Source organism: Nannobrachium achirus (genome assembly GCF_963921795.1).
Source record: "Nannobrachium achirus genome assembly, chromosome: 11".
Lineage (NCBI taxonomy): Eukaryota > Metazoa > Chordata > Actinopteri > Myctophiformes > Myctophidae > Nannobrachium > Nannobrachium achirus.
Window position 1 is genome coordinate 7,292,500 of NC_137820.1, and position 116,804 is coordinate 7,409,303.

The following is a 116,804-nucleotide window of genomic DNA, read 5'->3' on the forward strand; positions in this document are numbered from 1 at the left end:
CCATTTCGCAAGGGACTGCCCGGAGCGGAAGCGTTCCTACGCAGAGGCAGCCAGCAATGAATCAGCAGGTGAAGAGGATGAGATTTCTGATGAAGGGATCATGCAGCAACTGAACGATGCAGAGGACGTTTCCCAGGAGCAGCAGAAAGAGGTGGAGCAAGTTGGAGAGAAGGAGGCCCTCTCGGTTGAGGGAACTTCAGGACAAGAGCGCGAGGGGATGGAGGAGCAGTCTTCAGCTGCCAACGGAAAGCCGCCGGAAAAAAGGAAGGGGGCGGCAAAGAAAATTAAGAAGACCAAAATGACTCTTGGAGGCAATGGACACAAAACCGGTGAGCAGGGAAGGGCTTCAAAGAGGGTAAAGTTTGGGGAGAGGGTGGGGGAGGGGGAAGCGGTGGGGGAACTGCTGCGGGAGGGGGAGGGGGTACAGGAGAGGGAGCGGGGGGGGGGGAGGGGGGGAGGGAGGGGGAGGGGAATAGGGTGCAGGAGCGGGAGGGGGAGGGGGAGGTAGTGGGTGGGGAGTTGGGGGGACAGACTTTGGGGGGACGGGAAGAAACGGGGACTGTGGAGGAAACACAGAGGGACTCTGCAGACAAGGACACTGATGTTAAAGCACTGTTAGAAAACTTGGTGGATGAGCTGGATTCAATTCCTGTGGCTTCCCTGGTGCCTGAGAGTGGGGAGGAAGGGAGTTGGGGAATGGGGAAGGGTTTTGAGGGCAACGGTGGAGTTTGGGACCATAGCCACAATGAACTGTCTTTTGATGTTCCTGGGGTTTGAATTGTTTGTGTTTTTTTGCCTATGTTTAAGTATGGCTGGGTTTTTCTCTGTGGGGTCTTTCAATGTACGGGGTTTGAGGGATAATGTAAAAAGAAGAGCAGTTTTTGATTTTTTGGATACCCAAAGACTACCGATTTGTTTTTTACAGGAGGTACATTTGAAGGACAGAGGGGATATTATTAGGTTTAGTAGGGAATGGGGTCGGGGAGTTTCAGTCTGGAGTGTTGGGGGGGTTCACTCTTCTGGAGTGGGGATTTTGTTTGGGAGCAGGGAGGTGAGGGTGGAGGAAGAGTTTGTGGTTGTGCAAGGGAGGGTTGTGGGGGCAGACATAGAATACAGGGGTCGTAAATTCAGGGTTTTTGGGGTTTACGGTTCGCAGGGGGTGGTAGAGAGGGGCGACATGTTTGAGGGGATGGTACCATTTTTGATGACAAACAGAACTGTGATTGTTGGAGGGGATTTTAACTGTGAGCTGGGGGGTGGGGGGGACACAAGTGTTCGAAAATTGGAGAATATGATGAGGACATACAAGTTAGTTGATGGGGGGAGGGTGGTCGTTCCTCGGATGGACAGTCCCACATGGCGTAACTCACAGGGGGTGTCCAGGAGGCTGGACTACGTCCTGTTTTCGGAATCCTTGGGCCTGTTGTCAGGCAGAGTCACCCCGGCCTTCTTCTCCGATCACGATGGAGTCACTTCCTGTGTACAGGCTGATGAGTCGGTCTTTGGCCCGGGATACTGGAGGTTAAACTCCAGTGTCCTGGAGCAGGATGAGTTCGTGGCCAGTTTTGCTGTCTTCTTCCGGGGCCTGGAAGGGATCAGGTCGCTTTGTCCGGGTGTGATAGAGTGGTGGGAAGTAGCCAAGGAGCTGATCAGAGATTTTACGGTTAGGTATTGTAGAAGGAAGGCGCGGGAGGCGAGAAGGGAGGTGCTTCGACTCCAACGCCTTCTCGAGCTTGAGTACGCTGTTGGAAACGACAGTGGCACTGTAGATCAGCGGGCTTGTGACTCCCTTAAAGCAGAGCTTAGGGAAGTCTATGAACGTAGGGCTCGTGGGTACCTGATGCGCACACGTCACGACTTCCTGGAGAGGGACGAGACGTGCTCCGCAGCCTTTTTCAGCTCTGTACGGGCTAAAAGGGTCAAACATGTACTCACGGGGGTTAGAGATGAGCAGGGTAGAGTTGTGACGGGAGTGGACGAGATGGTGCGCGTCACCTCTCAACACTACCGATCCTTTTTTGTTGAAAGAGAGATAGATGTAGGGGGAGGGGAGGTGATGTTGGACGGTCTCACCCGGCGGGTGCCGCTTGACATAGTGGAAGCTATGGAGGCCCCGCTCACTCCCGAAGAGCTTGAGAGTGCCCTTCGAAGAATGGGAAGGCGGAAGGTGCCTGGCATCGACGGACTGCCGGCCGAGTTTTACTTCAAGTTTTGGGGGATGCTTGGGCCGGTGGTCTTAGAGGTGTTATCCGAAGTTCTCCGCACAGGGGTAATGGGAGGGTCTTTGACCAAGGGGGTGATTTCCCTCTTATTTAAGAAGGGAGACGCCTCCGACCTTAGGAACTGGAGGCCATTGACCATGCTGTGTGTTGACTATAAACTGCTAGCAAAGGTCCTTGCGGACAGACAAGGCACAGCACTCCCTTATGTCGTCCATGAGGATCAGACATGCGGAGTGGCGGGGCGTTCCTTGAGGTGGAATCTCCTCCTCATAAGGGACGCCATCGCCTGGGCGGAAGACAGGCACCTGCCACTAATGATGGTTGGTCTCGACCAAAGGCGTTTGATAGGGTTCACCTGGGATTTTGTCATTGCAATGCACTCAATTATGGTATTGACCTGTCCTCTCTCAGGCGCTTACAATTAGTACAAAACGCTGCTGCCCGCCTTCTTACTATTACCAAAAAATTCAATCATATCACACCAGTTCTGGCCTCACTCCACTGGCTCCCCGTCAAAGATCAAGTACTATCTGGAGTCAAGCGGTGTAGGAGGCAGATATAGGTTTAAGTGATTTGAAAGAGCTGGATTTTTTTTGTGGAGGCCTAAGAAGTCGGAGAACATGGCTTCCACGATGGCATCAACAACTCCTGCGGGTGCGGGAGGGGGAGGGGGAGCGGGAGGGGGAGGAAGAGGCAGTGGGTGGGGAGATTGAGGGACAGACTTTGGGGGGACGGGGAGAAATGGAAATTGTGGATGAAACACAGAGGGATTCTGTAGATAAGGAAAATGATGTAAAAGCACTGATAGAAAACCTTGTGGATGAGCTGAAATCAATTCCTGGGGTTTCCATGGTGTATGAGAGTGGGGAGGAAGGGAGGTGGGGAGAGACACCAATGGGTAAAGATTTTGAGGGCAGCGATGGAGTGTGGGATCATAGGCACAATGAACTGTCTTTTGAGGGTTCTAGGGTTTGAATTGTTTGTGTTTTTTTGCCTATGTTTACTTATGGCTGGGTTTTCATGAAGTGGGACATGGAAAAACTGGGAAATGATGTTGCATGTTGCAAGTGGAAGGGTGGTTTTGGGTTATTGTATGGGGTGCCCGCCCACAACCCAGTCAAACTCACAACCCGGCTCTCCAGCCAAACCCGGGTACCCACTATTAACTCATACAGTGCCGCTGGCCACAAGGGGCGCTAGAGTGCCAGAAATTTCTCTATAGACCTTCGCTCTAGCTTCCGTCGACACTGTCCCAAGTGCCTTGGGATTTCACTCCAGCCAATGCTATGGGTGACGAGAGGAGGAAGCTAGCTGACACGTAGCCAAAATGCTAACCCATTTAGAAGCCCAATCTAAAGCTATTTCAGTCGCAAAACAATTTCTCTTTGGGTCTGGGAACACAATCCGGAGAAAATCCTGTCTAAAGATGTGATTTATTATTGGAGTGGGCGGCGCAATGCGGCCGTTAGCGCGACTACGGCCCTTGTATGGCCGAGTGTTGGCCTGGACCATGGATGGACGTTTAGACCGGGGCTTCGTTGAGGCCTCCGATTAAATAATTCATTTTGGGATAGGCACCCTGGAATACGTCGTGTCGCCGACAGTATATATTGAGTTTTTTTGGGGGGGCTATAAACTTTATTTTAAACCATTTTCAATGGAATAAATCGTCGGACCATCTAGCGTCTTTCGTTGGCTAGCGCTGGACGAGCAAGGACCACCCACGTTGCTCCAAGCAGCTCGGGGTAAGTAAAATAGCAAATAAAATATTGTATTGGATTGAAATAAAGCCGAACTTGTTCGGTATAGGCACTTATAGGGTTAAGCCACCCATGGGCATAAAATGGACGCAGACAGATAGATACCTCCATATATGGGCATAAATGGACAAAGGCAAACATAATATGGTCAAAACGGGTCGTATGACAACAGGTATAAAGGGGTTTACATTAAATGGTAGGGCATTCACAGAGATCTCCATATATGGGCATAAAATGGACGCCCTTATGCAGAGCTGATGTCTGACATCAGAGTTTTCCGGAACCGGCACTGTGTCTGCAGAGATCTCCATATATGGGCATAAATGGACACAGGCAAACAGATGGTCAAAGCAGGTCCTATGCATTAAAGGGTGGGGCATTCATTCCCTATTTACATCGTTCCCGAGTAGGCCGGTCCCCGACTAGACATTCAGAGATCTCCATATATGGGCATAAAATGGATGCAGACAGACAGTTAGTTTTAGTTTTTCATTCGGTTTGGACTCAAGTTTGTTGTGGAGTGGACAATATTTTCCTAAAAATGTAAGTTATTATTTCTGTTGTGTTGGGGAAATGGAGTGGCTTGTGTTAAGTGAACTGATGGCCTATGTTATGTTTATATTTGTATGCACGGCACACAGCGCAGAGCGCGCAGCACTTGATTGTTTCGTTAATTGAAGAATTTATCAGAACTAGCGGGCAATCATAGGAAGCTTCAGTTCCGGGTTTGCTTCATTTTAATTGGGCAGAACTACACCCCTGAATGCAACAGAGAAATATGGCATTTACAGAGGAAATTGTGTCTTCTACAGAGGAAGGGTCAGGCGGACCTGAACGCAATGCTGCTGCTCCCCCTCCAACCAGCACCGTACACCTGGACACATTCAGAATCAGAGGGCGGATTCAGAAGAGGAGCGCGATGGTGCACCACAGCGAGGCAGGTGATCCGTACGAGGAAGCCGCTACGCCACCTACGCAAGCATCGCTATGCTGGAAACCAAGTCAGTGGATTTCCTGGAAGGAAAAATACCCCTGGCTGTTTGCAAAGGAGGGATGTATTGGATGCCTTCCCTGTATGCAAGCCAAGACTCTCTTGAAGAAATCCTTTGGAGCACATTTGGCGGATTCCTGGGTGAATGGGACTAAGTAGCCCGGATCCAAAGAAGTTGCGGAAAAAGATTTACATACACCGTGAGGGAGCGTGTCGCTATTTCTACAAGTCACCTTTGCGATATCTCCGTTGTCAAAATGATGTGCGTTCGAAAAAGCGAGATTTCCCCACACTGTGACACTATTGCTCACAAATATGCTGCAGAAAAAATCACATCCACTCTGTTTAAGGAGACAGCTAGCACGTTCAGGGCAGCATATACTGTTGCTAAAGAAAGGATGGCTTATACAAAATTATCCCCCCTTTTGAAACGTAATGAAATGAATGGTGCGACAGTTGGGCCACCTCTCCGATCCGATCACTCTTGTGCCCAGATCATACAATGCATTGCAGCAGAGATGAAAAAAAAAAGGTTTCTCATGTCAAATAATACAAATTTAAAAATTAGCATAACACTGGACGAAAGCACAATTCATGGACGTGCATACATGATAATTTATGTCAGGTGTGATGTCACTGGGGATGGAGATGTGGACACATGTGTTTTTGACATTGTGGAGCTTTATCAGGGCACAGATGCAGAATCACTGTGTAATGCGTTGAAAAACAGCCTTCAGGCAGCGGGGGTGGATGAAGAATTTCTTCATATAAACCTAATTTGCATGTTCTCCCCGTGTCTCCTAGGGTTGATACCCTCACAAAAACATACAGTAATCCTGGTCTCAATAATGCCTCCCCCTGGCCAGCCGGGGCGCTTGATGGAGGGGAAAAGAACTGGTTGGAATAACATGTTCCTTCCACGCGCTGCTACGTCCATCCCGGGGAAATCCCTAATCATGCATTGAAGGAAGCATGAGGTTAGTCCGTTGTCTCCCCAGGCGCGGCAGAGGGAGAGCAGAGCCCAGGATTACATAGGCAATTGGCACTGGGTGAAAAATGGGTTGCAAAATCGTGGGATAAAAATTAAAGGAAAAAAAACCTAATCAGCATAGCTAAAGAAGGAGCTGCTGTTCCACCCCAAAAACCTTGAAAAGACTTCTTGTGGCAAGCAACACCTTCCTTCCGACCTCTGCAGAGTGCGGAAGGAACAACAGCGACTGTAAAGCTGGTTGCACACTGCACTGCATGTTTTCGTTGCGTTTTGGAAATCCGAAAGCCGTAGGCCAGGGAGAGAGAGAGGAAAGAGAAAGAGAGCAAGGGACTCCTTGCGACAGCTGCGAAAATCGAAAAAAATCAACCCTGGTCCGAAAATAAATACGAAACGGGTGGCAGTGTGCAAACGTGATTGACATAACGTGAGGTTGATTTTTGTATTCACGCAACACTGTATATGTGCTACACAAATAAATATGTATGTACTAGTGTTGCAATATTTTAGTCCTGCAAAAGTTAACAGAAGCATTTTGACGCTTGTTATTTGTTCTTGTTTTTCCAACCCCCCCCCCCCCCAAGACTGTAAGACAGAGGCTGACCTCAACAGTGCTGCCAACGCCTACAGGCGTTTGCTCCTCAATGGGGCACGGAACGAGGAGGAACTGGTGGCCAGACTGGACATGAGGACCAGCGAGGTGGACAGAGAGAGGGCCATCCTGGCTTTCTACAAGCGGCCAGGTGTTCAGTGGGCAAGCCCCTTCTCCGTAGTAATGGGTGGTAGGTATATCTCATGGAATGCGTTCTATTGAAAGTACACCAGAGTGAGTTTTACTTTCGGGTTCAGCTGTGCAATTGGGGTGTCTATAGTGTATAGGAATGGCGGGACAGCGATGAAGAATGCTGTCAAAAATGTTGATCTGCTTGAATCCCTTTTCTATTTGGTCACCTGATCACATACTGTGTGGAGGCGAGCTTCACAGGGAATGAATATAGAGACAGAGCCCTGACACCAGACTATGCTTCATAATATATCTTAGCCTAGTGTTCCAGACCGCAATACCACCCCCTGTTGGTGGTGGTGGTGTGATGCAAAACAAAGTGAAAGAGGCTGGCAGCGCCAGGCTACATATATCTATGCTCAGTTATGCTCAAATAAAAATATATATTCTCATTCAATGCAAGAGTTGTCTGACTGAACTAATGAAGCTTAATGGTTTGTGTTTGACTGTATGTAACGGTGTGTTTTATTTAACCTTATGTAAACCTTTATGTAAGGGATAACATCTCGCTCAGCGGTGATTATCGAGTGATAAGAGGCCGACAGGTTGATATATCAACCTGAAGAGAGCAACGAGCAACGTTTAGCTGTAAATGACACTGCATGTTAGTTTACATGGCTGACACTAAATTCACGCAGCGCAGCCTGAGTGCAGCAGGTGTTCTTCTGAGCCTTTGATTGGTAGCGGTCCGTTATAGAGCGGAGCAGTCATTATTCACCTATGATTTACCGCTAATTTCAGCGCTTAACCAATCAGAATCAAGCATTCAAACAAGCCGTGCAATAAATAAAGCATAACGTTGTGTTTTATGTCACCGTGTTTATGTCACCGTGCAGGAGGAGCTGATCCTGGACATTGTCAACGATCAGCACTGTGAGCCCACCAAGTACAAACACGGCTACCTACGCAGCACCGTGGTCCTCGTCGGTGTCACTGTGATGGTGATGATCTTCATTAATAATAATAATAATAACTTATGATAGATAATACTGGTCCTCGTCTGTGTCACAATGCACTCGATGGTGGAACACCACCACACCTCCTGTCAGCTCCCAGTAGGTTAGTTTCATAATATTGGTTAACTTATGTCAGATCGCGTTATGGTAGTTACTCATATGTTGAGTTGTGGGTGCCTGGGAGTCAAACCCAGAATGATGTATCGACTGAGTTACTAGGACAGAAGATAATTATAATGAAAAAACATGCATAGGCCTACTATTAGCCAATTATTGTACTTGTATAAATTAAAAATAATTTCGCCCTGATATACACATCCGACATTGCTTTGATCTGAATCGATACTTTGTTTCTATTATAGGTGAATCAGCGTTCGGTGATGGCCTCAAACAGCAGTTCTTTGGTACTGTGATGGACAAAATCACCAACGGATTTGAGATCAATCTTGGTGAGTTCTCAAAATGTGTAATGCTCTCATTAGAACTTATCAGCAATTGCTATCAGAACATTGACTTAATTTATTTTAGAAAATAATCACTTACACCGCAGTCCCCCTTTTCTCTACAATCCTAGAAAACACGGGTGGAACCTTGCTTTTTGAAGGTGCTGAAGACCACAAGGTCCCCTCAACCTTATGTCTTAACTCCCAACAAGACCAACGATATCGGTACGTTCTGTTTTATTGAACACTTTAAGATGAGTCCAGTGTTCCTTTATTAGATGAAAATGTTTTATTGAACACTTTATGTTGAGTTCAGTGTGAAAATAAATGACTTGGTTGTTCCACAAAATTCCAGGCTGAAGTATTTAAGACTTCTCATTTTATTTCTAAGGCCTAGAATAGAAGACAAGCTCAGCTTTCTAACCCATTTAGGCCTGAAAAATACCTAATTCTAAATCCTAACGGAAAATGATCAGTGTGGTGCTCAAACCTTTTGATGTCAAGAACCGCTATAGAAATATGTATTTGACCCCCGACTCCCATCTCAAAATATTTTGTTCCAGGGACAAAGTCAAAGTCCATATGGGCGGGGCTTCCTTTAGAAGACACTTAAATGAAGAAGATTCTAATCAAATTAAATCAAATATTGGTGAGGGTCGCATGGATGGCTTGGACAAGATTGGCTGTTAATGACTTCCAACGTCCATGTTTTCTGTGTGTGTGTGTGTGTGTGTGTGTGTGTGTGTGTGTGTGTGTGTGTGTCATTGTCCAGGTGTGTGGACGGGTGTGCTGGAGGCTATCGGCGTGCTAGCAGTCATCGCTAACGGTCTGGTGATCGGCGTGTCTTCAGACTTCATCCCACGCCTGGTTTATCGCTATCACTACGGACCCTGTGCTAACGGCACCAACACACACACTGAGTAGGAACCATCTGTTTTGTACACATCATTGTGAATGTTTAAAAAATATAATAATTAGTAACATATAACAATGTAATATTTGCACACACACAAATCTAATGGGTGAAATGGGACGTTCTGCATAATGAGTACATTTTGATACCAATATTTTTTGAGTCAAAATGTACTCAAGTATATTTTGAATACCGGAATTTTAGTTGTTGCAGTATTGCTTTCACTTAAGTAAAACATTTAGTAGGCCTACTTTTCCCCACCACTGCTTACAGTAAGTGGTGAATTTAACGTTAGATGTTGTTGTTTGTTGTCTTCTCCAGCTACATTTGAGGCTACATCAATAATACTCTCTCTCTATAGGTTAGGGTCAGGGTGTTTAATGTAATGTGTTGTCTCCTCTATGGGTCAGGGTGTTTAATGTAATTTGTTGTCTCCTCTATGGGTCAGGGTGATAATGTAATGTGTTGTCTCTTCTCTCCTCCAGCTGCATGTCAGGCTACATCAACAACACTCTCTCCGTGGCCTGGGCCAACGACCAGAACATCCATGACTTCCTACCTCACCAGATGGTCACCTCAGATGGCCTGAACGTCACCTACTGCAGGTCTGATCTATAAATAATCACCTACTGCAGGTCAGATCTATAAATAATCACCTACTGCAGGTCTGATCTATAAATAATAATCACCTACTGCAGGTCTGATCTCTGGGCAGATGGGGCTCATTGACCTTGGCGGGTAGCTCATCTAAGTGAAGGAAAACACTGACCTCAAACCTCCACTGCCTTGTGGTGACACCCACCTATGGGAAAGGCTTCGGGAGACAACCCAGAGGAAAAATCAGGAGCTGGAGTCCCTAAGGCAGGTCCAAGTCATATATGGAAATGACCTGGCAACTCCTGCGATGGCGTTGGAACCAAGTGTATTGGCTCTGCCTTTCCTTTGGACCTTTCCAGCGACATGGAGAGGGGGGACCTGCTGCATGGGTAACAGCTTTTCCCCCATACCTACCTACCCAGGCTTTGCGCCCTGGAGAGGACACTCCAGCATCGCTATGCAGCGTTGACACAACACGGGAAGCAGCAGTCTACCGGTTATATGTCTCAAGCTCGTTTGAGACTGGCCTTCAGCTGGCTGAAGGCCAGGTTAGGAATTCAGAAGCAGCAGCAGAGGAAGCCTGCTCATCGCCACCAGAAGGAGGACCTAGAGAGCAGCCTGGGAGAGGAGCTGTGCGACAACGGCAAGCTGAACGACGGTAAGCTGAACGACGCCAAGCTGAACGATGCCAAGCTGAAGGAGTGGCTCCGAAACTACAGTCTGATCCATGTGGACGCATTCAGCCTCTTCAACCAGTTCCTGGAGATGGGTGAGACACACAGACACAGACACAGAGAGGCAGAGACGCAGGCAGGCAGGCTGACTGACTGACTGACTGACTGACTGACTGACGGGCTCTGGTCATTAGCGAGGTCTCTCTAATGCCCTGCCACGAACGGCTCAGACAAGGAATTCAGATCAGGTCAAGGAATTCCACTGCCCTGCAAGGGCTCGACTTTAGTAAAAATAAGTTCATATTGTGTTGATCAAGCAGTGTGTGTGTGTGTGTGTGTGTGTGTGTGTGTGTGTGTGTGTGTGTGTGTGTGTGTGTGTTTGTGTGTGTCATTGTCCAGGTGTGTGGACGGGTGTGCTGGAGGCTATCGGCGTGCTAGCAGTCATCGCTAACGGTCTGGTGATCGGCGTGTCTTCAGACTTCATCCCACGCCTGGTTTATCACTATCACTACGGACCCTGTGCTAACGGCACCCACACACACACTGAGTAGGAACCATCTGTTTTGTACACGTCATTGTGAATGTTTAAAAAATATAATAATTAGTAACATATAACAATGTAATATTTGCACACACACAAAGCTAATGGGTGAAATGGGACGTTCTGCATAATGAGTACATTTTGATACCAATATTTTTTGAGTCAAAATGTACTCAAGTATATTTTGAATACCGGAATTTTAGTTGTTGCAGTATTGCTTTCACTTAAGTAAAACATTTAGTAGGCCTACTTTTCCCCACCACTGCTTACAGTAAGTGGTGAATTTAACGTTAGATGTTGTTGTTTGTTGTCTTCTCCAGCTACATTTGAGGCTACATCAATAATACTCTCTCTCTATAGGTTAGGGTCAGGGTGTTTAATTTAAAATAGAAATGTCACTTTTAGGAAGTGACTCTTGGGTTGGCCCCTAATTTAGAAAAACAGGAGTTAAACACTTAAGACCCTTTTCAAAAGGTGAAAATAGCTGAAGCTCACAACTGCTTTTTGCGGTGTGAATATTTGTATAGCAATTCATTGACATTGACAAGAAAATGGTACTTGTTTTTAATTACATTTGTCTTTTATCCAGGTGATTGAACGGCGTAAGAGCCAAGTGAAGCAGATCCGTAAGGGCTTGAAGGACACCGGGGTCCTGGACATGATCAAGGATCGACCCTCCATGGCAGAGGTCCTGTTCCCCCGCGTGGCTGAGCAGGTGTTGGCTCCAGAGGCAATTTTCTAATTATTGTGCATTAGACCATTGGTTCTCAACCTTTTTAGGCTGTGACCCCCAAAATAATCCCATTTTACCTGGGACCCCACCCCGACAAGCACTAAGAGTTGAGGCATTATTAGCCCTATATTCACGGCCCACCCACAGAGCAAATTTCTCAGCAACGATTTCTGTGTTAACTCTATGGGCTTTTAGCAGGGGTTTACCCTTCAAAACTTGACTTCGGCACCAGGAAGTTGCCGAGTGGGCGGGCCGTGAATAGGGTAGCAGATCTACATGCTCACAACGCCTTGCGTTGTGCGCATGTAGATCAGCTATTTTCATAATTTCCGCCTCTAATATTTGACAATTTGGCCAATGTTTAATTTGCCATTTTAGAGGTATTACATTCCTTACATTGTCACTTTAGAAATGTGCAGATACCCTCTATACACTTAAACTTTATGATGGTTTGTTTACTGTTGAGAGAGAACAATGTTGCACATTTAGTTAATCATCTGCTGACCCTCCAAAATCATTTGGGGGTCCCCCTGGGGGTCCTGACCCACAGGTTGGCAACCACTGCATTAAACTATAAAGCACTATACATTTTTATACAATCCAATCATCAACTGACCCGTGTGTGATGGCAGCAAGTCAACACCAGCTGTGTATGACATGTGAAGGCCTTTTTTGGGGGTTTGTGTGCTTTTTCAACTTTTATCGACTTAACACATCTTTATTTTCTAGATGGTCCTCAAAAGGATTGTCTGGCCCACGCCAGACAGCGACGAGGAAGACGACGAAGAACGCATTGACGAAGAGCACATAGAAGCAACGTGCCTAGTCACCGAACACCTGAGAAACTACATTGAGAATGGTGAGGAGACTATAAATGCAATGCAAACCTTTTAACTTAAGCATGTTATTTATGTAAGTTTTTAAAAGTCCACTTCTGAAATATGTCCTTGTCTTCGTAGCTTCTTCAGAGGAACTCAAGAGACTCCTGGAGTTCTGGACCGGGTGGAGCGTGCTACCCCAGCACCTCTATGTCGAACTGCACCACATTCAACTTCCCCAAGCCTCCACCTGTTTTTCCACTTTAAAGCTGCCATTGGAGTTCCAGACCTTTGAGAGCTTCAAAGCAAGGCTCACGGCTTCTGTGGGGAGCACCACATATTGGATGGGCAACCCCTAGAGGGTCCTCCAAATCTTTGACCTTTTTATATTAAGCACTTGCTTCCTAGCGTCCATATTCTGAGAACTTTAGCCAAAAAATAGCAGATCTACAAGCTCACAACGCAATAGATCGGCTATTTTCGGCTAAAAGATTTGGTGTAGAGGAGAAAAAGAGCAGACTAAGGACAGTGTGAAAGGTCAAGTTTATTAAGTATTGACAGTTCAAGTGGTTAAATATCTGAAAATTCAAATTGACTTGAATCCAAAATACACTAATGATTGTGCTGTCAAACAATGCAACTATATGTAATCTATGAGAAGGTTGTGGGGGTCCCTGCTTCCTCTCTCTCAACTAAGGGGTCCTTAGACCTGAAAACGTTGAAGATCCCTGAATGTTTTGTTTTTGTACATGGTTTTTGTACATGGTTTTAGTTTTAAATGTGTTTTAAAAAAGAAGAGAAAAAAGGTCTGTTCTGATATAAAATCAAAATTTGTTTTATGTCTCCCCCCACCACCAACAAATGGAATGAAGTACTGACCTTCCCGATGTCTCAAGAAAGTAAGTATGATCATGTAGGAATGAATAGATGAATGATTGTATATTACGGTAATTGAAGATTTGTAAACCACTTCAATAACACTATCTATGAACACGTTGTCCTCTTTGTTTTAAACAGTTGCAAGCAAAGTGATGTGAACAAATGCAGAAGCAACTGACTATTGTTGTAATGGTGATTTATATTTTTGTTTCAGAATTCCAGCGTAAAGTTCTCACTAAGCTGCTGGACATTGAGGACCGCCTAAAAGATATGCAAGCACTAACCAAAGACTTGTTTTCTCTTCGAAGAATGGATTCCATTTAGGAATTTATCCAAATGGAGGACGCTCTTTCTTCACAGCCATTTAATAGATTTGCTAAGCCACAATAATTGTCTGTATGGTCAACAATGTATGTGCCACAATAGATCAACAGTTATTCAACAAATATCCGTAGATCGCTCATCTTGCCAGATTCGGGGGGAGGTCCTTGAGGGACTGTGTAACTACTATATTGGATCGGTATGTACTGTACAAAGGATAGTATGTAATTATGAAAAATGATTAACAATGAAACATGACAGCGTGACACCAGTTGTTCTGTTCTTGTAGTGTTCCAGTTGTTCAGTTCTTGTGGTGGTCCTTCTGTGTGTCACATATTGGCTCTGTTTTTTACTCACCAACAGTCTAATGGCGGGAATGAACACGAGGGGGATGGGCATGAAGATGGCCTTCGCAGACACTGCTCTCTACACTGCTGTTCATAGGTGATTAAAATGGTTACAATGGGATTTTATTTTTGCTGACGTGATGTTTTAAATTTCTGACAGTATTTTTTTTTTTAGATGCCGTGACCCGCTGGGACCGAGCGGCTACAGTCAGCGCCGTCACACAGATAATAGGGGATTACCTGAAACATGCCCCAGGCAGGTCTGGTGGTGGTGGTTACAATAGTAGGTCTTTGGCCAATAATGCCGCCTATGACACCCCATCCTCCTAGCTCCAAGACCCATTTTGTGTTTTCTGTTGCACATTTATTATTTATTTATGTATTGACTAGGGATGCGAATCTCGACCACTGAGGCGATACGATACGGACCTCGATACACTGCCAGCGATACGATATAATTGCGATACATTGAAATCCTGCCGATACGATACATCGCGATCCACCCCTGTTCCCGATACGATGCGATACGATTCACGATTCACCACGATTCAAGCCCAAATCCCAAAATTTACAAAACATAGCGACTAAAAATGTATGAAATTTAAATTCAAGGCAATTTATTGTTTCACTGTAGTACTAGGCTCTGTCTAACAACCCAACATAGGCCTATAGTATTCTGGGAGAACACAAAGCTGCTGGCTATTGTAGAATTGTTTCATAACTAATCATATAGAAGGCCTATGTCATTATTAGTAGGAGGGGTCAGGGACCCCAATCCAGGGTTATTACAGGGGGCCTGCCAAATATTTGTGTGATACATCATACAGTAGGCTATAATGCCTAGCCTACAGCGAGGGTCCCTGCTTGATCTCTGTCTGAGCTAAGGGGTCCTTGACCTGAAAAACAATAAAGTCCCTCCCTGGTTTGTATTATTATATTATATTATATTATATTATATTTAATCCAGGATTATGCAATTTTTATAGCCAAAATGTTTTAAAACAGACCTACAAGCTCACAGCGCGTCGCATCCACGACGCATTGTGAGCTTGTAGGTCTGCTATTTTAGGTGCGACACCCTTGTACTGCGATGTATAAATTAGGCTTCTTTCCCATGCAGAGCAGAACTAGCAGCAGAGAAAGTGAGAGAGTTGCTTGCATCAACAGGAAAGTTGTAGAACAGTGACAAATACTTTGTTTTAAACGCAAGCAGTAGTCCTACAACACCCAGCAACATTGTTGTTGTGTGTGTGCAGTTAATATAGCGCAGAAGATGATCTCAATCAATTGTCCGTCGGAGATTCGCTAAGAAACGGCTGTTGATTACATATCCCTCGATCAGCCTGTGCTACTCTGTGACAACAATCAGCGCAGCTGACTTGGATGTTATAAAGCTAAGTACTGTACAACTAATCTTGCATCTTTTTAACCCGTGGGGCTGCTAGTTCGTCTGGGCAGCATTTCGCTGCACTGTCTGTCTCCCTGGTTGCCTGCATGCAGAGTGCAGATGTTGTCCGTCTGTCCGAGTCGCAGCTCGCGTTAAAGACTGGCTTTTGGGGAGGGGGTTGAACGGCTGATGATGGTGCATTCATGGCGCCTCGGAAACACAGGATAGAATGAAATACTATATGGAAGAACCGATACAATCGCGGAATTTACCGATCCAGACACTCACGGTACGATCCATCACGATTTCGGCCGTCTATTGTACCGGTACACACTGAATGTACCGATTCAACCGTATCGCGGACGTTTGTATCGCGATTACGATCCGTACCGGTATATCTTCGCATCCCTAGTATTGACTACTACTACAGACCAGTTAAAAGATGGTTAAGGCCAGTATTTTTCGGTTGGACATACTCTACTTGTACAACAGACAAGTTAATACGACTGTTTAGTCCAGTATTTTCAGTTTTTCAGGCCATGTATTTACTTCATTTACTTTACTGGTACAACAGACACGTTAAAAGATGTTTAAGGCCAGCATTTTTCAGTTTCTATGTACTTTACTAGTACAGCAGACACGTTAAAAGATGGTTATTTGTATTTTCAGTTGGATATGTACATATGGCCTGTATTTTCTGATGGGCATGACTACTGATACAGACACGTTAAAACATTAAAACTGTCATTTTCATTTGATGCTTAACTGTAAAGGCATGAAGTATCCATACAATTTAAATAAAACTTAATTTCCTGTTGAACTGCAGATTGACTGATTCATTGTTATTCATTGATATGTAGATAAGCATTTTAACAGAAGTTGTCTATTGGGATTATTTGTGATTGGGTTTGTTCCGTTTGTTCCTTTATTGCGACCGAAGGTCGCATATACTCTGAAGAACCGTGTCGCTTCAGTGTCCTTCCGTAACCTCTGTGATGTCAGTGTGATGTCAGCGAGTTGTGACATCACTTCCTGTACAGGGCGGCTACACGAAATGTGGATAACACTATATATGGAGATAGTCCAGTCCATCATGTCATATGGGACTATACCGTCATAGAAAGTAGCCATTGTTAGGCCGGAGTCAATGGCTGTCTGTCTGACTGTCTGTACAGCTGAGGTACTGCTGGGTCACAACATGACCCAGGAATCACTGAAAATTTTCAAAGAGAATGACAACATTGCATTTGAAGACATATTGAATAAAGTAATCTCAACAAGTCATGTCTTCATAATCAAAGTCAAGGTGACAACATACCAAAATGAGAAACAAATGAACCACACAGTACTGAAAATCAACTGCTGCTCTGGAACACAGGGTAGTGTTCCAAACATCTAGGCTGATAATCCAGCGTCACAGGTTCAAGTCCTGACTTGCGACCTCAAGTCCCCATCTCTTCCTGTACGGGGAGGCTACACAAGACTAAGAAAGACAAAATAAAAGAGAAGGATACACAAGACTAAGAAAGACAAAAAAAAGAGAAGAATAAAAAAGAAAAAAAGAAGGAGGAGGATAAAGATACCAAAAGGAGAGAGAAGAAAGGGTGGATGAGGTACAATGTGCGGTATCCTCCTCCGATCTGATACGGGCGGCTGGACTTAGATCACCTATGAAAGGATGTCCATGAAAGAATGTCCATCCACCTGGAGAAAAGAAAATGTAACAAGGAGGTGGCAACGAGGCGGCCAGATAAAGTTATTAGGCCTGGATCCAACTTTAAGTCGATGTATCAAACCGGTACTCGAAACGTACTTAGAATTTAACATATTTTCTAAAGTAAATATGGGGGCGGCTGTGTTAAGAACGTTTCGTTGTCAAGCTCAACGTTAGGCATTTGGACCTATACATGGAGAAATGGAGCTAATCTGTTTGGCCTAAACATGGAGATGTGGATAACACTATATATGGAGATAGTCTAGTCCAATATGTTATATGGGACTACCGTCATAGACAGTAGCCATTGTTAATCCGGAGTCAATGGCTGACTGTCTGTACAGGAAGTGATGTCACATGACAAGACACTTTTTATGCCCATATATGAGTCCTAACATGGAGATGTGGATAACACTATATATGGAGATAGTCTAGTCCAATATGTCATATGGAACTACCGTCATAGACAGTAGCCATTGTTAGGTCGGAGTCAATGGCTGTCTGTCTGACTGTCTGTACAGGAAGTGATGTCACATGACATACTTTTTATGCCCATATATGAGTCCTTCTGTACCACATCTCCATGTTTAGGCAAACTCCACACAGAAAGGCCCTATCGCCAACCCAACCTAGGGTGTGAGCGATAGGGCCTTTCTGTGTGGAGTTTGCATGTTCTTCCTGTGTCTCCTAGGGTTGATACCCTCACAAAAACATGAACAAACTCCCCCCAGAATGACAACAACTAGAATCGTCAGAGAAACGCTGTGGTTGGCCAGATGGTCAAGAATTCGCATGTCACCATGAGGTCGCATTCCACCCTCAGGTGTCTTACTAGTAGTTATACAATGCAAGTTGCAATATGCTAAGGGGTCGGTCAGTGCGTGCACTCAGCACACCGGTGCGCCGCGCACTGGATTTCCGAACGACAACGCACCAAGTGCACCGAATAAACGAACGACAACCAGTGCGTTGAGTGTGCATTTCCGAAAGCACCCTATGTTTAATACTTTAATCCATATGTGTCTAAAAGAAACCTGTACCCTCCTTTTCTTTGTTTTTGTGATTGTATTGGTGTCAGTTTTAACCATTCTTACCACAATAATCAAAGTAAATGTTTTGTTAAAAATGTACCAATGCAAAATGTCCCCCAACAAAGAGGTTACGTTAATTGTGGTATACGTTTGTGATATGCTTTTGATGTTAAAACCTAATGTTTGTTACTGTATGCCAATATATGATAAAACATGCTGGGTACCCTGAAGAGTGGGAATATCAGAACAAGGTAGCTTTGGAAAATGAGAAATAAGGTATATAAAATATAGACTACATTATCTGAAGGTAACAGCTAGGCACCAAGGAACATCACATTTAAGGCTTCATTTCAACAATTGCTAAAACCTGTGGATGTCACAAAGGCATTAACAATAAGCTGAAGGGTACATGTATGTCTTATTGACATGCATGATCTGCTATTTTTGAGAAATCATGATTTTTTTTTCTCTTTTTTAGCGAACGTTTGGATATATTTTTTTTAAACAAAACGTTATTTCTTTTTCAAACACTTGTCATGTCATGTTTCAAAATAAATCTACAAGCTCGCAGCGCTTGTGTTTGTGGGGATGCCTCATTTTTTAGGGGTCAAACTAACTAGTAGCCACAGGTGTGACTGCTTAATCATCAGAAATCCCTGCTGGTAGGATTCTGAATTTTAGGCCACAAGTCAAATCAGATTTTTCTCTCAAATCTGAAACATCTGAAACATGTAGCAAAGACGTGATTAGAGTCAGGTTGGTTTCATGACACCTGAATAAGGTTAAGTTAAGTGGTTGTTGAGCAGAGTTCTATTTTGGTTCAGGGACAACAGAGTTCTGTTTATGTTGTTTATTTTCCGTTGCACGGGATATCATTTTGATCATCGGGAAAGGAGCTAGTGAGGCTTCTTCACGGTTATGGGCTTTATATTCAGAGACGCATAACCAAGGCCTGCTGAGACTTGAGGGCTCTCAGGCTGAGATGTTACTGCTAGGCTGCCAAACAGGAACTTAAGCCAGGCAGGCAGTTTTTATAGCAAGGCCACTAATGAGTGAGTGATGACAGGTGTGATTGATTGGGAGGATCCATTCCATGTAAATTGGGGAGGGTGGCTGACTAGTATGACTGACTATTTTGAGTGAGTGTGAACAGGGCAGTAACTGACAGTCCACACTGTTGTTTAACTGTATTGGTATCACCCAATGCTTTAAAGGATGATTAACTCTTTGAGTAACTCTACATTATTTTATGTTTTAACTATTACAAATAGCATATATACAAGCTCACAGCGCGGCACCCAGTTCTGCGCTGCAAGCTTGTAGATCTGCTATTTTTGAAGAAAATAATAATAATAATAATAATGAATCATGACAATTTGAGCAAGACTCTGAATTTACTAAATCAATTCAAAAAAAATATCTCCAAAATCCTAACAGGTTTAGAAAAAAAAGTGTTTCTATGTCAGAGGTGCTCAAACATTTAACATTTTATATCAAGGACCACCAACATGTAATGTATTTGGCCACGGACCCCGATCTCAAAATATTCCAGGGACCCACAGAAGCAGAATTTGCGTTACAAACGCAAATACATATATTCAAGGATCAGTACATACTGTATCATGGAGTCCATAATACCTTATGTACTGTGTGGGCCAGATTCTGTCGCCTTCCCTCACTGGCCTCGCAAGGCAGATTATTTAAATTGTGAGGCCATTAGGGATGGGTATCATTCACCTTTAAATCGATACGATACTTTTTTCGATACCTGGGAATTGAAACGATACCTTTTCCGATACCATTTTCGATACTTTTTATTTATTTTATTATAATTATTATTTTCCTTTTTCTATGGGCTATTTTACACACCACAATAGGGTATTAAGCCAGTTATGTGTTCAACTTCAACACTGAAAGAGTGGGGACTCCGTGGGAGACGGAGAGCAGAGGTGATGATGTATAGACGTTGGATAATCATCATAATAATAAAAATTATAGGCAATTGTCGGCTATTTCACAGTAGACTAACAAGTGTAGCCTACTAAAGCAGTCATTAAACTTTCAGTAGCCCAACTGTTACACATGCGACCGGGCCAGCGGTGTGTTCAAGAGTATCGAAATGAGGTATCGTTCGTTTTTACGTGAACCGATACTCGATAGTATCAACGTCATGCAATCGATACCATTAAAAGTATCGCTGACGATACCCAACCCTAGATGCCATGTAATAAATACAAAAGATGAAAAATAGCTGCAAGCAGTGATAAAGTGGCCAAGCAGCAAAAGTTAAAGAAAGTAGCAAAGGGAAAAAAAAGGCAGGAAAGGTGGGAAAATAAATCGAAGAAAATCTAGAAGCAGTGCTTTTTCAAGCACAGGTCATGTAGGTTATTGTGTCCTCCTGGTGGCGCTATAATATGCCAATGTGAAAAGGGTGCCATTTAAGTTGATGGTGTGGTCCTTATGGAATGTAGGTCAATAATAAATATATATTTAAAATGTAGTTTCGATGCTCATATTAACCTTAGGAAGTGTTTTTCTTATTTGCACATGAACCTGTGAAATGGGACATTCTGCATAATGAGTAATAGTAATGCGTAATAATAACAAAGTAAACAGGGTTGAAGTGGTTTACCAAACCGAAGTTTAAAGTGAAAAGTACCATAATTGTCTCTTGAGATATAAAGAAAAAGAAGCCTATTGAAATTTGGAAAAACTCCAGTAAAGTATACATAATATATATTTATTTGAGCGGGGCTCCTGGAAGGAGCTAAGCTCCAACATCTGGCTTTGTCCAGTTCCCAAAAAGTCTCAGATCCCCAAACAATGGCTGTTTCTCGATGTGGATGCTTGTCTAGACTTGAGTCCTCGTGAACTTGTGATACATCATCAGTGGCTGCCCAAGTACCATTCCAATCTCAAGTCTGCAGAGACCAAATTCCCGGATGTGAACTTGATCCTCCCACTTTACCGAGGAAGCATTGGAGCTGACTTCTGCAGACTTTCCACAGCAAATTACCCAGAATTCTTTTCACCCCATCGCAGCAGCAGCAAAAATAAAACAACATGGCGGACAAGGAGAACAACACGCCAGAGGAGAAGACGGACATTTATAAGTTTTCAGAAAATATGAAATGTTAGCTATAAGTATTTTAAGATAGAATAGGGTTGTTAAGATTGCGAAACTGGTCGTTTTGTCCGGATAGAGCCTACTTAAAAAGACGACGGTAGCGGTGCCGGCTGTATATGCCGATAGGTCTCAACCATCTACCCGGCTACTGCAACCGCACTTCGGCTTAGTGCTTTTATCAATAGCCGTTGTCTCTTATGTGTCTGTTGTGAATATAAATCATTTTTGTAGCTTAGAATTTAATATAGGCCTATAAATCTTGTCTATGGTGGCAGCCCCTCGAAACTGGTTACAATAAACCTAAGCTAACCTTACCTTCCCCCTGACCCTTCTATTGTAAATAACTGTGATTTTGCACTGTTTTGTTTTAGTTTTTTACAAGTGCTTTTCTAGCGTCTGTGTTCAATCCGTCTGTCATTCAATGTTAAAAGTTAAAGAGAAGGATTTCACTGGAAATAAGCCTTGCCTTTCCTGAGTTTCCTTTTAGTTGACCTTGAATCAGTGAACTCTACTGTCATGAAGCTGTACCTTTTCCTATGTAAAGCTTCCAATAAATACTTCAATCAATCAATGGTCTCTGGTTTGGCCAAATCAGTTGCACTGAGTGCAAAGTTAGGATTCATAACTTTAAATTAGTATCTAGCTTTTAAATGGACTTTACTGCTGCTTTTGTGTTCTCAATTTACATGTCATTATTTATTGTACAGTTGCTACTAATGTGCATTTAAATTAACATATAGTATTCCAATATTAATCCAGGGACAAATGAGGAGATCCAGTGCCTCATTGACTGGCGTATGAAAAACGAAACATTCTTCACTGGGAAGAGGTACTCCAGCAAGACTGGATGGGAGTGAGTATTGAGTGCAACATCTTATTTATATATCCGGGCAGTGGTTGGTGTCAGGTTTGGTTAGTGTCCATCTTTATTGATTTCTAATTATTGAAGAGGAAGTGAGTCAGTATTGTTTTTCTCAGGAAATTTGTGAATACTTCAGGCCTGCCCATATCTGGAACACAAGCAGGAAAAAAATGGAATAACATGAAAGACAAATATAAGGTAATCTGAACTCCAACAAAGGTACAGCTGTGAACAGTCAGTTTAGTGTGGTAATTAGAACCCTATTTTCAGGAACTGAAAGACCCACCTACAGGAAAAGTAGCCTGGGCTGGCTTCCAATTTCGGGCTTTTGATCCGGTCGTGAGCGGATGGGATCCTACGTAATTCTGTTGTCAAAACGGACTACACTTTGGCAGGAAACACCAAACCGGAAACAGTTTTAACCCCTACTTGCGTTTGCGCATGCGCTAACTGGGTTGAAACTGTTTCCGGTTTGGTGTTTCCTGCCAAAGTGTAGTCCGTTTTGAATACAAAATGACGTAGGAGCCCATCCGGTCTAGACCGGATCAAACGACCTGTTTTGTAAACGAAGACGGCCAGCTATATGAAAACCACAATATTCCAGGGTGGTTTTCATATAGCTGGCTGCTTGTTTCTCTCGCAAAATCTGGCAACATGTCTACGGTGCTGCTAGGAAATGAAAGTTAACTTAATAAACCACAGGAGACTGCTGCTACAGCTGAAACTCAATAGAACACAATATTTATAACTTTGGTTCTGCCATTTCAAATAGTTAATAAGGAATGCCGCCACCCTGGACAAGGAAAGGATTACTTTGTTGTTTTTGTTGCCACCCTGGCCTGGACAAGGAAGCTAAAGGATTACGTTGTTGTTACTTTTGGGCTGTGTGTGAGAGGACTGGAGGAGGAGGAGGAAGGATTTTCAATTCTCAAGCCGGTAATGAATGACATTTATATCGTATTGTGTTCTGGACTGGCGGCCTGTTCTAACCTGTGCCAACTGCTTGTGGACTGTATTATTGTATTGTGTGTTCAGTGTTCTGACGGCTGAGCGGCTGTCATGCTTCTGAGTTCTGAGTAGGATACTGTATTTTATTGTGGCCAGTGTTTTGAGTGATGAACGGTCGCTGTGCCAAATTGCTGCTATAGTCAGTGTTCTTGAGGTAAAAAGTTTCTGATGAAGTGTGTTTTCGTGTAAGCTTTGGTTGTGTTGGTTACTGCAGTACTAGTGATAACTTGATAAGTAAATAAATAATACATCATAAAACCGTTAATGCCCGTATCTGAAGGAAAATGAGGGGGGAAAACCGCCCGAAAACCGATCTCTGCACGCAAAAAAAAAAAACGAAACGCGCACGGACGCGCGCGGTGGTCCCCCCCTATGCTTTTCTTGGATCTGCGCCGTTGGGCGGAGCCTGGAACTTGGCAGCCATTTTGAGAAAGACTTTTTCATTGAGCAATCACTGTTATTCATAGACTGAATTCTCAAAGCCCAGATAGGAAAGTGCAGCAGTTTTTACTATTGTGAAATAAATGCAAATGCCTGCCCTGCTATTATATATATATATATATATATACAGGGTGATGTAGCTATCAGCTCTGTGTCATAATGTGTGCTAAAGCCAAAAATAAACTCATGGCCTTGTGTGTCAGAGCCCAGTGCTCTATCAACTGTGCTAATGAACCACAAACATGTGATTCTCATGTATAATAGATGAACACATAGATACCCAGGTGAAAAAAGAATATATTTTTATATACTTAAGTATATTTATTTCACATTAAAGGGGCACTCCACCACTTTTCAACCTATCTTCATATAATAGGTCCTCACTAATGTTCATGATAAAATATCACAATTTTTTTCTACTCAGTTTGGGTCTCATAGGAGAGCTGTGGGTGGGTCAAATCCTTCATACCGGTGACATCATCAATGGGAAATGCAAGCTAATAGAAACTGCAGGCTTTCTATTCCTGAAAAAGTTGCAATGTTAACCCTTTGTAAGCCACGGGGAGCCCCTTAATGTTAAAACCGTAGTGTATCGCACATCCCAGCAAGGAGTCTCAGCCACGCCGTACTTTCCCGGACTTTGTCATTAAAACCGGAATAAATGATTTTGATCCGAAAATCGGCGATCGTCTAACCTTCCCTAGTCACCACTCGTGCATTGATAGCTCATGCACGGTCTGACATGAAGCAGAGGTGACGTCAGCTCCTTTCCTTCTCCAAGGCTACTCCCAGCCATCCGTTTGCTGTCTGTACACTAGTGCTCCTACTGCAGCCATGCTTGGGGCTATGCTAGCGAAAATTTTCAGTTCTGTTCTTGAGTCACACATGGATTATTTGCGGGGACATTTACGTGAACGGATCGCGCACGCGAAACGCACGGGGAGATCGATGATCGGCCAAAACCCCCATTCTATCCCAACGGAGATCGAGAAAATCACGGTGAGCTAATGACCTGGGGGGGAAAAAAAGAAAAAACAACGGCGCTGTCCAAGAAGGAGGGGCGGCGGGCTCATGTTTATAAACATAATATTATGACTCAGATCACAATACAATAATAGAAATTTCACGGCTAATCTACCAACCACCATTCTATTTCGGACGGCAAAGTGTTAAGATATATTTACCTTGCTGTAAGTTTGGGGCCGTTTGTGTATCATTATTTCATCCTTCTCGTGCATAGTTATGCTTATGCAAGACCTGGCAACCCTGTGACGTGCATTCCTGTGTTCAGATAATCAGACGTAACTGCGAGCAGCCGCGAAAACTTAACCGTCGCCGACGCCGTGCAAACTGCAAACTAACCTCGCTCACCTGACTTACGTGCAAAGTAACCGACGTCGTGTCAGCATGTCTCGCTTCAGATATGGACTTTTTTATTTCCAAAATAAGAACGTAAGTGTTGAGGACACAGATATTATTCAAGGAGAGTACAGAATTAACGCTCAAAGACAGATTACCAAAAAGCCAAACCTGGACGACGAGGACGACTGGATTGAGGTCCAGTTTCAGACTAGGAGAGGCCCGCAGACCATGCCTGCCAAGATTCTTCTCCTCGGAGGTAAGCAGTGGACTCGTGGTTAATCATTTTTCACATTGCAGATTATACTGTTTGTTTGTTTGATTGATTGATTGATTGATTGATTGATTGATTGATTGAAGACTTATACAGTTCACTGGTACAAGGTCTACTAAAAGGAGATCCTAGAAAAGACTAAGCTTATTTCCACAGGAAACCATTATCATAACATTGAATGTCATCTGGCCCTGTGTGAGTGTGTGTGTGTGTGTGTGTGTGTGTGTGTGTGTGTGTGTGTGTGTGTGTGTGTGTGTGCGTGCGTGCGTGCGTGCGTGCGTGCGTGCGTGCGTGCGTGCGTGCGTGTGTGTGTAAAAATAAACTAGCAGATCTACAAGCTCACAATATGAGCTATTTTCAAATTGGATCTAATAAAGTAAAGTACAAATAACTCTAGTGTACTTAAAGGGATATTTCACCTTCAAAAAAAGTTAGTGGTTAGATATTTGATATTAATTTCCCCACGTTTTCCCCCTTCCAGGACCTTCCTATACAAACCCATTAGAACTTCAAACTACATTTTTACCATGATTGATTCAATGAAAACAAATTCTTTCTGGTGACTCCTGAGTCCTGACACCCTCTGAATTCGTGAGCAGGTCGCGTTATTTTGATATTTTTCATTGATTCCTAATCTTTTGGGAAAATGAACATTATTAGATACAATAAAAGATTTTAAAAAATAAATTAAAAAGGTTATTTAAAAAACACTGCCTGCTCATGTATTCGGAGGGGGAAAAGATGTCCTTGATCTCCCCAAAAGCCTGATTAGACGATACATTTGTTTTCTCTTTAAAAAAAAAAGAAAATATCCCTCACAGTACCTAAATAATGTACTTTCCCCCACTTATCTTTATTTTATATTTATTTTAGGTGATATTTCAGTTTGCATACACTTTGCACTGTTCTATGTCTGCATATACTGCAAATATTACAAGTTAAATGCAGCACTTAAAGGGATGTTTCACTTTCAAATAAACTTTGGTTATTTTATCGTACACCCTGAACAGTTTTCAATTTGCTTGAGTTACAATGGGTGTAGGGTGTATTTGCACAAGAAACCATTTAAGTCTCTCATATAAACATATCTCAAATGGCCCTGAAGAGGCCATTTGGAACCCCCTCAAAACCATTATGGTCCCCGGACCTCAGGTTGAGAATACTTGTGTAGTAGAAGTGTTTCCAGTGAGACAAGAACTCAATCAGACCAGAATGGAACAGCTGAATGTATTTAATTGCTGAGACCTGTGAAATAAGTAAAGAGGCCAAATGTTCCAATATGGTTGCTGTGCATAGTGCCTATTGCATGGCTCTGAAAATTCAAATGGGAACGCCCCCACCATTCATCTAAGGGCTTAGCTAACAAATCTGCAAGCTCATGTTTCTTTTGCACTGGAATGACTTATTTTGAGAATGGCTCTTTACATTTGTGTATTTCCAGATAATTTCAAGGAAATGGTCGACAAGAAAAAGCTCTTTCAGAAGAACAAAGACATCTGGACAGGTTTGAAGCGATCCGACCTTAAAAAGAAGACGGAGACTCCGGAGACTCCCTCCCAAAGTCGATCCTCACAAGAGGTTGGTATTACTTTTGTTTAACTGTTTAAACCCTCATTAAAGGTTTATTCAATGAAAATGAAAGTGGCCGGGGGTCATCTTGTCCCTTACTGGCCTTACAGTGTGGAAATCTTTAGTTATTTATAGATTGTTTTTACACCATTAGAATGTTCTCGTTTTGATCATTAGACCCAAACACTTAATGCTGGTAGTCCTATGTCTCCAGCTTCTGGATATGTATGATACTGATTTACTACAAGACTCTGGCATTTTATGAGTTCAATAGTTACAATCTAGGCATTTATCAGACGTTTTCAATTCAGAGCGACTGTGGTTCCCCAAACCTTTGTTTTGACCATAACTAAGCATCATAACATAACTATAGCCATACTCTACACGGGCCATGGTGGAAGTCCTTATATGGTCAGCACTAGTGTTTAATGCCGGGATTCCCGGGATGCGGGATTCCCGGGAAAAGTGGAGGTATTTTCCATCGCGGGAAATGAGCCGTTTCCCGTTATCCCGTTATATATATATATATATATTTTTTTTTCCTTGTTAGAAATTACTACTAATTACTAACGCCTACTACAGCTGAGGAGGCAATTGACAATTAGGCTGCCTGCTGCCACCTGCCACATTATCTTCACCAACCGTGCAAGCATGGCGTCCCCTTCACCTGTGTGGAATGACTTTACGAAAATAAACGAGGGTGAAGCTAAATGCAAGACCTGCAAAAAAATATTAAAATGCACAGGAGGGTCAACCAGTGGTTTGTCTCGACACTCGGCCATCCACATGTCAAGCAGAGGAGCTGGCGAGATGAGCGAAGGGCCTTCCACTAGCAAGCAAACTAAACTGGAGGCAATCAGGACCAGGTTCGGGGACAGGAGACTTAAAGGTGATACACCATGCATTTAAAAAGTATTTATGTCATATTGTTTATGTCCCAAAAACGTTTTTCAAAAGGTTTGAGGCTAAATTACCACTCCTGAATAGAGAGCCTCTCTCATTTTTGAATGGCTCTCAGAGCATTTCAGCTGCAGTACCACATTTGGCCTGAACTGCGCCACCCCCCCAAAAATCCTTTAAAAATTGAAAAAAAAAATTAAAAACATTTTTTTGTGAAAAAAAAAATCTTTTTGAAAAGTTATTTTTTTTATGATGACGTCACAATCGGCAGATGACATCACAATCGGCAGCAAATCTGGATAGCCTGTTTTGAGAACCCGTGGGATACTTTTAACCTTCGCCTTCTCAAAACCAGAGAAAGACACAACGGTCAGAAATCGGACTTTGTGAGGATAGGTGCTAGTGGGACCCCAAAAAAAGGTTTTAAAATAGGAAAAGTGAAATTTCATGGTGTATCACCTTTAACAACATTGCGTCTTTGTACAGGTAATAGACCAGTCTATCATAGCGTGCACTGCTTCACTAATAAAACATATAATAATGATATGACCTAGGTTACATGAATGAAATATATATTTCATGGATTGTAGGGTAATTGTAGGCTATGCTAAAGTAGCCTATAGGCCAGTAGGCCAGGGAACATTAATCACATAGGCCTAGCAATAGGCTATATTATAGCCTACTTTTTGGAGCCCATGCATGTTAGCTTCCCTATTAATGCAGGTTCATATCATTACAATAATAATAATAATAATAATTATTATCTATTTTATATTGCAAACTGAGCCAGGGGTATGGGCTTTATAATCTATGATTCTCCCTTCCCCAGTATCCTGGACACTTTGATATGTCAAATGGACTTGACAACCTTTGCCTTGGACTTTCCTTTCTATATCTATTGGGATTGTGTCTTGCTCATACTGCACTAATGCACATTGCATAATTGTGTATTTTGTCATGGACTATCACAGCCTCCCTTGACAAAGGTCTACAGACAAACAAGAAAACAACACAGGGCCAACACAGGGCTTAAATAGACAGGGATCAACAGGACACAGGTGAGCTCAACAGACAATCAACACTGGGATAGGCTGAGGGATTAAGAGACACAGGTGGAAACACTGACACAATCACAAGACTTGCTAGACAAGGCAGGTAACAGTAACTAGGCAGACAGGAAACACTGGGAGCAATACTGCAAAATAAGGGTACCAACAGAGTAACAGAAAACCAAAACAAAACAGAACAATGGGAAAATGCAAATCAGCAACTGTTGTTTACACAAAGACAGACTTTATTTACCTGAGAGATTACTTCTGTGTACTTATACTGTATATTATTCAACTCATTATGAGCAGAGAGCTTTCATTAGAGCCTAATATGAAGGCTCTGTGATGATTTTGAAGGGGGAAAAAATCCCTTTTAGAGCTCAAAATTGGCAGCCATCTTGCATTTGAAGATCAAAAATAGGTAAATCATTATATACACACCAAGTATGTATTACAATAAGCTCTGAAACCATGCATAGGTGCCGTCACCATTTTCAAAGTGGTATTGCCAAGGAACGTGCACAAAATTGTTTTCCCAGGAAATTATTCATTTTTTGAAGTAAAACATTGTTAGAAACGATTAAAACAGGTCTGCGTGGCAGCAGAAATAGCCTCGATATAGACCAGTGGTTCTCAACCTTTTTACACCAAGTACCACATCAGAAAATATTTGTGTGAAAAATAATAATGCTGTCAATGCTGAGTCAGTGAGCTGCTCTACAGTAGCCAGTGTTGACCAATTTACTTTACAACAACACACACAGTGCATACAACAAAACACACAGTGCACAGATACAAACTTTCCTCCACTCCAAAGTGTCAGTGCTGCGTGTCTCAAACATCAGCAGACGACATGCATAATGTGCGTAATGCGTGCATGGCATGCATCCATAGACAACAACCATGTTTACATTAAGACACAAACAAAATGACAATAATTATTGCTTTGCAATTATTATAGCCGGTCTCATCACAACAAAAGTGTTATCATCATTTCAATATCCGTCTTCCGGGCTCTCGAGAGCAATTTCAACTTTGGAAAATGCACAAACTGTTTCACGGTTCACGGTGGCCAACGTTACCGAGGCTGAGGAGAAGTTGGAGAACGCACCGACATATAACTCTATGGAACTAACAAATAGCCGGCCCGGTGCGGTGCGTCCACATTGAAGTATTATTGAGTCAAGGAAGACACTGGGTTTATAGACTGGACTGAAGTTTACTGGAGGAGAAAGCCGGCTGGTATAGTACACAGTGTAACACAACAATAAGTCTGGGCTGCATGCGCACTGAGCGCTATAAGGTTCCTACTGCATAGTATCACTACACACATTATCGTCCTCTTCATAACAGCTGCAGGTAGGCCTACACCAGCGGGGTCTATCCACAAGTATATCCACAAGTAGCCTATATTTCGATTTGCTCTGCTATTAGAGACAAGTTTTGGGCATTGCTGCTGTGAGAGATATTTCCACTCACTCATTTGAAACATCCGCTGCGTTCCTGTACGTGATGACGTACGTTAGGTTCCCATAGCCCAAAGGGACAGTGAACTGGTTGTCAGGGCAATATGACAACCAATCGAACACGGTGGATGGACTCTCTCTCTCTCCCAGCATTTCTGCCCGACAACGACGACAATATGCTTTTTGTCTGAATTTGCTCTTGGGTTCATGTGCACATTGTCTTACGACTTTATTGTTTGCACACTGCCTGTCATGAGGATATTGAAAATAAGCCTAGGACATTTAAGTACTGATTCAGAAACCCCTGTATTATACCATGTTCTATTGTTGATTGTCTCCACCAGCCGAAGGCATGGGGGAGAGTATGGCTGCGTCCGAAATCCACCCTATTCTCTAATGTAGTGTACTAAAAGGGGGCTCCGACATTTTGAACTAGTGTCCGAATGTATAGTGAGCATTTTTGTACCCTAATATAGTGTACTGAAGTATCCCACAATGCATTTGGATTTGTAGTGTGCATTCGATGGTCACTATTCAAGCCCTACCGCCCCACAATGCACTGCGCTGCGGCCGCTGTCTCGCGCTTTGAGCACGCACATACAGTGTGCACGTGCACACATGCACGCTGCAGGAACTCGCAGGAGGACACAGGTAAACAGTAAACACGAATGCAATATGGAGACGCCCGGAGCAGAACCACGGAAAGAAAGCAACGATCACAAATGTAAGTATTTTCCCGTTTACTGTCGGCTATACATTTTCTGTTGCCACGTAAGAAATTGCTATTTTGTGTGTGTAATGTATGCATGTTATGATATTATGCCATTATGGGCAGAAAACACGACGGCTAGCCGCTAGCGACCACTTGGCTCGAGTCGACCCAGCTTGGTTAACATGCTTGCTGCTAACACTAGCATCTTCTGTACATTAACACGCTCCTTTATTTTAAAACTATTTGGGATATATTTGAAATATGAATTCTCTCTTCAGGGATTGACGACGATGTGCGAAAGTTCATTCGTGCTCGGGGAGAGCGTGATGATCTCTTCAAGGGGCTGCGAGGTTCAGCTGCAGCTGGATGGGAGTGAGTTAATATATGAATTTCTTGTGAAGGAATGTCTTATTTCGATGTGTGTATTCATAACGTCAATAGAAGTAAAATATTATCTTAAATTATTGTTGTCTTATGTCAAATGTCTTTTTACATTTCTAGAGTTGTTTTGAGAGAGATTGGTATGACTCATGTGGTGTCCCCAGCCCGAGCAGCCAGAAAGTGGGAGAACCTGAAGAAGACCTTTAAGGTTTTGATTCATTGTATTTAACTACTTAACCCTTGTATTATGTTAGGCCTATCATTGTCACTATCATGGTCAGTATCATAGTATGACTGTATAATAATACTAATAATAATAATAACTTTATTTATATAGCACTTTTCAAAACATAGGTTACAAAGTGCTGAACAACAATAAGAATATAGCATACAGGAGAGAAACAGTGAGAATCAAAGAAACTAAAACATATCATGGTCAGTTTCTTGTAAATATTGATGTCAATCAATGTCAAAGTACCAAAGTCCATAGGCCTTACATAAGTTCTATATCATCTATAGCATTATAGTCATGATGATACTGACATTTTACTAACACAACACTGACCATGACACTGACATGATTGAATCATAAGTACCATGATCAGTATCATGTAAATATCTTGACAGCATGGTCAGTATCATGTTAGTTTAATAAGTATCATGGCAAGTATCATGGTCATTAGCATGTCAATATAATGGCCGGTAGCATGTCAGTACCAAGCTCTGTATGTATAATGCATCGCCGGCAATAGGACTCAATGGCTAATGGGACCATCCGTGAGCTTAAGGTTGCTATCACTATGCAATTAGTGGTTCGCCTTTGTTTTCAAGTATTTGCATCTTTCGCTAATGGGGACAGGTGGTCTGAGTGAGGGGGATGAGCCCCAGGTGTCCCCCTCGCGCTGCCAGGCCGGTATAATGTCATTATCATGTCAATGTCATTGTATCTGATACTGACCATGATATTGACATCATACTGATTATTATGACTTTTCTCAACAATATGATATGCTACATTATGAACTTATATAACAGTATGAGCAGCTATGCATAAAAGATTGTTTTTATTACATTATGAGCTCTTATTAAGTGGTACACAGTATGTCTAGAATCATGTCATCAACATGGATCTGTCCCATTTTGCGCCACCATCAGGCCGATTTTTTAATGCCCGATTAGGGAGTCTTACTGGTTACTTTATGAGCTGTTATTACATTATTATGAGTTGCTACATATTGCAATGTGTGCAGGAAGTCAAGAAGTCATCTTGGGCTGAAAACCCTCCCAGTTCTGATCTCCAGCCCCCCCCCTGATTCAGTGCCATCAGAGAGTCAGGATCCAGTCCCAGCAAAGAAGCAGCGTGATGGCGTGCTGGAGCTGTTGGAGAGGGCAGAGGAGAGGGGAGAAGAGAGAGCGCAAAGAGAAGAGGCAAGAGAGGAGAGAATGTTGTCTCTCCTTGAGAAAATTGTAGAAAAAATGTAACATGTTACATGTTAAACCCAAAAAGGGTTTATTTTTGTTAAAATAAGTATACTACTTATTTATTTGTTAGACCTCAGGTAGTATTATTTTTGTTACGATAGATGGCTCTATATTCTGAGTGCCATAGAGTGTTTGTTCAGTGTGTCCTAGTTGGCAAATCAATTTTATTCAACTAGGAGAGAACTCGTACCAGGCTGGCTACAGATTAACACTGTGTGTGTGTGTGTGTGTGTGTGTGTGTGTGTGTGTGTGTGTGCGTGTGTGCGTGTGTGCGTGCGTGCGTGCGTGTGTCTGTGAACATGTGTGTTTGTTCAAATGTAAGCCATGTTCATGAATGTTGGACCATGCAAGTTGTGAATCAGGACTATTGCACTGCAATATACAGTAGCCTACACATGTGCACTATACTGTAATTGCCTTTCTATAGCAGTTAAAGTACTTTTGTTTTGTTTCTATTTTGCACTGCTTATTGGGCCCAAACTAGTTTAGGCCAATGATTGTATTTTTATTTTATTTTTTCACTATTGTACATGTTAAGAGGTCTGTTCAGTTCATGTTATTACATGCAAAACAAAATAATACATTTGAAATCATTTAATGATTTTTATTTTCAAAATAAATTTGATAAAATGATGAACATTCCTCTCATGAACTCATTTACTCAATATAACTGTTTTTATAAATATTTACATCATGTTTACATATCTGTGATTAATACTATTTATATAACAGTGCTGATCTACAAGCTCAAAGTGTGCCAGGATGTGATGCCTTGTAGATCTATTTGATCTAAACTTAAGTAGGGCTTGACTGAATGTTGGATTCATTTGAACACAGGATTCATTTGAACACAGGTTCTTTTCCCCCCTGACGTGCCAAAAGCGATTTTCCCGATACCGATTTCTTTAGCTAAAAACTAGAAATGGGGTTGCTCCAATACCCTTTTTTCAGGCCAAGTAGGCCTACAAGACACTTCAATTTGAGTACCAATAAGCTAGAAGAACACTAATGCCAAATCAGTCACAATAGTACAATATCCAAAATCACAGACAATATCCAGTCTAATAAGACCATCTGGACTAAGCAGGTGACGCATGCTCCCCCCCCCCCCCCCTTCTTTTTGAAGACGACATTAACACAGGATTATGGAATATCCTTACATTGCAAAGGTAATCAGCACCATCTGTATTATGTAGGCTGCCACTAAGTAGACTGGCTGCTACTTGCTAATGTTTACTTTAGTCACAGGACCAGAGCATCATGCTGTGCAGTGCCATAGACACAATTGGCATAAAAACGGTATTCATGTCAGTGACCTGCCGGTCACCGATTCGGCCGGTTTGATATCATACCTGCCGATTTTTTATATTGGCCGATTCCGATTTCCAACCCTATTTAATTGGACCAATGTGAAGTAACACTCAATAGGCCTGTCAGTGTTGGTTTTCTTTTTACCATCATTCAGTTACATTTGATGAGCAGATTTTCAGAATTCACAGATGAGGAGCTGATGAGTGCTGTTTTCAAATGGCCGAATTATATAGAGAACTGAAGGGGTTAAAGGGATATTTCACTTTCAAAAATATAAACACCCTGAACCGTTTTTAAGTTGCTTGATTCAATATTTAGATATTTGATGTAAATGTTATCAGGGCTTCCAGGCCCAGGGCCTCTCCCCAACCATTGTAATGTCAAACTACATTTAACCATGATAGATTCATTAAAAACATTTGTTTCTTTTTTTTCTCTTTCTGGTGACTCTACCCTCCTAATACGTGAGCTGGCCGTGTTTTTTAGACAACTGTTTTCATTTTTTTTTATTGTATTTAATTTTTTTCCATTTTCCCAAAGAATTATCAAAAATATATGAAAAAGGTTAGCGAAAAAACATGACCTGCTCACGTATTTGAAGTTACAATGGATGTGTGTGGGGAGAGGCCCAGGGCCTGAGGGCCTGATAACATTGGATCAAATATCTAAATATTGAATCAAGCAAATTAAAAACCATCCAGGGTGTTTATAAAAGCCTGATTAGTTGATAAAAAAGTTTTTTTCTAAAGTGAAAGTAGGCTATGTTTTGTAAGAATCAAAGAGAAGTAGAAGTAGAAGTATTGAAAATTGGAAATATCTAAAAAGTTTACATGAAAAAAGTGTACTTAAGCCAAGCAAGATTTACCGGTACTTTAGTTTACAAGTCGCTCTGGATTAAGAGTGTCTGCCAAAAGCCTTAATTGTCGGAGCACAGGTCTCCACCAGGTCGGGTACAGTAGTTATTGTCAGAATTCGCCAATCAGTATTGGATATGAAAAATTGGACGGATCCCTGTAGATCACTTGAATAGAGATAATGTGTACCGATTTGTTTGGACAAAATTTGTAGGAGTAATCACACCGCATGGTATCAAACACAACAACCTGTGCAAGCATATCTCCTTGTATGGACCGTTCTTCCCGTGACAGCTGTGGTGATGTCGGTTAACACTTACTTTCCATGACGTTAGTCTTGTGTGCCGTCTCGTACTATGGACATAGGGACATACAGTACACACAAAGCCAGACATAGGAGCGCTCAAAAAGGTTTCGGATAAATCGCCCTCCTGGTGGCGCTATAATGGGGTAATGTTAAAAGGGTGACATTTGTTCCTCAACATAGTGCGGGTGTTTGTTCAAAGTTTCACCACAATCAGACTTTTGTTAAAAACGGGCCACTTCTGCAAACTTTATAGGTCAATCTTGGCCAATCAGGATGGAATATTCTGTTTGAGAAATCAAACAGATCTGTCTTGATCGCATGAGTAAAATCATTTATTTTTTTACATAAGTCGACCTCCTGGTGGCGCTACAAGAGGCAGATGTGAAAATGCAGGGCAAAGGTTTTTCCATGGCCTCTAGTCCGGGAGTGTGCCTACATTTTACACTGATCTGTGCAGTTATCGGTAAAAAGGCAAATCGGCCTTTTATAGCACCACCATGAAGCTGATTTGAAAAGAAAATCAAGTGGCATCTCTTCCTCGGCCTAGTGGGAAAGTGCATGCAAACTGTCATGGTAATCACACGCTGTGTTCATGATTTGAGGCATTCTGTCCAAAATGAAGCACTCCTGAGAACTTTGGAAGCCAATGCATCTTAGCCAATCAGGATGGAATATGAAAAATCTGAAAGTGTATATGCATGATGTAGGAGTACTGTAAAAAAAGAAAAAAAAAATCGGCCTCCTGGTGGTGCTATGAGAGGCCTATGTGAACATTTTTAGGGCAGCAGATCTGCTCTAGCATGCACACAGGGAGTGTGTGTGCCCAGTTTCGCTGCGATCAAGCCAACAGTGCCGGAGATTAGCTGTCCACAGACATAACCACACACAGACGGACGGACAGAAGGACAGATGCAAAACATAGTCTCGGCCATGCCTTTCGGCCTGGTGGAGACAATAATAATAATTGTATGCTTTTACAACTGATTTTGAAACATTTCTTCATGGTCATCTCATTTCAAATGTGTGTGTAACATAACAGTCAGTGTCATCCCTTGTGTCCCCTAGAGTTCCCAAACTTTCCAGCCCTTGACCCAAAAGAAAGACGGGCCAGGGACCCAAACTAGTGAAAACAGCAGATCTACAAGCTCACAACGTGTTGCTTCGTTGTAAGCTTGTAGATCGGCTATTTTCACAAAATGTGTTTTCTAATTTATGGAATTTCTTATTTTATTTTATTTATTAATGAAATGACTTGGACTTAGCTTGCTTTTTTTTGTATTCATGAAAATCTTTCCTTTTTGGGGGTATGTTTTTGGAAAATGTTTTGAAATAATAACAATCAAAACCCAAAATGTAGGAAACAAAAAATTAAGGGACCCACAAAAATGTGTCTGCGACCCACAAATGGGTCCCGACTCATTGCTTAACCAGTGCCCTAGAGCAGGGGTTCCCAAACAATTTTGTCTCAGGGCACCCCATAAATATTTCTTTAATCTGAGGCACCCCTACATTATAATTTTCACTCCCAGCACCTTATATTTATAGCATATCGTCGTTGTCGGGTGGAAACTTTGTATGTCCAAAACCGTTTGTTTTGTATTTATCATCTATAAAATGTACTAAACTTGTGAAAACAGCAGATCTACAAGCACACAACGCCTTGCATCGCGAGGCGTTGTGTGCTTGTAGATCGGCTGTTTTCACTAGTTTTGTGCGACAGTCTTGTATGATGAAGCAGAGCTTTAATTTACCAAAAGACGTACACATTTGAAACGTGAAGATACGAGGTTTCTGCCCGACAGTGACGATATTTTAGTGATTATGTTGCGAGGAAAACTTTGAGATAATAGCCATTTTGGTTAGAACTGACTGAAAATAACTTTGTACTTCAAGTTTAAAATGGTACTAAATATTTTTTCAAGTGTCCAAATAAATTCCAAATCTTATCACATTATCTCGCGGCACCCCTTGACTGCCGTCACGGCACCCCATGGTGCCCCGTCACCCACTTTGAAAACCCCTGCCCTAGAGGAACAGGATGTTTATGAGCTGCATTGCCTGGAACATTCTCTAAACACTTGACGCAACTCCAGAATGATGTAATCCCTCAGCTTTCCTTGCTAAACGTGGCTGTAAACAACTTGAGTGTAAAAAAAAAAAAAAAGAAACACAAAATAGGGCGGTGATATGAGTGATGATATGATTGGCTTCTAAAGCAGTAGGCGTAGCTCTGTGCTCTCGCTGGCGTTCTTGCAACTATGTTGTGTTCAGAGGTGTCCAGAGTCCTATCGGTAGGCCGACGTCTCTGATGGTCTGCTAACAGCAGGCTTGCCAGGCGATACCCAGGTGGGTATAAGTTAAACGTGAGCTTGGTTGGCAGAGGCAGGTGAGCGTTTCCCAGGGATGGCATCTGGCCCAGGGGTAATGGAACAGCAGCTCTCTAAAAGTAATTAATTTCCAAGGCCGATGAAATGAGTCACCAGAGATTGATTCAAAACACCCTAACATTAATTAAAAGGGACTCAAGGGTGCTACTGTACTGTCTATTCTACCCAGAGGGTTGGGCGACAATAGCACGTACATCTTGATACAAAACATAAAAAGAATTCATCATGGTGACTAATATATACAAACCTGTTTTATTTGTAAAAAAAAACAAAAAACACAGGTGCTCACAAGAGATATACAAGGTAACAATAGTTAAAAGTGTCAAGTGCTCACGGATCAAACACGATCAAACAGGATCTGGGCACTCAGGAGTAAAACGGTGGAAAGGCCGGCTCTGATGAAGGCCTTCCGAGGTTGGAAAGTGTTGGCAGTTGCCTTTTACCCCTGAATGCCTGGACCATCTGTTGTTATTACTCTTTTATTTGTGATGCAGTAAACCAAGCGCAAAAAGAGATGGAGAGGAGGGTCCACCTACCTTGTTACCACTCTGATATTAGACATAATAGCAGGCAGCATTGCCAGGGCAGTCCCCATCCACCCCTAAAAAACAGCACGGGACACTACAATGTCCACCTGAGATGTTCTAGCCTTTCGTAGCTCACGCATGGCCGTATTTTTCCTCCTTGTTAAGACTCTGCGGAGTGCACCAGTTGTCCAGAGGACTCCTGTTCCAGTCCCCAGCGTGACCACTGTGTTCCTAAGAGTGTGGAGTTCCTCTCCTACGATGAGGCCCTGGGCTCCCATAGTCAAGAATCCCTTTGGGGGTCTCTTTTTTTCAAATGTTTATTTTTTATTTTTTTTATTTTTGTCTCCACCAGCCGAAGGCAGGGGGAGAGTATGTTTTCGCCCCTGTCCGTCCGTGCGTCCGTCCGTCCGTGCGTGCGTCCGTCCGTCCGTCCGTCCGTCCGTCCGTCCGTCCGTCCGTCCTCCGAGATTGTGTACAGCCAATCTCCGGCGCCGTTGGCCCGGACGCTTGGCCCGGACGCTGCCAAAATGAGCACACACACTCCCTGGATGCCAATTCAGAACCTCTGCCCCACATTTCTCAAATGGCCCTGTTCTAGCGCCACCATGAGGCCGATGTTTGCAAAACACATTTCTGTACACTACTCCTACAGATTTTGTCCAAAAATCACGCAGATCGGTAGACAGCATCTCTACAGTCATGTGATCGGCACGGATCTGTCTGATTGTCCATTTTGAGTTTGTAAGATTGGTCCATTTTGAAAAAAATGCCTCAAATCACAAATGCAGAGTGCACTTAACATGAAATCGCGCACACAGATTCCCACTAGGCCGAGAAAGAAATGCCACTTCAAGTTTTTGAAATCAGCCTCATTGTGTCGCTATAACAGGCCAATTCGTGGTTTTACCTATAACTCCAAGTTTCTAACTTTGTAAGCGCACTCCCTGGATGCCAATTCAGAACCTCTGCCCCACATTTTTCACATGGGCCTGTTCTAGCACCACCAGGAGGCCAATTTGTGCAAAACTACCCTTTGGCCAGTACTCCTACAGATTTTGTCCAAAAATCACGCAAATCGGTAGACAGTATCTCTACAGTCATGTGATCGACATGGATCTCTCTGATTGTCCATATTCCATCCTGATTGGCTGAGATTGGCTTTCAAAGTTTGTAAGATTGGTCCATTTTGGACAAAATGCCTCAAATCACAAACGCAGAGTGCAATTAACATGAAATCGCGTACACACGTTCCCACTAGGATGAAGAAGAAATGCCACTTCAAATTTTTTAAATCAGCCTCATTGTGTCGCTATAACAGGCCAATTCGTGGTTTTACCTATAACTCCACTGATCAGTTTCAAACTTTGTAAGCGCACTCCCTATAGGCCAAGGAAAAACCCTTTCCTTGCATTTTTCACATCAGCCTTTTATAGCGCCACCTGGAGGCCGACTTATGTAAGACACATTTTTGGATATTACTCCTTCAGATTTTACCCAAAATGAACACAAATCAGTACACAGTATCTCTACCGTCATATGATCAAGACGGATCTGTCCTGTATTAAATATTCCATCCTGATTGGCTAAGATTGGCCTCCAAACTTTGCAGGATTGATCCGTTTCAAACAAAATGCCTCAAATCAAACAGCGTGCAATTGTAATGAAATTTTGCACGCTGCGCAAATTCGCAAAAGGCCAAGGAAGAAATTACACTACAAAATGTTCAAATCAGCCTCATGATGGCGCCATGAAAGGCCTAAGATTGGTGAAGAACACATGCCACCCTTTTTACATTGGCCTATTATAGCACCACCAGGACGCGTGGCTGGTGGAGACCTGTGCTCGGAAGAGCACTTCTTCTAGTTTCATTTTTAATTTTTAAATTTTGGACTGACAGTCCCACATACATTATCATACCTTTATCATCTTACAATAAATGATAGAAATCTCTGTGAGTATGTATGTATGTATGTATGTGCCCCGCGTATCTCGAGAACCGTTCGTCCCACTGGCTTCAGATTCGGCACGTGCGGTCCCCGCCGCGGCGTGGTGTGCAGTGCCGGGCCTCGGCCCGACCCGATGCACAGTTTTCCCGAACCCGCGCGAAAAGTTCGGAATCTCCGGATTCGGAGATGATTGTCGACATCAGGCTGTTTCTGAGGAAACCGGCGCGAGAGCTGACTCATTGTGACATCGCATCATAAAAGGCCACATGAGTCAACAAAAAATGCCATGGTTACGTACGGCTCTTATGACAACAGGAATTATGGGGTTTGCATTAACTCAGTTACTGCCAATTAAATATGCCTTCTTTGGGTTCTCCCTGCCAGCCCTCTCCATAGACTTCCATGTAATGTATAGTGCACAGATCATGCACGCCCATGCACAGATCATGCACCATGTTTGTGCAGGCTGTTCACAGCTTTCAAACAAAAAAAACAGATTGGAAATCCGTTCAGGCATTCTTGAGATAATAGCCATTATGTTTTACATGTTATGTAAGCAAAGATGGCTATCCTGTATGAAAGATGGGGTTGTATGGGGGTGGAACATGCAAAATCGCGATTGAAATCATGTTTACTAGATTTAATGGGGTCCAAAACATTTTTTTTGATTTTTTTTTTTTTTTTCTAAGTAAAAGTCGATTTAAGTCGTCTGGCAGGGAAGTCCATAGTGAGAAAGTTGATCTAAAAGTCGTTTGGCACTGTATGAGTTAAAGGGTAGGGCATTCACAGAGATCTCCATATATGGGCATAAAATGGATGCCCGTTATGCGGAGCTGACTTTTCCGGAACAAGTGGACAAAGGCAAACAGATGGTCAAAACGGTCCTATGACAACAGGTATAATGGGGTTTTCATTAAAGGGTGGGGCATTCATTCCCTATTTCAAATTCGGCACGCGCGTATGGGCATAAAATGGATGCATACAGACAGATACAGATATCTCCATATATGGGCATAAATGGACACAGGCAAACAGATGGTCAAAACAGGTGCTATGACAACAGGTATAATGGGGTTTGCATTAAAGGGGGAACCAGCACTGTGTCTACAACACAGTCGGAGGCACAGACAGATACAGAGATCTCCATAATGGCATAAAGGGACACAGACAAACAGATACAGAGATCTCCATATATGGGCATAAAATAGATGCAGACAGACAGATACAGATATCTCCATATATGAGCATAAATGGACACAGGCAAACAGATGGTCAATACGGGTCCTATAGAGATCTCCATATATGGGCATAAAATGGACGCAGACAGACAGATATCTCCATATATGGGCATAAATGGACACACACGGATCCTATGACAACAGGTATAATGGGGTTTGCATTAAAGGGCAGGGCATTCATTCCCTATTTACATTGTTCCCGAGTTGGCCAGGTCGCCGACTCGGGCGGCCGAGCTTCTAGTACCTATAAATGTCCAAATATTTAAACCTATTCCCACGTGAAAGATGTTTATTCAACTTTTATTCATGCTGAGAGTGAATACCGAGCGAGTAGACAGTCAGGAAGCGCAGCTGTCACACACACACACACACACACACACACACACACGCACACGCACACGCACACACACACAGACACTAGTAAGACGCTTCAGGGCGACATGCGACCTGACCCTAAATGGTGAGGTTGTGGCAATTCTTGGCCATCTGGCCAGTGATGTATATCGCACCAGTTACCCATATATGGAGACCCCTGCATGATAGTCAAAAATGTTATGTCAAAAAATGCCCATATATGGGCATTACCAAATATGGGCATTCCCAGATATGTCCTTAATATTGATGACATTGGCAGCGGCGGCCCTAAGAATTTGGAGGCATGTTTGAAGATCTAATATGATCAATATATGTATGCCCATACATGGAGATGTACCTGAACCAGCTACACAGATATGGGCCATATTTTGGCCATCTGGCCACTGATATATATCGATGACATCAGGGATCTTCATATATGGAAATAAAGGGGATTCGGTGGAATACCCATATATGGACTGTGATATCACCTGTGATATCACCTGTGATGTCACAGTGACAAGGGAACCAACCCATAGACTGTAAAAATGTGTACTGACTGACTGACTGACTGACAGACTGACTGACTGACTGACTGACTGACTGACACAGACAGACGGAGACGAGCTGTGACATTTCTCATGGTAAACTGCGACCTTTGGTCACAATTCCTTCAGTAACATGTTAATATGAACAGAACTGACTGCCTGGAGTTAGCATAACATAGCCAATGTGAGGCCCCAAAGACACCCGAAATAATATTGTGAAAGGAAAAATATGATTTAACTAGACAAAAGTTTTAGGGACTAGTGGAGAAGAGATTCAGCCGAACTAAAAGACAAAATATAGCTGCAAGCAGCGATAAAGTGGCCAAGCCAGAGAAAAGTAGGAAAGGAAAAAAGCAGAGGAAAAAAGCAGGAAAAGCAAGAAAAGTGGGAAAAGAAATAAAAAAGAAAACTGGAAGCAGTGAGCAACGAGCACTGAGAACAGGTCTCCGGCAGGTAAGGTAGGTTTTTTTGGCCTCCTGGTGGCTCTATAATCGGCCAAAGTGAAAAGGGTGCCACAAATCCGTGCCACAAATCTGTCATGATTACATCACTGTACAGATACTGTGTACTGATTTGTGTGATTTTTAGATAAAATCTGAAGGAGTAATATCGAAGAATGTGTTTTACATACAGTCGGCCTTCTGGTGGCACTAAAAAAGGCAAATGTGAAAAATGCAGGGCACAGGTTTTCCCTTGGCCTCTGGGAAGTATGCATACAAAGTTTTACACTAATCGGTGGAGTTATAGGTAAAAGCACAAATTGGCCTCGACACAACATGTATGCAAAAGACTGTATATGCAACAGACATAAAATACTGTGATACTATTCACCTGGACAGTTTATGATGCTGTACATGATATCATTGTAATCCTTGGCCATCACAACATAGGTGTAGACATCACATAGTTTGCATTATAATGCTTGGTTCAGGAGTTATGATTCAAAATACATTATTTGGTAATGGCAGATATTAAAATAAGCATCAAGGAGAGGCATTTTTGGGAAGGCTCCATATCAGACAATGTCCAGGGACCCAAACTGTACAAGTCTACCAAATTTCATGGTTTTATTTTTATATCAACACCAGGCAGGATTGTATCCACCAGACTTCTCTTCAGTCGCGCCAGCCCCATACAGTTTAACACATTGGCTGTGAAAATAGCCATAAATGTCTTTATATCAAAATTGGCATTCCTGGCGTTTCTACCAATAATAATCTATATTACTATTTTATCGTCAGATTAGCAAAAACACTACATTACCCATAACACTTTGCGGCCCTATAGGGTGCGCGCGTCACTGGCTTGTGCGACGCGCACAGCAGGCCAGCGAAGACAGGGCTGCAGAATGCCCCCGTCCACGTTCATTGTAAAATGGCGACCGTTGTTTACTTCTCGTGACCAAACAAAGCGTTTGAGATATTTATCGCCGTTGGAACATTAACGATCCTACGTGCGCCCGTCACACACATCGCGCGCACACGCGCCCCGGTGAGTTCCATTAACCCTTTGATGGCATCCCATGTGTTAATATAAAACCTTATCAGACGTGTCAACATGAAAGAGTCAACTACACCTGACGTGGGGTTTGAACTCACAACCTTCCGCATTTGAGGCATAGGCACTAACCACTACACTATGGCTGCCACTCATAATTGACCAGTCATGTTTAAAAAAAAAAAAGTTTCATGTAATGTACTTGACACACTGAGTGCCTTTTATTAAACAATGATTTAATAGCAGAGTGCTATTTAATGATTTTTTTCCATATTTTGGAGGCTCAGAGTAAAACTAATCTGAGTAAATGTAAGCGAGTGTTTCTGGAATTTTCCTGCAATTCTTTTTTCTTACAAAATGATATAGCGCCCAATTGGGGTAAGATTCAGTGATATTTGGACTAACCCTCTACAGTATTTTATCATGAAAACGTGACTTTGCATGTATGTTTTAGAGGCAGAAGAATAATTTGCATAAAACTGCAATATTCATTGAATTATTAAAAAAGAATGTTTCAATTTAAAAAAAATCGGATCTGATCCAAAATCTGGTCCAAATGTCATGTAAAAAAAGTTCTGTGCATGTGACGCGAAAATTCCTGAATGTATGCGTTTTACAAAATGCTCAAAATGGCGGAAAATCGAAGGGCGGAGCTTACTTAACAAAGACACAGATGTCTTCTGCTTGAGTCTAGGCACACGTGTAAGCAAGTTGCATGTCTTCAAACGAAACGAGCCATGAATTATGCCCGTTTGAAGTTTGAATTTCAATGCTTTGTATAGCGCCCCCCTTTGGCCAAATGGAATAAGATTGGTTTGTGATATTTGGACTATATTTGCCAAATGCCATGAACATGTAACTTTGCATGTATGATTTAGAGGCAGAAGAATAAATTGCATAAAACTGCAATATTCAGTTAATTATTAAAAAAATATGTTTCACTTTAAAAACATCCGCCAAGATAGATCTGGCCGTATTGGTCCAAAGTTCACGAAAATCCCAGGAGGAGATACATTTTTACTGTTTTTCATGGTGGGAGATCTAAAGGTCAGAGGTCAAAAGTCAGAGTGTGAAAGTTGTTCAGCATGAGGAGACGGATAAGTGTATACAGGTTTCATGGCTGTATCTCAAACAGAGCATGAGCTATACCTGTTCAAAGTTTGCATTTTCAACGGCTTCCTACAGCGCCTCCCTTTGGTCAATTGTTGCAAGCTTCGTGTTTTAGAAGTTTGGCATAGTCCTCTACCATACTGCCGAGTTTCATAAAAAGCGACTGCACGGTCAAGCCTCTAGAGAAAAAGTGGCGGAAGAAGAGAAAGTACAATATCAATGAGTGGCCTTAGCCACTACGTGGCTTGGCCACTAATAATTGTAGGTTTGGTTGCACTCGGGTGTGCTCTGAAAATAGCTGATTTACAAGCTCACAATGCACGTGACGGTTTGTGAGATTGTAGATCGGCTATTTTCAGAGTGCAAACAAGTGTAATATCAACTTTTACGACACCATCAATGCACTGCCGAAATACATTTTCATTGACAAGTGTAGATTTAGTGTAGATTTAGGTGTGCCAAATGTAGTTCTAAGAGCGGCCATTTCTTGGGTAAACACAGCCTTACACAGGTGTTCTGATTGGAGTAAAGCATTAGTTCTATGCAATTAAACAATTGAAACACCTGTGTTTTTACCCAAGAAATGGCCGCTAAGGACTATAATGACGTGGCCGCTGGCACACACTATTCGAACCCTGCGCTAGGTATCGACAACCATCTCACTGCTGGGCACACTTACCTGTGCCGTTGTCATGGGAATCTTCATCTATCATCGAAGCACGCCTATGGTGCGCGCCAACAACTCAGAACTCAGCTTCCAACTTTTATTGTCACTCAAACTGTGTTTTTTTGTGCTCACTTCTGTTCATTGGACGTCCCAGACCCAGTGGCGTCAGTGGAGAAAAAGCTAAGGTATGGCAACATGACTGGTGTCTTGCACGCGCGCAAAGTGTTGCCATACCTTAGCAACAGGCATGATACATTTATTTTAAGAAGTACATTTTATTTTTTCCCCTGTTTCTACAGTTTCTTGGTCTGGATATGGCAGCCTGGAACGGTTGTTCAAGTGCAGCTAAACTTGGCATGTTAGTAAACTTGACACACAATTAACAATAATGAATTGCACCTGTGCAGCTGACATACGGAACCTGGGAATATACCATCTTGTCAAGATGGGGAGAATATAATTATTTGTTCAATTTTGCATTTGTAGTTATTTTACTGTAATTTAACAACCAGCACAGATAGACAAAGAGGCATTGATGGATTTATATTTAAAGAGTGAAGCTTAACACATCTTCATCTCGCCAGTTGTGTCCCAAATGACTCTTCCTTAGCTGAGTGATGTCATCTGCCATGCAGGCAGCTCCGCACGCGTGCACGCACAAATGCACGAACACACGTACAGAAATAGTGTTGTTATTTCATTAACCCAGGCCTTAGGGGCCATTTAAAGACCAAAAGGTTGAAACATTACAATAACACCAATTAAATAACACATGGGTCAATGCCTCGCTAAGTTAGCCGTTCTGATTCAATTGTCTATTAGTCGAGATTATCAATAACTGCAACACAGATTCAGTAGAATATTTTGCCTTAATATGAAAATCTTTTAATTATCAGTAATTATCTCATATCGGTATAACACACAAACACATGTGTGCTTTAACATACACAGTAATCAATTATTGATCATTTAATAGTAGATAAATTGTCTCAGTCATATAGATTTTCAGGCAAATTACATTTAAACACTTCCTATTCTGGCAGGAACACTCTCCAACAAAAAGCAGATTTAAGCTCACATGTTGTGGCCTATTAGATCAGCTACTTCTGGCAAAGAGATTTGATGAAGAGTGTTGTACAGTTTTACTAAATATAGAAGAGTTAAGAAGTGGTTAAAATAAGAATGTGTTTTTAAAATATTTAAACATTCCTGTGAGTTATTGTAAGTGGGTTCAAAAGAAACAGTTTCTACCATCAATCTGTTACAACAATTAAATAGTCCATCAAGTACATTAAATACAGATTCATTGATAGCAGAGCAACTGAACCAATTTCTCCATGACTAAAAGAACGACATAACTGTGCATAAGTACCTTACTACCCCTTTTCATTATGACGCCAAGGCCATGTGCGAGTTGTTCCCTCTAGGGGTTGTTTGGGAATGGCACATAATTGAGATAATCGTGGGGCTTTGATTAATGTTTACATTCTATTCGTGCAATAATGGGACAAACTGGTAGTCTGTATATTACTATTAGTATAACGAGGAATTGTTCTAGTGATAAAATAACCACCGCCTTCAGTGATCGTAGCCATGCTACCCTATCGACTGAGCTAGCAATCCTGGCTGACAAATAGTGGCTTTTATCTTTGACAACGTGGATTCTAACGCAACGCGGAGGATTCTAACGCAACGTGGAGGTAACGTGTCCGACCACCTAAACTATGCCTAACCTTAACCCAAACCCTAAACCTAACCTCAGTAAAACTATGCCAAACCCTAACCTTAACCTCAGTAAAACTATGCCTAACCCTAACCCAAACCCTAACCTTAACCTCAGTAAAACTAACGTGCCGGCGCCTCCGTGCGGCGGCGCTTCCGTCGTGGATAGTGGCCTGATAGGTAACGTCGGGTGGCTGATAAACCTTACATAGCGGTTTCGAATCCCACTTCGGGAATTACTTTTTTTTTTTCCTTCTCTTAGACCACTGGGCTTACCCAAAGCGTCCCCTGCTTGAAGCAGGAGGCATACCCAAAGCGTCCCCTCTTGCGACGCAGTAGGTTCCTTGAGCGTCCCCGTATTAGCCAGGGGTCCCTTTAAAGACCAGTTCCATAGATCCAAGTTTAGATAGACGTGATTGTATGTGAATGAGTGTGAAATAGAAAATAAAATTATACGAGAAAGAACTTGTATTGTTTGCATTTGGTTTATTGCGAATTATTGTTTGACTGAGTGGTTTTCACAGATAAAGTCTGTTCGTACAGAAGCCAGTCGGAGGGCTTTCACACAACTCAAATAACATCAGTTAAATAATATCCGAACATTGACTTTTAAACCCGATTTGTTATGCGATGTGGATGTACTTCAATGGTATGAGTTATGTAGAGCAGTGCAACCCACCATTGTTCTAACTTGAGTAGGCTACAGATCGATTATGTCCCATTCAGAAGCCCAGAAAAACAAGTTTGCCCGATATTCTCAATTCCTCATCAAAAGGGTCTAATAGTGTGGGGATTTAAGGGGAGCAAATGCTAATTTCGTGCAAATTAGTCTTTAAGCGCAACATTTTGCACAGATGTAGCCCAGGGCTTGCTCTAATGATTTAGCTAGGGCTCCCGAGTCTGCGACCTTCGGGGTCGCCACAGCGGCCAAATCAAGTTGGGCCCCCATTGACTTTCTATACAGGAGGAAAATACCCAGAAAAACATTTTTTTTCTGGTTATTTAACTCATTGCATGCCAGGCCCGATAGTCCCGAGATTATTTCAATGTCTTTCCCTGCCAGGCCCGATAGTCCAGAGAATTTCCCGTTTTTGACCCCAAAAAATGTAGTAGGCATGATAGCAATCGCGAAATTGCATGTTTAACCCCCATAGCAACCCCATCTTTCAAACATGGCAGCCATCTTTGTTTACATTTTAGGAAAACATAATGGCTGCTATCTCATGAATGCCTGAACGGATTTCCATTCGGATTTTTTGGTTTGAAAGCTGTGAGCAACGTGGTGCATTATCTAGGCATGGGTGTGCATGATCCGTGCACTATGAATTACATGGACGTCTATGGAGACAGGGGCATATGAGAGTACGAAGGTATTGTTAAATGGCAGGAAATGTGTTCTGAGGGGTCTAACTGGGGGTTTGTCATGATGCTGAATCCATTGCAGGCATTTGTTTTGCACAAAAAACATTCCTTGGGCTAGAAATGACCCCGAAGGTCGCCGACTCGGGCGCACTAGCTAAATCATTAGAGCATGCCCTGAGCTACATCTGTGCAAAATGTTGCACTTTTAGACTGATTAGCACGAGAGAAAAAAAACCCTAAGGCCTCCGACTAACATGAATGCTCACCCATACATGCATCGTTTTCTGAGGCCATTTATAGCCCAAGAAATGTTTTTTGTGCAAAACAAATGCCTGCAATGGATTCAGCATCATGACAAACCCCTAGTTAGACCCCTCAGATCCTACTTAAATACCCAGAAAAAATATGTTTTTCTGGGTATTTTCCTCCTGTATAGAAAGTCAATGGGAGCCCAACTTGATTTGGCCGCTGTGGCGACCCCGAAGGTCGTCGGCTCGGGCGCCCTAGCTAAATCATTAGAGCAAGCCCTGGGCTACATCTGTGCAAAATGTTGCGCTTTAAGACAAATTTGCACAAAATTAGCATTTGCTCCCCTTAAACCCCACACTAAGCCAAGGGCCTATATGGAAGTGGAGTGGATAATGATTTAGAGTACCTACAAACACCAGCTCATAGATTCTTGATATTGGTCCATGAGAAAAGAATGTGTTGAACATCTGGGGCCTAGAAGTGGTCTGGAAACCAATATGTGGACGTATAGAGTCTGACTACGCTTTTTGACCACCAATTATTTTCTCTGGTCCCAGGAGGAACTGTCACTAAGAGATTCACTTAGAATTCTAAGGGTCGATTCACACTGTAATAAGGAGCCTAACTAATTTCGGTTTGGCAATGTCCAGACCCAAATATGGGTTTCCCCTCTCGGTTTGGGGGGGCGTCAACCGACTAAACTCGGCTCCACGGTGCTGCCGAAATGTTGTGACCTCCCGACTTAATTTCGGTACTCAGCGGTGTCTTCTCATTCATTCAGCCCAGCTCCAAGTTCATATGCTCGGCTGTGAAGCCAAGGAAACAGCGGTTGTTTGGGAGGGAGACACGCTGACTTCCAATGCTTGTGTGGCCGTGTATTGAGCGTCGCAGAGCAGATACATTGTCAGCTGGTTCTCGCTATGGCTGGAGACGAGTGATGGACTGGGAGGCGCACGCGCGAAACACACAACACACACACACACACACACACACACACACACACACACACACACACACACACACACACACGTGTGTATCGCTAGTCGCCGACCATTTTAAAGAGAAAAGAAGAGCTTAAACACAACTTTGCTAGTGTTCCGTGTTGATATGTTTTCCACAACGAGTTGTGACTGTGTGTCTGATGACATGCATGCAGCAAGAGAGGCGGCCGCGGCACGTCTATAATGTGAGCTTGTAGATTAAATGTTTTTGACAGAGCTCGAGCGTTTGTGAGTGTGAGTGAGAGAGAGAGAGAGAGAGAGAGAGAGAGAGAAGAGACCCCGTCACTGGTGCTGCTGCCTGCTGGAGCTGCTACTCACTGGACCTCCAGTCATTCAGCGTGCAGCACGAGGGCCAGTCAGATATGTATCCGCCCTGCAACGCTCATTCATTGGCCACAAACGTTGTCATGCCATGGACCTCCAATATTTACAAGCGACTCCGGCACTAGCCGTTAATAAAGTATGAATGGACTCCCCCGAACTTCAATAATTTCGGGTCGGGGAGCCCTCCCGAACCGAAATTAGTTAGGCTCCTTATAAGAGTAAGAAACAACCCTTATATACAGTATACACATGGCTTCTCTAAGGCTGGATTTAGACTGCAGTCAAATTTAGCCTGAATCTGATTTCGTTATCAAATCTGATCTTTTGGCCCGACTGTTCACACTGCATTTGCAAGTGACACAGATCTGATCTGTGTGTTCAGACTGATTTTCAAATCCAGCCTGAATCTGATCTGTCACATCAAGATTGGAATCCCATTTGCTTAAATGAGTCTAAATGCAGACAGGTCACATGCAGGTCACATGAAATCTGATTTTAGGCCGGCTTTACACTGCCACTGAAATCTAGCCTGAATCAGATCTGAGTCACTTCAAAAGTGGAATCCGATTTTTTTTAAATAGTCTAAATCCAAACATGTCACATGCAGGTCACATGAAATTCGATTTTGAAAAACCACATCCAGAGGTGGTTTCAAATCCGATCCATATCGGATCTGAGGACATCTGACTCAGTCTGAAAGCAGCAACCACATCCACCCCATTGAGTTGTATGCAGGTCACATGCAAGTCACATCAAAGTGGCCAAGCGTCACTTGCTGCGCAACCCGAGCGCGGAGCGCCGACGTCATTACAGAGTGCGATTATTTACTATTTGATTACAGCGCATATTACAGCGCGCTGAGCACATGAGAAAAACAAGAGAGGAGAGAGAAAACATGTGAGCTAAATAGATACAACCAGAGAGAAGAGCGAAACACAAGAGTAAAGAAAAGGAGAGAAAAGGTTTTTGTTGTTGTCGCTTGACTGTTATGTCGCATTTCCTGAACACGTGATCAACTAGCATCAACGTTGTGACGTGACGTCATGGCGCCGACGTCGTTACCACGGTAACCAAAGCAGATATGTAGACGCAGGGCAGCTTTGGGCTGACGCTGTTAAAATCAGTCAGAACGCACAGATCAGATCTGTGTCACTTGCAAATGCAGTGTGAAAAGTCGGGCCAAAAGATCAAATCGGATTTGGGCTGGATTTGACTGCAGTGTAAAGCCGGCCTTAGAAGTTTCATATTATGTGACTTGGCTCGTTAGATCAGGTTAGTGCATTGACACATCTTTAGAAATCAGATTTGAATCAGATTTGAAACTACCTCTGGATGTGGTTTCTAGAAATCAGATTTCATGTGACCTGCATGTGACCTGTCTGCATTTAGACTATTTGAAAAAAAAAATCTGATTCCACTTTTGATGTAACCCAGATCTGATTCAGGCTAGATTTCGGTGTCAGTGTAAATCAGGCCTTTTATGGGGGTCCCATGAGTATCTTTTCAAAGGGGGGTCTGCAGGCTAATGGACAAGAGCGCCCGATAAATGCCTAAATTGTAAATTGTTGTAAATTGCTAATAATTGTCAATCTGGAGGTCCTTGAAATGAAAAAGTTTGAGAACCAATGTGTTAAGCCCTACCTCTACTTCTGCTACTGCCTAGATGGGTGTTGTGAACGATTACGTAATGTCATAAGGTGGCACAGGGGACGGCACGGCCCTGTGTATAAAACCTAACAACTGGACAATAGATTTTAGAGAGGGGGGAGGGTGTCAGACAGAGGAGGACAGTCATGAGGGCTCCTCTCGACGTACACCTGTTTTCATTTATGATGTTGTTCTCTTTCTTCTCTCCTTTGTCTTCCTCGTCTTCCTCTTGTGAGTTACTGGCACAGTTTAATCTCAACAGGTTGTACAAGGCTGGAGACGTGGTTCTGGGTGGTTTGATCCCCAACAGCCATGTCTCTGTGTTCCCTGGGCTGTCTTTCACCTCCAAGGAACAGGGTCCCACTTGCCCGTGAGTATCACAAACAGCAAGCAAGAAAACTATTACCTTGTTTTGATCTATAGTAACATGATTAGTCCATGTTGTATATTTCTATACCTGTTGCTGTCGGGTGGAAACCTTGTGTCCAAAACTGTTATTTTTCAGGGGGAGAAAAACAAGCTGTGTTTTTGATTGATTGTAATCATTTAGTGCTATCAGTAGCTATTAATACAGTATATTTCATTAGTTCAATAGTCATATAACCCACAGACACACTTCACTACTTACACTTTGATGTAAATACTTTTTTTTAAATAGCAAAAACAGACAATCGACAAGCTCACAACACGTCCCGTGCGAAGTCTTGTGAGCTTGTAGATCGGCTACTTTGCTATGTTTGTGTGACACTGTAAGATAAAGTAAGGCATTAATTCATTTATTTAACTAAATCATAAAAAAGGTTTCATCACCAATGATTTTCAAACTTAAGGTGTAATTTTGTGTTAGTTATGGGCAGGGCTGCCAAGTCTCACGCTTTGAGCGTGAGAGTCACGCAATTTAACCTCTTCTCACGCCACACGCCACACATGCCATTTCTCACGCATTTTACAGCCATCCCACAGACCTCTCCCGAAAGTTGCGGGGGTTTTCTCACTCGGTAAAAGTTGCACGGAGAATTCTAAGCGCAGTGAATGCAGCTGCTCTGCTCCTCCACTCTCTCTCTCCCCTCTACACATACACACATGCAGGCGACGGAGCGAGAGAGAGAGCCCTACAGACGGCCGTTGCTGCGATGCTTTCTCGCTTGGATCTGCGGGGCCGGGGATTGCGCCTCCCCCGCGGTGGAGAAACACACTCGCTCCGCGAGTAAACGCCGGGCGATATTTTACAAAGATGACCTGACCTGTTTGATATTTTATCAGCTGCTATAGTAACAAAAACAACAATAATTATTACACTAATTATAATTAATTAAAAATATGTTTAAAATGGGACGATTTGTCTGGAGCCCTGCAGCAGTGTTCACTGTTCAGCCTGTAGGTTAGCTGCACTTGATCAACCATTCCAGCCCAAGGACCGCAGGTAAAAAAAAAATATATATATATACATATATATATATATATATATATATATATATATATATATATACCATAGAAACCCGGGAAAAACATGGGGAAAAAAACCAAAAAAAAAACAAAGTCTCACTCCTATCTTTTTTCTGAAACTTGTCAGCCCTGGTTATGGCACTAGTGGCTTCAGAAAGTCCCAGATCATGCCGTTTGCCATCGATGAGATCAACAGAAACCCCAGCCTGCTGCCCAATGTGACTCTAGGATACAGCATCCATGATACCTGTGTCACGCTTGGAGTTGCTCTCCCTGCAGCGATGTCACTGCTCAGTGGGAGAGAGCAGCACTTCACACTGGATGAGAGCTGTGTCGGCTCCCCTCCTCCAGTGCTGGGCATTGTGGGCCCTTCTACCTCAAAGAACTCTGTGGCCATCTCTAGAATATTAGGTTTGTACAGAGTGCCCATGGTAAGTTTCCTACTCGAACCCCTTTTTTACCACAACCTGTTTTATATTATGCAAAGAGAGAACATGTACATCCCCAACCAGGGACGCTGGGCCCCTGATTCAGCCCGGGAAAAAGAGTTGTAGAGGCCCTCATTGCGCGCTATAGAGAGAGATCTCTCTCTATAGCGCTGCTGCTACTCAAAGATTTGCCATTTCAGATCATGACAAGTGACAAGCCAGTGGGCCAATTACTGTACATGAGTTATATTTCGTCGTTGTGGGGTGGAAACCTTGTATGTCCAAAACTGTTTGATTTGATTTAAACTAGTGAAAACAGCCGATCTACAAGCACACAACGCCTCGCGGTGCGAGGCGTTGTGTGCTTGTAGATCTGCTGTTTTCACTACTTTTATGCAACGGCCTTATATGATGAAGCAGGGCTTTGCTTTACGAAAAAATGTATACATTTGAGACTTGGAGATACAAGGTTTCTGCCCGACAGTGACGATTTACTTTGTTGGCCGCCCAGCCCCCAAAATGGAACGAAGGCCGACATTTTATTTTTATTTTTTTCCTAATGGCCGGCCTGGACCGGCCGGGAATGAACCGGACTTTCGGGAGTTGTCCCGCTTTTCCCAATGGCCAGCACGTCCCTGTCCCCAACACAAGTTTGGGCAGGTGCTGAGTAAGGAATAGTATAGTGTAGCGGCCCCTTTAACCCTGGCCAGATGTACTGTGACATTGAGGGACTTCCTGGGGGGAAGTGACGTTGTTGTGTATGTGTTTTGGTCAGTGTTGGGTGGCGTTACTTTATATTGCGAGGGCTTGGAGCGCAAAGGGCCTAAGTGACATTTTCGTTTTTTTCACAGGACAGCTTTCCATTGATTGTAATTATTTAATAAAAAGAAATATGTTTAATCAATCTATACTTTAATACAGATTAGGCTTCAATGAATGTATTTTAAATTATACTTTTTTAATGTTGTTTGCCAATGCGACAGATACTTTATTGCACAAAATAACCTTGAAACATGCTTGAAATATCACTTTTTTGTCCATGGTGCTCAAGGATACACAGGTGTATCCAGTCTGCATTGTGATCGTAGGGTAATGGAGAATGTTTGTGTTAAAACAGCAAATTGTGATCCACATGCTTTCTGGAATGATATTCCAAAGGGCAAAGGCAGTAAAAAAGAAAAAAGAAAGAAAAAGCACCCTTAAACCCGAGGATCTGCCAGGGGTACCAGACCCACTGTTGAACACCCCTAATCGAGTACATTACAGAAACGATGTGTAGTTTTTACTAGGTGCTTTTAGATGACTATGTATTGATGTCGATCTATTGAAGTATTACCTACCTTGCTTATTGTAAATAGCTCTGGATTAAGAGCGTCTTCTAAATGCCTAAATTGTAAATTATTGTGCTTTTTTCAGATCAGTTATTATGCGTCTTGCTCCTGTCTCAGTGACCTGACTCAGTTCCCATCCTTCTTCAGAACAATACCAAGTTTTGTCTTCCAGGTGAACTTGTACACACATTAATAATAATAATTATTAATAATAATCTCCAGCAGGTCAGGTAGGTTTCTTTTAGCCTGTGGTGCCAGCCTCTATCACACACTTCGTTTTGGGAAGAGAGTCTGGGATTGCAGGGAGAGATTCCATTTCTGGGGGGTGGGCTAAAGCCTGGTGAGCTCAGCCAGAGCTCTTAATTGCTCCCTTTGAACTTAAAAGGGGTTGTGAACTAAAGTAATTGATTGGGCCATAAAAGTGTCAAGACCTTGTTAGTGTTCTCTCTAATCAATGAAAGCATCAAAGACAACTACCTGTTTGATGCCTGTCATAGAGGGGAGGGGGGAATGTTTTTGTGTCCACACAGCCTACAGCCCTGATTGGCTAACCCTTTCTGGTGGCTGGTGGAAATGGATTCTCAATCATGAGGGGCCAGACCACACTACACCACCACTAGTGCCAGGGGGTGGTGTTGTGCGGTCTGGTTTATTAACTAGGCTAGGTTTCTTTGGCCTCCTGGTGGCTCTGTAATAGGCAAAAGTGAAAAGGTTGCCACGCGTTCTTTGGACTTTCACGGCAATCGGACGCTGCCTCGTTGCACCGTTTAATATAAACCCTTATCAAACGTGTCAACATCAAAGAGTTTGACATGTGTACACACCAGATGCATCCAGCATCAACTCAACCCCAGGTGGGATTAGAACTCGCAACCTTCCACATATTAGGCATAGGCACTAACCACTACACCAGGGTTCCCCAATAGGTGGCATGTGGGCCATTTGCGGCCCACGGGGAGGTTCTGTCTGGCCCCCACCAATCCCAGTCCAAAAAGAAAAAGAAAAAAAAATAGTGAAGGGGGGGACTAGTGAAAATTACAGGTATGGTGAGTGCGATATGAAACGAAAGCTTACCATAATCACAGCAATCCTTAATCATTTTCAATCATATTCAAGGCATTTGAACAGAAATGAGACTCCAGTCACTTTTAAAGCAGAGTGAAGGTGTGTGTGTCTGTGTCTAGCTGATGCCAGTAAGTAGAACTTTGATGGCCCCTCGTTAATGGATCAAAGGAAGGTAATTATGTCTCTGCAGTAGTGTTGTAAAAAATATCGGTATATCGATAAATATCGATACTGAAAAAATCAATTTGGTTCGGTATAACTTCTCTGTAATATCGATCATATCGATAATCAGTTTCCACCTTTGTCGCTGCCGCTGTGACACGCTGCGTCCTCACACAGCAGCACAGAGCGTGTGTGTGTGCGCGTGAGCGCTCGGGGCATTCTCTCACACAGAGAGAATGCTCTCCTCCTGCCTGCCTCGTCTGCTTGGTGCCCGCTGCCACTGTTGCGTTCTTTTTATCGTCGTAATTTATGTAAGCTAAAGAATCGTCACGTCAGGATGGCATGTGCGGAACCATCGCAACCTGTTTTGATTGTACACAAAACGCAGAAGTGCGGTTTGGAAGTATAGGCTACTGTGGATGAACACAGACACCGAACTGTGCCAACAAGGAGCCAACGCGACCAACTTATCAAAGCACCTCCGTCCAGGACGGACATGCCGACCTATAAATAGGCTTACCATGAATTACAATTAGAACTAACTTGAAGCATTAAACTCCGCACAGAACACAAGCCCACAGCCCAGTAAACCCCTGTTAATGAGTGTGTTGTTTTCGTCCTGTTTAGCGAAAGCTAAAGCTAACCAATGATGAGCATATCCGGTCTGGAGAGAGGATACGGAAAAGATTCTCAGTTTGCCTGTGTGTGGATATGAATGGATGCAGTTTGAGTAGGCGGGCCTTAGACTGGATGTAACAGTTAATATATGAATGTAAACCAAGATAATAGCTTTGACTATGGTCGGAAAGCAATGAATTTAGATGCTGTTGTCTGTTGTGCTCCTGCTTCACAACATTACTTGTATGTGTATCCTACTTTTAGTCTACTTGCCAGCCCATAGAGCCCCATTGTGAACCCGGACATATTGAGTACAGTAAGGTTTTATGTTAGAAATGTTGAGTATGGGTCCCCAGCATGTAGAAACTGCCGGATGCTAACTTGCATATGTTGAGCAATTTTCATAATTTGCATAATTCGATTTATTTAGCATAATCCCCCATAATAATGGATAATATGTCAAAAACTGATTGGCCGATTTGAACAATATTAGAGTGGTTTTGGGGGTTATTAAGGATGCTGAATCCATTTTCTAAATTCAAAATGGCCGTTTTAAACCGGAAATGGCCTTATACCAACTTAAAGTGGGTGATTTTGATACTTTTTTGTTGATTTTCCAGTTGGTATATGGCCATTTCCGGTTTAAAACGGCCATTTTGAATTTAGAAAATGTCAAAAATGGATTCAGCATCCTCAATAACCCCCAAAACCACTCTAATATTGTTCAAATCGGCCAATCAGTTTTTGACATATTAGCCATTATTATGGGGGATTATGCTAAATAAATCGAATTATGCAAATTATGAAAATTGCTCAACATATGCAAGTTAGCAAACGGTAGTTTCTACATGCTGGGGACCCATACTCAACATTTCTAACATAAAACCTTACTGTACTCAATATGCCAGGGTTCAGATTCTGGCAAGTGGACTATTTGGTTTAGTCCTTGTTATTTTAAAGGCCTGATTCAAAGTGGCAAAAAATGCAGGCTGCTATTTTATTTTTAATTTAACTTAAATGCACTTTGAATGTGTGACTATAGTATCTCAGGCTTTTGAATAAGTGCAATACCTCAAGAGCATTGTTTTCATTCATGTGGAAAAAGTCTAATTATTTGGAAATGTTCATTGAACACTGTCAACATGCTGTGTAATGGGTAGTTGTTACTATTTGTACTTAGAATGTGAAAACATCAAAGGCAGTTCTTTAAAAAGTGTACTACCATCTACCTCAGGAAGTTCTGTATTTTTCTTTAAATTAAAATAATCATTTTTGCACTAAGATCGCTGTGGTTGTGGTCGAAAATGGTATAGAGTATCGAATCATGTAGCATGACGTAGTAATGATAAACATGATTTTGCAGCAGCCTTGTAGCAGCTTTAGCCTGAAGCTGAAAAGATAAACATAATGTTAGCAGCCTTTAGCATGGAGCTGTAATGATAAACATGATGTTAGCGACTGTCATGTACAGTGGCGGCTGGTCATTTATTCTCTATGGGGGGTCGCTAGCCATGTTATAAAAAAAATAATAAACTCAAGCAAACATGCACCAAGCCTAAGCCTAAGGTATCATCACTCACTGTATAACACCCAATGAATTGTATTACTGCAATCTGATAAATACATGATGATGACATTCAATGGAAGGTGTGGTATCTCGATAAGAGGAATACTGCCAGGTAAGCGCGCCACCAGGAGGAGGCCGAGAGAGTGGCATGAAGGCAGAGTAAAACCCCAAGGACCCCGCCCCTGCTTAGGCCGCGTCATCGAGGGCCGCTACGTTCCTACTTACCTTCTCAATCAAACTGAACTGACGACAGCTGTGTAGTGCGGCAGGTGGGGCGGGGCACAAATACAGACTGTTTCCTCTGCCTTCAGATCTTGGCATTCTCCTGGCTGCAAAGCGTGCATTGGGCGGTAAGAGATAACTCCACACACTCTTGCTCATTTCTAAATAGAAATTCCACATATTGACTGTCTCGTATCCTATCCAAGGAAATCTGACGGATGTGAGCCGGCCTGGCTAGGAGGAGAAGGAGAAGGAGTTAAGATGGACTGTATTTGTTATATTGTTGTTGATGTTCTGACATGTTATCTTGTTGTATTATCTGCTTATTGTAAATCGCTTTGGATTAAAAGCGTCTGCTAAATGCCTAAACTGTAAAACTGTAAAAACTGTAAAGCCTTGAGCTAAAACACGCGTCCCCTTTATTCTGAGTAATATAGTGGAGACGGTCTGTATTGGAAAGCCTTGAGCTAAAACACGCATCCCCTTTATTTTGAGTACTACACTTACCCCTTACTTAAACTACAGAACGTCCAGGAGCTCACTGGCCCTATGGCCCCCTATACCCCTTTTTAAGTTAGATTAGCGTGAAAGTGAGCTGCCTGGACTTGACCGAGCTGGCGCCCACCTGATTCCCTGTGAAGAGAAGTAACGTAAAGTTCATGTAAAAAAAGCTCTGTGCACGTGACGCAAAAATTGCAGGAGGAGATAGATTTTTACCGTTTTTCATATAATTCAAAATGGTGGGAGATCTAAAGGTCAGGTCAAAAGTCAGAGTGTAAAAGTTGTTCGGCATGAGGAGACGCATAAGTGTATACAGGTTTCATGGGTAGTCAAACAGTGCATGAGATATACCTGTTCAAAGTTTGCACTTTCAAAGGCTTCCAACAGCGCCACCCTTAAGTCAATTGTTGCGAGCTTTGTGTTTTCGCAGTTTGGCATAGTCCTCGACCATACTGCCGAGTTTCGTAAAAAGTGACTGCACGGTCAAGCCACTAGAGAAAAAGAGGTGGAAGAATAATAATGGAGACAAAGTACAATATCAATGAGTGGCCTTTGCCACTTTGTGGCTTGGCCACTAATGATGAAGTACAATATCAATGAGTGGCCTTTGCCACTTGGTGGCTTGGCCACTAATAATAATAATGAATGTAACAATTCCAAACACTGATGTACCTATTTATAATCTAACACAAGTACTTGTCCCTCCATTCTTCATCCAATCAGGTGCGAGCCATACTCCAGATTATGAGGAGGTTTGAGTGGACCTGGGTAGGACTGTTGTTTGGCAATGATGAAGCTGGTCGTGACGCTGCCCTATTACTCCAGTCTCACCTGGATCAGTCTGGTCTGGGTTGTGTGTCTTATGCAGAGGCTCTGCCCTTTAACAACGACCTGGATAAACTCCAGAGGATCGTCACTGTGATGAAGACGTCGACAGCTCGTGTGGTCATTGCATTTGGATACGGGCCATATTATTATAATGTCATCGAGGAGGTTTGTGTTACAATACAATTCAGGGATTCAAAAAGTGTGCGTGCGTGCGTGCGTGCGTGCGTGCGTGCGTGCGTGCGTGCGTACGTACGTACATACATACATACATATATAACACGCGCGCACACACACGCATGCACGCACGCACGCACGCACGCACGCACGCACGCACGCACGCACGCACGCACGCACGCACACACACACACACACACACACACACACACACACACACACACTTATTTTGTTCCCCAACACACTCAACAGGTGATAAGGCAGAATGTGACAGGTCTGCAATGGATCTTACCTGCCTCTTCAGCTTGGAATTTAGACACTAATCTCAAGGCTCCTCACTTCCGTCCCTACCTCAGAGGTACGCTGGGTTTTGCCATCCGTCTTGGAGAGATACCAGGTCTCAAGGACTTCATTTTAAAAGTACGTCCTGACCCTGACAACAACCTTGAAGATAACATAGTAAGTATGTTGTTGCGACCGTCAGGTCGCCGTTACTATCAAAACCTCCACCGGCTGTCAGTCAGTCAGTCTGTTACTTCACGTCACACTTATCTCCGTCACCGTTGCCCCTATCCATACCAAACTTTGCACACACACACTCCTTGGCTGCCAAACCACAATCTCCACCCCTCATTTCTCACATGCCCCTCTTCTAGCGCCACCATGAGGCCGATTCTTGCAAAACACATTTTTGGACACTGCTCCTACAAATGTTGCCCTAAAATCACGCAGCATTGCACACACACTCCTTGGCTGCCAACCCACAACCTCCACCCCTCATTTCTCACATTGCCCTCTTCTAGCGCCACCAGGAGGCTGATTCTTGCAAAACACATTTTTGGACACTGCTCCTACAAATGTTGCCCTAAAATAGCGCAAATCGGTACACAGTAGGCTATGTCTAGATGTCATCAACAGGTGGCGAAATATCTTGAAGAGAATAAACTGATCTACGAGAATAAACTGATCTACGAGTTCCAGTCTGGCTTCAGAGAGTCCCATTCCACAGATACATGCCTCATCTATTTGAATGATTAATTCACGATGGCAAATATTGCGGCATGGTCATGCTGGACCTCCAGAAGGCATTTGACACCGTCGATCATTCTATTCTAATTGAAAAACTCAAAGCTATTGGTCCTGACAGCACAGCAGTGAGATGGATGCACTCTTACTTGGTGGGGAGGGAACAGATGGTGGAAGTCAACGGAACCCTCCCCCCCCCCCCCCCTCCCTGTAAACTGTGGTGTACCTCAAGGGAGTATACTAGGACCACTGTTGTTCTTAATATACGTAAACGACATGTCATCTGCTTGTGACTGAAATCTGTTTCTGTTCGCGGATGACTCGGCTCTCCTAGTCTCAGGCAGAGACATATTGCAGGTTGAAAAGGCCCTTAACTGTGAACTAAACATGATCTGCACCTGGCTCAATGACAACAGACTTTCAATTCACCTAGGTAAAACTGAATGTATCCTCTTTGGATCTAGTCAGAAACTTAGCCTAGTTGAGAACTTCACAATTAAAGTAGGTGACACTGTGATAGAAAGAAAAAACCACATCTGCTACCTGGGGTGCATCCTGGAGGCTAACCTATCCAGTGAAAAAATGACTACCAAGGTAATCAAAAAAGTCAACCAACAAATTTGTTTCTTGCAAAGGGTTGCCCCGCTGATCAATATTAAATCTCGAAAGACACTAGGAGGTGCTCTTATTGGGCCCCTCATTGATTACGGAGTCCTTGTCTGGTATCGCGACGCCCCAGCTGCCTTAAAGTTAAAGCTCCAAACAGCCCAGAACAAACTAATTAGGGTTGTGCTTGGTCTTCCACCTCAGACCCACCTTACCGATCATCACCACGAAAGCGTGGGGTGGCTCAAAGTAGCTGACAGAGTACAGCATCTTGCAATGGGCCTGGTGTACAAGATTCACTACACCTCCAAGATACCCATGTACCTGGCAAACTACTTCTTAAAGGTCAAGGATGTTCACAATCACAACACCAGAGGCAGCTCCACTAATCATCATCAACGTAGATTTAACACTAAACAAGGCGCTAACTCGTTCTCCTGCTATACCATCAACATGTGGAACACCTTCCACAAGCCTTAAAGGAGAGCAAATCCCTAGCCTCCTTCAAAATTGGTATGAAAAGTCACCTTCAGACAGCTGCTACCCGTGACTTGTAAATAGACCCCATGCTCCCCCACCCCCCCCCCCCTTTTTTTTTTTTTTTCTGCCTTTGTATTTGATGTTATGCTTTTGAAACTGATATTATCCTAGATAGAGTACTATGTTCTATCCGTCTGTCTTTCAATGTTATATGAGATACTTAAAGTGTGGTTCCTGTGGAAATAAGCCTCGGCTTTCTAGGATCTCCTTTTAGTTGACCTTGTACCAGTGATTTGTACTGTCATGAAACTGTACTTTTTTCTATTGCAAACTTCTAATAAATTCTTCAATCAATCAATCAATCAACATGGATCTGTCCCATTTAGCGCCAACATCAGGCCGATTTTTCAAACACATTTTTGGACACTGCTCCTACAGATTTTGCCCTAAAATCACGCAAAGCGGCACACAGTATGTCTACAGTCATGTCATCAACATGGATCTGTCCCATTTAGTGCCAACATCAGGCAGATTTTTACATACGACCTGACGGTCGCTTATCTCCCGATTAGGGAGTCTTACTGATATCCCATACTAGTGTTGATGTATTGCATATCATTATATATTATTTTACAGTATTTAAATAATGAATGGCTCAATGAATGGAATACACAGGACACTAATGGAAACGAGCCCTTAACCCTCTAAGGCCCGCATTAAGAAATACTTGAAATAAAAAATTGAAAAAAATCAGATGGTGTTGTAGGAGTCCTATTAAGAGGAAAATGTAATGTTTTTTTCAAAAAAAAATTTTTGTAAGATTTTATAGCCATAAATCAAAAATCATAAATCATGCTCTAATTTACATATGGGGGATATTTTTCACAATAATAACATATGTACATGTTCTAGACATTCTAATGATCACCAAAAAAAATAGTACAGGCATTTTACTTAGGTTTTTGTGAGGTATAGCTTCCATGAAAAAGTGAGATGTTGTTCGTCAAAACTCTGGAATTTCAGCGGGTGTGGCGGGTGTGAATGTCAGCCCCTGTGGGGGGTATTTATATGCAAATATTGTGGCCAATGGCATTGTAATACTAAACAATAGAATCCAATGGTGGTGTTTAGGTGGTAGGGGGAGCTAAAATAAAACGATTTAAACCTTTTTTTGGATAAAATACAAACGTTGTAATATTACAACCGTGGGCCTTAGAGGGTTAAAGGGATTTTTGTGTTATCCTTTTAGCACCATTGCATAATTGTACCACTCTACTTGCAAACAGTTAATAAAATATTCAATCAATCAATCAATTTTATTTATGCTTATTTCTACATTGTTGTTTCTTTAGGTGAGGCAGTTTTGGGAGCACACATTTCAGTGTAAATTTGCACCCCTTCCGTTAGATTGGGTGGATGCTGGTGGAAGGGTGTGCACCGGACAAGAGGACCTGGCAACAGCAGACAGTAACCTGTTTGATGTGTCTGATCTCAGGGGAGAGTATAATATCTACAAGGCTGTGTATGCTCTGGCCCATGCCCTCCATGACATGTTGCAATGTGTGCCAGGAAGAGGGCCTTTCACTGGGCACAGCTGTGCCAGTTTGCAGACAATACAGCCATGGCAGGTGGGATATGAATTCAGTTGACCTGTAAATGTTTCTAGTTGGACTCAAATGTAGAATAATAACCATAATGAAAATGTAAATATGACATTGAAAAACTAGAAGAATTGAAAAAGTAGGAGCTCACCGGCACTTAACTAATGGAGCCAGGTGGAGCCACATTTCCATGCGAGATATGGCAGCCATTGGTTGCTGTTATGTGGTTTCTGAAGCACGCTGGTGTTCCCCTTCCGTTAGATCGCCAGCCCCACAGTTAACCATGTGGGCAATGGGCATGTCAATCTGCAAACTGCGTCCAACAAAGTTAGAATCACGCTAATTTGCACCCCTTCTGTTAGATTGGGTGGATGCTGGTGGAAGGGTGTGCACTGGACAAGAGGACCTGGCAACAGCAGACACTAACTAACCTGTTTGATGTGTCTGATCTCAGGAGGTTATAATGTATATGTCACGGTTAGATAGAGAAACTGTTAGATCGAGAAACGGAGCGCTCGTCGTGCGGCGCAGGGTGGAACAAGCGGTCGCTTTGAGCCACAACAACGCAGCGTCGGCAGGAATGATAGCCTCACCCCACGGAGGTTAGGGTTAGGGTTAGGGTTAGGCATAGTTTTACTGAGGTTAAGGTTAGGGTTAGGGTTAGAGTAAGGCATAGTAAGCTAATGGCTAAACACAGCCGAGCTGGGCTAGTAAATAAACGAAAGAGAGTCGCAAACGAGTGACGTCAGCGCCTTCACTAGTGAATGGCTATTGTCGCCATCTGGTGGTGATTGGTGTGTGGTGAACTACAAAACGAGCGCTCTTACCACAATCTGACTGAGTTACCCAAACTGACTGTAACATATATATATGTCAGCCCCACAGTTAACCATGTGGGCATGTCAATCTGCAAACTGTGTTCAACCAAGTTAGAATCAAGCTAAGACAACGATCCGTCCTGAAAAAAAAAAAAAAAAATACACAAAATAGACGGTGAGCCACTGGGGTTGGTCGGTACCATCTGAGGGCAATAATTCTCATAGCGATTTTTTGTCAAGTTATACATACATAGGCTACATGCATACATACATACAAACATACATACATACATACATACATACATACATACATACATACTATCATGCAATTTATTTATATAACACTAGACGAAAATTAGATGGGTCAATATAAACATACATACATTCTTAACCCTTACAGAAAAAAATAGAAAACGTTTTTCCAAACTCTCTTGCACTTCATGATTGTGCTCATCACCATTTCTAGCTTCTCTATTACCTGGAAAGGGTCAACTTCACCACATCGTCTGGTGATCCTGTATCATTTGATGAGAAAGGTGATGCTTTACCAATCTTCGATGTAATGAACTGGGCGTGGCTTCCTGATGGAAGCCCAAAGATTCACAATGTAGGTGTGGTCAAGAAGTCTGCCTCGGGAGACGATGAACTCACTCTTGATGAAGACAGAATCTCCTGGAACTTTGAATCTGCAAAAGTAATTTCAGCTTTCTAAAATTTGCGCTCACAATGTGAATGTAATTTAGTTTAGAGTGAAATTGATCACTGCTCCTTACCTCTGCAGCCTCCTCGGTCAGTGTGCAGTGAGAGCTGTTCTCCTGGAACCCGTGTGGCCAGAAGGAAAGGAGAACCTGTCTGCTGCTTTGACTGCATGGCTTGTTCTGAGGGACAGATCAGCAATGAGACTGGTTGGTTTATATTACTATTTCCACACCCAAACTACTAGAAGACTAGAGACTTCGGACTACAACAGTCACTTCATATCTAGGATATCTAAGCATATTTTCATTCAAATGTTTCTAAAAGCACAATATTTGGCCCAGATCTAACCAGGTAGCATGGGTGTAGTGCAAAAATATATATATTTTTTACATGTTAATCACAGAAGAATCTTTTAAGGCCAGTGAGTTTCAGGTGGAATTTTTTTTAACTTCTACCATTTTTCTTCAAATGAAAATGTAAAGTGGGTCAAAATGAGATGTTTGTAGTCATGGATCATGGCATTTTAGCCAATACAGTGTATTCATATTTAAATCGATCTGAGTCAGTGTAAACGGCTCTCTGTAGGTCCACCAGCCAGGCAATTTCCTCTCTGTCGTTTTGTTTTAATTCTCGTGTAGCCCTACATATTTTTCCAACGCATGCCAGGCCTTGTTGACGGATTTGGCAGAGATTTCAAAGCTCTGGGTCCATAACAGAATTAATATTTAATGTGTTAAAATCTGCTGTATTTACAATGAAGTGAATGAGCCCAATAGAGGCGGCTGTGATACTAGTTGGAGGTCGAGGCGGAGACAGTGTTTGGAGGGGCGGAGTTGCGATTGGTTTATTTTAACTCTTTACACTTTTGTTGAAAACATCTTCCTCCTAGTATAATCATAATACCTGATCATTATGTTTTAGAAGAGAAACAAATCATGGCACTGCATCTTTAATGATTTGACTGAGACTCATGAGTTGTTGATTTTTTTCTTGCTCCTTGCAAGATTTCAAAACAATTTGCCTTCAGCACTTTAAGTAAGCACATTTTCTGAAATATTGACTAGTCTAAAATGGACAATATTGCATATATAAATGAACAGCTGGAGTGGAACAACCAGACACGTAGTGACACAATGGCTGCTGCGGTTAAGTAGTGAAATGCATCGCATAACCTGATGGTGAAGCAAACATTTCCCACTGCACGATGAGATAGTAGGATTTAGCAATGTAGGTTATCTTTAGGGCAATACTTTACTAAGCTCTCTCTCTTTAAACTTTTCCTCCTTGTTAAGACTCTGCGGAGTGCACCAGTTGTCCAGAGGACTCCTGGTCCAGTCCCCAGCGTGACCGCTGTGTTCCTAAGAGCGTGGAGTTCCTCTCCTACCATGAGGACCTGGGTATCTCCTTGACAACCATCTCACTGCTGGGCACACTTATCTGTGCCGTTGTCCTGGGAATCTTCGTCTATCATCGAAACACGCCCATGGTGCGCGCCAACAACTCTGAACTCAGCTTCCAACTCTTGCTGTCACTCAAACTGTGTTTCTTGTGTTCTCTTCTGTTCATTGGTCGTCCCAGAATGTGGACCTGCCAGCTGAGACATGCAGTGTTTGGGATCAGCTTTGTTCTCTGTGTCTCTTGCATCCTGGTAAAGACTATGGTGGTGTTGGCTGTGTTCAGGGCCTCCAAGCCTGGAGGAGCAGACATTATGAAGTGGTTTGGTGCTGTGCAGCAGAGAGGAACCGTTCTGGCTCTTACTTCCATTCAGGCAATTATCTGCATAGTTTGGCTTGTGTCTGCTTCACCAACTCCTCATAAAAACACTCAATACCACAGTGATAAGATAGTCTATGAGTGTGACGTGGGATCAACAGTTGGTTTTGCAGTGTTGCTGGGTTATATTGGTTTACTAGCACTTCTGAGCTTCATTTTAGCATTCATGGCAAGGAATCTTCCAGACAACTTCAACGAAGCCAAGTTAATCACCTTCAGCATGTTGATATTCTGTGCCGTGTGGATAGCCTTCATCCCAGCATATGTCAGCTCTCCAGGCAAATATGCCGATGTAGTGGAGGTCTTTGCTATTTTGGCATCTAGTTTTGGCCTTTTGGTGGCGCTGTTTGGACCAAAGTGTTATATAATGCTTTTGAAACCAGAGAGAAACACTAAAAAGTCCATCATGGGTCGAGGTGCCACCAAGACGTAGAATAAGAGATGTATTTTATATTTACAATATGTTTGTAATTGGAAACTAGAAAAGAAAATTTCTAAGAAATTTTAAGTGTGCCTGCAGCTCGCTAAGTCTGTGCAACCTTGTGTAGCGGTTGGTGTTAGCATTAGCGTTACATTTTTTAACATTAGCATTTTTTGCATAAGCTTTAACATTATCGTTTTTCATATGACACCACCCACATGTCTGTACGACAAACGGTTCATGAGATAGGAGGTCACTTCCTGTTTGGTGAGGGGCAATTCCTGTTTGGCGAAATAGGCCCCAATTAAGGTTAAGGACTCTTAATCAAGTCATATGGGGCCACCCACGCGTCTGTACGACAAACGGTGCACGAGAGAAAGGGTCACTTCCTGTTTGGTAAGGGGCACTTCCTGTTTGACGAAATAGGCCCCAATTAAGGTCAAGGACTCTTAATCATGTCATTTGATGCAACCCACGCGTCTGTACGACAAACGGTTCACAAGATAAAGGGTCACTTCCTGTTTGGTGAGGGGCACTTCCTGTTTGGCGAAATAGGCCCCAATTAAGGTCAAGGACTCTTAATCAAGTCATTTGACGCCACCCACGCGTCTGTACGACAAACGGTTCACAAGATAAAGGGTCACTTCCTGTTTGGTGAGGGGCACTTCCTGTTTGGCGAAATAGGCCCCAATTAAGGTCAAGGACTCTTAATCAAGTCATTTGACGCCACCCACGCGTCTGTACGACAAACGGTTCACGAGATGTAGAGGCACTTCCTGTTTGGCGAAGGGCACTTCCTGTTACAGGGGGGCGGGGCTTAATCAATTACAGCTCATCCCTATTGTAGACTAGGCAGAATTTCTGAGAATGTGCTTGTATAAAGTCCCGAAGGCATTTTGCGAATATTTATTATATACAACTGTTCTAGGGGTATTAAGGGATGCTGAATCCAAATTTGCTGTATATAATGCTCAAAAATGTTCCTAAATGGCTCAAAATTGAGAAATCCAACATGGCCGCCACTGCAAGGCTGAAATCTATTTAAGTGCAAATCTTTTTGACTAAACAAGGTAGAAACTTGAACTAAATGTGTTTTTCTAGGTTAGCCTACATGGGGAATTTGAAATTCTATCCTGATTTTAGATCAGATGTGAATAATTGGCTTGAAACTCATACATGTATAGCAGAAAAGGTTCGTTATTGATGCATAATTCATCAAACAGAAACAAAAGCAGGATGAACCATGGTTTTATTCATCAAAAATCTTTTGATTTCGATTTTTCTATCAACAAGTCATATATGCAAATTATATATAGTCCTTAATATGAAGGTAGGCTACATTAATTTAGCCTATTTGCAGTCATCAATATTTTGAGCAGATGTCATAGGTATCTTGCAGCTTCATGCATCCAATTCCACTTTTCCTGAATAGAATAGAATGGATTATAATATAATATAATATAATATAATATAATAGTATTTTACAATATCAATAAAAGTAAATGTACATGGGAATACTTCTTTCTGTAATCCTTACTGTGGCAGCTTATTCACAGTCTTCCTCAGTGTTCCTGAAAGTGTTGAGTTTTTTGCAGTTGCATGCTTCCATACATGCCATATGACTCTTTCTGGATAAAATAGAAGAGAAGGGGATACAACGTTTATAGCCAGCACAAGTACATCAGGGTAGGGTTCATCAATCTGTCAACATCTAAGAGTCTAGAGAGTATGGAGTCTAGTAGGCTGATATTCTCTAAAATTTCCAAATCCCATTAGTACAATCTATTATACATACATACCTGCAGCTGCAGTGTTGGCTGAGGCACTCCTTTGTACACCCACATGAAGTGAACTCCCTGCAGGCTTTGGGCATAGGTGGCAGAGAGAGTAGCCATGTCACTAACTGGCCTTCCTTGATCATCCATCCCATTTCCTCCACTGGAGGAAGATCGGGGTGTGGCAGGTGAGCTTTATTCCATATAGTTGCTTGATAGTGTGCACGCATGATATGGAACCTCACAGCATCTGTGGTTGGTGGCAGAGTCTCTTGGGGACGACCTTTGCAGAATAACTTTACTCATGCTTTGTTGCATGAATCAACGTCAGGCACACCATAGATCTTACAAATGAATATTTCTGATGATGTCACGATATCTTTTGTGAAAGGGCCCTTCCCAAGGCCAGCAAGATCAGTGTGATGTTGTTCAAACACCTGCCAGGCTGTCTTCTTTCCGTGGCTGCTGAACTGAGACACACTGTCACATCCAGTAAGGGCATGGAAGGCAAGGAGTGTGTCCAGTTGATCCTCAGACAGTATCCGGTGAATTTCATGCACTGGGAAAAACTTTGGGTCCTTTGATGTCCCAGCTTTCATGTAGACATAGATACATCTGATTTTGTCAAAGTGAGCAAGCAGTAGTAGAAGCACGTCTGTGTCACGTGCTGACACGACTACTGTTTCCATCGGTGCATGGATACAGTGAAGGATCAGTCGTGTATCAGCTTGTATCGTGTAGGGGAGAGACTTCAAGATCAGATCAGATGTACCTATGTTTACATGAAAGCTGGGACATCAAAGGACCCAAAGCTTTTCCCAGTGCATGAAATTCACAGGATACTGTCTGTGGATCAACTGGACACACTCCTTGCCTTCCATGCCCTTACTGGATGTGACACTGTGTCTCAGTTCAGCGGCCACGGAAAGAAGACAGCCTGGCAGGTGTTCGAACAACATCACACTGATCTTGCTGGCCTTGGGAAGGGCACTTTCACAGAAGATATTGTGACATCATCAGAAACATTCATTTGTAAGATCTATGGTGTGCTTGATGTTGATTCATGCAACAAAGCACGAGTAAAGTTATTCTGCAAAGGTCGCCCCCAAGAGATTCTGCCACCAACCACAGATGCTGTGAGGTTCCATATCATGCGTGCACACTATCAAGCGTGCACACTATCAAGCAACTATATGGAATAAAGCTCACCTGCCACTCCCCGTTCTTCCTCCAGTGGAGGAAAAGGGATGGATGATCAAGGAAGGCCAGTTAGTGCCACGGCTACTATCTCTGCCACCTATGCCCAAAGCCTGCAGGGAGTTCACTTCATGTGGGTGTACAAAGGAGTGCCTCAGCCATCGCTGCAGCTGCAGGTATGTATGTATAATAGATTGTACTAATGGGATTTGGTAATTTTAGAGAATATCAGCCTACTAGACTGCATACTCTCTAGACTCTTAGACGTTGACAGATTGATGAACCCTACCCTGATGTACTTGTGCTGGCTATAAACGTTGTATCCCCTTCTCTTCTATTTTATCCAGAAAGAGTCATATGGCATGTATGGAAGCATGCAACTGCAAAAAACTCAACACTTTCCGGAACACTGAGGAAGACTGTGAATAAGCTGCCACAGTAAGGATTACAGTAAGAAGTATTCCCATGTACATTTACTTTTATTGATATTGTAAAATACTATTATATTTATAATCCATTATATTCTATTCAGGAAAAGTGGAATTGGATGCATGCAGCTGCAAGATACCTGACAAGATACCTGACATCTGCTCGAAATATTGATGACTGCAAATAGGCTAAATTAATGTAGCCTACCTTCATATTAAGGACTATACGTATGTAACGGGTGAGGAAAGACCTCATTTATTATGGTGAAATTCCTTGCTAAAATATGTATTATAGTTTTGTCATACAACAAGTGGTCACACAGCGCCCTCTACTGGTGTCTATAAATAGCCCCGGAAATGATTCATTGTCAGCAGTTCGTTGTCTCTCTGCTGACGGTGAGTTATGTTTTGCTACTGCTTCTGCAGAAATAATTATAAAGTACATTAAAACTAACGTGAGATTTATTCTAAGATGCAGTCATGTAACAGCATTGCACATGTAATCTCAGTGCATTACGTTTTGTATCTGTTGTAATCCAGGACGTTAGTTGTATTAATTAATTATTTTGTTACTGAGTCAATGTTGTTTTCCCCTGTAGAGCCAAAACCAGTGGAGAGGCTAACCACATATTGTGTGTGTGTGTTCTGTGATCACTCACTGCAGGTAACTTGTTGTTGCACTACGTTTTGAATGTGTTTTACTAAGTCAGAAAAGTGTACAAGTCTGTATTGTGTTTGTTGACCTTGGTCGCCATTTTCAAGAACAGCGTGGCAGACTGTAATTATTCCCAGCTCCTACTAGAGGGTGCTGTAGGACAGACACCTTTTTCATTTATTTGGTCACCAGTCTGTATTTTTGTGTTCTCTCAATTCATTTTCTATTTCCTATTTCATTATTATATAAAAAGGATGATGTTGGTTAAAAACAAGTTAAAAGCATATTGTATAAAATTCATTGTAATAGATTTCATGTTAAAAACCACTATACGATCACCTGTTAAAAAGAGAAGTGTAAAACCATATTAAGAAAACACTATACAATTCATCTTGGGAATGCATTTCATGATAATGTAAAAAAGACAAAGATGTTATAATTGAGCAGTTCGTTGTCTCTCTGCTGACGAGCCAAAACCAGTGGAGAGGCTAACCACATATTGTGTGTGTGTGTTCTGTGATCACTCACTGCAGCTACTACATAAAGAACCCATCATCTCAGCAGTGCCTCTTGTGTCTGATTCTTGGTGGGACGGTTACACAACTGTTACATTGGTGCTGTGACCCGTGACTGCTATCAAGCTCGTCGAACTGGAGGACCGCCTGCCACATCGCTTCAAGAGGCCATTACAGTATTTGTGGGTTTACAAAACTAGCATTGCAGCTAATTACTGTACACTGTACAGTGTGTCTTAGTGACACAGAGACAATTGTGTGCCATACCAGTAGCGTGTCGCACAGTGTGCTGATTTATTTTGATATTTTGATTTTATTTACCATTTTCTTATTGATTTCACATTCCATGGTGAAATATTCTGAGTTTGGGATTTTGAACATCCATGAATGTGTCAAACACTTTTTAAATATGTCTACTCAGAGGAGTAGTGGCTTTATGCCACTGAGCACGCACATTAGTGTAGGTAGGGGCAGAGGCATGATTACCCCCATACCTTTTACTATTGATAGTCCTACCTCAGGTGTTGATATGCCCTCTTTAGGAGCAATACCTACAGCCATGGTCCGTACTGTAGCTGACCATCACACTAGCCCACCTATGGCTCAGGTCACGTCTACACCAATTCCTGCTAATGGTAATTCTGATTGTGTAGATGACCAGATGAGGACTGTTATTCAGGAGATAGGACATCAGTTAGCTGACAGCATCATGTCACGCATACAGCCGCACAACACTGTTGCTCCTAGTTCTTCTGCCACACGAAATGTAGCAAGCACATTGAGTCAGCCCAGTCACATATCAGATTTATCCCAGGTACATGTTGTTACACAGAGGAAGGTTAAAGAGCCACCATCTTTTGTAGGCGATGGCTCGGACTCAATCACAGTGTACGAATGGGAAGATCTGATGAGAACATTCATTAAAAAGAGTAATGTAAGGGTTGAAGAGCAGGCTGAGGAAATCCTTATGCATTTGAGAGGAAAGGCTAAGGATGTTGTTAAATTTGGCATTAGAAACAGCAACACTGATGTTTATGCTCACCCTGACATGATTTATGGTCTCCTAAGAAAGCACTTTAGTTCTACTAGGTACTCTGCTGTCCCCTTAGCTGACTTTTATTCGACTTTACCCATTGACCATGAAGACCCCTATGACTACTGGCTGAGACTAAACAGAGCAGCTGACCTCGCCACTGACTGTCTGAAAGAACAGGGCAAGACATTGGACAACCCTGAAATGGAAGTGACTCGCATGTTTATCAGGAACTGTCCCTGCAAAGACCTAGCCCTCACTTTCAGGTCTAAGATTATTGACAAGTGGTCAGCGTGTGAAGTGCTGGAGGTGCTGAACGAGTACCACGCTGAAATGAGCTGCAAAGCCCCTTCCCCAGTGCACCCTGTGAAGAAGGTGGACGTCGCTGTGCACAGAGCAGAGGTCAGCCATAGCCCAGTCCCTACTCACAGCAACCACGAGCCACCTCAGACACAGAGCCCACAGTATGTCCCACTAGCTGAGGTGATGGCTATGTTGGAGAAAGTTCTGCTGCGTGGAGCCTCTGACCAAACACAAGGGAGAAGGCGAGCTCCACTCGATCCTGCAGACCGCATTGATGGTTTCACTAGCAAGCCGTGCTTAATTTGCAGAGCTGATGATCACAGTGCTCTCTCTCATTGCCGGGAGAAGAGACTTTGTTTCCACTGCCACGCCCCGGGCCATTCACGCCGTGGCTGTCCACAAAAGAAGGCTGTCCCGGAGCATCAGGGAAACTGACTGATCTGCACATAAGGGAGGACAGTGCAGATCAACCCAGTAAGCCTCCCACCAGCAATGAGAACCCAGAAATGCAAGATAATGAGTCCCTTTATAAGTTTTACAGCAGTACGATTCCCTCATCCAAGAAACTGATATTTCAGGGATCCCAGAGAATAGCAGAGACTAACAGCCTGTTCTACACACCTGTGTCTGTGAAGAATGGCCCCACTCTCAAAGCACTGTTGGACAGCGGTTCAATGGCCTGTACACTAAGTGAGTCTGCTGTTGAGTCCCTGCTTGAGCATTGCCCTGACATGAGAAAAGACACAGCTGATGATTATGTCATTATCGGCTGCGGTGGACACCGCGTTTCCCCCAAAGACATGTATGACCTTGATGTCACCGTTTACGGATGTAGAATGATCATTCCAGCAATGGTTGTTCCAGGTCAGACAGAACAGATGATCCTTGGCAGCAATGCCATCAAGCACATCCTAACTCAACTGAAGAGCACCGACGGCTACTGGAGACTAGTTTCTTCGCCCAATAATGGTCAGTCCGATGACCACTGCCAATTCTTGTCACTGCTTTCCAACACAGAGAGATGGAGAGGTGATTGCGTTCCAGATAAGGTGGGAACAGTGAAGGTCAAAAGTTGTGTGACACTGAAACCACAGAGCGAGCACCTTGTTTGGGGCAAGTTACCCGAGTCAGCAGTGATGTCAGCAGGCAGTACAGTGGTCGTTGAACCAACACAGTCTAAAGCCAGACCCAAACACATACTAGTCGGAAGAGTCGTTACTCCTCTATGGGGAGATCGATGGGTGCCTGTTAAAGTCATAAATCCAACGGACAAAACTGTGGTGCTGAGAAGGAACGCCAAGATAGCGGATGTGTCTCCCTGTATTGCAGTAGAAGACCTACCTGAAGCGGACGAAGTCAAGTGCAACGTGCAGTGTGTACAGAGCGAAGACGTGCAGCCAAGGTCAGAAGAGGACATGGTGCGTGCACTGGAGGCTCTGGGCCTACAAGATCTTGACCTGAAGTCGTGTGAGGTGTCGCTGCAGTGGAGAGACAAGCTCCTTCACATCATTGAACAGTACGAGTCAATCTTCTCCAGACACAAGCTGGACTGTGGAGAAGCTAAGGGGTTTGTGCATCGCATCCACCTTGTCGACGACAAGCCGTTCCGTCTACCCTACAGACGCATACCACCAAGCCAGTATGAGAAACTGAGAACGACACTGAATGAGATGGAAGAGAAAGGCATTATCCAGAAGTCGAGCAGTGAATATGCGTCTGCGCTCGTTCTCATATGGAAGCGGAATGGAGAGCTCAGAGTGTGCACTGACTTCAGATGGCTTAACGCAAGAACGGTGAAGGATGCCTACCCACTGCCTCATCAGGCCGACGCTAGCTGCACTCGGTGGGAATGCATTCTTCTCCACAATGGATCTGACATCAGGCTTTTATAACGTCCCCTTGCACCCTGATGACAAGAAGTATACAGCGTTCTCGTCTCCCTTTGGACTACATGAATGGAATCGACTTCCTCAAGGCCTATGTAACAGTCCGGCAACGTTCATGAGGATGATGATGTCCATATTCGGTGACGAGAATTTCACAAGCCTGTTGTGTTACCTTGACGACCTGATGGTATTTGCGCCGACTGAGGAAGCTGCACTCAGACGCATAGAGATGGTGTTCGCCCGCCTCAAGGAACACAACCTTAAGCTTGCACCCAAGAAATGCTTCTTCCTCAGGAGGACTGTGAAGTTTCTTGGGCACGTCATCAGTGAAGATGGAGTTCGAACTGACCCAGAGAAAGTGAGAGCCATAAATGACGTCCAAGTTACTGACCTCATGGAATCTGATGGGAAGACGCCTTGCCCTAGTAAGATCAGATCGTATCTGGGCATGATAATGTACTATCAAGGTTTCATCGAGGCATGCTCTGCGAAGGCAAAACCGTTATTCAAGCTCACAGCCGAACCTGGTGCTCAGCGCAAGCACAAGAAAGGTCGCAAACCTGTCAAGAAAGGAGGTCAGGTCAAGCTGTCACCTGCTGATTGGACCGACGCCTGCCAGACCGCGTTTGAGACGCTGAAGCAAGACCTCATGGAGAGTGTCACTCTAGCTCACCCTGATTTCAATGCCCCGTTCATTCTCGCTGTCGACGCATCCTTTGATGGGATTGGAGCTGTCCTATCGCAACTGCCGCCTGGTGGAAAAGTGGCCAGACCAGTCGCCTTTGCGAGTAGAACCCTTTCACGCTCTCAGCTGAACTACCCTGCTCACCGGCTTGAATTTCTCGCCTTGAAATGGGCAGTATGTGACAAATTCAGTCATTGGTTGAAAGGCAGACACTTCACCACATGGACTGACAATAACCCCTTGACGTACATTCTGACCAAACCCAGAATTGATGCGTGTGAACAGCGTTGGGTGGCGAAGCTCGCTGCATACGACTTCGACTTGAAGTACATCCCCGGCCCAAAGAACATCGTAGCCGACGCCTTGAGCCGTGAGCCGTTTGTCCAGTCGTGTGTGGGTCATCGCCTTGTGACCGAGCCCTATACCTCGCTGCTAGAACGAGTCAACGGTGTGAACGACAGAACTGTGCAGGAAGTGTTCAGAGTGTCCAACAACTGTCAAGCTGTTGTGGAAGGTGGTGAAACGTCAAACGAACCAGTGCAAGAGGCAGTTCCACCAAACACGAGTGGCTCAGTTGCATCGGAGGAAGTCGCTGCCATCCTCACTGCGCAGTCCACTGGCGGTGTGAGTCATGTGCTTGGAACAGATGTTGTCCTTGATCTTCTACAGAAGGAAGACCAGTCCACTGCACTCCCACAAAGTCAGCTTGTCGGCCTGCAAGAGAATGACAGCACTGTAAGCAGAGCCATGTACTATGTACAGAGACACAAGAGACCTACCAAACGTGAGAGAGCTGTTGAGTCGCGTGGTGTGATCAAGCTACTGAAACATTGGAGTAAACTCACCATACAAGATGGTATGCTGTACAAGACAAAGAAAGATCCCCACATGAACAAGAAGATCTTCCAGTTCATTGTGCCCGACTCATTGAAGCAGAAAGTTCTCCATGGTCTCCATGACGCAGCAGGTCACCAAGGCCAGCACCGTACCTTGTCTCTAGTGAGGCAACGGTTCTTCTGGAATGGCATGGAACGTGATGTTGTGCACTATGTTCGGTCCTGTCATCGTTGCATAGTTGGGAAGACACCCGAGCCACACAGCCGTGCACCACTGAAGAACATTGTCACCTCTGAGCCTATGGAGTTAGTCTGCATAGACTTCTATAGTGCTGAGCAAGGGAACAAGTCTGTGGATGTTCTAGTCGTGACTGATCATTTCTCCAAGATGGCACACGCCTTCCCATGCAGGAATCAGACTGCCAAGCAAGTCGCCCGTCGTCTCTGGAATGACTTCTTCCTCATTTATGGTTTTCCCCGTCGTATTCACTCCGACCAGGGGGCTAACTTTGAAAGCAAGCTGATCAAGGAGCTTCTAGAGATGGCCGGGGTACAGAAGTCCCATACCACACCCTATCACCCCATGGGAAATGGTGTCACAGAGAGATTTAATAGGACCCTAGGAGATATGATCAGGTCCCTTCCCCCTCAGTCCAAAGCAAAGTGGCCACAAATGCTGCAGCAGCTCACCTTCTGCTACAACTGCACGGAGCATGAGACGACAGGGTTTGCACCATTCTACCTTGTGTTCGGGAGAATCCCTCGTCTCCCTGTCGACGTCATGTTTCAGCATGCTCTCACTAATGACGCTGTTGTCAGTCACTCAGACTTTGTGTCCCAACTGAAGAAAGATCTACACGAGGCTGCTCAGATTGTGCAGAGGAACAGTCTCAAGGAACAGACTCGCCACGCTGAGCTGTACAACCGCAAAGTCAAAGGCTCACCCCTCGTCGTTGGAGACCGAGTGTTGATCGCCAACAGAGGTGTGCCAGGGAAACGCAAGGTTGCAGACAGGTGGGAGTCAACCCCTTATGAAGTCATGTCAGTCAAGCCTGACATCAATGTCTACCGTGTCAAAGATTGCCTGACGGGCAGAGAGCGAGTCGTCCACAGGAATCTACTGCTCTCTGTTAGCTTCCTGCCCTGTGAAAGAGACATGATCAGTGTGTCAGCACACTCGGAATGTGATGATGCTGCACATGGAAGTGATCTATGTCCTGATATACCTGACGTGATGGAGGACAGTGAAGTCCGTACAGTCAACTGGCTGATGCAGACAGGTGATGATGAGGTCCATTCAGAAGAGGAGGACGACGACTCACTCGACCAGATGTCTGAAGTTGCCCGGTCTGACTCTGTCACAGTCACTGAGTCCAGTCATGAGAGTCATCCAGCCCCTGAACAAGATGATGCTCACTCTACAGTCGACAGTACGGAGGGCCCACCAAAGTGCTCTGAAGGCGTTGTCCCCCCAGACTCCCCTGACTCGGCCCCTCCTGAGACTGTCCATTCAGACAAGACCCCTGTTCCCACTGACCCTAAAGACTTGTCCCCTCCTGACGACAACCCTCCAGACGTTGTCTCCCCGGACATTGACTCCCCAGACACTGACACCCCTGAGGCAGCTATTCTAGACAATGACTGTTCAGACGTTGACGTTCCAGGCCCGTTAGCTCAAGTGATTTGCACGCAGCCTGACCGTCATAATCTCAGGGATCGTAGGTCCATTAGGCCTCCCAGACGCCTTGTCTGTGAGATGAATGGTCAAGTAGTGGATGAGGATTTTGTGTCCACAGTTTCAGTCAGTTCTTTCTTTAAGTTCTTTAGAGATGCACTTTCTGTTTAAGTAACAGGGTTATGAGAGTATGTAACCAAGCAGTGTCTAAGTAGTACTTGAACATACAGGAACAAAGTTTTACAATTCAGAGGTGTAACAGGCATCTCTGAGTCTGTGTTTAGATAGGAGTTTGATCGCCTTCTTTCTCTGCATACTCCTTTATGGGAGAGTTTTTAAGCTGACATGTATCTCAGTTTTGTTCCTTGTAGTGCACAGTATTTTTTTTTCTTTTACCTCAGAATATGCACTTTTGTTTTGTTTATTTTGAAGAGTTACACTTCCCATATTTAGCGGAATTTCAGGGGGGTGTATGTAACGGGTGAGGAAAGACCTCATTTATTATGGTGAAATTCCTTGCTAAAATATGTATTATAGTTTTGTCATACAACAAGTGGTCACACAGCGCCCACTACTGGTGTCTATAAATAGCCCCGGAAATGATTCATTGTCAGCAGTTCGTTGTCTCTCTGCTGACGGTGAGTTATGTTTTGCTACTGCTTCTGCAGAAATAATTATAAAGTACATTAAAACTAACGTGAGATTTATTCTAAGATGCAGTCATGTAACAGCATTGCACATGTAATCTCAGTGCATTACGTTTTGTATCTGTTGTAATCCAGGACGTTAGTTGTATTAATTAATTATTTTGTTACTGAGTCAATGTTGTTTTCCCCTGTAGAGCCAAAACCAGTGGAGAGGCTAACCACATATTGTGTGTGTGTGTTCTGTGATCACTCACTGCAGGTAACTTGTTGTTGCACTACGTTTTGAATGTGTTTTACTAAGTCAGAAAAGTGTACAAGTCTGTATTGTGTTTGTTGACCTTGGTCGCCATTTTCAAGAACAGCGTGGCAGACTGTAATTATTCCCAGCTCCTACTAGAGGGTGCTGTAGGACAGACACCTTTTTCATTTATTTGGTCACCAGTCTGTATTTTTGTGTTCTCTCAATTCATTTTCTATTTCCTATTTCATTATTATATAAAAAGGATGATGTTGGTTAAAAACAAGTTAAAAGCATATTGTATAAAATTCATTGTAATAGATTTCATGTTAAAAACCACTATACGATCACCTGTTAAAAAGAGAAGTGTAAAACCATATTAAGAAAACACTATACAATTCATCTTGGGAATGCATTTCATGATAATGTAAAAAAGACAAAGATGTTATAATTGAGCAGTTCGTTGTCTCTCTGCTGACGAGCCAAAACCAGTGGAGAGGCTAACCACATATTGTGTGTGTGTGTTCTGTGATCACTCACTGCAGCTACTACATAAAGAACCCATCATCTCAGCAGTGCCTCTTGTGTCTGATTCTTGGTGGGACGGTTACACAACTGTTACACGTATATAATTTGCATTATGACTTGTTAGAAAAATCTAAATGAAAAGAGTTTTGATGAATAAAACCATGGTTCATGCTTTGTTTCTGTTTGACGAATTATGCATCAATAACGAACCTTTTCTGCTATACATGTATGAGTTTCAAGCCAATTATTCACGTCCGAGCTAAAATCAGGATAGAATTTCAAATTCCCCATGTAGGCTAACCTAGAAAAACACATTTAGTTCAAGTTTCTACCTTGTTTAGTCAAAAAGATTTGCACTTAAATAGATTTAAGCCTTGCAGTGGCGGCCATGTTGGATTCCTCAATTTTGAGCCATTTAGGAACATTTTTGAGCATTATATACAGCAAATTTGGATTCAGCATCCCTTAATACCCCTAGAACAGTTGTATATAATAAATATTCGCAAAATGCCTTCGGGGTTCTGATTTTCTGAAATTTGATCCTGTCTATTGGCTGTAAAAAGACCAAAGTTGTGTGTGCATTTTAAAGTTTAAAGGACAACTTTAGTTTTTTACAACAAGGGTTCATATTTTAGATTGTAATTAAAGAATATAAAAGATGAGTGTTAAATTGATTTCATTTAGTTCTTTCTATTGTTTTAGAGATTCTTATTTCAGTGGTTGGGGGCATGCGTACAAGTGGCTAAATATGTCATTTTACACAGAATGAGCCCATTCCCAAGATACAACGCAACCATTCATGGTTGGATGTGACTTATGGTGCTAGAAGTGTTACTGTAATTAGGAATAAAGAAACTGCTGGCTTATTGTGTCTAAAAATACATATTTAGCCACTCGTACGCATGCCCCAATGCGTACGCATGCCCAACATTTTAACACGGTAAACGTGATAAAACAATAGAACGAAGCAAATGAAAACATTTTAACACTCACTTTTTCTTTTCTCTAATTACAATCTAAAATATGAACCCTTGTTGTAAAAAAAACAAAGTTGTCCTTTAAGTGACGTTGCTAGGCAAAAGTATGTCAGAGTAATGTGGGGCCAAAGTTTCTGTTTTTTTTTTTTCAGAGTCCCCCATTCAAAGTTAATGGGATTTTTGCGCGTCGTTTTTTACAAATTATGTTGCCATGGTAACGCGGATCGGAACGAAAAGTAATAGCACACCATTCCCGGCCGAGCCGCACATTTTGATATATATATTGCGGGGGTGGCGTAAATCGTGCGGCAGTTATTACGTGCTGAAATTTCCACTGGGTGAAAAGAGAGATTATCTGACATATACTGGTAGAGTATATGACAGTTTATTTACAGGTATACTGGGCATATACCGACATTATTGGGTATATACTTTTTGAGGGATATTCTGGAATATTCCTCTGTATTCAGTGATAATAGGTGATATACTGCCCCCAGCTAGACAAAGGCACACCAGGGGGTCTGGTTCATTCCTTTGACCAACAAATTGACTATTTGTTTAAAGAAAGGGGAGGAGGGCAAACAGCCCCCCTCCCAAAAAGACACATTTTAGTTTACCTTGGATATCCCAAGTATAAAGGGCTTAATTCACATTTTCAAGTAATTACAATGTTGTAAAAAGTAGAAACTTGCAATCTCATGTACTATGATGACATTCAATGATGACTAATTAGAAACAGTTGTATAAATACATTTTACCTTATACTCTGTACTTAGTCCGTTCTTTCCCCCCTCTACAACAAACCTCTTTTTGCTGAAAATTGCCGATCTACAAGCTCACAATGTGTTGCATCATGACGCATTGTGAGCTTGTAGATCGGCTATTTATTTCAAAGTCTACTGTACATAAAACAGACGCTGTTTCTGACCTGGGTTCAGACAACAGTTGACGCTTTTAAAAGGGGACTTAAGACATTTCTTTTTAATAAAGCATTTGCCTAGATGGTCCTTTTGGATGCCCTGTGTGCTTTTAATTCTTCTTTTTTTTTTACTTAATGTTCTTTTAAATCTTCCTTGAGATGTGTCTAATATGTGCACTGTTCTTAATTCATGGAATTAACAGTTTTTACCATGTTAGTTCTTTTTTTTATAAATCTTTTGCTGGCTTTGTTTTGCCATTTTAATGTAGCACTTTGAGATTTGTTTCAAATATAAAGTATGTTACAAATAAAATGTATTATTATTATTATTATTATTAACACCATGACAAGTACAGTAGCTCAGACCAGGCTTCCTTTATTCTGTCTTAACCAATCACTTGACTTATCAGTGTGAAAATGTGACCAATCAGGTTTCTTGCCACCACCTTTGAATTCTAAGTGCCTCACAGTCTGGCTCTCTGGCACAGTAGTAACTGCTTGCTGAAGAAGACAGAGAGGAGAAGTGTTACTTAAACGAATAGATAATTTTCAAACTTTTCGGTAAGTTGCAACTACTATAATTCTATGTAAGTAGCCTATGTTAGAGACAGGTAATAGTAGAGACATGTAACCATTTCTCAAAGCATAGCAGCTAACTAAAATAGGTGTTTGTTTTGTTTTCTGACAAATTAAGGGGGACAAACATTGTTGATTAGATTATATTAAATTAGGTTGTATTGCTTGTTGTTCTCACATCATATTGTCTGTATTTATCAGTGACCATGTCTTTCAAACCGTGGACTGGAGGCCTTTATAACCACTTTTATGGGTTTTAACCACTTAAACATTGCATTGCATGCATTGTGGATCCATTTTGTATTGTCCCTCTGCACCAAATCTCTTCAACAAACACTGGGTGAAAAGTAAGTGAAATTATAATTATGTCTGCATATGGCTGTATGTGTCCACCAAATGCAAGAAGGCATTTATGCTTAACTAACTTTGTGAATCATTCTCTTTGTTTATAGGAGGCTGTAAGACATTTTCACAACTCGGAAAACAACGAACACAAACTATCCCCGCAAGAAAGGTAACTATTTGTTCTTTGTTGTTCTTTGCTGTATCACTGTGTAATTAAACCAATTAAATAATATCACATATTGTAGGCTAGTAAAAAGACACGCTATTAAAGTGCATTGGCTATTTGAATTGGGGGGGGAAGGGAAAGTGCATTGGCTGGAAGGGAAGAAACGGTAGACTGTGGGGGAGGTGTGAGTTGTTTTAGGGGGTGATTTCTTCACAGGAAATGCCTTTTCTGGAATACAAACTAATGTGTTGCTTCTCTCAACAGTATCAACTCACCACACAATCTTGGTGTCATGACACACGTGCTGGAGCAGGTCAGCATTGCTTTTCCTGACATAGACGGTGACTTAATAAAAGGTAAAAAATATATAATTTCCCCATTAATGTCCTGTGTGTTTGTTGTGTTTTTTACTCATTTAGCTTTGAAGTAGTCACGCATGGCATGCTGGACCAGTTCCTGTTTTGACTGAGCCTGTGATGTGATGGGAACGTGTCACTGTTACTGCATGTCATCTTTTCGACACCGACTCTAACCCTCACCCTAACCTTAACCTCTGTGGGTGCATTTGTCCCTGCCGACCTTGCGTGGAATAAACCCTGTTACTGACCCATAATATCAGACTGGTTATTCTAAATATCTTAGTAGTCATGATACTACATTCCTCATTCCTCGTCTTCTATTCCTCATTTTCGTGATAACACCTTTGAACTGGTTTAATTAGATTGTGTTTGTACATAAACATCGAAATACATCCTAAATGCATTTTCCTTGTATTTTAAGCTGCCTGCAGGACCCATTTTGAGTCTTTGAAAAGGAGCCATCGACTGGACCAGCCAGAAAATGCTCTCCGCAAAAAGAAATTGACTGTCAATGAAGCACCGACAAGAAAGACCAGGGTAAGTTTGGAACTGTTTTTTTTTTGCTGTTGTTATTATGTTTTACATGTTGTATCAATGTAATAATGGTAATTAAATACATACAATTAATTGCTATTCTATGTTTTACAGTTGCTGACCACCAGGAGTGCACATCTGGAGACAGATGAAGAAGAGCTGTGTGCATGCTGGGAGCTGATGTCAGACAAGGATGTCTATGTTGTCCAGTTTGGACGGAGAGGAAATGGGGACACTGTTCAGCCAGCGATACACTGCACAGAACTGCTCATTTTTGTAATTATTGTCCCCTTTGTGGGAGCAGAACTGTTGACAGTCGCTGTTACATTTTCATTTCGAACATTCGAACATTTTTTACGCCACCATTTTACAATGTTTTTCCCCTTTTTTTTACAATTTGTTGTTTCTTCTACAAATGTTTTCTGAATGCTGCATACTGTGAAGTTGAATATTAATCTGTTGCACATAGAACACACTGTGAAGATGTTTACAAAAGTTAAGTACAGTAGCCTACAGTACAGTAGCAACTACTGGAAAAAATATGCTGTTGGCGTATAGAATATGTCAAACTGTTTGCACATGTACATCTGAGGATGCTCTTTTCTTTTCCTGTTGCTCTTTTGCCTTTTGCACTCTATTGCACTCCACTTTATTTTTTACGTCTTACTACTATTTACTATTTACACCTTTTTAGATTATTATTATTTTTAGATGTGGTTTGCTGTTATTATTTAGTTTTTTGATATACATGCGTTTTCATATCAAGGATCCCCACAATTGTAATTGAAAACTGACACCATGTATGCACCATTTAAATATTTTGTAACGTTATGCTTTTCTGTTGTGTTTCTCTCAATAAAAACAATTTACCTGACTGATGCCTATTCGTTCATAAATTAATTCTATGTGACACAGTGCAACACATTTTGAGCTTGTAGATCTGCTATTTTGCTATTTATTTTTAATTGGAATACTGAATAATGATTAACTAGAATATCACTTTGAGCTTGTAGATCTGCTATTTTGCTATTTAAAAAAAAATTGGAATACTGAATAATGATTAACTAGAATATAAATATACAATAATATATAATATATAATGGACCCAATGTGGAAGGGGGGTCCACGAATACCCCCCCCCCCCCCCCCCAATGTGGAAGGGGGGTCCACAAATACCCCCCCCCCCCCCCCCCCATAAACCCCCCTCCCCCCATAACCCCCCCCCCCCCCCCAGTGTGGAGAGGTCACAGATCACAGCCAATCACAGCTGGCTCAGTGCACATGCTCAGTGAAAATGCAGGTACAGGGAGGGGGAAAAAATCCCTCCCACCAGTGAGAAATCCTGGGACCTCCGGAGGTGTGATTTCACAGCAGGGGTTCACGAATACTTAAGTAGTGGTACAAAACGGCTATATACCGAACTGAATATTCCTGATTATCTGGCTGAATACCTCATGTTTATGCCGGTTTATTTACTGAATATACCTGTCATAGAATGTAGTATACCGGTCCGATAATCTATCTTTTCACCCAGTGTTCCCCCATTCTAAGTCAATGGGGTTTTTGGGCGTCGTTTTTTGCGAATTACGTCGCCATGGTAACGCGGATCGGAAAGAAAAGTAATAACACCCCATTCCCGGCCGAGCCGCACGTTTTGATGTATATATTGTGGGGGTGGCGTAAATTGTGCGGCACTTATTACATGCCGAAATTTGTGGCGACATTACTTACTTACCTACTTATGTATGTGTGTATATAAGTATGGCGGATTACAATAAGTGTTTTGCCATTGCATTGCATGGCAGGCACACTTAATTAAGTCCATTTGGTGAAAAGTTGTTTGTACTCCTTTAAAGAAAAGTAATTTTAGATCTGTATAAACAAGAATAATTTGCACTTTATTCTTTGTGGGTCAAAGCACTACAGCTGTAAGATTTTGCAATGGTCAAATATACTTAGCTATTATTCTCAACATCCGTTTTGAGGCCTCTGGTTTTAATGGTTTAAAACTTTGTGTTATATTTTCATGGTCAAAAGACTTGAAAACAATATTCTCTGCACAAAGGTTTCATAACCAACCAATGGGCACGTGCCGGCCATCCATGTAGATTGTTCTAAATCTAAAGCATGTGTTCAACTGCTTGCTCAACTCTATGAGTTCCCTTGTTCCTCACCCCTCCCATACCCTTGCTTCCCACTATGGTTGGTTATTCAGTTAATTGTGCTTTCAGTCCAACTACAGCACAGGTTTTTGTCTTACAACTTGTTAGAGTTCTGACTACAAATATATATTAAAGCTGCAAGCAGCGATGACCGGGCCCCTGCAGCTCTACCCACATCTCAAGGGGCAGCAGCCAATCGGAAGAGGGGGCGGGGCTAAGTTACACCAATTAAGGACAAGGAAAGTCAAATGACAGCACCCACAAGTTTTTACAAGAAACGGTTGATGGGTTATAGCCAAATAAAGTATTGATGAATCAGAAGAGGGGGTGGGACTAAGTTAAGCCAAATAAGGTGAAGAACTCTGAAACAAGTCAAATGACACCACCCACAAGTTTGTACGACAAACGGTTGATGAGTTATAGCCAAATAAAGTTTCGGCCTATCAGAAGAGAGGGCGGGGCTGAGTTAAACCAATTGAGGTGAATGACTGAAACAAGTCAAATGACACCACTCACAAGTCTGTACGACAAACGGTTGGCGAGATGAAGTCAAATAAAGTTTCGGACAATCAGAAGAGGGGGTGGGGTTAAGTTAAACCAATTGAGCTGAATGACTCTGAAACAAGTCAAATGACAGCACCCACAAGTCTGTACGACAACCGGTTGGCGAGATAAAGCCAAATAAAGTTTCGGCCAATCAGAAGAGGGGGCAGGGCTAAGTTAAAACAATTGAGCTGAATGACTCTGAAAAAATTCAAATGACAGCACCCACAAGTCTGTATGACAAACGGTTGGCGAGATTAAGCCAAATAAAGTTTCGGCCAATCAGAAGAGGGGGCAGGGCTAAGTTAAACCAATTGAGCTGAAGGACTCTGAAACAAGTCAAATGACAGCACCCATAAGTCTGCATGACAAACGGTTGGCAAGATAAAGCCAAACAAAGTTTCGGCCAATCAGAAGAGGGGCTAAGTTAAACCAATTTAGCTGAAGGACTCTGAAACAAGTCAAATGACACCACCCACAAGTCTGTACGACAAACGGTTGTCGAGATAAAGCCAAACAAAGTTTTGGCCAATCAGAAGAGGGGTCGGGGCTAAGTTAAACCAATTAAGCTGAAGGACTCTGAAACAAGTCAAATGACACCACCCACAAGTCGGTAAGACAAACGGTTGGCGAGATAAAGCCAAATAAAGTTTCGGCCAATCAGAAGAGGGGCGGGGCTAAGTTAAACCAATTAAGCTGAAAGACTCGGAAACAAGTGAAATGACACCACCCACAAGTCTTTACGACAAACGGTTGACGAGTTATATCCAAATAAAGTTTCGGCCAAACAGAAGAGGGGGCAGGGCTAAGTTAAACCAATTAAGTTGAAGAACTCTGAAACAAGTCAAATGACACCACTCACAAGTCTGTACGAGAAACGGTTGGCGAGATGAAGTCAAATAAAGTTTCGGACAATCAGAAGAGGGGGTGGGGTTAAGTTAAACCAATTGAGCTGAATGACTCTGAAACAAGTCAAATGACAGCACCCACAAGTCTGTACGACAACCGGTTGGCGAGATAAAGCCAAATAAAGTTTCGGCCAATCAGAAGAGGGGGCAGGGCTAAGTTAAAACAATTGAGCTGAATGACTCTGAAAAAATTCAAATGACAGCACCCACAAGTCTGTACGACAAACCGTTGGCGAGATTAAGCCAAATAACATTTCGGCCAATCAGAAGAGGGGGCAGGGCTAAGTTAAACCAATTGAGCTGAAGGACTCTGAAACAAGTCAAATGACAGCACCCACAAGTCTGCATGACAAACGGTTGGCAAGATAAAGCCAAACAAAGTTTCGGCCAATCAGAAGAGGGGCTAAGTTAAACCAATTTAGCTGAAGGACTCTGAAACAAGTCAAATGACACCACCCACAAGTCTGTACGACAAACGGTTGGCGAGATAAAGCCAAATAAAGTTTCGGCCAATCAGAAGAGGGGTCGGGGCTAAGTTAAACCAATTAAGCTGAAGGACTCTGAAACAAGTCAAATGACACCACCCACAAGTCTGTAAGACAAACGGTTGGCGAGATAAAGCCAAATAAAGTTTCGGCCAATCAGAAGAGGGGGCGGGGCTAAGTTAAACCAATTAAGCTGAAAGACTCGGAAACAAGTGAAATGACACCACCCACAAGTCTTTACGACAAACGGTTGACGAGTTATATCCAAATAAAGTTTCGGCCAAACAGAAGAGGGGGCGGGGCTAAGTTAAACCAATTAAGTTGAAGAACTCTGAAACAAGTGAAATGACACCACCCACAAGTTTGTACGTCAAACCGTTGATGAGTTTGCGCCAAATAAAGTGTTGGCCAATCAGAAGAGAGGGCGGGGCTAGGTTAAACCAATTAAGAACAAGGACTTTGAGTCAATTTAGAATGACACCACCCTCAAGTTTGTATGACAAACCGTTGATGAGTTATAGGCAAAAAAAGGAACAATCAAGTATCGACCAATCAGAAGAGGGGGCACTTCCTGTTTGGCGAAGGAAGTTTGACGCCTCGCCACGGTCACACCGTTTTACGAAAACTCACGTTTCGCACAACTTTTCATCTTTAAGGTGTCTTGTGTATGCCGAGCAAAGTTGAAGTTGATCCAATTAACCCCCTAGGAGGAGTTTGTTAAAGTGCAACACGTGAAAAAGGCCAAAAATTTGCCAAAACGCCACAAAGAGGTCAAAATGGCTGACTTCCTGTTTGGTTTCGGACATGGTGTCAAGAGACTTTTCTGTAAGTCTCGACATGATACAGGTGTGTACCGAATTACGTACCTGTAGGTGAAACCGTATTTTGGGACTTGAGGCACAAAGTTTTGTAGGGGGCGCTATTGAGCCATTAGGCCACGCCCTTTTTTGTGAATGTCAAATTGTGTACCGGTACATTTTCGCCACTTTTGATGTGTGTGCAACGTTGCGCAACCTTTTGAGTGATGTCATGTAAGACGCCTCAGGTCACATCAATTCTTAGCCATCTAGCCAGTGATGTATATCGGACCAGTTACCCATATATGGAGACCCCTGTATGATAGTCAACAATGTTGTCAAAACATGCCCATGGGCATTACCAAATATGGGCATTCCCAGATATTAATATTGATGACATTGGGACAGGTATCTCCATGATATGGGCATAAAACATATGTTAATTAGTAAAGCCAAGCAGGGCCATGGCGAGTTAGGGCCTGGTTTGATGCCTGGGGATCTCCATAATTATATGGGCATATGATGCCCTAACAGGGCATCATCTTGGAATGCCCATACTGTATGTGGACATATTAATATATATCCATATACATATATGGTGAAAGAGCCAAAAGGGGTCAAATTTACCTGATAATTTATGTGACCATGAGGGGGCGATGTCATCTATAAAAGGGTCAAGTTCATGGGCACTGTTACGAATGTGGTCTAGGGGCATAGCCCGTAACAAAAGAGTGGGCAGGACACCAGTTTATCAAAAGACTACAATGTTTATTTACAGCCATATTAAAAGCATAATGGTCCTGCCATTGCCTAACAGTTCTCAAGATGTTTCACAAGATTTATAATAATAAATATTAATGACATCAGATGGTCAATATCATTATTATATCATTACATGGTGAGGGTTTGGACACAAAGGCACAACAAAAATTACCGCACAACAAAATAGGCCATTACCAGAGAACAGAAGCATAACTCAAACCAAAGCAAACTGATCCCTTTCCAAAGGGGATTAACTAAACGTAATACAAAAGAGTCGGCGGGGAGAGTGCAGTAGCACCATGCTGCTTCCTTTCCAGAGGCCAAGCCAACACTGAAGTTTTTATACTGCTGCTCTCAATCAGGTAATCAGTGTCGGTGGGCGTTGCCATGATCCATGGGTGGATCACCACCCAGGCAGCTGCCCCTCCCTGGCCGGATCTCCACGCCCCCGGTTCCATGGCAACCTCCACCGACTGATCTAGAGGCAAAAGGAAACACATGTCAGACTCTGAGTACTCATAGGACTACTAGTAATAATATAACTAAATACATAAGCCCAGCGGGTGTAACAGGCACCGGTAGGAGGATTGACCGCAGGTTACGCTGGTTCAAATGATATGGCGCGAATTGTTGTTTTATTAATTCATCTCTGATATGTCTGTGGAACCTGGAAAGTGGCTGTACTATGCACGGTGAAGTAATAAATATAAATGTTTTTATCAAGGGCTGACTACATCGTATCATTAGAACATTGACAACCAGCAAATGTTTGGTATTGGACCAAACACAACATCAGCGTGTCAGCCAGGTCTAACTACGGGCTCAACCCCTCAGAAGTTCTCCGTATAGGACGGGAGCTGCTCAAATAAATGGACTTAATGGTAACATTTTCAGGGAAGGTAGGGTGTAAATCAGAGTAAAGCAGGCTCTTGGGCCAGTTAGGGCCCGGGATTGATGACATCAGAAATCTCCATACAGTATTATCCAAACTGGCTTGGGAATGCCTTGGTATAGTGGAGGGAGTGGAGGAGGGTGCTCGGGATAAGGAACTCTGGAAATCTCAGTTGGAGCTGTTGCCCCCACAACCCGATTTCGGATAAGTGGTTTACGATGGATGGATGGATGGAAGCCTGTGATGTCCCTGTGTTGACGGTAATTCAGCAATTCTACTTAAAAAGTAAATGTGGGGTTATCTGAAAAAGTTGTTGACCAATATTTTCATCCACGAGGAAAATGTGAGAGAATGTCTGTTGCTATTATCAGGACAGATTGAAAATAACTTTTATACTGAAGCAATAAGCCACAAGAGGCATGTGGTTACCTGGTATTTTATAACGGCTGAGAGGCGTGGTGAGATACGCGGCAAAGCCGAGTGTCTCCACACAGATTGTGTTTATAATATAACACCGGCGTGCCTCCGTCATCTCCACCGAAAACAAGCGCTCCCCCTTTGTTCCATTGTTGAAACCGGGATGCTGTTTTGATTCACGCACGGCTGGTCAGTAGGCCTAAATCTCAGGCGCAGTTCAGGCCAAAGGTGGTACTGCAGCTGAAATGCTCTGAGAGCCATTCAAAAATGAGAGAGGCTCTCTATTCAGGAGTGGTAATTTAGCCTCAAACCTTTTGAAAAACGTTTTTGGGACATAAACAATATGACATAAATACTTTTTAAATGCATGGTGTATCACCTTTAAGGAACAAAAGGCATTGTGTTAAAAAGTGTAGCGGTGCTTGGCACAAACATTATCCATGATTCATTTGTCAAACATCCTAATACAAACCACGTCATCCTCATGAATTGTGATGCCAGCCATAGAGCTCCCAGCACAGCTAACCTCAGACTTTCTACCTCAGCACAGCTAAGTAGCCTACTTCCTAAAGCGGGACATCAAAATAAGACACTGGCTGGTTTTAACCTACCATCATTGGTCAACAAAGGTTATTTCATAAGTTCATCCACGACATCTTTTTTCTTTTTATTGTAAACCAGATGACAGACGACAGGACAAACATCCACCCCCATATGTTCTCATCGGATTTGCATGACTCACTCAAATGACCTATTTGGATTCAAAATGGCGATTTTCTCCGATGACTGTATTTGTATTTTATATCCACATGTTCACAGTATTGTACAACATGGGATGTCTAATGCATAGTCTGTCCAAAAATCCCACACATTTTCATTGATGTGAGCATTAGGCAATATAATATTATATAATATCGCGAAAGTATTAATAATTAATAACTACAGAATGATTCATATTAATATTCAGATTGTAGTATCACTACAGGGAACATTGTTACAGTTTCCATACACAACAGTGAAACACAGCAGATAATCTAATTGATTTTATTTCATTAAGTCAAGTTAACATTGTCTGATTATGTGATCCATTTCCTTAATGGTTGTGAATCCTTATATCTTCAGATGTACAATTTTAACCAAGCATTTGCCACAACCTGTAACTAATTAGTTTTTACCCCTCGTATGAATATTCCTCATGTGTCTATGTAGATGGCTCTTTTGAACAAAGTCTTTCTTGCAGACAGTACAAGTAAAAGGCTTTTCCCCAGTGTGAGTTCTCATATGGTTATTGAGTGTACTACTTGTCCCAAAGCTTTTGCCACAAACTGAACAACTACATGGCTTTTCCCCTGTATGAGTCCTCATGTGTATTTTTAAACTACCAGATTCGCTACAGCCTTTACCGCATACTATACAAGTAAAGGGTTTTTCCCCTGTATGTGTCCTCATGTGTCGTTGTACACAATTTAGGTGAGAAAAGCTTTTGCCACATACTTTACAATTAAAGGGTTTTTCCCCTGTGTGACTCCTCATGTGTGATTTAAGTGCACCACTATGAACACAACCTTTGCCACACACAGCACACATTAAAGGTTTAAATCCTGTATGAATCCTCATGTGTACATTAAGATTAGCCTTAAAATTACAGCGTTTGCCACACACTGTACAAATAAAGGGCTTTTCGCCTGTATGAATCTGTGTATGCTTCTTCAATTGTCTCTTTTGATTAAATATTTTGCCACATTCTGCACAAATAAAGCTTTTATTTTCCATGTGACTTTTCGTGGAGAGAGTTTTAGATGATTTTTGGTCCTGGGACAGCTTATTGCTCAAATCTAGTCTTTGTCCTTTAAGATGTTGTGTCGTATGTGATTTCAGGGTGTTTGAAGATCGCTGATTGTCCCTGGTCTCACATTCTTCACTGTCTTCTGTGTCAGATTCTTCATCAGGCTGCCACTCATCACTGTCTTTAGTGTCAACGTCAGAACATTCTGAAGAGAGGAGCTGGTCTTCACTAGCTGTTTGTGATTTTTCACAGTCCTCTAAATCGGCTTGTGTTTTCATGTTTTCAGTTGAGGTGCTGGCTATAGGCTCTTTGTCTCTGTTTTCATCATCATCTTTACGTTTCACTGCTAGTAATGCCAATGGTGACTCATCATTCTCCTCTGGTCTTTCAAGTAGCTCTTGCTGTCCATCTTCAATCCGTGGAGGTTCTGGATCCTCCTGGACCAAGCTGGGGCTCCTCTCCTGATGTCCAGAGGAAACCACCTCGTTATGCGCAGCAGGGAAGTCTAGGCAAGAAGAATTAAAGGAATGTTTGAACTTTAGACTTTCAATTTCCCACCATACATTGTTTCCATCAAAACCTGCCATCCTCCTCGTTTTAGACAGGTTCTAACACTATACAACACAAATGTATAAATAAAAGCCCATAGTTTACCCGTCTTCATGCATGAATGAAAAACTAAAAAACTATAATTGTAATAATAATAATAATAATAATCTATCTATAAATGCGACAAATCTCTGTCTGTCTGCGTGTATGTCTATATGTAATCCGCGTATCTCGAGAACCGTTCGTCCCACCGGCTTCAGATTCGGCACGCACGTTCCCCGTCGCGGAGTGTAGTGCCGGGCCTCGACCCGACCCGAGGTTTTCCGAAACCAGCGCAAAACGTTCGGAATCTCCTTATGCGGAGCTGATTGTTGACATGAGGCTGTTCCGGAGGAAATCGGCGCAAGCGCTGACTCATTGTGACATCACTTCATAAAAGGCTCTGACATCACGTATGCCACATGAGTCAATGGGCATATACAGATATCTCCATATATGAGCATAAACTCATAAAAGGCTCTGACATCACGTATGCCACATGAGTCAATGGGCATATACAGATATCTCCATATATGAGCATAAATGGACACAGGCAAACAGATGGTCAATACGGGTCCTACAGACAGAGATCTCCATATATGGGCATAAACACACGTGGACGCATGTACTCAGTCAGCTGTGATGTAAAATGGAGGAACAACAACAATGCGACCGTCTTGAACGAAGTGGCTCTAAGGGTCGATTCACACCGTTATAAGGGGCCTAACTAATTTCGGTTCGGCACTGTCCAAACCCAAATATGGGTCGTCGTCCTGGTTCGGGGGGGCGTCAACCGACTAAACTCGGCTCCACGGTGCTGCCTGTTGTGACCTCCCAACTTAATTTCGGTACTAAGCGGTGTCTTCTCATTCATTCACCCCGGCTTCAAGTTCATTTCCTCGGCTATGAAGCCAAGGAAACAGCGGTAATTTGGGAGGGAGACACGCCGCCTTCCAAATGCTTGTGGCCGTGATTAAAGCGTCGCATAGCGGATACATGTCAGCTGGTTCTCACTCACTCTGGCTGTAGAGTGGAGGCGCGCGCGACACACACACACACACACACACACACACACACACACACACACACACACACACACAGCTCGTTAGTCGCTGACCGTTTTCAAGAGGAAAGAAGAGCTTAAAGTAAACACAACTTTGCTAATGTTCCGTGTTGATTTATAGCCGACCTGCAAGCTCCGCGAAAGAATTGTGACTGTGATTCATGCAGAATGAGAGGCGGCATGTCTATAATGTGAGCTTGTAGATTGAATGTTTTCGACGGAGCTCGCTGCGCTGCTGCTCACTGCCAGTCACTGGACCTCCAGCGTGCAGCCGCGAGGGCCAGACAGTCAGATATGTATCCGCCCTGCAACGCTCATTTCTCGGCCACAAACGTTTTCATGCCACAGACCTCCAATATTTACATGCGACTTCGGCACTAGCCGTTAAGAAAGTATGGATTAACTCCCCCCAACCTAAATAATTTTGTTTTTCGATGATAATTTTATAATAAAAAGTTTTAACTTTATTTTGTCTTACATTTTTTTTCTTCCCAAAATGATATTTGAAAAATAGGGGTCGTATTATAATCAGAGTCGTGGTATATTCGGAATTATACGGGTAATTTGCTTATTTTACTTGTTAAAAGCAACATTTTATTAAAACCCATTTAAAGCCTCTGACTTTAACGGATTACAAAGTCCAGAGTGCCTGTCACTTCTTCCATTAACGGCCACTATCTTATGGTATGGACTTCTGGGGGCCAGAAGTCCATAGCAGTAACACTTCGGTCTGACGTCATCGCATCCTGCGCCGGAACCGATCCGTGTTTACGTTGTGTAATGGTGGCCGGATCGGAGCTTTTATACATGTGTTATATAAACGAGCATCTGCCTCCATCTTCGCTTCTAAAGTGTAGTTTTGAGATAATGGACATTAAAGATGAGATCCCCCGTCCACTTCAATGTTATGGGATTACTATTTTGTGCTCGTGGAGCCGTGATGAAGAGAAATCAGCGGCGATTTTCGGCTCGGGCCTTCCGCCATTGTACCAGGTACTGTAATCGCCGTTACAGTAATATATTACTTTTCACGAGTATACTCGGGATTGGCACTCCGGGTACTCGAGTAGATTTCACGAGTATTCTCGGGATTGGCACTAGATGAGTTAAGATATGACAGTAACATGGGTTTAAAATATAAATGTGACTCATTTTCATTTTTTTATTTAATTTGAAAGCTACAAAATGATATATTGGTTGTGGTTTTGAAGATATGGCTTATAGAATGATGCCAAGCAGAAATACTATTTCTGAGATATAATAATCAGCTTTTAAGATGTAATTATAACCTGCAATGACCTGACTCCGCCACATGGGGAGTCGTGAGCAACAATTCAAATCAAAGAAGCTTTATTGGCATGAGAAAACAAACGTTTACATTGCCAAAGCAAGACTGTTCAAACCTAATGAAAGATCAGTCTCTGTACCCCAAAATGCATGTATTTAGCCTGTCAAAAATAATTGTATTACTTAAATTGATTACTGAATTCCATTATAAGACAAATGAGGACTTTATTGTTGAAGGCGTTCTGTCCTCGGTATTAAAACTACTATTCTATCTCTTTCTCATAATGCCCAAATGTAAACGTTTGTTCTGCTGTCATAGCCCACGTTTGTCAATAGTCTTCAGGTGTTAATGGTCAGTTTCAAAGTAATTCACACAGTAACTGCGTGTGACAATAGCTGACTGTAAGCTATGCTAAGTGTAACTTGGAGAAATAGAAAACAGATCTCCTGTCTGTGCTTGTGTAACTAGGACTAGGTGAAGAAGATAAATGGATAATCTGACTCTGATAATAAACCACAATCTACAGACTTAACCGGCTCGCATTGTGAGCTTGTAGATTAGTAAAGAGCAGAGTTGGGTCGTGTTTTATTCCAGATGTGTATACGATGTAGCGTTAGCCTACGGCTAGCGTTAGCCACTAATAGCCAGTCATTCAGAATAGTCTCAGCTTGATAATAAGTCGACCTTCCGACGGCGAGTGAACGATTGCATTCCATGTGTCCTTCTGATGGATTTTTCATGGCTGTCAATTTAAAACTAGATAGTTTACGATGTACCCTGTTCTAACTCAATGCTAAGTTAACTCAATGACCTTCCGTTTGCAGAAGTCAAACACATACGTCACAAGTCGAAGCCACTCACAGACGCCTGCAGGCAGGAAAAGATAATTTTTCCACACCACCGAAGAAAACAGTGTTTAATGCTAGTATTACATAAAATCATCATAACAACATAAACATGGTTAATAATTGTTTGTTTGGAACATACGTGGCACTAAAATGAACGGGATAAATACACAGATTTGCATCGCTGAGTAATGGAACACTGATATTTCTGTATTTTGGCTACAAAGAGTGGGTAAGTTACACATTGACTAAATTATTTAGCCATTTTAGGCTAATTCCGGGAGGACCAACACAATATATTCGGTTTCTCTTTAATTCAAATTTGTCATATTTACATGCAGAGTTAAGCTCTGGCATTTAAGTGAAATGTAGCCTGATATTAGGAGATGCTGGTGTGGCTTTATCACATTTTTGAGAGAAAAAACATCTTCATTTCAGCTCTGGTGTAAAGCTGAGGCATGCAAAATGACTGCCCCTCAGTCACGCTCCGTCAAAAATGTTTAATAAAGTTAAAATCTCAATAATTAAAAAATATATTTAATAGAATAACCATGTTTTATTTACAAACCAATAGTGGGGGAAGCCCCGTTTATTCGAATATCTGGATATTCGTGCACACACGTAGTTAAAATGTCACATTTCTGCCTTTAATTCACCGTTTGTCAGCCTTCTGATTGGTCCATGAGACTCCCTGACTGGCCAACCAGAAAAATACATTCACTTTTTGCAAGCGGGGGTGGAGTTCTGCAGTCGGAGAAAGTGGGAGCCGTCTTTCACCGGCTGTCCGCACTGCGGAGCACGGCCAGGCCGCTCGCGACCATAGCGTTTGCGATCATTGTAATGAATAAGCTTCAACAGACTAGTTCACATGGACCTTATCAATGGTCTAACTTGTTACGTTTGGGTACATATATTTTAAATGGGCAGAATTACGAAAAGCCAGCCTATTATGTGAGGAGATGTTGGAGGAGAACAGATTATAGTTCTCCTCTTCCTACCCAAGATGCAATGCGCGATTTCTATTCTCTCTCTGATCCAGAGGATTAAACTAATTAAAACATATATTTTCGGGGGAAGATTACTGTTTTGCTATGTAATTACTGTACCTTTTTCTTCCCTTTTTATTAATATCACCTAGATGTTTTTCCTTTGGTACTTTATATAGCTGTAATGAGGCTATGAAAAAATAAAAAATCCCATTCACTGCCACTATAAAAACAATCTGCCCGCCTAGTAACAGGGCAGAATGGGGCGGGATTTGCAAACTAGTGAATTACTTTCCCAAAAAAGGGACAGCAGACAAAATCTATATACTAATGATTACTATATACGAATATAAAGTTAAAGAAATATGTCTTACACCATCTTTAAAGTGAATCCTGACAATCTCATCAGCAACAACATTAATAATGATAATAAACATTTGTTCTCTCTCTTACCGTCACTTGGCGCCCCCTGCAGTTCAACGGTGGAGGTTCTGCTCTTCTTTTTAACAGCATCTCCATCAGAGGAGGACTGTTGCTGCTTCTTGTCTGCTTCTAGAAACACAAATTGTTTAAAATGTATATTATTAATTAATGTCAGCCGCTCGTAAAAAAAGAAGAAAAAGAACATTATTTTCTATATATCGCATTGTTCTGGACCTGGATAATGTTATGTTGCTATGGGGAAATATATACATTATGAGATAAGCCTGTTCCACTGTGACGTGAATAAATATCTATGGCTATTCAAAACTTAGCAAAAATCTCTGAAAGCATGGAATAGGCAGGGAATATAAATCGAAAAACAATGGCAGTCAAGGGGTGTGTGTGTGTGTGTGTGTGTGTGTGTTTGTGTGTGTGTGTGTGTGTGTGTGTGTGTGTGTGTGTGTTCTTTTTTTTTTTTTCTTCTTTTTGGGGGGGGGGGGGGGGGGGGGGTACAGCACAGGGTATGATGAGGAACTTGTGTTTATTCAATTTGGTCATGTTGACAAAGTCAAATTGTATAATACCTCTGCTTAAAGATGGGGTGCCATGATTTTTTTCCCCTATAAAACATGATTATCTAGGAGGAAGATTTTTTTTCCAAAACATTGTACAGAAAGAGTTAAAATTATGTTTTTATGTGGCCACACCCACCAGTTCATTGGTATGCGTGGTTGTCATGGTAGGTGGTGACCCAGCTGAAGTTAGCCACATTCACGTGTGTTGGGTGAATGGTAATTAGGGGAGGGGTTGATTCTATGATGTAATAAGTATCTGTGTTTTTAGACCAGCACTTTTGACCCACACGGTGGCAGCATCCAGCTAAAAAGCCAAATACAAAGAGAATACATAATTGCTCATAATAACCACACCAGGGGGTCTAATGAAGTACTATCAACCTCCTAGACACATGAAAACCAGAAAAAGTACAAACCTATGGCACCACCTCTTTAAGTATTCAGAACTTGTCGCTGTCATGTTGGATTACAATGAATGATAATATTGTTGCTCTCGGCCAGAAACCTTGTATCTCCATACAGCACCCTCTCTTGTTTTGTTTTTTTAGTTCGTTTTTCTTTCACTCGACCATTGGACCCTTTTTTTGTTTTGCTCTGCCCCATTATGTTGTGTTATTATTGAGTATTTTGCTTGTTTGACATGGCGGTGAAATACTTGTAGCACTGACTAGCATTGACTGTTATGGACACCTTTGTTTTCCCACTGCATTGATTTGATAGTTGTGCTTAAAGATTGCTTTTTTTGTTCAAGTTGGCTGTTTGCATTGACAGTCTTTGACACTTTGTGTATATATTCTTTGTTCCCTTTCTTTGATGTAGCTTGCTCTTTATTAATCTTTTATTAATTTCACAAGTCTCTTGTAAATATCTTTATACTGCTATGATCAACCTATGCCTATTTGTGTGCGTTCCTATGCTAATTTGTGTGACATTTGTATGTGTGAATGTAAGTGCTAACTTTGTTTGACGTGCAGACTGTTCTATTGACAATTATGCTGTAGCCTCAGTGTTGTTTTCAAATGTTATAATTAATACAGTTTGGCGAGGCTAAATGTTGAGTGTTTCCTTTGTTTAGTTTTATTTTCTATTATAGGCTATACCACTTCATATACGAGTGGTTACTTGGGGGAAATACATTATTATAATAGCCGTTCTAAACCTACAAAAAGCCAGATAATTGCCATAACATCACGTCGCCGAAGCCTGCTATGACCAACTTCAAATTCCAAAAGAGCTCCCGACCAAGATCTCCCATACTCCTGGCTCCAACAACAGGTATGAGGTATGCCAAGGGATACAGGATAGCAGGACATGCAACAAATGTAAAAAGTGCTGTTTTCAGTTTCCAAAATGTTACATGAAATATTTGATATAAATGGTCTGAAGTAGGCCTAATGTAAAGTAAGTCTGTGGTAGGCATACATGACAAATTATCAAGAATGCCATATGCCAATGTTAAAGACGAGTTTATAAAATAATATAGGCTTCCATTGGCTTAGAACATAGGCTATTTTGGCTGTGAGTGGCCACTGATAATCTGTAGGCTGGAGTCGATGTGCCATGCCATACTTGCACAAATCATGACGAGAAAAAAATAATAAAGACGAATTGTTTTGGTGGCCTTATAGGCTCTCATAAGTTGTTACACAATCGGGCAGGTAGCCTTCATAATAAATAAATACCAAGTCGTGTATTTGTGGCTGATATGCCTATAAGACTAAATAAATTATAGGCGTATTAACAAAAACGATGTTTTAACATTTATATAATTATAGAGAATAGCCTATATGTGTGTTTATTTATGTCCTCGCTCATTTTAATAGCTCTGGATTAAGAGCGTCTGCCTATATTGTACAGTGTAACCTGGGTTTGTATAATAGTTTTATATTGTAATGTTTATACGCCGTTGTAGAAAGAAAACTGATCTACAAGCTAACAGTGCGTCGCATTACGACGAGTTGTTATCTGCTCTGGGCAACTATAGTCGTGGTGTGCATGCAGCCATGCAGGCTGGCCGCATATCAGTTCCATCAGAAGTCGGCCACGCCCCCCCGCAACTTTAACATTTATTTTAAAATAAGTTGGACAAATTTCGACAAAACGCATATGATGGTGATTGAAAGGCAATTTTTAACTAGCGATAGGAACCATAAAGTGTTCATGAAAATGTTAATTAAGGTTAGAACACGAAAGGGGAAAATGAATAGGATCCAATGGAGAACAATTCTTGTTGCGACCGGCGGGGGGGAAAACAGCGCAACTAGCGGCCAATCATAGGAAGTTTTACTTCCGTATTAGAGTCATTTTATCGGCAGAACTATGCCCCTGGTTAATCCTCGCTTACCTTTAATCCTCGCTCACCTTTCTCTCTCCACATTTGAATGTCATACTATCTCAATAACACAACCTTCCTCTCAACATTGTCAAAGATTTGAGTCGAGTGTGACTTGACAGACGGACATTAACAGACTAGAACACCAAGCAGCAGCGCAAGACTAAAGGGGGTTTCAGACGGAGTGCGTCCTTTTCAATGGGAGGCGGGCGGTTATTTTGGCCGCGCGGAGAAGTTTAGGGGTGCATCATTTTCATTATAATATAGCATGGTTCATTTTGCTTTCCTCACCTCTTCCTGCTCTCCCCTCCTCTGGCACAGGACCGTCACATGTAAGCTTTCTAGGACGGCCACGTTTACGCTTCTTAGGTTGGTCCTCCACACACTGTACCACAGGGGAGGGCAGACTGACCGGTTGGTCCTCCACATGCTGTACCACAGGGGAGGGCAGACTGACCGGTTGGTCCTCCACACGCTGTACCACAGGGGAGGGCAGACTGACCGGTTGGTCCTCCACATGCTGTACCACAGGGGAGGGCAGACTGACCGGTTGGTCCTCCACACACTGTACCACAGAGGAGGGCAGACTGACCGGTTGGTCCTCCACATGCTGTACCACAGGGGAGGGCAGACTGACCGGTTGGTCCTCCACATGCTGTACCACAGGGGAGGGCAGACTGACAGGATACTTTCTGGGACGGCCACGGCCACGCTTCTGAGGTTCAACCACCATGCGCTGTACCGTCATACTGGAGACATCTGAGAGAGAGAGAGAGAGAGAGAGAGAGAGAGAGAGGGTCTCAGGGGTAAACATTAAGGGAAATTTAAGTGGTTTTGATGATCACTGGCCCTGACAAATCACGCATCCTGGTTCATCCTCGATACTAACGTCTTTTCTTTTTTTTTCCTTTTTTCTTTTTATGAATTGAGTAGGCCTACAAAAGTGACCCCAATGCAAACAAGCCATTGAGCTTTCTGTGGTTTAAAAATCCTTTCAGTAGAAATTGTATCAGTGAACTGTACTGTCCTGTCAAGTTTAGCAAATTACCGATATTGCCACCATGGCCCCCACCACTGTAACCACTGGCCCAGGACAATGTCACGTATCATTCCCCATGAAAATCACTCATTTGATTTTATTGCGACCGAAGGTCGCATATACTCTGAAGAACGGTGTCGCTTGAGTGACCTTCCGTATCCTCGTGACCGTCCGTATCCTCTGTGATGTCAGCGAGTTGTGACATCACTTCCTGTACAGGGCGGCTACACGAAATGTGGATAACACTATATATGGAGATAGTCCAGTCCATCATGTCATATGGGACTACCGTCATAGAAAGTAGCCATTGTTAGGCCGGAGTCATTGGCTGTCTAAACATGGAGATGTGGATAACACTATATATGGAGATAGTCTAGTCCAATATGTCATATGGGACTACCGTCATAGACAGTAGCCATTGTTAATCCGGAGTCAATGGCTGACTGTCTGTACAGGAAGTGATGTCACATGACATACTTTTTATGCCCATATATGAGTCCTAACATGGAGATGTGGAGAACACTATATATGGAGATAGTCCAGTCCATCATGTCATATGGGACTACCGTCATAGACAGTAGCCATTGTTAGGCCGGAGTCAATGGCTGTCTGTCTGACTGTCTGTACAGGAAGTGATGTCACATGACATACTTTTTATGCCCATATATGAGTAATTCTGTACCACATGTTAGCGATAGGCCCTATCGCTAACACCCTAGGTGGGGTTGGCGATAGGGCCTTTCTGTGTGGAGTTTGCGTGTTCTCCCCGTGTCTCCTAGGGTTGATACCCTCACAAAAACATGAACAAACTCCCCCCAGAATGATAACAACTAGAGAAATTGCAATTTGGGAAATTGCGAGTGTGGTTGCCTAAAAAGTAACTCTTACATCACAGACTCTTACATCACTATATATGGTGTTTCCCATTCAAAGTCAATGGGGAAGGTCAGCTACCTAAAAGTTACCTTACTATATATGGTGTTTCCCATTCAAAGTCAATGGGAAATGTCAGATACCTAAAAGTTACTCACTATATATGGAGTTTCCCATTCAAGTCAATGAGACTAAGAGTTGTAAAAACTGCAAAATTCCCCAGAGTAATAATGTGGTTGCCCTGGCAACCACACTAACTAGAGAAATTGCAATTTGGGAAATTGCGAGTGTGGTTGCCTAAAAAGTAACTCTTACATCACAGACTCTTACATCACTATATATGGTGTTTCCCATTCAAAGTCAATGGGGAAGGTCAGCTACCTAAAAGTTACCTTACTATATATGGTGTTTCCCATTCAAAGTCAATGGGAAATGTCAGATACCTAAAAGTTACTCACTATATATGGAGTTTCCCATTCAAGTCAATGAGACTAAGAGTTGTAAAAACTGCAAATTTCCCCAGAGTAATAATGTGGTTGCCCTGGCAACCACACTAACTAGAATCGTCAGATAAACGCTGTGGTTGGCCAGATGGTCAAGAATTGGCGTGACCTCGCCCTTTAGGGTGAGGTCGCATGTCACCCTGAGGTCGCATTCCACCCTCGGGTGTCTTACTAGTATAATACACTATACAATAATCTGTGTCGCAGATGTAGCCAATATTATAGATGTGAGCGGCAAGAAGGGCCGCAAACTTCTAGTTATTATTAATTAGATGAAATAAAATAAATAACTTGTCAAAGTCATCAGTGGTGATGTGGATCATGGGGAATACCTTGTCAAAGTCATCATATCGCAGTTAATGAGTGCTTTTTAATAAATGTGTGTGTGTGGGGGGGGGGGGACATTAATTGTTGATTTAATCTGGTCATGTTTTGTTGATTTCATTTGGTCATGTCGACACAGTCAGATTGTGTAATACCTCTAGTTTAGTATTCAGGACTTGTCACTGTCATGTGTGTATAGTAAATTGCCGATTTGATGCTTAAAATGTGAAACGTTGTGAGCATGCACTTGAGCTAATGTCACAATTTAAATGCATTAAAATGGCACATTTCTACCTTTAATTAAAGGGCAAGTAAAGGGCTTTTCTCCTGAATGAGATCTCATGTGTTTCTTCAGCTTATCTTTTCGAGCAAAGCCTTTGGCACAAACTGTACAAGTAAAGGGCTTTTCTCCTGTATGAGTCATCATGTGTGACTTCAGCTTATCTGCTCGAGCAAAGCCTTTGTCACAAACTGTACAAGTGAAAGACTTTTCCCCAGTGTGTATCCTCATGTGTCGTGATAGATTCATCAGTTGACCTCTGCCACACACTGTACAACTAAAGCCTTTGTTCCCTTTGTGACTGCTCACAGATGTTGTTTGTTTTGAAGATTTCAGGTCCTGGGACAGCATGTTGCTCAAAGACAGTCCTTGTCCTTTCACATTTTGTGTCTTGTGTGATTTCAGTGTGTTTAAAGATGGCTGATTGTCCCTGGTCTCACATTCATCACCGTCTTCTGTGTCAGATTCTTCACCAGGCTGCCGCTCATCACTGTCTTCCGTCTCAGATACAGAACATCCTGAAGAGAGGAGCTGGTCATCACCAGCTGGTTGTGATGTTCCACAGTCCTCTACATCCGCTTGTGTTTTCATGTGTTCAGTTGAGGTGCTGGCAAGAGGCTCTGTCTCTCGGTTTTCTTCATCTTCATGTTCCACTGCTAGTAATGTCAACGTTGACCCAGCAGCCTCCTCTGGACTATGAATTAGCTCCTGTAGCTCCTCTTGAATCTGTGGAGGCTCTGGTTCCTCCTGGATACGATTAGGATTCCTCTCATGCTGTTCAATTGGCACATCCTCGTTGCACACAGGGTGGAGCAGGAAGTCTAGACAAAAGATGAAATGAGAGTAAAACACTGAATATTTGAACTTGAGAAAAAGAAAATCATACAGCGTTTCTAACTTTGGAAAACACTCCAAAGATAACATATAGGATTTCAGCCGAGTGTGACTTAACAGATAGAAGTTATGTAACAGACTAGAAGACGCGGTTGTCACGCAAATTTAGGTCATGGGTCCGACTACACCCCGTGGCTCACAGGCTGCACTGGGGATGGCACAGGTATTTTAACATCTCCCACATGGGATGTCTGCGTATTAAACTTCGCTCTCCTTTCTCCACATTTGAATGTCATACTATCTCAATAACATAACCTGTCCCTCTCAACACTGTCAAAGACTTGTGTCGAGTGTGACTTGACAGACGGACGTTGTATAACAGACTAGAACACCAAGCAGCAGCGCAAGACTAAAGGGGGTTTCAGACGGAGCGCGATTGCCGTGTCCAAGTAATTCCTTTTCAATGGGAGGTGGCCGTGCGGAGAAGCACAGATTGTGGTCATCTTTGTGAAATACCATGCAGCGTTTACTCTACCCTGCTGATCCTACTGGAAGCCCCTGCGGCAACCGTTGTCCGTCTGTAAGAGCTGTTTCCTCAGGTGATCTAGAATATACCCACCGTCTGGTTGTTGGAGGGTTTCCACAACTTGGGATGCCCAAAGACGAGTATTGAGTAACAAAGTTTGACGTCATTTACACATCCTACCTGGTTCGATGGAGGATAGAAAAAGTGGCGGAAGAATAATAGAAACACCAATCTCAGTAGTGACTAACAAGCCCCTTACAGGGCTTGGCCACTAATAATTATAATAAATACTGGGTCTCTCTCTTACCATCACTTGGCGCCTCCTGCAGTTCAACGGTGGAAGTTCTGCTCTTCTGGAAATGGAGAGCCTCTCCATCAGAGGAGGACTGTTGCTGCTTCTTGTCTACTTCTACAAACACACATGGAAAATGATTTAAAATGTATAATATTAATGTTATTAACTCATTTAATGCATTGAACTAGGGATGTCAACGGTTAGCCAGTTAGCCGCTCATAAAACAATTAATAAACGGGTATGCATAACGGCTTCGCGTTCAATTGTGGGCTCGCCTGAAAGGCGAGCACACTTTAGATATTGTCATTATTTCTTTATTGTGGCCTTACAGGCGAGCCCACAATAAAGATATATATTGTCAATATTTAGATATTGTCAATATTTATCTATCAGTCAGTCAGTCAGACAGACAGACAGACAGACAGACAGACAGACAGACAGACAGACAGACAGTAGACGGGAACTTCGGTTCCTTTCTACTCCTACATACTTAGACAGAAAATGAAAATAACAAAATCAATGTGTTCAGCTTAGTGTGGCGACGTGTGCTATTACTTTTTACAGCAATCAGCCAAATGGTGGCGCTGTAGGAAGCCTTCGAAAGTGCAAACTTCGAACAGGTATAGCTCATGCTCTGATTTTTTCCCCCACAGAAACAGACACAGTTGTTGTGATTCAGTGGCAAAAAGAATTTTGTCAATCAGACAAATGGTTCCAGAGATAGAGCTGAATGAATCAAAAAAAAGTGTCCATCCACTAGAATGGACAGATTTTGTATGTTTTCTTTACTATGCAATGAAAAAAAAAAGATCTTTTTTTTTTTCGATGTTTTCCCCCACAGAAACAGACACAGTCGTTGTGATTCAGTGGCAAAAAGAATTTTGTCAATCAGACAAATGGTTTCAGAGATAGAGCTGAATGAATAAATAAAAGTGTCCATCCACTAGAATGGACACACATTTTCTCAATCAGCTAAACAAGGGAGCCAACACACAAACAGAGAAAAGCATCTCTCTGATCTCAGGTCATTTTGACATCTTAAAAATATAAAAAAAAATAAAAAAATGAAAAATAAAATAAAATAATTAATCATTTTTTATTATTCTCGTCAATTCTCGTCATTGGCACTGACGGGTTTTGCGATGATTCTCGTCAATTCTCGTCTGTGGCATGGAAACTGTTAAGGTACAGCCATGAAACCTGTATACACGTATGCGTCTCCTCATGCCGAACAACTGTTAGGCTCTGACTTTTGACCTCTGACCTTTATTTCTCCCACCATTTTGAATTATATGAAAAACTGTAAAAATCTATCTCCTCCTGGGCTATACGAAGCTTTTGAAAATTCAAACTTCAAGCGGGCATAAGTCATGACTCGTTTCGTTTGAAGACATGCAACTTGCTTACACGCGTGCGTTGACTCAAGTGGAAGACATCTGTGTCTTTGTTAAGTAAGCTCCGCCCTTAGATTTTCCGCCATTTTGAGCAGTTTGTAAAACGCTTAAACCCGCTTTTATTCTGGAATTTTCGCGTCACGTCCACAGAACTTTTTTTACATGAACTTTGGACCAATATCGAAAGATCTGTCAGATCGGATTTTTTTAATAATTCACTGAATATTGCAGTTTTATGCAAATTATTCTTCTGCCTCTAAAACATACATGCAAAGTCCCATTTTCATGATGAAATACTGTACAGGGTTAGTCCAAATATCACTAAAACCAGTCTTACCCCAATTGGCCAAAGGGGGGCGCTATATCATTTTGAGCAGTTTGTAAAACACTTAAACCTGTTTTTATTCTGGGATTTTTTTGCAATTTGCATGAAACATTCTAGACACAATGTAAGGACCTTTGTCTAACATGCCTATGAAGTGCGCACAAAAGAATATAAAATAATAATAAATATAGCTGGAAGCAGCGATAAAGTGGCCAAAAACACCTCAAAACATGAACACAGCCTGCGATGTGTGTGAAATCTTGAAAGCACATTTCCACTAGGTCAAGGAACAGATGCCACCCTTCTCACATTGGCCTGTTATAGCACCACCAGCGGGTCAACTTTTGCATAACACATTTTTGGAACAAAATGCCTCAAATCATGCATGCAGCGTCTGATTGCGTCAGTAACGTCAAAGAGAGCACTGCCTGCGATCTTGACATTTGTGACTGAGGCTGGAGGAAACGTCCAAATGTCGGCGATTTTAAAAGTCAGAAAATGCGAAAACAAGATTGATTTAAAATTGTCTTTGTTTTTCGTTTTTTGTTTATATTAACAGTTTGAATATAGAAGAGGGTTTTCGTTCCATAAGATATCTTTGTCAAGGTCGCTAAATGGCAACATTAGTGTAGCAAAGTTGCCTTGCTTTGGGAGAGTTTTACTGCTGTTTTAGGAGGCGGAGAATGGAGCTCTTTAGAATTGCATAGCGATTTCACGGGAGCACGATTGGTCTAAGGAATGCATTGTCTCGTATTTCAGCACGCCCATACAGCGTGCTATCTGGTTGTAAACGGTCTACGTAGTAACTAACTTCATCTCGCTAATGTTAACGGTTTGCTGAAGACAGTATTCTGGAAGGATGTATTTTTTTTATGTATAGCCTACATTGTGAACTCAGTCGCTCTCGGACGCACAAAGAAAACATGGAAAATCGAAGCAGCATGTTGAAAACGCTATGTCATCATGAGTCCTTGTGCTGGCATTACAGGCGGCACGCTCACTTGTCTGTAGTGAAAATAAAAGATACAGTTTCGCTACTCACCAAAACAAAGACGGATTTGGGGAGTTGAAAGCCTACTTCACTTAGTGGGAACACTCACGAGTCCCCAACATCGCGTCTAAAATACACTTAAGTTTTTTATCAAGAGAACAGAATATTTCACCGGAAGGCAAAATGTGGTCAATGGACATTTCTATTGACAAGATCTGTAGAGGGCGGTGTGGAGTAACTAAAACCTCCGGTGAAAAAGTTTATTCTCTGGTAAAAAAGTGTATTAAAGTGTATTTTAGACGTGAGGTGGGGGTTTCTGAGTGTTCCCACTAAGTAAAGTAGGCTTCCATCACCCTTACGCCGTCTTTGTTTTGTTGAGTAACGAACCATATTTTTTGTTTATTACATGCAGACGAGAGGGTGCGCAGCCTTTCCTGCCTCGTAAGGGCTCATTGGTGACATAGCGTCAAGGCTCATTCTAACGCTCTCCTCCTCCTCCTCCTCACTGAGCACACACAGCTTGAATCGGTCGATGTTTCGGTCCTAAAGTTATTAATTGTTTCACTGGCTTTAAGCATTAAATAAATAACCTGCTGAGAGACTCTGAACTCACTTACTCAGCGTTTACCATTACAAATCATTAGTTCAAAAGTGAGTAGGCTTCTGAATAACGCAGTAGACTACAACCAAAAGAAGAAGAAAAAAAAACTTCTCTGTCCTGCGGGGGGAAAACACAGATCTACAAGCCCACAACATGTTGCATTTTTCGATCGGTTGTAAACTTGGAGATCTGCTATTTACGGTGCAGCACACTGGTGTGTGGACAATGACGCTCACAACTGCGACCACCGACTGTAAACAAATCAACGTGATGGATATAATTCCAGTGGAGAAACGCAAAGTTTGGATTTTATATTAAGAATGCACCAATGGATTGGATATACACAACACTTTTCCCTGTACCTTCAGAAGTTCAGAACGTGCCGAACTAAAAGGTAATAAATCGCGGGGGCGCCCGTTTTTTATTGCAAAACTGGGACTACACATTTAGAGCACTGGTTCTCTAAGTGCTTGAGGGAGTTTTAGGGGGTCGCCAGCTAAATGATAGGAACCAAATGGACCCTTATGGGTATGGGTACACATGGAATGGGTCCATTTGGTTCCGTATACACTGCAGAGCCTGATGCATGACAAACTGGGGGTCCTTGAAATGTAAATGGTTGAGAATCAATGATAGAGCCTTGGACATTACAATGAGGGTCCCTGGCATATCTTTTCAAGTGGGGGTCCACGGGCTAATGTGTCCATTGTCCAATTAAGATTACAAGTAGACCAACACATGATGTGTGCCATCTAAATGATAGGAACCAAATGGACCATTATGGGTAGGTGCATGTGTTATAGCAGCTTTGCAAAGTACAAGTACAAGATCTGCTAAGTGGGTAATGTATATGTTTTGCAATAATAATCTAAATCTAGTCTACTAAATAACTAGTAGTTTTAAATAATTGTAGTGGAATAAAAGTACAACATTTGAAGTTGACAGCTATACAACTGTGGGGGTGGTTTGACTTGGGGGGAGTGATTTAGGGGTGTAGACAAGTACCTATTGTCCCTCCCATTGTCACACCCACTTCTGGCTACCTAGAGGTGTCAAAATGTACCTGGCATTCAAATGGCTTTTTAAGCACTTTGGGTTTTATGGTGAAACAAGTTTAAAATGTCCATAACTTCTTCAAATATGCTCCAATTTCAACAAATGATACATCATATTAAAGCTTAGATTATGTACTTGGATAATATAAAAAAAAAGAAAAGAATGACCAAGAATGTACAAAAAGAATGACCAATGCAGACATAAGGAACAAAGTACCAGACCTAGTCACATTTTATTTTATAGCCATTGTTTTCTGGCTTGAAGCGAGCCCACAATTGTTTCAAAGGAACAATATTTTCTAGTTTTCATATTAATATTGCACGGTTCTGGACCTGGATAATGTTATTTTGCTATGGGGAGATTTAATTTTGTAATGTAACAGACTCTGAGAGGCGCACCACTATGAGAGAAGCCTGTTCCGCTGTGATGTGAAAAAATACCCCCCTCAAAAAAAAAAAAAAAAAAAAAAAAGATTGCATTTCTGAATGATAAAAAACTACTTATATAATATTTGCTTTCCTCACCTCTTCCTGCTCTCCCCTCCTCTGGCACAGGACCGTCACATGTAAGCTTTCTAGGACGGCCACGTTTACGCTTCTTAGGTTGGTCCTCCACACGCTGTACCACAGGGGAGGGCAGACTGACCGGTTGGTCCTCCACACGCTGTACCACAGGGGAGGGCAGACTGACCGGTTGGTCCTCCACATGCTGTACCACAGGGGAGGGCAGACTGACCGGTTGGTCCTCCACATGCTGTACCACAGGGGAGGGCAGACTGACCGGTTGGTCCTCCACATGCTGTACCACAGGGGAGGGCAGACTGACCGGTTGGTCCTCCACATGCTGTACCACAGGGGAGGGCAGACTGACAGGATACTTTCTGGGACGGCCACGGCCACGCTTCTGAGGTTCAACCACCATGTGCTGTACCGTCATACTGGAGACATCTGAGAGAGAGAGAGAGAGAGAGAGAGAGAGAGAGAGAGAGAGAGAGAGAGAGAGAGAGAGAGAGAGATATCAGGGGTAAACATTAAGGGAAATTTAAGTGGTTTTGATGATCACTGGCCCTGACAAATCGCGCATCCTGGTTCATCCTCGATACCAGCGTCTTTTTATGAATTGATTAGGACTACAAAAGGGACCCCAATGCAAACAAGCCATTGAGCTCTCTGTGGTTTAAATCCTTTCAGTAGAAGTTGTATCAGTGAACTGTACTTCCTGTCCCCTTTTGCAAATGACCAATATTGCCACCATGGCCCCCACCACCGTAACCACTGGCCCAGGACAATGTCACGTATCATTCCCCATGAAAATCACTCATTTGATTCAATAACATGTAGGCCTACTTCAAACACCAGCTTGTGGTGGGTGTGGGGGGGGACATTAATTGTTGATTTAATTTGGTCATGTTTTGTTGATTTCATTTGGTCAAGTCGACACAGTCAGATTGTGTAAACCTCTGCTTTAGTATTCAGGACTTGTCACTGTCATGTTGCAGTACAATGAATGATAATAGTCATGGGCGGCCTTAGTAATCTGGAGGCCCGTTTCAAGAGCTATTGATGAGGCCCCCCTCGCGCCGCCGCCGGCGCACCGAGGCCACAGTAGACGCACAACAATCGCACACAGAAGTTGACTTATAGTCAATGACTGGCTGCTATTTATATATTATTATTATATCACTACATAATGTTATAGCATTGACCTAAATGGCGTTATATTAACAAGGTTATATGATTATTAAAAAGTGTTATATGTGTGTTGCAAGTAGGGATGTCAAAAATGGACCTTTATCAAAATCGATTATTCTATAGCAATATTCGAATATTATTCGAAAATCGATAATTAATTATTATTATTATTTTTTTATAAAAAAAAAAAAAAAAAAAAGTTTTTTTCTTTCTTCTGTTTTTCGTTTTTTTTTTTTTTTACTGGATTTCAATGCACATTTACATATGTACAACATGGCTCTTCAGGTAATTGGTAGCCTAACTACTACTCTTCATCTTTCTTTTTAGTGTGCCAGTGTACTGTTCACCTAATCTCTCAAGAACAGATTCTGTGATGCTTTACAATACAGAGGACGCTGTTTTCCCTTTTCTTTGATGATGGCCACCAAGTACCAAACAATCAAGCCTGAATCAATCACACCTGTGTCTGAGACGGGGGAGGGGAGTGTGTAGCAGGCAGCTGCCACTCTGCTGTGCTCCTTCACTCTACACAGTTTACAGTTGGTGCTGGTGTGAATAATAAATCAATGGCCATTTACTATTATCATTAATACTATTGTTAGCCTATATTCTATATTTTGGTTGAAACTAACTAACTAAGCCAAAAAATAGTATAAAAAAAAAAAAAAAAAAAAAAACGAAAAAAAAAAAAAAATGTTTTCGATTTTCGATTATGAAATATTAAAATCGAATATTGATTAATCTAACGAATATTCGAAAATCGATTATTCGGTGACATCCCTAGTTGCAAGTTGAACAAGGCTTGCTGGCTAGCTCTTGGAGGCCCCCTGGTAGCTGAGGCCCGTTTCAATTGAAACTGGTGAAACATAGCTAAGGCCTCCCCTGATAATAGTGTTGCTGTAGAGCAAAAACCTTTGCCCTACAGCAACACATCTACATACAGTATCACATCTGTTAGATTGTTTTGACATCATGTTGTATGACACATTGTCAAACTAAAGTAAAGTCTAGCATTTCATCCACAGCAGTTTCAAATTAACTAGATAGTGCTGCATTTTTACCTGTATGTCTCCTCATGTGTTTTTTGAGACTGGACATGAAAACAAATCCTTTGGCACAAACGGTACAAGTAAATCGTTCCTCAGTATGAGTTCTCATGTGAATCTTCAGATACTCCATTGTAGTATAGCGGTTGGCACAGACTGTACAAGTAAAGGGCTTTTCTCCTGAATGAGATCTCATGTGTTTCTTCAGCTTATCTTTTCGAGTAAAGCCTTTGGCACAAACTGTGCAAGTAAAGGGCTTTTCTCCTGTATGAGTCATCATGTGTGACTTGAGCTTATCTGCTCGAGCAAAGCCTTTGTCACAAACTGTACAAATGAAAGACTTTTCTCCAGTGTGTATCCTCATGTGTCGTGATAGATTCATCAGTTGACCTCTGCCACACACTGTACAACTAAAGCCTTTGTTCCCTTTGTGACTGCTCACAGATGTTGTTTGTTTTGAAGATTTCAGGTCCTGGGACAGCATGTTGCTCAAAGACAGTCCTTGTCCTTTCACATTTTGTGTCTTGTGTGATTTCAGTGTGTTTAAAGATGGCTGATTGTCCCTGGTCTCATATCCATCACCGTCTTCTGTGTCAGATTCTTCACCAGGCTGCCACTCATCACTGTCTTCCGTCTCAGTTTCAGAACATCCTGAAGAGAGGAGCTGGTCATCACCAGCTGGTTGTGATGTTCCACAGTCCTCTACATCCGCTTGTGTTTTCATGTGTTCAGTTGAGGTGCTGGTAAGAGGCTCCGTCTCTCGGTTTTCTTCATCTTCATGTTTCACTTCTAGTAATGTCAACGTTGACCCAGCAGCCTCCTCTGGACTATGAAGTAGCTCCTGTAGGACCACTTCAATCTGTGGAGGCTCCGATTCCTCCTGGATCAGATTAGGATTCCTCTCATGCTGTTCAATGGAAACCTCTTCTTTACACACAGGGAGGAGCAGGAAGTCTAGACAAAAGATGAGATGAGAGTAAAACACAGAATATTTGAACTTGAGAAAAAAAATCATACAGTGTTTCCCATTTGGTTGGAAAACACTGTCAAAGATTTGTGTCGAATGTGACTTGACAGACAGATGCTATATAACATAGACTAGAAGACACGGTTGTCACACGACAGGCGGAGTCATTCCACAGAGCCTAGTCCTTCTCCAAGCACCAGATTTCCTCTCCCAGAAACGTTTGTGTGTATATGTATGCATGCATGCGCGTTAGGGTTGCAGCGGTACTTTACTTGCACACCGATAACACCGTTAAATAAAAAGAAAAGGCAGCCGCTGCTCTTCTCTGCCCCGAGGAGCGCAGTAGAGATGTGACGTTCGCCAACGATTCCGCTCTTTTGAACAGCTCTTTTAAATGAACGATGGGATTCGGTTCTCAATCGCGGGAGGCTGGGAGCCGTTCCTTGTGTGGGAGTGTCGAGAACAGATCCTGAATCAACGGATCATCACGGGGTGAGGAACAGCCCATCAGACTGCATGATGTCTCGTCCCCACTCGCAGGGCAGTGGCCACGTTCGGAGACAAGTTGTGGCTTTATAATGTCACAGCGCGCAGTAGGCAGAAAAACAACGATTAGCCAAATAAGAAAACACGGGGCTGTTGTAACACTAACAGTGTTGTTGTTTTTTTTACAAAGCTGAATTTTTAATCGAGTCGGAACACTACCTCACATTTAACAATTGAATAACGACCGAATCACGGGGGCGCCCTCGACTTTATTACGACTGAGAAATCTTTTCAAAGTTGTTAGATGTAAGAGGGCCTTAACAGTGTTGTTGCTTTTTTACAAAGCCGAATTTGTAATATGGTCGGATGGTTGTTGTTGATGTAGCTTGAGGTAGCATTGGCTGCTACTGAGTGCTCACAAGACGACAAGACACGCAATGGTGGTTGAAACAGTGTTACCGATAACCGCGGTGTTGACACGGACACGGTTTTCGGTGTTAAAAATCTCATACAGTTGCAACCCTAATGCCTGTATATATATATATATATATATATATATATATATATATATATATATATATATATATATAATACAAACACACACACACACACACACACACACACACACACACATACATACATACTGTACATACACACACTGGCAGTCGATTCAAATATTTAATCAGATTAATCACGATTGTCCGTAGTTAATCGCGTGATTAATCGCAAGTTAATCGTATATTTTTTTTATCTGTTCTAATTCTACCTTAAACTGATTTTAATACTCTTATCAACATGGGAGTAGACAACTAGGCTACTTGCTTTATGCAAATGCAGCATGTTTATTATTTTTTCAATAATTACAAAATACTGTCCATTATATACAACAAACATATAACAATTTGAGAAAATATCTGCTTCCATTAGGACAGATTAATAGTGAAAGGACCACCGCTCATCTGCCAATAGATTTAGGTGAGGTGCTGCATGCCTTAAGAGGTTCTATGACCAAAAGCTTGCACTTTATTTAACTGAAAATAAAGAACATGATTTTCATGAGGCTCCCTTTAATTTTTCATTAGGACAGATTTAAAATAAATAAACGTTTATACTTGGCATTCAATCACTCAAACCCCAGCATCCCTATTCTAAGGGGATATTCACCAAAAGTAGCAGATCTACAAGCTCACTCCAAGATGCTACAAAGCTTGTAGATCTTGTAAAAGCACTCTGCAAACAATTCAGGGTGGTTTGTTCTGAGATGGGGTGTTTTTTATGTAGACACCGTCTATTTTAATAAGACGGACAGCAATAATCCTGTGGCTTGATGATTAATCACTGCATTCCGTTGGAGATGAGAGGGGGACTCGCAATGGCTGGCCATTTGTACGTCGGCTTTGATCAATCTACTCTCAGCTGTCTGCAGCTTGTTCAAAATACTGCCGCTCGCATCCTCACTGCCAAGCAAAAGCTCACAATCACATCACACCAATCCTTATTTGCCTGTGGGCCTCGGGCGGTATCAAAATGTTGCTACCGCAGTTTTTGTCTACAATTTACCTCCGGTATTGCATAGTAGGCTATTGTACTGTGTTCAACCCGTCTGTCATTCAATGTTATATGAGATACTTAAATGGTTTCCTGTGCAAACAAGCAGAAAGAATACATGAAAGGTCGACCTAAAACAAAGTCGACCCAAACTCGTTTCCCAACAGGTCTGTGGCCTTAAGCTAGATGCATAATAGACCGAAATCTAATCTTTGCTTCTGGGGGTCCCTGGAACACAATGTTTTGCGATAGGGGTCCATCCATGGAACAAAATATTTTGAGATGGGGGTCCGCGGCCAAAAACACATTTTGGGGGTCCTTAACCACTGATGGCACATTCTAAAAATGTCTTCTAAATCCTAACAGTTTTCCTGAAAAAAACTTGTGTTTTTGTTTCTCAAACTTTATCATGTCAAGGACCCCCATAATGATATGTATTTGGCCACGGACCCCCATAGCAAAATATGTATTTGGCCACTGACCCCATAGCAAAATATTTTGTTCCAGGGACCCCCAGAAGCAAAGATTCGATTTTTGTCTATTCTGCATCTAGCTTAAGGCCACAGACCCGTTGGGAAACGAGGTTGGGTCGACTTTCTTTTAGGTCGGCTGTTCCTGTTACCAGCAGAAACACTTACTAGGATTTCCTTTTAGTTGACCTTGTAGCAGTGAACTGTACCGTCATGAAACTGCACCTTTTCCTATGCAAACTTCTAATAAAGTCTTCAATCCTCACAAATCCATCACTTGCGTTTCAAATTGTATCCTTTTATTGGTCCTACCTCACCGATAAGAGTTTTTCAGTGGTGATTGGGGAGGCAAAATCCTCTCAGGTCCCTCTGACCTCTGGTGTCCCCCAAGGCTCTATTCTGGGCCCATTCCTTTTTTCCATATATATGCTCCCACTTGGCCATTATCATCCGTAAACACAAGATTCATTTTCATTTCTATGCAGATGACTCACAGCTGTACACCCCCCTCAAACCTGGCAGCACAGAACATATAGCCCAAATACTTACCTGTCTCTCTGACATCAAGTGCTGGATGTCCCAGAACTTCCTCCAGCTCAATGAGGCAAAAACCAAAATCCTCCTCTTTGGCCCCCCACATTCCACCCCCTTTTTTCAGTCACAGCTTGGCAATTTGTCTCAAAATGTTAAAAGTGTTGGTCGTAACTTAGGCGTTATTGTTTGACTCTAATTTATCTTTTAATTTTCAAGTGACCAAGGTAGTACAATCATGTTTTTTCCAGTTTAGAAATATAGCAAAAATTAAATCATTTCTCTCATATTCAGACCTGGAGAAGGTCATTCATGCCTTCATTTCATCACGCATAGATTATTGTAACTC

The 116,804-nt window shown here is 42.4% G+C and overlaps 2 protein-coding genes across 2 annotated transcripts; one reads left to right on the plus strand and one right to left on the minus strand.

Moving 5' to 3' along the window:
- Positions 1-24,944: 24,944 nt before the first annotated feature.
- Positions 24,945-67,558, plus strand: LOC308293687 (extracellular calcium-sensing receptor-like; the record flags this gene model as incomplete). The annotated part of the gene is made up of 12 exons (XM_080736282.1): positions 24,945-25,155; positions 26,612-26,748; positions 31,145-31,238; positions 32,107-32,160; positions 32,566-32,675; positions 52,017-52,150; positions 53,354-53,657; positions 59,844-60,113; positions 63,587-63,862; positions 65,120-65,347; positions 65,435-65,558; positions 66,645-67,558. 12 exons carry the CDS (start codon positions 24,945-24,947, stop codon positions 67,556-67,558), a joined length of 2,856 nt encoding a protein of 951 aa, XP_080592408.1.
- Positions 67,559-89,734: 22,176 nt separating this feature from the next.
- LOC308293688 (uncharacterized protein) lies at positions 89,735-110,513 on the minus strand (the record flags this gene model as incomplete). Its single annotated transcript, XM_080736283.1, has 8 exons — positions 89,735-89,958; positions 92,568-93,080; positions 97,799-97,897; positions 100,967-101,434; positions 103,709-104,515; positions 105,362-105,463; positions 110,241-110,446; positions 110,497-110,513. 8 exons carry the CDS (start codon positions 110,511-110,513, stop codon positions 89,735-89,737), a joined length of 2,436 nt encoding a protein of 811 aa, XP_080592409.1.
- Between the last annotated feature and the right edge of the window lie 6,291 nt (positions 110,514-116,804).